General features: G+C 32.8%; 1 protein-coding gene and 1 long non-coding RNA gene across 5 annotated transcripts; one reads left to right on the top strand and one right to left on the bottom strand.

The window, feature by feature from the left end:
* Nucleotides 1-24630: 24630 nt before the first annotated feature.
* On the bottom strand, nucleotides 24631-127602 carry LOC126739326 (uncharacterized). 3 transcript variants are annotated; one of them, XM_050444959.1, is made up of 8 exons: nucleotides 127404-127602; nucleotides 68642-68705; nucleotides 68517-68581; nucleotides 62445-62708; nucleotides 62193-62385; nucleotides 61755-62061; nucleotides 61424-61690; nucleotides 24631-25138 (listed from the first exon to the last, which is right to left on the bottom strand). In XM_050444959.1, the coding sequence occupies exons 1-8, from the start codon at nucleotides 127460-127462 to the stop codon at nucleotides 24711-24713; spliced, it is 1647 nt and encodes a 548-aa protein (XP_050300916.1). In that variant the 5' UTR covers nucleotides 127463-127602; the 3' UTR covers nucleotides 24631-24710. The 3 variants fall into 3 exon arrangements, with proteins under 3 accessions (XP_050300916.1, XP_050300917.1, XP_050300918.1); XM_050444960.1 differs by having other exon boundaries at nucleotides 61424-61681; nucleotides 127404-127599; XM_050444961.1 differs by lacking the exons at nucleotides 68517-68581; nucleotides 68642-68705.
* On the top strand, nucleotides 123085-125090 carry LOC126739327 (uncharacterized). Of its 2 annotated transcripts, XR_007661604.1 has the most exons (4): nucleotides 123085-123225; nucleotides 123681-123833; nucleotides 124330-124473; nucleotides 124727-125090. It is a non-coding gene; the product is annotated as an uncharacterized LOC126739327 (long non-coding RNA). The 2 variants fall into 2 exon arrangements; XR_007661603.1 differs by having other exon boundaries at nucleotides 124330-125090.
* Nucleotides 127603-144179: the final 16577 nt, after the last annotated feature.

Genomic DNA, 144179 nt, shown 5'->3' with positions numbered 1-144179 from the left:
AGTTGAACATGTTAGGGAACTTTCTCATTCTTTTAATTTTAATAACATACATACACATTCTGGATCAACAAAAGTTCTTAATTAAACGCAAAATAAGTAAAATGCTACAAATTAAAAAACATAATACTGTCAACTTTAAGAGAGAGGTAGATTAGGGTATTCTTAAAATTAATTAATGATTTAAAATATTTGATATTCATATATTTTCTATCATTAATTTATATTAAGATCACACCCCTTTAATTTTAAAGAAGTAACCTTTGAAATTTCTGTAATCTATTTTGAAAATCTTTCAAAATAGTTTGTCAAACTATTAATAAACCGCCAAATCATATAAAAAAAGTATTTAAAGTATTTTGGAATTAGGAAGATATTTTGATGATACTACAAAACTGAAAATTTGAAAGATAAGTATATTTTATTTTTAGTTTAATTTAATTCTACTTTAATTACCTCTATAACGGTAGTAGATATAACTACCGAAACGTTGGTTCAAATTAAGTATTTTTTAAAAAAGTAGGTCTACTTGTTGTTTTTATCGTTTTTTAATTTTAATATTCATAACAAAGTTAGGTAGGATATTGAAAAGAAGAAACAGAGATTAATAGATTGAACCTCAGCTCCTAGGTATATAAAAAATCTATTATACCTTAAGTAAATTATTGTATTTAAAACTTATGGAACTTAAATTAAATTAAGTGTATCGAACGGTATCATTACAGATTTGAGTTCATATTTCTTTTAAATACGTCAATAAGTCTATTTTCTTTTTCTTTTCAATTTTTGAGCGTGTGAGATAAAAATTTCTAAATTGATTTTTGCCATAAGTGACGTAATACCCAATGTAATAAGTAACTCATCAACTTTAGACGCGACACTAAAAATCTGAGTTCCGCATACTCAAATCTAATTTATAAATGACCTGCTTAAATTTCTTCGTTTTTTTCTCTTCCTTAGGATTGAGGTTTCTGGCACTAAATGGACATTTTATTCACACTTTTTCCTTAATAAGGCATCTGCTGTCAAATACGGAAAGCTTTAATTAATATACAGAGTACAAGATGATACGTTTTGACCGATAATTTTTTCTAATGTATCAATTGCGCATTTCTCATTCTGCATTAACGTTATTTGAATTCAATATTTTGGGATAGAGTAGTTGCTTGACAAACTTGGTATCTCCATTACTCCTAGTGTTGTGCAAATTACTTTAAAATTAGATGCACCATAAATCCGAGTTATGTTGTTTTTTGGTATATATTGTATTATTTCGCTCTAAAAAATTTTTACTTTCTCTTTTAACCTCACCCGCTAACAAATCAGGGTTATGACATTGATCGCCATAGCTTGAGTCAAGTGCTATATTTTCTTTTCCACTATCAAGTTTTAAGTATTTAAAAAAAACTTAACTAATATTAAAAAAAAAACTTATAAAAAAGGTAATATACAGGACTTTAAGGAAACTTAAAGGTCATCTGAAAAAGTTGCGATAACTTAAAATCTTGAAACATTTATTGGCATATATAAATTTGTACATATCATCCTTTAAACAGTAACTAACACTGGTAACAAGGAAATAAATTTTAAACTAAGCAACTTATTATAATATCTATAACCTTACTCACTTACATACATTAGATTTTTGCTAATTTATACCCACTACTATATACATATTTTAAATTATTGTCTCGGAAAGGTATTCAGACAGCACTTTTTTAAATTTTGTAAATTTGTTTATAATTTTTAGTTTCTTTTGTAGCTTGGAACATGGGGTTGTAGAGGCCTTTATTAGTTTTATCTTAATTCTTGTTAGATATTATCAGTTTCTTGTTAAATGATTATGGACATTTTCTGTATATAAAATTTCTGAATTGGATTTTTGTTTGTTATGTGTAATTTTATAAATATATTTACATTGTTTAAAATATCTAAAATTATTTAGTGGCGATACTCCCAGGTTGGGGGATAAAGTTTCTGTGTGCATCAATCGATTATAACTAAACAATATTTTTAAAATCTTATTTTGTAAAGGTTGAGCTCTTTGAAACTCCGTTAATCCACATGTGCCCACACAGGAAGTAGGTATCGAAAGTGCGACAAAAAATAGGATTTGTAAATATTTAATTTATTTTTGTAGGATAAGTAAATCTGCATCTGTATATAGCTGCCACCATGGGTAATAATTTATTATAAATGTGTGAAATATATTCCTTCCACTTTAAATTTTCATCTATAATTAGACCTAGGTATTTAATAGAACTGACTTTTTCCAAATTGGTATTATTTGATTTAATTGTAAGCTGTTGAATTAGTTTAATTTTTTGTTTAAATAGCATATATTTGGATTTTAAATTTATTTTTTTTTAATTTATTTAAAGTTTAAATTTATTTATTTGGATTTTAGATTTTTAGTTTATTATTTAATAACCAGTATGAATAAAGTAGTAAGTCAGAATTTATTTGTTCTTCCAAGACCCCTACACTGTCTCCAACATACAATAAAACCGTGTCATCAGCAAATGTATAATAATAACACCTGCAGCTTTTAAGCTAAGGGAATAGAGTAACGGTCCAAGCACAGAACTTTGATTTTATTAGAACCAAGCTAACACTTTTATTTTGTTTAACATATTGTCTTCTATCTTTCAAATATGTGTTTAACAAGTTAAAAATTGCACCCCTAAAACCCATATTTTTTAACTTTTCTACTAAGATATTAAAAATTACTGCATCGAAACCTTTTTTTAAATCAATTAATACCGCAATTACATTTTTTTTGTTATATAGCTCTGTGGAAATTTCATTAATAAGCTCCATTGTTGCACTTAAAGTATTACTACGTTGTATAAACCTATACTGATATTTATCGTTTTTTATATACTTATCCATATATGACAACATTCTCTTCTTTATCACCTTTTCGATAATTTTGGAAAAAACACTTACAATAGTAATAGGCCTATAATTTAACTTATAAGGTTTAAGAACCGGATTTATATAAAGCACTGACTCGACTAATTTTTAGCTCATCTGGAAACACACCTGTTGATAAAACTTGATTTATTAATTTTGATATGTTAATGATATTTACACATAAATTACAAACATTATAAACTGATATTTGGTCATGACCAGGTGCTGAATTACGTTTAAGTTCACTTATAATAGATCTAAGTTCACTTGAGTTGGTAGGGAAGAAGAAAAATGATTATAATTTTTTTTTAATATATTTGTTTGAGTTTGTACCTCAATATCTATTTTATTAATAATATCTTTTCCAATGTTACAAAAATGACCATTTAAATTATTGACTATATCTATTTCATCTGTTACCTCATTCCCCTCAACTACCATAAAAACAATGCTATCATGCCGCTTAAGACCATTAATTAAGTTATTTATTACTTTCCACTGTTTTCTTGGGTTATTACCTGCTTCCTTCCATTTATTGCTAAAATATTGATTTTTTAAAAATTTAATTTTATTGGTTACCTGGTTCTTTTTAAGACGAAATTGTCCAGATTAGAAGTTATCATTTCTATTGTTACATAATTTTTTGTAAAGCTCATCTGGTTCTTTTATTAGTTAAAAAAGTTCATAGTTAAACCAGCAGCTATCTTCATGACATTTAATTTTTCTTTCAAATTGAGCTTGTTTACACTGGTTTATAAGTTTAATAAGATTACGAATATGAAAATTGTTAAAGTTTAGGAAACTTGTATAATAACTGACGACTGTGATATTATTGGCTAAAAGGTCCACATTAAAGTCACCCACAATAATGTGTTTATTTGGATATTTATTCATAAGATTTTCCATATACTTTTTTTTCATAAACTATTTTCCATAAACTAAATTATCAATTTATTGTATAGTTTACGTGAAGTTACTTGGACAAGAATAAAAATTAAAAACGTTTAGCACGCGGCGTTTTCTTTATAAGGCATTAGCGTGCATATAATTTTTGTTTCTCTGGCTTAATACATATAGTAAAGATGTTATTTTTCAACCAACAAAAACATTTATCAAGTTAGGCAAAAGTTATGGTTAGATTTAATGATTATTTTTAAATTATTACAAAAATTGTCAAAAAATAAAGTTAAATTGAGTAAAAATGCAAATAAATTCGAAAAAATAGTGGGTGGTTTGTTGTAACACGGGTATAAAATTATGTCGTTGCCGTGCTGCAATAGAATATTGTTATACTTGCCTCCGCTGATATTTGATTGTTAGCGGAAGTTTTTGGTCTTATCGAAATAAAATATAAGCGAAGTAATCTACATATTCATAATTTTGCACCCACATTTTTTACGTCTAAAAATGCTTACCTATTCAGCATCAGTATCCATCTCTTCAGAACTGGATTCATCATTGGCATGAATTATAATAATTGGATTAATTCACGGTAAGACTAGATTATTTGTAGTAATAAATTACTACAAATAATTTTAAAAAATAATAGTAAAAAATTACTAATATTTTTTTTTATTCTACATTTGTATGCTTTAAAGGGACTTGCATATTTTTTTCTCGCCATGAATTTAACTAAATCAGCCTTTTTACTACTAGTATTTATGTTCAATAATTTTTTTTGGAAATGGTCTACGGGTTTCACCTACGTAACATTTATATTTTACGGTTTATGAAACTATTAATCAAACGTCAAATTATAAAAAAAGTATTGTGACTATTCGCGGATTAAGAACAAATTTTGCACAGGGTTCAGACGAAAAATTAGGAAAGATAAAAATATTTTTTCATATTTTTATTTTAATTTAACTTATCTTGATAACGGTAGTAGATATAACTACCGAAACGTTGGTTCAATAGGTTTTCAAGTTAAATATTCATAATAAGGTTAGGTAGGATATTGAAAAGAATAAACGAACTCAGAAATCAATAGATTAAACCTCAGCTCTCTCTCTTAGGGTATATACAAAAATCTATTATACCTCAATTAAATTATTGTATTTCAGACTTATTGAACTTACATTAAATAAAACGAAAGGTTTCGATTAAAATTTAAGTTCAGATATCTTTTAAATATGTGAATAAGTCTATTTTCCTCTTCTTTTCAATATTTGAGCCTATGAGATAGTATTTTCTAAATTGATATTTAATATAAGTGACTCATTAATTTTAATGTAAAAAATTCAATTTAACCTTGATTTTTTATCTTAAAAAACGGTACTGTGTTTTTTTTATTAAGCAAATATTAACGATATATCTTTTAACGTATATTGTATTTAAAAATTATAATTCAGGCATAAAATATATTCAGGTCGAAAATGACACGTGTTAAGTAATTGATACTCTCTTAAAATTTGATCGTTAAAACGGCCATAAAGTAACACATAAAATTCCTAAAAATATTTACCACAAGTATTCGATCTATTATCGCTAGTATCAGAAGGCCGCCAAAATTACTTTTTTATTGTTCAAAAGTTTAGACGGAAGTAAATAAAAGAAAACATCAACAGTATATAATAAATAGAAAATCAAGAACTACTGTATAATATAAACGCGAAACCGATTTTAGAATGAGCCATGTCTGCACCATGCTAATTATTACTGACAAAATTAAAAATTGTTATAACTGTTACCATATACAGACCTATATATTATGGCACGCATATTAAGAAATGGTTGATTATAGTCGGTCTCGTCTCGTAAATAATTGTCATATAGTATCTACGCGAAACACCGATATCCACCACTAAATTCAAAGCAAACAAAAAACTTCCCCTCTTCCCGCATGCCATATGCATCTCTACCTATCGATCCCTCAGTCTATTTCTTAGTGCCGGTGTACCCACGTCGCCGTTTTACGCGCTTAAATCAAATTCGGTGGTGTGCGTATTAAATTGGTTTTTTAACTCCCAAAATGTCGTCTCCATTACGGAAGCGTTCCCGTTGTCTTTTTCGGATTGGGGTATGCTTTCTGAGATTCTAAAATCGGTGAAATCTTTGGATGAAAGATTAAAAAGCGTCGAAAATGAAAGACGTTCATCAAGTTGTCGCAACCGTCGTTCCATGTCAAGGCGGCGTGATCGATCCCGGAGACGGCGTTTGAGTTCCAGTTCACGTGACAGCGGTAGTGGCCGGAGCGGTCGTTTTTCGAGATTGAGGAAAAGAAAGACGCATCGCGTCCGCCGACCTATTTTGCCTTCCTCTTCAGATTGGTCCCAATCGCAAGGTAGTTGTGAAAGGGAAAGGGAAAAGGGGAGAGGGGAGGCACAACTCTCAAGTGCAAGGCGAGAACGTTATTGGTGGTAGGTGTACTTATATTTTAGTTTTATTTTACAGATATTTATATGTAATGCTCTCATATCTTTGGTTCTCCAATGTTGGGGTTGCGTTATTGTCAGTAAAGATCTTTGTCGCAAGCGATAACATACTCCTAACATAAAAATGTGTATTAATACCTGGTCAGAGCCGTGCCCCAGTGACGGGGCGGTGATAAGGGCAGTAAGTTCTTTATCACCTAGGCAGTTGCATTTATGAATGCAAGCCTCAGTGACGGGGCAGAGTTGTTTTTATGACAGTGAGTCATTTGGAGTTTGAGCGATTTGCAGCCTATTGCTGTAGATATAGAACAAGACAGTGACGTCCAGGTGTCTATTAACAAAGAGTTTTAAGCCTTGCTAGGAGATGAAGATGTTTCTCCAACGCTGTTCGCGCCCTCGTTGCATGGTGATATTGCCAGTCGCTGAGATGTGATCCTGCGAAAAGGGATGGATTTAGAAAATCACAAATCATTAATAGCAAAATATGCGCCGCCGCAAAATTGCCAAAATATTCTTCCTCCCAATCTTAACCCACATGTTAAAGCAGCTTTATCTGAATCAAATGTAAGGAGAGACGCTCGCCTTGTCGGTCTACAAAAGCAGGTGGGGGCGGGTATTGCTGCTGTGGGCAAAGTTCTTTCAATCCTTTACGAGAGAGGTGAGGAGGCGGATAAGGAGAATATCCTAGCCCTTGGCGATGCAGGACGTCTCTTAGCTGATGTCCATTTTCAAGAAATGTCCCGTCGAGATTTGGTTTTATTAAATATTAACAAAGATTTAAAAGATACTCTTTCCAACTTCCCGCCAGACGAGTGGCTTTTTGGGAGTAACCTAGAGGCGGTCATTAAGGCAAAAAAGGCAATTGATGTTTCGAGTCAACAGCTAAAATCGAAGAAAGTGGTTCAAAAAAAGGAAACCTCTTCAACCTTTCAGGACCCAGCATTTAAACTCTGTCCGTCTACTCAGATCGTAGATCAGGGGAACATATCGGAGTGGACAGCAGCCTCGACAAGCTCCCCGTCAAAAAGTCCAATCCCAGTTCAGGAGGAAACCAGATCAGTGGCAGAGCAAATCAGTTTTTTCTGGTACTGAACATCAGTGGTCTAGTTCTGAAAAGCTCTTAATTAAAAAATCTGTTAATGACCTTTTGTTATCAGGAGCAATAAGTTGCGTATCCCCATGTATGGTTCAATATGTATCAAAATTTTTTCTGGTTCCAAAGCCGGATGGACCTTATAGGCTTGTGTTAAATTTGAAGATATTTAATTCTTTTGTAAAAACAAAACATTTTAAAATTGAGGACAGAAAAACTGTCGCTAGTTTGATCCAGCCTAATTGTTTTTTTGCAACGGTAGACCTTAAAGACGCATACTTACTTGTGCCGATAAAAGAAGGCCATAGAAAATATTTAAGATTTTTCTCTCCTTTGATGGTTGTCTATACCAGTATAATGCCTTGGCCTTCGGGCTAAGTTCTGCTTCTTTCGTGTTTACCAAGTTAATGAAACCGATTTTATCAGTTTTAAGAGCAAATGTATATAGCTCTGTAATCTATGTGAATGATTTTTTGTTGTTGGGTAATACCTTTGAGGAATGTGTTAATTGAGGAATAGTTCGAGCAACTATTAAATTATTGGAGCATCTCGGTTTTATTATAAATTATAAAAAATGCTCGTTAACGCCATCCCAACAATGTAGTTATTTGGGTTTTTATTATAATTCCTGTTCTATGTCTTTGTGCCCTATAGATAAACAACAACAAATTTTAATGAAATATATTCAGAAGTTTATTAGGAAAGTCTTGTAAGATAAGGGAGTTTTTCCCAAATAATAGGAAAACTAGTCGCAGTTTGTCGGGGGTTAAATATGGGTTTCTTTATACAAAGGTGTTAACGTTGAACGTGTTAAGTTTTTGGCCCTTAAAAAATCAAGGGGTAATTATAACTCTTATATTATTCCTTTATTATCTTAGATTATTCCTGGTTCTGGGATAAAAGAGTTAGATTGGTGGTTAAATCACTTACCAAAGGCGTCTAACTCTACCCGCGTCAATTCTTTCTGTTTAGAAATTTTCTCTGACGCATCCTTGACAGGTTGGGGCATTTATCAAAAGGGGGCTTTAAGCATGGTCTTTGGTCGGAGTCTGAAGTCCACTTCCACATAAAGTATTTAGAGTTGTTGGCGTTATTTTTTGGATTAGGATGTTACGCCAAATATCTTAAAAATTGTAATATTTTATGTAGGGTGAATAATACTACGGCCTTGGCTTATGTTAATCATATGGGAAGTGTTCAGCACCCTTTTAGTTAAATGCTCTGGCTAGGCAAATATGGCAATGGTGTGAGCAGAGGAATATTTTTATTCGTGGGGCATACACTCCTTCACTTGATAATGTCGAGGCCGATATGGCCTCTCGACAATTAAAAATAGAAACTGAATGGAGCCTGTCTGATATCGCTTTTCGAAAAATTGGGGAAACTTTTGGTTTTCCATCAATCGACCTTTTCGCTAGTAGGATAAATAGAAAATGCAAAAAGTTCGTTTCTTGGTTGAGAGACCCAGAGGCTCAGAGGCATCATTGTAGATGCCTTCACAATTTGTTGGCATGACCTTAATTTTTATGCGTTCCCGCCTTTTTCATTGCTGCCAAAGGTCTTGCAAAAGATTGTTTGTAATAAGGCGGAAGGTATTGTTGTCGCACCCCTCTGGATCTCTATGTCCTCATGGTATCCTCTATTTTTATCCTTGCTAGTTGGAAAACCCTTAGTTTTTACACCTACTAACAAGTTGATGTCTTTTAACAGAATTCCCCACCAAAGACCTTTCCCTGGTGGTCGGGAGGTTGTCGTGGAAGCGCTCAGGATGAGGAAGGTTCCAGCCCAGTCCATGGATATTTGTGTTTCTTCTGTTACGCGGGCAACACTAAAACAATATTCGTCGGCATTAAAAACTTGGTGGGAGTTCTGCCAGTTAAAGGGATGGGATCCATACGTGGTAACGGTAGCGAACGTTTTAGTTTTTTTGACTGAACAGTTTGATAAAGGAGCTTCCTTTAGCCTCTTAAATACGTATAGATCAGCCATTGCACAAATTGCTGATCCTGGTTTAGGTCAGGATTTTCGTTTCAAACGATTTTTTAAAGGGGTTTTTGGTCTTCAGCCCTTCCAAAATATCAGTGTTCTTGGGATCCTTCGCAAGTTTTGAGTTATGTCCGTAATTTGGATAATGATTTAATTTCTTTGGAGGATCTTTCGAAAAAATGTTGAATTTTTTTAGCGTTAGCTACGGGCCAGCGTATTCAGACCCTATTTAGTATAGAACTTTCTAATATTGAAATTTCTAACAATCAAATTAATATTAAAATTCCGTCTCGTTTAAAAACCTCTTCCTATAACAGGCACCAGCCTATACTGATTATTCAATTTTTTGACAGTGATAATGTTTGTGTGGCAAAAACAATGATTTCTTATCTGGAAAGAACCCGCGCTTTGAGAGGATCGTGTCAACAACATCTTAAGATTACATGTTGTTTTTGTTATATACATTTAGTTCTTTGGCTTTGTTTCGTTTTATCCATCTCTTAAGTGGATTATTATTTAATGTTCAAGAAATAAATATTTATGTTTTGTAAACGATTGTTGCAAACTTTTCTAAATATCTAGATGACAATTATTTACGAGACGAGACCGACTATAATCAGAAGATTAAACGAACTTACCTAAGTGATGTTTGATCTTGATTATAGGAAGGTCTCGTCGAAGTAAATAAGTCCCACCCTACTCAATAGGTGTTTTTCCCGGGGATTTGCAACAGGTAAGAAGCTTTCAAGATGACTGAGGAACTGATCGATAGGTAGAGATCCATATGGCATGCGGGAAGAGGGGGAGTTTTTTGTTTGCTTTGAATTTAGTGGTGGATATCGGTGCTTCGCGTAGATACTACATGACAATTATTTACTTCGACGAGACCTTCCTATAATCAAGATCAAACATCACTTAGGTAAGTTCGTTTAATCTTTTGATTCTTCGTATCTCTTATATTTACCGAGATCCCAATAATGAGCTAGGAATTTTTAACACGTCGTATAATATATAATATCTAGTAAAAAAAAGACGTTTATAAATAATAGAACGCAATACAAGTTCATATTTTACTTATATTCGTTTATGCGAAGAAAAATGCAAAATGACAATAATAAAACGTATAAAATAATTTAAAATAATAAATATAATTTTTGAGCGCGCGACTCTTTCACTGGCTAATGTTCCCGGCCAACACCTTCTAAAGTACAAAGGCCTAACGGCTAAATTAAAATAGCCGTGACGTCATATCTTCTAGGCCGCCATAAGAAAAGCATTGAATAGTCGCCCTGCGTAGTATTAGTTATCCCATTACGATCGTATGATTCTCTACTGCACTGTCCGACTGGTTTTCGCGGCCTCTTTCGACCACATGGCTGCGCTTCTTGGTGCGCCCGTTGACAAAACAAAAGTTCTGTTTTTATTTTTAGTGGGTGAACGAAAACAAACTGTTTTTATTTTATGCAGAAATGTTTTTTCGTGTTTTAAAGTTACTTTTGTTGTGTTTTTGTGGTGTAAAAATGTAAATTATACTAGGCTAATATGCCGTATAAGTGTTGTGCCCCGGACTGTCGCGGAAACTATGCGAATGGACCAAAAGTGCACGTCTTTGGTTTTCCCAAAGCTGAGGACATGCAATAAAAATGGCTTAAAGCAATTCCGCGGGACAATTTAGTACCCAATAAAAACACTTAAATATGTGAATTACATTTCTCTATAGATAGTATAATTTGGATTAGTTCGGAACAGGATCCCAAAACAGGTAAAATTATTTCAATTACATGTAAATGCTGTTCCAACAATATTTCCAAATTGCCTAGATTATTGCTCAAAGAATTTACTTCTTCGTAAAAGTAGGGATGAAAAACATAAGGAACTTAAAGAGCTACATATTTTACAAGCATTAAACGATAGCAAAAAAGAGTTTGATAGACATAAAGAGGCCACTTATTTTGAAACTTATGAACAATTTTTAAAAGTATTTCAAAATTTTACAATAAAAGAGGGGTGGTTTTTAGCAAAGGGTCCTAATAAGATTACTTTATTTAAATTAGAATTTACTCCTGGTCCTATAATAACTTGGGCAATTGTGTTAAGTAATAATTTAAAGTTAGAAACTTTTTTGTATGGCCAATCTGTCTCTATTCCAATCACAAACTTGAAATCTCAATTTACGGCCAGTAGTTTGGATGAATTGGAGAGTTTAACTTGTACAATTGATGACACAATGATGTCATTTCCTATTAACTCTAATAATGACTTATTAGGAGAAAACTCCAATTGTTGCCAAACTTCCAACCCAAAAGAAATTGACCCATCAATTAACTCCTATAGTGACCTGAATAGTGACAACATCACGGAAAAGGTAAAAAATGTGTTAAAATTTGTCTCCAATATTCTTGCAAATTTGGAATGCTGTATACATCTAAAGAGAGGTATAAATATTCATCTAGTACTGTTATTTTATGTTCAATTTTATTTACCATAAGCCCTCACTGTTATAAGTATTTGCGTAGCCATAGTCCTATAATTTTGCCACACCCTAATACAATAAAATCCATTTGTAATAGATTTCTCACAGATCCTCACATTGACGAAAGAAATGTGTTTTTATCCTATGCTCGTAACATATTCCAATATTTAACAGAACAAGAGAAAAATGTAATTTTATTATTTGATGAAATTCACATTGGCCCCTATTTAGATTACAAAGCTGGAACTACTGTGGAAACAGCAGTAAATAATAAGAACTTAGCATCGTCTGCAGTTGCCTTTATGTTAACCAGTCCTTGCTCAGCATTTAAAGAAGTCATACATATGTCACCAGTCTCGACACTAAACTCTGATATGTTATATAATTTTGTTAAGACCGTTATTGAATTTAGAGGAAATACGGTATTTTGTATTTTGCACAGTTAGTGACAATAATGCATTAAATTTTTTCGTGAAAATTATCATATACTTTTAAGATATTTTGGCCTAGATTGGATGACGTCACGCGTAAGCAGTGAGGTCTTGTACTTTAGAAGGTGTTGTCCCGGCCCGTCCACAATTGAATCCCAGCAGCATCGAGAGAATCTCGTCTGTTTTACGTTATCCATGCCGAACTTGCCTATCTTTATCTGACAAATATTGATTGTTGAACGGGCCGGGGTGCCGTGGAAAGTCTCGAATCGACCGCAAAATATATGCGGTGATCGATTACTAGTTATATGACGAGCCACCCTGTACAACCATGGAAGCCACTAGCTGCTGACCCTGCATTTTATTATAACAAAACTGTTTCATTGTTTATTATCGAGGCAGTCAATTGAAGTCGCTAAGACAATTAGCATGTAATTTTGTAATAATTAATTTTCAAATAAAATTATATTTTTTAAAAAGGCGTTTTGGTTGTTAGTTAAATGGTGCAGTCGCTAGGATAGTCCGGAGTTAGATCGGTTAGTGTATCGAACGTTCGTTTTAACGATTAATCGGACTATACGAAACTTGATCAAAATTCGGTGGAGGTATCTGCAATGAATTTATCGAAAATTGCTGAAACAAGAAGACCACTATTATTAGAGATTCATCGGTGATTAGATACAAATCATCTAATTACGCAAGGAGGCAGAATATTAGACTGTCCCTTATAGACATGACCGTCGCCTTTATGTAAGTACAGCTCATTAGGTTAATGTCCAATATAGATAAAAATTAAGCGTTGTATTGAAGAATCTTAAAATCTCTTCAGTTGACTCACCATTAGGTAATAATTTAAACTTAGAAAATTTACATTTAAATACTAGGATGCCCACTTTTAAACAGAATATTTAAATTATGTCCCGAATTTTTATGGGAACCCTAATGATCTTAATCGATATTTCGTAAACTGTGAAACTTTAATTAAGCACTTTTATGATCGAACGGATCCTAATAAATTTGAAAATGTTTATTTACTTAATTGCTTAATAGGTAAATTATTTGGAAATGCTAAAATTGTGGTAAATATTCAAAATGTGAGTACCTGGAATAATCTTAAACTAACTCTTCAAAGAAATTTTACAATAAAATCCATTTGTAATAGATTTCTCACAGATCCTCACATTGACGAAAGAAATGTGTTTTTATCCTATGCTCGTAACATATTCCAATATTTAACAGAACAAGAGAAAAATGTAATTTTATTATTTGATGAAATTCACATTGGCCCCTATTTAGATTACAAAGCTGGAACTACTGTGGAAACAGCAGTAAATAATAAGAACTTAGCATCGTCTGCAGTTGCCTTTATGTTAACCAGTCCTTGCTCAGCATTTAAAGAAGTCATACATATGTCACCAGTCTCGACACTAAACTCTGATATGTTATATAATTTTGTTAAGACCGTTATTGAATTTAGAGGAAATACGGTATTTTGTATTTTGCACAGTTAGTGACAATAATGCATTAAATAGCAAGGCAATGAGTAATTTTTCACCCCTAAACAATCTTAGTATTGTTTACCCACATCCCATTAATCTAGTAAGACCTTTATTTTATCTTTTTGATACTGTCCATTTACTTAAATGTATTTTTAACAACTGGCTTAAATCAAAACCCGACCAGAAATTTTCTTATCCCGATTTTGAAACAGGTCAAGCAAAATGTGCCTCATTTTCTGTAGTAAAGAGACTACATGAATTATAAAGTGACAAATTAATAAAACATGGTTACTCACTTAGTTTAAAACCTTTGTTTCCATCATCTATTGAAAGGCAAAATGTTAAGTTAGCTCTCAAAATTTTTAATCCTTTTATTATAGAGGCTCTCAAAAATTTTGTTCATGATGTACCTTTTTCACCCGACAGCACACTTTATTAGTATTATTTGGACATGGTGGAAAATTGTCAATGTAAAAACTCCTCTAAAAGGAAAATTTTTATTGGACATATACAAAGAACCTTTCACCAAAAAATACTAAACCCATTTAATGATGATCCTAAATATATTTTTTTACAAAAAAGGTTGGTTAGACACTTGGGACTCTGCGGAGCTGTTTTTTCGCATACCCTGACTCGTCAAACACATAGTGCACTAAGTCATACCATACATGGACTTCTTGAAATAGCTAAATATTGTTTGACAGAACTTGATATGAATTATGTCTTACTTGGCAAATTCCAAACTGACCCCCTGGAAGGGCGCTTTGGAAAATATAGACAGTTAGCTGGCGGTCATTATAACATCTCAGTTCGCCAACTATATGAATCGGAGAAGAGACTAAGAATTCAGTCTATGCTGTCATTAAGGTCTCGAAATTATGGAGATATTGGCAGGTACCTCATTCAACTCCGAGGAAGTTGATAATCTATTATCAAAGATTATAATTAATACACCCGATAATGAGGCTATAAAAACTGATTTACCAGTAATAAGCTATTTAAGTGGATATTGTTGCTATATTGTTTAAAAAAAATAAACTGTGAAATTTGCAAAATGAATTTAACACTTAATGAACCTTTTGTTGTAGAAGATTCTTACAATTTAATAAATTCATTAAGTCGTGGTGCTCTTTTATATCCTTGTGAGCAAGTAGTAGACGTTGTTTCTAAAGTTTACATAATTTTTTAAAGAATTATTGATGAATTTGAGGACACTTTTTTGGACATTTACAACAAAAAGTCATTTCTTTGTGAGTTATTTTTAAGGTATTTAACTAAAAACGAGCTTTTAACTCCATTTGAGAACTGCGAAATACTCATTAAATCCAATGTTTCTAAAATTTTTCTTAACAGCATATCAAATACATTTTTGAACAATTATTGTGCCAAAAATAATAATAATCGGCTAGGTAAACAAAAGAAAAGGAAACTAGAGACTCTTAATAAATAAGTAAAATTTGTATTTAAGCCAATTATGTAGCACAATATCTAATATCAAGATTAATCCCAATAACAATAACAATGACCTAGCCCTAATAATATTCCTGATGGTGACATTCCCGATGGTGACTGATAAAGTCGAGTACCTATACAGGGTGACTTTGGGTTGCTTTAAGTTGTTGCTGTTTGGGCGATACTGCACTATACAGTAATAGCCGAAGTAATAGCATATCAACCAATACAATGTTATGGTGAAAATTTTAAATTAACTTTTTAAAGCCCAAAAAAATGACCCTTCGTCAATACCTAAATTATTTTTATTTGGTTAACAATTATATTTGCCCATTATTTATTTTTATAATACACACAATTTTACACAGCAATTTATTTGGATTTTGATATATGAAATGGCTAACCAGTTCCTTTTAAAAAATTGTTGTATTTTTTTTAATGTTTTGGGATCATATTTTATTACTCAATAGTCTCAATACTCAATTAAATAGAAAAAACACCCTGTATATGTGTCTTAAAGATAATGCAGTAAGAGCCAATTATCTACCTAATTATTTCAGAGGTGTTGTAAGCTTTTATAATAAACCTCTTGGGTTTTTAGTTTAAAATTTCGTTTTCCCTAACAAAAAATCGAATGGGGCGCGACTAAGGGTTCAGTTCATGTTCTGGCAGCCCTGTTTAAACCGGAAACTCTTAAAAATGTTGAAAAATTCATGTCACATACCATTTTTTTCGTGAAAATTATCATATACTTTTAAGATATTTTGGCCTAGATTGGATGACGTCACGCGTAAGCAGTGAGGTCTTGTACTTTAGAAGGTGTTGTCCCGGCCCGTCCACAATTGAATCCCAGCAGCATCGAGAGAATCTCGTCTGTTTTACGTTATCCATGCCGAACTTGCCTATCTTTATCTGACAAATATTGATTGTTGAACGGGCCGGGGTGCCGTGGAAAGTCTCGAATCGACCGCAAAATATATGCGGTGATCGATTACTAGTTATATGACGAGCCACCCTGTACAACCATGGAAGCCACTAGCTGCTGACCCTGCATTTTATTATAACAAAACTGTTTCATTGTTTATTATCGAGGCAGTCAATTGAAGTCGCTAAGACAATTAGCATGTAATTTTGTAATAATTAATTTTCAAATAAAATTATATTTTTTAAAAAGGCGTTTTGGTTGTTAGTTAAATGGTGCAGTCGCTAGGATAGTCCGGAGTTAGATCGGTTAGTGTATCGAACGTTCGTTTTAACGATTAATCGGACTATACGAAACTTGATCAAAATTCGGTGGAGGTATCTGCAATGAATTTATCGAAAATTGCTGAAACAAGAAGACCACTATTATTAGAGATTCATCGGTGATTAGATACAAATCATCTAATTACGCAAGGAGGCAGAATATTAGACTGTCCCTTATAGACATGACCGTCGCCTTTATGTAAGTACAGCTCATTAGGTTAATGTCCAATATAGATAAAAATTAAGCGTTGTATTGAAGAATCTTAAAATCTCTTCAGTTGACTCACCATTAGGTAATAATTTAAACTTAGAAAATTTACATTTAAATACTAGGATGCCCACTTTTAAACAGAATATTTAAATTATGTCCCGAATTTTTATGGGAACCCTAATGATCTTAATCGATATTTCGTAAACTGTGAAACTTTAATTAAGCACTTTTATGATCGAACGGATCCTAATAAATTTGAAAATGTTTATTTACTTAATTGCTTAATAGGTAAATTATTTGGAAATGCTAAAATTGTGGTAAATATTCAAAATGTGAGTACCTGGAATAATCTTAAACTAACTCTTCAAAGAAATTTTGCTGATTAAAGAGATGAGGCCTCATTCGCGACCTTGTTATGCTTAGGCAAAATTCAAATGAAAATCCCAATTAGTTTTATGATAAAGTACTGCACTTATTGGATTTACTTTGTTCATATATTGATAGTCACGAAATTACAGATATTGCTAAAAATTTAAAACGTATAATGTACTCAGAACTAGCACTTACAACTTTTGTATCAGGTCTTAAAGAGCCTTTAGGGACAAATATTCGGTATATGCCGCCAAGAACCCTAGCCGAAGCTTCTTAATTTGTAAATCAAGAAAACAATAGCTTATACTTTCAGAATAATATTAAAATGAATAAACCTCAGTATAATCAAAATTTTAATAAATCTGTACAACCCAACTATGTCCAACCCAATTTAAATAATCATAATAATTTTAACTCAAGTACACCCCATGATCTATTTATGAGACAAAATGTTTTTCTATCTCAACCAGTTCCTATATGCCCTAGAATTTTACCTTAATAAACTCGCAAGTTTTTGGTAGACCACCCCAAAATCCAAACGTTTTTAGGCCAAATCAAATGAGAGAAAAAGATGTTCCTCGACCGACGCCTATGAGCATAACTTCTAGACAATTCTCCCATAATTCTAGAAATAATCAATCTATGCAAACTTATAACCCTAATCAATCACAACAAAACTTCCAAAATAGACCAAATCACTTTGTGCCCTCAGGCCCTCGTAATTTTATATCAGAAGAATTATATAATACTGAGACTAATCAATATTATAATGATAATGATGATAATTATTATTGCGATTTCAAAGAACCCACAACTTTTGATGATGAGACTCGAAAAATTCATCCATTATCCCAAAGATGCACACACTTTTATAAAAGGTAAAAACACAAAATCTACAGCATCACAAAAAATATCACGTAATTTGTGATGCTGTAGATTTTGTGTTTTTACCTTTAATTTTGAAGATGAGGTTCATCAAAATTCCCAATTTCAGTATGAAGCAAATGACGATCAACAAGAACCCGAAACTTCAGAAAATTTGACAAAACAGCCTCCAGAGGAGACCGATCCTTAGTAGCTCCTATAAGAGGCTTCAATTTAATTACTACCAGGAAACTACCCTACGTTATATATCCAGAACATAATTTAAAATTTTTAATTGATAGCGGTTCATCTCGCTCTTTCATTAACCCTAACTTGGTAAACTAATTTTACAAAAAGGATATAATAGAAGACCCGTTTATTGTATCCCGTGAAAAAGAAATATCAGCTTATAAATTTAGTACTTTCATACCAACATCCAGAATTTTTAACTTACCCGAATCTTTACGATTAAAATTCTTTTTATTTAAATTCCATGACATTTTTTATGGTCTTATAGAAGTAGATAATCTTGAAATTTTAAAAACAAATTTAGATTTTGGCAATGGTTACTTACGTACTCCTTATACTAAAATAAAATTACTATTCCAAAACACAAAACGAAACCTAAATAAAATAAGTGTAGAACCCTGATGCGAACAAGTTATAAAAATTAAAACTTCAATAAAAAATGGTAAAATCATTATGCCATATCAACAAATAGGAAATTGTGAAATTCCAGATAGTCTCTCTATTGCAAAAAATGGCATAGCCCTCACCACCATCTTAAACAGCTCTACTGATCAAATACTATTAGATTTTTCCGAACCCATTAAAGTTGGACCCTTTGAAAGAAAAGAATTAGAATCCATTGATTTTAACTTAATCGATAATTTTACCAATAAATCTCCTAATGGAAAAACTAATCAGAACAGATCATATGAATCAAGAAGAAAAATTTGCAATTTTTAAATTATGTAAAGAATACTCTGATATTTTTTATGATGAAAATACTCCTCTTACGTTCACAAGTCAGGTAAAACACGAAATTAAAACCACAGATGAAACACCCATTTATTCGAAAATATACAGATATCCAATTCACGAACAAGAAGTTGAGCGTTAAATAAAAAAGATGTGAGAGAAAAATATTATAAGACCCAGTGTATCCCCATGCTCCTCACCTATTTGGGTAGTACCAAAAAAAATTGACTCTAGCAGAAAACAAAAATATATGTGTGTAATAGACTTTAGAAAACTGAATGAAGTTACCATCGATATGCGGTATCCTCTACCCAATATAACAGATCTTCTCGATATAGCTAGGTAAATGTAAATATTTTTCACCCCTCGATCTAACGAGTGGTTTCCACCAAATTCCACTGAACGAAAGGACATTCCGAAAACTGCTTTCAGTTGTGAGAATATGCACTACGAATTTCTGCAAATGCCTTTTGGCCCTGAAAAATGCCCCCGCGACCTTCGAGCAATGGACAATGTCTTTCGTGAAATGCAAAACGAAAAGTGTGCCGTTTACCTTGATGATATAATTGTATACTCTACCTCTTTACAAGAACACATCGATAAATTACCCGCTGTTTTCCAACGTCTTCGTGAAACCAATTTCAAATTACAGCTAGATAAAACCGATTTTTTTAAAAAAGAAGTAGAATATTTAGGACACATTGTTACCCCTCTGAAGGGAAATTGATTTCACACATTTGAAGAAGGATTGATTTTACACCTGAGTGTGAAATCAATCCCCGAAAAAATTAAAGCCATTAAAAACTATCCTATCCCAAAAACTACTAAGCAAATTAAGGGATTTTTAGGATTATTAGGCTACTACGGAAAATTCATTGATAATTTGGCTAAATTGACTAAACCTCTAACCAAATGTTTAAAAAAAGGAGCCACTATTGAACATAATGCTGACTTTACAAATTGCTTTGAAACCTGTAAAAATCTTTTAATGAAGGACCCTATTTTACAATATCCAAATTTTAATAAATCCTTTAATTTAACAACGGACGCAAGCAATAAAGCATTAGGTGCTGTGCTTTCTCAAGGACCAATTGGTAATGACCTACCAATCGCATATGCGTCACGTACTTTAAATGATAGTGAGGTCAATTATTCAACAATAGAAAAAGAATTTCTTTGTATTGTCTGGGTTACGAAGTACTTTAGGCCTTATATCTACAGACGAAAATTCAACATAATTACGGATCATAAACCTTTACAGTGGTTATTCTCACTAAAGGGTTCTTCATCAAACTTACTACGTTCGCGAATTAAATTAGATGAATATAATTATACAATTTATTATAAAAAGGGTTAACTAAATACCAATACCGACCCCCTTTCAGGTGTAGAAATCCACGCCAATGATATGGATAATAATTTTAAGTAAATATATTGAGGAATTTAATTAGTCTCTTCAAAATTCCGAAAATTTAAACCCAGAAAATGAAAACTCTGACTATGACAATATTTCAATGATTGTGCAACATGACCCTACAGAGCGATGCCCCCAAACAGACGAGGGCACTGAAAGTCTTCCCGATATAGTGACAATATAGTGCAACCTGATATTCCTAATGACGATAACGCGAATGACGACACGGTTCATACCAATGCTGAACAAAATCCTACTGTAGGTATACCGATCGTTGAGACACCAGTTAATTACGGGTTAAACCAAATAATAATATCTATTGTTTTACATTCCCCGGCAATTCCCAAAATTAAAATTTTGTTTGAAAAAAAGAAACGAATTAATTGACAAATATCCCAAAATAATTTCGATAATGATATAATACATTTTATAAAAGATTATGTTAAGCCAGGATTACAATATCACTTATATATCGGAAATCCTGAATTTTTTGAACCTTTTTGTGAAGTCAACAGAAAAACTTTTAAATTGCGATCTTTAAAATTAAAACGTTCTTTAAATAAATTAATAGATGTCACGTGTAAAGACGATATAAAAGAAATTATAAAAAATTATCACGAGTCAAAAACAAACCTTTGAGGAATGGATGAAACTGAAAGAAGGATTGGAGAAAAATACTATTGGCTTAATCTAAAACATTCTGTTACATTTCTCTTAATAAATGATTGTGAAATCTGTCAACAATGTAAATATGAACGCCATCCAGTTAAAGTAAAAATGATGTTTTTGCGGTTGAAAAAAATAAATATTTAACTTTAATTGATTAATTTTCAAAATATGCGCAAGCTTATCCAATTTCTACACCCGAATCTATTGAAGTAGCCGATTGTTTATTAAATTTCTTTTCCCACCATTCTGTACCAAAACAAAAAATTACCGATAATGGAACCGAATTCAAAAATTCTTTAATTTCAGAATTACTTGATATACACAAAATTAAAATCCATTTCATTTGTCCAAATCATTCTGATTCAATTGGTATGATAGAAAGATTTTATTCACCTATTTTAGAGCATATTTATTCAATACCACTGGATTTTTAAAGATACCCACTAATAAAAAAATTCTATTACTCTAATTCTAATACTATTCCTTCACGAGCGACCCTTGCAAGAAAGCTACTAGACAACAATATTTATGACAGAAGATGACACTTGAAGATATTACCGATGAAGCACCCTGCGAGATCCTGCTTTTCGAGAACAAAAATACTTCCACCTGCAAAAAGGTCCAAGTAGTTGCTACCAAATCCAAGATTTTGCACATCAAAGAATCCAATCAGTTTATTGGAATTCTTCCTAATCAAGAGGTCATAACTGTAATAAACTCAACTGTAATAAACAAATTGAGTTGGTTTAAATGGCAGTTTCCTTTTTAACGTAACTCAAAATTGTGAAATTGTTACCAATCAAGCGAAGTTCCTGATCGCTAAGCCAATTGTAAGCAGCCAATCAATGATACTTCCAAGAATCGTGGAACCAACGTTCGAAGAAAAATCTTCAAGTATCAAAATTCACCTTGACGACATCAGATTGGACGAACTGCATGCTGTAAAACATCAAATTTTGCAAAATCCGCCCTTTCACCTAATCGAACAAGAATCAATAATTGGAAGCCCTAGTTTATGGACGATATTTATTTATTTATTATTAATAATTGTAACTAGGTATTTCTGCTACAAGAAGTTCCTGTATATAATTCCAGTATGTAATTTTGTATCAATTAATTTTCAAATAAAATAATATTTTTTAAAAAGACGTTTTGGTTGTTAAGTTAGTTAAATCACTAAATATCGTAATATATTGTGCAGTTATTTTTAATGCGTGTATGTAGTATTGTTGATTGTGTTGTGTACATACTTAATTTTAACGCTAGACCAAGTAACTTTACCTTAACTATCGATGGGGGTCGATAAATTACCACTCCACCCCGCTTGTGTTTACATGAATAATGGAAAAATTCCAAATGTGCTAGCTTCCTCCTCTTGTAACCAAGATTCAATCAATAGAATAACATCGTAATTGTAGGTATCTACCAAAAATTGTACTTCATCTAGCTTGTTACGTAGGCTGTATGTGTTGGTGTATAAAATATTAAGAAAGGGTTTTTTTGTTTTTTACATCATCCTCACAACTAACTAGTTTAACTATCATCCTGCTTCCTTACCAATATGCTACCATTATTTATCCAGAGATATTTATATTTCTGTTCTTTCTTAAAAAGTCGAGCTTTTTTAAATAGATCTAAATTAAATTTAGTAAGGTCGTAGTTAAGATAAATCTTGCTGTTGTCACTTTCATTCTCCAAACCCAGATCTAACTCTCGAATCTACTTTTGTTACGGTACAAATGAGTAGCGGTTCTATCCTGATAGGCTCCGCGTACTCACGCCCCAATAAGGAAGTAACTCGGGTTCAAATGGCAAACCTCTTCTCCCCTGACACTCCCATTCTGTTAGGAGGCGACTTGAACGCCAAGCACCTTGATTGGGGATGCAGGCACCAAAATCCTAAGGGTCTCCTCATACAGGAAATGGCAGAAGCTATTCCATACCATGTATACCTCCTCCCAAAAATCTACTCACGTCTCGACAAATGGTGTTCCAGATATACTCGACATTTTCTTCTACAAAAATATTTCCATGCCTACACAAGTCCGTGTATTGCATGAACTTTCGTCTATTTTCATTTTTATAGAAATAGGACACCCCCAAATAACCCCGCCCCTGCTAGTCCCAGATTCTTCACAAACTGGGCTGTCTAAAGAAATCATCTCCATATTGCCCCCCAGTCCCCTCTATTAACGACGCCCCTTCCCGCGAAGGCACCATAAACAGGTTGACACAAAATATCTCTAAAGTAGTCTAAAGCTTTATGATCAGATAAGAGAGCTCCCAAGGAATTTCAATAAAACTCATAATCCCAGATGATATTAGAGAGGAAATTAGACTTCCTAACCATCTAAGAAAACTCGCAATTAGATCTGGTGATCCGTTCATAAAACAACAGTTCTATCGCGCAAATCGACGAGCGCAAGCACTTCTCGAAGATTTCCGAAAGGTGAGAGCAAAAACTCCACGATATCGAGAAAAAAAATTGAGTATCCTTCGGAGCTTTTCCGCCTCGCTAAAAACTTGGTTAAAGGGGGGGGGGGGGGGCGAAAACCCCCTTCCTTTTATTAACCACAATAACACCAAAATTTCGGACCCGCAACAAAAGGTTAAGGTCTTCGCAAATTCACTTAAAGGGCAATTTTCCCCCAACCCTCCAAAAAACCCTGCGATGGCTCTCAGCATCACAAATACTGTCCAAACAGTCCTTCAAGCCCCTATCGTAGCTCCGGTACACCAGTAACCCAATTCGAAATCAGTGGAATAATTTAAGCCACTAAAAACAAAAAAACACCCAGCGCGGATGGCATCAACAATCCAGCACTAAAATCTAGTCGACATACAGGTTAATAATCTTACCAGTATCATCAATGGTATATTTTAATTTTCATATTTCCCCACCCAATGGAAATCTTAAAAACGCTAATGTCATCCTTCTCCCCAAAAAGGGAGAATTAGCAACAAACCCGTCGAGCTACAGGCCAATAAGTCTTCTCTCAGCAATAAAAAAAATCTCTGAAAGAGCTATTCTTAACCAGCTCACCACGTTTTGCGACAGGCACGAAATAATCCCTGATGGTCACTTTGGTTTCAGAACCAAACACTCCACCTCCTACCAAACAACCTGGATTGTGGACATTCTTTCCGGAGCAAACCGTGGATTGCACACCGAGCTCTTTTCCTGGACATAAGTAAAACTTTTGACAAAATGTGGCACGACGGTTTATTGCATAAACGAGTCGATGCCAGTTTTCCCAACTGTCTTGTAAAACTTGACCACTCTTTCTTGACCAAACGATTATTTATTATGAGCCTTATAAAACCATAACCCTTTTTTGGCATTCTTTTTTGTAACACGCTTTCGACCATTTTTTTCTGTAAAGACTAAGTTTTAGAACAAGTGTAAGTCAAATTGTTAATATTCAGGTCTATCCTGTGACCATAGGTGTTGCAGTTGGTATCCACCAGTTTTTGGCGATTGGAACTCACCACTAAAAACTCGGAAAGAAGAAATTCTTGTATTGACTGCAGCCTGTGCTGAACAAGATGAGAAGAGAAGGAAGTATTGGATTCCAGACAACATAGAGGCTGAATTGAAAGCTGTTGAATGACAAACACAATATCATAAAATGTATTAATTCTACATAACAATATTTCTGCAAAAATAATTTATTTGAGTAAAATACAAGATGTTTTAATTAAATTAATATTACTTCAATTATACAGTTTGTTTCTAGCCAAAAGCATTCTTCATCCGTCTATATTTTATTTTGCTCTCACCCATTTTCAATGGGTTGTTTTTCGGAGTATTATTTCTTAAATATTTCAGACTTGCTCTGAGCCTATTCAAAACATACTGGTAACTCTTTTTGGTTTTAACTTTATCTTGAAGACTCCTCTGACTTATTGATGAACTATTGTCATCGAAAACATTTTGTGCTTCAGAAATATTATTTTGATTAGCCACTATTTTTAATTCATCCATATCAAGATATTTTTCCAAGCTGCACTCATTGGCGTCATGATCACTAACAAATATATCTTGGAACTTTACATAACTATTCTCGATATCTGAGGGTTTTCGTTTTGGAGTGCTTGATTGCAGGATTCGTTTTTTTGATAAAATGCGAAGCTTTGAATTCCTTATTTTTGGCCAATATTCTAAAAAAAAAGTAGTAAACGTTACATGTTTAATTATTCATATATTTTACTATAAAAGCATAAATAATTAATATATTATTAAGTTTGTGTAACACTTAATAACTTTTTTACTTTTTAAGATAAACAAATGAAATTTGATATATCGATGAGATAGCTATATATAAATATATCAAAAGATAAGAGCATCTTTTGATATATTCTATTGTTTTCTATCACATCCGTTTAACAGGAAGTGACACTAACTTTTTTATTTTAAATGGGATAATTGGTATATTATTAAGTATTTTGATAGAAAATAATATTATAAGCATAATGATACTGTATTTGCTACTTTTTTGCTTTATACTCATAGAAAAAATTAATTTTTTGAATTTTAAAATAGGCTGCCATGAAAAGTTTTATTTTTTAATCAGTTAATCTATTTAAGATTTCCAAGCCAGTATTTTTCGCCTTTACTTTTTTTTTTCGATAACACGTTATTGGAAACGTCACTTTTGAAATGCAGATTTTTCACAACAATTTTATATATACATTTTTCAAATCGATTAATACATAAGTCAACAAAATTAACGAATGGCTTTGATTTAATCAATAACAGGAGGCTTTCTAATGACACGCCTACTTATTCTTTTTCCACTGACATCATATTTTGTAAAACGCCATATTACTATTTAGGAATAAAAGAATACATTTTTCAAGGCAATATTTTTTTAAAATATACTACATATTTTATTTAACATTTACCTGACATTAAGTAGGTACGCACAAACTATAAACAAACAGGAAAAATATTAGGTTTATGAATTATCTAATATAAAACTTTTTATATGTATTGTTCGAAATGACCACCTTCTTATCTAAGGAAAATAGGTATGTGCAGGAATATAATGTACGGTTGAAATATAATGTAATGTATGTTGAATATAAAATCAACTTTTTCTTCATTGTTAAACATTTCAAATATTAGTAAAGACTAAAATTCTTTCAGAAAATTCAGGCAAATTTATTTAAAAAACAAATAATTGCGTTTGACAAGATGTAATGTATTATGTCATTTGAAAAATAATTGAAGAACGCGTCAAAACGCAGCCTCCTATTCAAGAAGTCATAAAATGTAATGAAAACTATTTTTTCGTGATTACTTGATTAAAAATTAAAACTTTTAACGCATTCATGGCATCCTATTTTACAATAAAAAAAATGATTTTTTCTATGAGTATAAAACAAAAGTAGCAAAAGCAATAACATTATTCTCAGAATATGTTCTATCGAAATGCGTAATAATATGGCAGTGGATCGGGTCACGGCAGCCGGGAACATTCGAACCAAATGTAAGGATCCCGGCAGCCGGGCTTTTTCGATTTGCTTTATCTGTTCACGGCAGCCGGTAACGTTCTAACAAAATTTAAGTTCCCGGCTACCGTGATTTTTATTTTTATATCAATACATCACGGCTGCCGGGAATATTAGGTTTGAAAATGCCATACCCGGCACTCGTAGCATCAGCAAATCGTTATCGGCATCGGCAGTTCGAATTCAACAAGTTTAGGTTATGTATGACTTTTTTAAGTTTGCAAAAAGGTATATGTGCTCAGTAAGTTATCGGTGTTTAATTCTGTTTTTAATATTTGCTCAAAGTACCTACCGTGATTTTCAATTGAGTTTAAAATGAAAGTTGGAGACAAATTTAAATCTTTTGGGGAATTCAAAGTGCAGTTGGAAAAATACAAGACCGAGACATTTACAGAATACTGGATAAGAGATAATCAGTCTTTTTTTCTGCCAAGAAAAGAGTCTCGCATCTAATAAACAAAGCCAATCCTACCCTAAAGTATTATTATATCAAATATTGTTGTATGCATGGAGGATGATATTTAAGAACTAAGGAAAAAAAGTAATAGAAAGACGAGGTAAAAGCATACAATAATTTTTGAGGGACTCCTAATTACGACACGTATTTTATTTGTGTTTTAGCTCTTTTAGACAAAATTGTAAAGCACAAATATATTTAAAATTAACTGACGATGGACAATCATTTGAAGTAAAGAGTCTAATCGATGAGCATAATCATCCCCTGAACACAGAGTGAGTAAATGTGATAGATGATATGGACACTTTGTTTTAACGATTTTATTTAGATAGCCCTCCTCGTTGTTGTTTTTTGTCTGTTTGGGAAAAATCTGTATAGTATGTACAGTTGTTTCACCGAGTAGTTCTGCTGTTCTGCATGGCGACCAGCGGGTAAAAACATTCATTCGTTTACTATCAAAAATTATTTCTGAAGAAAATCTGTCATGGTTCGCCAGTGACAACGTGATGGATGAATGTTTGTTGTTCATCTAATAACCTAATTAATATGACAAAGTAAAAAACAGCAGCACGATTTAGTTTACATTAGGAATTAAGTATTTATTTAGTTCCATTCTGCAGAATTCTGTAAGAAAATTAACACAAAAACATCTTAAAACCTTAGTGAAAAACGTTCGGATCAATAAAATCGATAAAACTTAAACGCACGCGATTAAAAATAATTAATTGTATACCTATGGTACCTTTATTAAAATATGTTGAGAATTATCCGTAAATTCAAAAAATGCGATAGCAAAGTCTTAACCTAAATAGGTCAATAATTTTGTTAAAACGATTCTGTTTTCTATCTCGTTTTCTATATACGCCTCACCCCTCATTGACTTTTTTTGTGCTTTCAGACAAAGTTTTCGACATTTACCTCAAAGGAGAAAGTTAACGAATGATTTAAAAACTGAGGCAAAAAAGCTTTTGTCCCTAAGAGCTAATAAAAAATTGTTACTGTCTACTCTACTGAAGTCTTCAGGACAAGTTGTCCTTTGGCGAGACGTCTCAAATCTAATGAGGCTCAGTAAAGATGTGGAGAGTAAAGATGGAAATTTAGCAGAGTGTATAGAACTTCTTTAACACAGATATGGATGCGAAGTGGATTTATTGACAGATAGCGACAAAAATGTTCGGGGCATATTTTTTCAAGATAGCTTTATGAGGAAAAGTTTCGAATATTTTTCGGAAATACTCTTTTTAGATGGGACGTACAAACTTTTAAATATAAGAGCACCAGTGTACATATTTGCAGTAGAGGATTCTTGTGGTAGTACTGAAATAATTGGAGTAGGTATAATAACTTCCGAAGATAGAGAGTCTGTTGATTGGCTGGTAAAGACTTTTAAGAAACAGAATCCTGCCTCCGACAAAACAAGAATTGTTATGACTGATAAAGATGAAAATGAAAGGGAAGTTATTAAAAAGCATTTTCCATTATCCAGGTTGCTTCTATGCTTTTTTCATACCCACAAAACATTTAAAAGAGAGATTATTTCCAAAAAATTAGGAATTACTCCCTCCGAAGAAGTATTAGCAAGAGAATTAATACAAAAAATCAGTTATTCTAAAAGCATTGAGAACTATAATTCCGTTTAGGAACAGATGAAAACTGACTTACCTGTTTTTGTAATGGATTATTATGATAGTAACTGGCACCCTATTAAAGACCAGTGGGTAATAGGATTTACTTATCAGAGTGGTAACTTTTTGAATTCTACAAACAACAGAGTGGAATCCTTAAATAATAAAATTGAAACCTTAATAAAAAAATATTCTACGTTGAAAGAATTTATTACGAATATATTCATAGAACTAACTATTCAAAGAAACGAGCGAGACCATAAAGCAGCCAAATTATTACACAAAATTCCAGTAATATACAATCCCAAAAATGAGGCTTATTTACAATATGCAAAATTATTAACCAATTTGCATATGGAATTTTAGAAAGTCAGTTGGAAAAATCGGAAACTGTGTCTTATTAATGGCTGTGAATGTTTATTTAGAAGCTTAATGAATTTGCCTTGCCAGCATATGTTTGCTACTCGAATTATTGCAGGTGAATTTTTATATGACGAATCTTTGTGTCTAGAGAGGTGGCATAAAACATATATCAGTCCATAGATTATTCAACGATTCTGATGTTATTAATAGTCCCGAGTTTACAAATATTGAGGTTTTAGTAGATAAAAGAGTAATGTCTGCGCAGGAGACATTTCGCAAAACTTTGACAGTTGCTAAAGAAATTTCTGATGTTTGTGCCGAACAAAATCAAGAAGTTTTTGAATTGCGCTATAGACAACTAAAAGAAATATTGGATTCTTGGAAGAGTAATAAAGAAATTTTTGTGAAAATTATCTGTGACTGCAACGAAGAAACTAGTGCAACGATACAACTGGAAAAAGATTCAAGTGCAACAAAACAACAAAGGGATTTATTTACTGATAGTTCAGAAAAAATACTCAAGATACAAGACGAAATTTCAGATATCAATCTATTAAATGAAAATAACGAAGAAATAACATTTAGTAAAAATAATAATGAGATTCTACTCAATAATGATTCTTCTGATACAACAGCGATTACAGGCATAATTGAAATTGCAGAAAATTCCCAATCTTTGGAGACTTTCGATTTAAATTTTTTAAAGCAAGAAATAAAACTAACTTATGACATGTTTGACAACAATCCACCGTTAAATTCATTAAAAACTGGACCTTTGGACGAAGATGAATCACAAATTTCTACGGTGGGTCAGGTTGGAACAAAAGAATTAAGTGATTTGGCCGCACTACCAAAAGAGGTGGTCAAATTATCAGAAATGAAGATGCCTCTCCCAATTAAAAAACGCGGAAGGCCAAAAGGCTTAGAAAACACGGTTATCGGTTTACCTAAAAAAAGAAAGATTATGAGTAAAATAATATTTAAAAAGCTTAATTACCGAGAAAAAGAAAAAATATTACTATCATGGATTTTGAAAGATAAAACAAAAATTGCTAATATATCATCGCCTGATTTCATAGTGTACGACAATGATAAAACACATTGATTTAATTAACCGAAAAATAATTGAAGAAAATGTTGTTAATTTGTTTTATATTCGAAAATATCTTACAGTTGAAGCATGTAATAAGTTGCAAGACATTGTTACAAAGAAGAAAGAACAGAATAACTGGATATGTTCTGCATGTTTTCAAGATATTTTTGAAATAAGTGTAAGATGTGATGTTTGTGTGAACCGATATCATTTAAAATGTGTTTCACTTAAAAAAGTCCCAAAACGAAAATTTTATGTATGTAAATTCTGCTAATAAACTTAGTACCTATGTAAGTAGCATGTAGTTTTAGGCAAGTTGTGGTTGTGAATTTAATTCCTCAAATAAATGTTTATCAATAAATACATTATGTTTGTACGCACCCTGTCTTAGTGAATTTTGCATAACGCAATGCCTCAAAACATTTTTCTGAATTTATTTAAGATCTTTAATCATTTTTTTTTTTTAATTTTACAGCATCAATAAGCGGGGCATCAATAGACATTGATGTTTTAACACAAATGTGTATATAAATATAGTCGAAATAATTAGTGCAAAAAACTAAATAACTAAACTAAACCAACTAATCAACATTTATTGCACACGTTAATGCGTATTACAGGCACTAAAACCACTTTTTCCTTCATTCATTTATCAGAAATATAATCACGGCTGACGGTATAACGTACTATAACGTATTGCTGATACATATACCGACTACCGAGAACAAAAAAAGTTATTTTGACTGGTACATAGATACAGACTGCCGGGACCTTATATTGAAGACCGCAAAATCACGGCTGCCGGGAACTTTAATTTTGTTCGAGCGTAACCGGCTGCCGTGAACTGATAAAGTAAATCAAAAAATCACGGCAACCGGGATCCTTACATTTTGTTCGAATGTTCCCGGTTGCCGTGTATTACTGCCTAATAATATACCTAGTCTCCCATTTAAAATAAGAAAGTTAAAGTCACTTTAAACTGGAAGTGACGAAAAACAACTGAATATGTCAAAAGATGCTCTTATAACAATTCCATCGATATATCACATTTCATTTTTTCATTTTAAAAAGTAAAATAGTTATTAAGTGAATGTAAGTTTCTTTAAATCTCAGGTTCTAACTCAAATATCGTTTAAGTGGATGCAAACCCGTGGAAATATGGATATTTTTTTGATAGGGAACACACTGCTAAAAAATAATGGATATGCGAAAATAATTTTTTTTAAAAGGATGTTTACCTAAGAACATACTACACAAAACTACTAAGAAGAAAGGTTGTACGGAAATGTGGTATCTTGAAAAGTTTTCTTTTTTTTCACTAAATAGAGAGGTTCGTCTATTATAGAATTTTCACCACATATGTTGTTATAAATATTGAATTCAATTTAACCTATTAATACAAGTACTATTTTGTTTCAATTTTTCTTTTAGATACTTTAGCCTTTACAGAGCAGTGCCGTTAGTTTAATTAGTTTAAAAAAGGAGTTTCGAGAATCGTAATATCAAATAGGTATTATTTTATAGGTAGTTATTCGTATAGGTTAGTATTTCTGATCTAATTTGATTTAAAAAAATATAAAAAATATTGGTTTACAAAAGCAAATTTAAAACTATCTAATTGAGTATTAAATCAATACCTCAGAGGTAGTTTTATAAAATATGTATTATACTGATTTCAGTCAATTAATGTTGTTAAAGATTTATTGATCATGGTTTGTTTAAAGTAATTCAGATTTAAGTTATTATTTTTTGTAAATTTGGTCTCAATTATTTTAGCTTAACTAAAGTTTTTAAAAATACTTAAAAAAATATTCAGTATATTTAAGGATTTATTTAAATCCTTAATTCTTATTTATTATTTCATTGTTTAATTACTTGATTATTTGACAAACTCTTTCATTGTGAATATCTTTTACTAGGCACCTTAATCAAGATTTAGAGAATGTATTTTCTATAATAAGAATGAGATGTCCAAAACTTTTCACAATTAAATGACAGTTAAGTTTCAATTTCAGATATTAAAGCCAATAAAAATGTAACTTAATGTTATTCCGAAATTGCATTGCTTGTATAAGTAGTTTCACTTCTTCTAATCTAAAAATATCGAATAATTCAAATAAAATCGTGAGTTTGGAAACGTGTTCTAATGTAATGTTTCTGGATATTTGGCAAAAATCTTAATAAAGAAAACGAAATATGAAAACAATTGGGAATATTTTTTTTAAAAGGATAAATCAGAAATATTTCAAATTCATAAAAATTACTAAAACAAATTATGTATTTTCTCTAACAAGATCATTAAACCATTTTTTACATTTATGTTCAAACAATAAATAAATATCATTTAATAAATTCATAATTAATTTATAATATTTATAATACAATTTATAAAATATAATTGGAAAATATGTCCATCCAAATATTTACAGTTATTTATTAAAATTCTGATTTATAATAATCTAAAATGGAAAACTCAAAACCTTATTGGCAAATCTTAAAGAAAATCTAATTATAAACCTCACCAAAGATTATTCATTTTATCTTCAAGAACTAAACTGAGGCCTTACAAAAATCGTTTTTCTATGAGCGCCACTTTCTGTTTTTTTTTTTAATAAATATAATTTCTTTTAAATAAAAAAATGATAATGTGTTAAAACTTGTTGCCAATTAGATAAGTCAAAAATAATGAGAAGCAGATAAGCAGGTATAAGGCATTTTTTGATGACAAATTGCAAAATAATATAGAAATCTTAACTGGGGATATAAATATTGGCTTGAAGGACGTAAATAGCAATACAGTAAATGAATATCTCTTCTTATGTCAGATTATGGTTTTTTATATTAAACTAACAACTAGATATGACTCAGACTCCTGCTTAAACCCCAGCACAACAACAAAACAAATCAATTCTTACATATTACATACTTGTATTCTCTATTAACAAATAAACAAGAGAAATATACCAAAAGAAAAATTATTGACTTGGAATTATTAAAAATAAACCTCATAAACTATGACTGGAGGTTACAGAAATTCACCACTCTGAAGACGCTATAATTATTTTTCTTAACAAACTTCAAAAAGTTATGAAGACATCTAACGGAATAGAAGTGTTTAAAAACACTATAAAGAGGGTAAAGGAATGAATAAGCCGAAGAACCTACAAAAAAATTACGATCATGAATTACATACAACACTTACAAATAGAATATATAGAAATAATTTAAATAAACTAATAAATATAAAAAATCATACATTTTACAAAAACAAAATTATAATTATAGCGTCTTCAGAGTGGTGAATTTCTGTAACCTCCAGTCATAGTTTATGAGGTTTATTTTAAGTTTAGTAACAAGAATGATATGAAAAAAGTATATAAAGTCATAAATAATATAACCGGTCGAGGCAAGGGCAAAAAAAGAAACCAATTGGTTATTAAAAATGAACAAAACCAACCTTTTAACGATCCTCTGGTGATGGCAAGCAATTGCAACAAATACTTTGTGGATGTCAGTACAGAACTAGAAAAAGAAATAAAAGTGCCCTTGCAACCACACAGATTAGACCCAATCAAAGTCAAACTTGCCGATATTTTTAAAACCAGTTTCAGTCAAGGAACTTATATCATATATATTTATCATTAAAATCAGATAGTAGTCCAGCGATGGACGGAATAACCAGCATGATATTAATGATAATTCACCCTTTTAATGTTTTACCCTTACAACACTCATATAACAGAACTTTTAAAACGAGAAACCAGAACACTTTAAAGTCTCCTTAATAACTCAAATTCATAAGGCCGAATCACGAAATAATATTTAACATTATCGACCAATTAGCCTAGTTAATAATCTAGCAAAAATATTTGAAAAATCATTAAAGGATAGACTGATATATTTTTTCAAGGAAGCTAAAATCTTATCGTCAAGACAATATGAATGTTTTGAAGGAAGAGGGACCACCGATGCTATAGAGTGGCTTACCTCAGAGATCGCCAAAGGCCTTGATGATCATGAAAAGGTGATAGTCGTTCTCATGGAACTTGCTAAGGATTTCGACACAGTGTCTCACCAAAATGTCCTTGATATTCTTGAACATTATGGAGTGAGAGGCATTGTGTTGAAAGTCGTTAAAAGTTATTTATCCTCAACACAGCAATACACTAAAGTAAATAACAACTTAAGTTCTTCGGAAATAATTAAAATCGGCGTTCCTTAAGGGAATATAATGGGACCTATTCCTTTCATTATCTATATAAATTAATTACTTGAACTAATTTAACTTCTTGCAGTATTTGCAGTTTTATAGGATAACTTAAGAAATTTAAGTACCTTTCTGATTGATTCATGCCAGTATTTTGAATATATTATATACAATCTATATTGAATATTTGATTCCTTTTGAACATTTAATTAAATAATAATACAAAATATCATATATTTCTATAGTATTGGATAACATTTTTTAGGAGCTTCAAAATGAAGTATCATTTGACCATGTATCTTTCTAGTTAAGATTTTACGGGTGTATCTCAACTCGTCCAAAAGGGTCACCCTGTATATACTTTCTACTACAATGGTTGGCTTTTCTTATGAGCGCAGTATTGGAATGTTAAAATTTTAACCAGTCCTTTTAATTACCTTTTCCACAGTGACATTTCCAACGCCTAATTTTGGTAATAGCTCCGTGAGCGAAAGAGAGATTACCTATCTATATAATATTATAGGGGTGGCCCTAAATCCTCATTCGAAATACAAGATACTTTATTGAAAAGGTTATTAAAAGGGCTATTCAAAAGTGCAAATGGTCAATATAGTGCCAAAAAAGAAAAACGATGATAATGGAAAAAAAAGATGATAATGATTCTCTAAAGACAGAACGTCGTATTTTAAATTTAAAGGTGTCATCGTATAGGCGAGAAAAGGTGATCACATATTAACGTCCTTTCCGTCCGCTATTAACATCCACACTTAAACCCCTTTAACTTTTTGGTTTTTAACTTTATTTTAATTTCAGTTAAAGGTATTTATTTTTCAATATTTTTAATCCAAAAAAGGTGTACTTTTCAGATCTCATTACGCTGCACAGTTTTTCAGATACTGGATCATATGAAAAAAAGGGGTTACTTTTTACAAAAAGTTAGTGACTAAGAAGTTATATTGCCATAGATATTAATAATTAATTCATAAGACGAATTATTTCAATTGTTCTTTATATATACGTTAAACCTACTTATCTCATAAAATTTGTCCCACATATTTTTTGAATATTAGTTTTTAGTATATTAAGTGTAACAGGCTTTTTATTTAAAAACTTGACCCTCTTAAACACAAAATCGTAAAACATCATGTTGTAACTTATATTAAACTTTGTTAGTAATTTTGCAAAAAATAATTTTTGTCTGAAAAATATTGAAACACAGCATTTCGTAAGTAATTAATTATTTGTTTATAAAATTTAACTTAAATATATTAAATATTAAGATTTGTAGACTTAGAACATTGAAAGAATTAGTAAACAACAACTTTGTTTGAGTTTAACATGTGCACAGGGGCAAGAGGGATGTTTTGTTTACAAACATATTCATGTTGTTATTGTTGTTGTTCAGTTGTCAAGTTTATACACATTTTCAAAAGAGAAAATTTTCAGCTATACAGGGTGTTTCAAAATTCACTACATATATTTTAAGGGCGTATTCCTGAGGTCAAAATAAGACTTTTTTTCCTATAAACATGGGTCCTAAAATGCACCCCCTTCAAGCTACAGCCATCGCAAGAGGTGTAAAAAAAAATCGATTTTTTTAAAACTGTGTCTACAGTTTTGCATCAAATCTAACGGAATTTGGAATACCCCCGTTATTTTAGGCGGTCTATTTACTCTGTATCTTAGAAAAGGCGTAAAACTAATTTTAAGGGGTAAACTGAGGGGGTGCACACTTTTGACGGCCAAAATTTTATGTGTACATACATTTTTTTAAAAATTGAGCTACACCAGAATATGGGCCATACAAAAATCTAAATTTTATGTCTCTTCATTTTTTTGATAATACGAATATGAGAGTTTTTGAGAAAATCACCGATTAATAAAAGGCTACCAATAACGTAATAATTAAAATTTAAACAGATAATATTAAGTAGTAGGCTGTGACTATTTATTTTAGGACATTTTTTAAGCGGCACGACATTTAACAATAAATAGGTAGACTGGTTTTGCTATTGTTGAAACTTTGTTATTGAGGTTTTTTCAATAAATTGATGAACAATTATTTACATTAAAGAATGGCGGTTTATAAAAATACAAAAATTGGTTAAAAAATTATTTAACATTTATTAACTTAAAAATTAATTATTTTTTAAATAAACAATAAACTTCTGAGAAACAAGTATTTTTTTTAATAAAAAGTGCTCGAAATGCGCACCCCCCGCTGCAATACAAGCCTCCATTCGTCTTCTCATAGATTGTCTTACTCGCTCTAAAATTCCGGGAGTATTTCTTATTGCTTCAAAGGCATCAATAATTCTTTGCCTTAGGACCTCGAGCGAAGGCACTTGACCAGGATTATAGACGAGGCTTTTTACATATCCCCAGAAAAAAAAACCAGAAGATTTTTCACATTTCACATCATCAATCACACCCGGGGAGCGTGGAGGCCATGGTATTGGGCCTGCTCTATCAATCCATCTCTCAGGAAACACAAAGTTCAAATAGTCACGCACTGTTATACGGAAATGAGGGGGGGTACCGTCATGCATAAACCACATGTTCGCTGGTACATTTAAAGGTACATTGTCTAGTAAACGGTAAAAATGGTGCTGTAGAAAGTCTAAATAAGTGTCGCCAACTAAAATTCTAGGAAAAAAGAAATGACCAATTAACTCATCTCCCACTAAACCTGCCCATATATTAAGGCTAAAGTGCTCCTGGTGGTGAGATTGCCTAATTTCGTGCGGATTCTCTGCTGCCCAAACATGCACATTGTGAAAATTCAGCACCCCTTCCCGCGAAAAATGAGCTTCGTCTGTGAATAGAATACTTGATAAAAAATTATTATCTCTCGCGCATCTCTGAAGTAACCACCTTGCAAACTGTAAGCGCCTTGGGAAATCTTGAGGTAGCAAAGCTTGAATTCTTTGAATATAGTATGGATACAAGCTACTTTCGTGCAAAACCCGCCAGGCAGTTGCATGAAAAACATCCAAATTCCGAGCTATTTGTCGGGTGCTTAGGCCAGGATCGTCGTCGATGGCATTCAAAATTTGCTCCTCTGTCACTGGGTTTCGTGCTTGTTGCGGTCTGCCTGCATTGTTCCTGGGGGTCCGAAAACTACCGTATTCCCTAAGATGCCGATGTGACTCTGAAAATGTTCGTACATTCGGGAGTCGGCGAATAGGAAACCTTAACTGATACAATCTTTGAGCTTTATACGCGTTACCATCAGCAAGACCATAAACAAAATGGATGTCTGCAAGATGTTCGATTTTCCATTTTAGCAATGTTAGTGTTTAGAAATAAAACATGGGAATAAAAACTACACTTTAAATCTAAAACGGGAAGTAAACTACTGGAATTAAACAAAGTCAACAATGACAGTAAATTTATTTTACACCAAATGTCAAGCAAGTTAAAAAATATCTAAAACAAATACTCACAGCCTACTACTAAAACCTCAAAAATAAAAATGTCAACAATTGCGAAACACAGCCTACTTCCTAAATTTTTTCTTTGATTTTTAATTTACGATATTGCTATCCTTTTATTCACCGGCGATTTTCTCAAAAACTAATAGTCGTATGAAAAAATGCGAGAGACCAAAAATTTAAATTTTTGTATGGTCTATTTTTTGGTGTAGCTTAATTTAAAAAAAAAATTCATGTACACATAAAATTTTGGCCGTCAAAAGTGTGCACCCCCTCAGTTTACGCCTTAAAATTAGTTTTACGCCATTTCTAAGATAAAGAGTAAATAGACCGCCTAAAATAACGGGGGTATTCCAAATTTCGTTAAATTTGATGCAAAACTGTAGACACATTTTTAAAAAATCGATTTTTTTTTACACTTCTTGCGATGGCTGTAGCTTGAAGGGGGTGCATTTTAGGACCCATGTTTATAGGAAAAAAAGTCTTATTTTGACCTCAGGAATACGCCCTTAAAATATATGTAGTGAATTTTGAAACACCCTGTATATCAACACATAATAATTCATTCATTATTGATGTTAGATTTCGGATTAAAAATAAAAAGTGGAAATAGATATTGTTATTCTAAACGCAAAAACAAAAAAAAATTATAAAAAACATCTTCAAAGCAAAAAAAATTAACAGTCTTATTCCTAAAACCGCTTCTAAACAAAATTGAAATGGCAACACCGCAGGCTGAAGTTGATGTCATCTTCCGAAATGTCATCTTGACAAATGGCTTTGTGTTTACATTCAGCATTTGGGAAGTGGATCTGTGTTTTTTCTTTAGTTTTTAGTTCAAAAAGGAAAAGGGCTGAATCATTTCAATGTTTTTGTGAACTGTTACGGTAGTAAAAACTTGTGCCGCACATGGGAAAAAGGCGATTTAAGCCGATTTTTTCACAAGTAAATACCGATACTGTCAGAACATCATAACAAGGGACAACCCTCGTCATAAGCGTAGAATAATAAAAACTTATTAAGAAATCTATAATAATTATAAAATTTTTAATTTCCATAAAAATGCTTTTTATTAGATAAGTACCTTTACTCTAATGAAGTACGTTAAAAAAGGCATAAAGAATTCACAAACGCCAATATTATTTATAATTTAAAGCATAATCTATTAACAATAAATATTTATCATGTATATATTTTTTGACGATGTCACTGGTAAAGATTACTTGTGTCGGTGGAATCAACAATGCGATCGAGCGGCGTTGCGATGTTGTCTGTCCTAATATGTGATCTACACTCATTTAAATTTGAATGTTGACTTCTTTATACTGTATCTTATCATATTTTATGAAAAATGAAAAAAAATTCTTCATATTTTATTAAAGAGGAATAGTATTGTTTTGCGCCTGTCAAAATAAGTGACAAATTTTTATGATAATATAAAGTGTGTTTTTTTGCCATTTCTACATAAACATTGGGCATCATTGCATTAGAGATGTTGCAAGCAAACAAACTGCCACTGGTTTTACGACAATGCTAATTCTAGCCTTTTAATATTCTAAGTTTGTAGGAGAATATCCAGTCAACACGTATTCTAGGGAGTAGCAGAAGTTAAAAGAAGTCAAATAAAGTGTATATTGGTTCTTACCCTCCTTTTCCGAGTCAATGAGCACCTCCATTCCCTTTCTTCATGCGGACTGTGTAGTCCTGTTGGTCGCGGTCTGTACACCGAGCCTCTCAATGGGCTCCTTTTTCAATCTTTTACTACTTTCAATTTACTTTACTACTTTTTTTTTACTTTTACAACTTTCTATTTTCTATTTTGCAGCGTCAAAGTTTAACTTTATTAATTCTCAGGAAATCAGTTATAAGTTTAGTTATTTCAGTATTTATACTGCTTATAACCATATATATGCTTAGTGGAAACTTTAGTTCTAGTTTTCCAAATTCCTCATATATCTCCAATTCATTTAATTTGTTTACATTCCAAAAGTAAGTGGTTCAAGTCTTCGATTTGGCCCCACTCCCAGAATGGGGAATCCCTTATGCCAATTATGTGTAGGTGTTGGCCTGTAAGGGACACGTCCTAATTCTTGTTATGGTATTAATGTTTTTAAGATTTGTCGATTTGATTTTCGAGTGCCATTTACTTTTTGACAAACTTTCTTGTACTTTTTTATATTCTTTTCCAGTTTTTTTCGTGTTCCAATTTTGTTCATGTTCTTGTGATATGTTGTCTTTTAATATGTTTATAACGTGTTGACTTATTAAGTATAGTTCCGATATTGGCTAGCTGATCTGCTTTTTAATTTCCGTTTATTTGAAAGGGACCTGATACCCAATGCTTGCCATCTTGTAGTTTATTTCTTCCCTTATTTTATTCGTAGGATTCGCGGTTCTTTCGTTGTTATATTTTCCTGAGGATCTTTTAACCTTTTTTCCAACATCGTTTGTTAGAGTTTCTGTTCAAGGATTCACAGAAGCCAATCAATTTATTTTTCTTTTTTTTCCTTAAGAATCTTCGTGTTTTAGCAATTGTTTTTTTCAAGTTTAATAGATTTTTAGTGCTTATGTTAGGTTGATATGTTTTTATAGCTTATTTTCTTTCCTTTATCTTCTCTGTGCATTCTGAGTCCTACCACGGGTTTCTTGTTTTGGGTTTATTGATACCTCGTGTTCATGGTATTGCTCTTTCTGCAGCGTTCACGAGGCTATCTTTGTTGTATTCTTTTATATGGGTTGTTCTTGTTCTAAGATGTTGTTTTCATTTAGAATTGTATCATAATATACCTAGTCTGCTTTATGAAAGATTCTTTTGGGTATTGTGTTTACCCTGTATTAATTTATTCTGTATCTAGAATAGTCTCTATGTTTCTGACCATCCCATTTGCAACTCGTGAGTTTGTAAGAAATAGAAGTGACAAGACCTTTCGCCGCCATTAATTTCTTGTTTTCTAGAAGATCATTGGCCTGTTTATAGTTATTAAAGTGTATCCGTAATCTATTTCTACCTTTAATCATCAGTTCGTTTGTACCTGCTAAGTTGAGATTACATATTTCTCTAGCTAGGGTTAAATGTGACCGTTTAACTATACTTTCATTTTCATTTTCAGATTCAATGTTAATTATTAAGGTGAGAGATCTGAGCATTTATAGTTATCTTAGATATTTGCATTTGGTTTTTTTATTTGTTGTTTGCGATTGCAATTCTAGACAATTTTGGCTTTGAAATTCCTGTGAACCTTAGGAACCAGTTTCACCTATTTGAGCTTGACTTGGAATACCGAGTATATCTTCGACTTAGTTTCGCGTTAAATTAAGTTTGTCGGGTGGTATTACCCCCCTTGTATACTCATCGGGAGGTATTCTTCTTTTTTATGCTTTAGTTTAATCCTGCGATAGAGAAAAAAACAGATAGATCCTACCGGGGAAAAGATTCTGGAGAGTTAGTACACTACACGCTGCTTGCAAAGAAAACTTATTTTCGGTCTGGTAAAGATGCTCCTTTCACCTCGATTTACACAGCACGGCAACCTTGAAGTTAAAAGGCCGTTCAACCGAGTAACCGTAACGAGAATCAATAACAAGTATGTCACAACGCTAAAACTTAAAATGACCTCTGAATGAAGTTAATATTTTTCAACATTATTACATCGACTATAATGCTATCAGTGTGCAGTTTAATATTCCTAATCTTAAAGTCAAGCGGCCTCATTCTGATGCTTTAACTTTTTATAAGATTCTGCATGGTTTATATCTTTGTCCTACCATCTTGCAAGCTATTCCTTTTAACACCTGTCAAAGAAGGATCAACTCCCCTATATTTCGATTACCATTTTATTCGACCGACTAACTATAGGTTTTTTTTCACTACTGTCAAGGACTTTGCGTTTCTTTAATGAAAATAGTTTGGATCCATTTTCCAGCGTTCATTTAAATAAAAAATTGTTAATCTTAGACCTTAACCTACGTTCTTTGTATAATGTTAAGTTTTTAGCTTTGTTAATGATATTGTATTAATAGTTGAAATGTTATAAATCAAATAATCTTTTATAATCGGCTGTTCTATGTAGAGGTGCTGATATTTGGCGTTTGTGTTTTAAATCTATATTGTGAGCATCGTATCTAATTTTAATGTTTGGATAAAAATAACCTGGATACTTATTAAATATTATTTTATTCTATAATAAAAGTTGTACCGTTGATTGAAAATATGGGAAGATACGCAACCTTACAAGCAAAATCGTGCCACTAAAAGCGGCCGGCGGATAGATGGCGCTACAAAAAGCGCTCCCCAGTCTCGTTAAAAAATCTCGTGTATCATTTCATTGTCTTCTGGAGACCGGACGAACAGGCTTAGGAGTTTTCGTACAAATTATTAAATTTGGATTTCCTTTATTATTTTTTAAATACAACTTGTTAATATGTCGTCACTTAAATGAATTTGCGTTTATCGTGGATACAATAACGTAAAGAAAAAGACAAACAATATTATAAGTTTTTTTAAGTTTCCTGTAAAAAAGCCAGAAATACTCGCTGAGTGGATAAATAATTGTGGAAACTAGGAAATATGTTATGGATGAGGTTTTACTAAAAATAGACTTATTTGTAAAAAATATTTTAATACTACATTTATACAAGACGAACGATGCTGCATAAGACGGCTGTTCCCAAATTTTAGAAAGGTAAGTAATCTTTAATAAATGCATATTTTAACATTTAGTTGTTTTCTGTGTGACACTAACTTTCTAATTTTATATGGGACACTTGGTATGGTACTACGTATTTTAATAAAAAATTCCATTTATTAGATACCCCATTTATTACTTTTTTGTATTATAATCATAGACATTTTTTTTAATTATTTTAAATAGGATGGCATGAATGAGATAAACTTTTAATTTTTAATTAATTTAATAATTAATTAGTAATCACGCAGAAATAGTTTTCACTGTATTTTATTACTTAGATCTGTTATGAGTTACTTATTTTATTGGGTATTACGTCACTTATAGCAAAAATCAATTTAGAAAATACTATCAATTAAGAAAATAGAGCTATTCACGTATTTAAAAGAAATATGAACTTAAATCTTTAATGACATCTTTCGTTATACCTAATTTAAGTTAACAAAATATACTTATCTTTTAAATTTCTCGTTAATACTTCCTTTACAACTCCTTCCTAATTCGACAATACTTTAAATATGTTTTTATATAATTTCAGAATTAAATACATTTTTATATATTTTCGGCTTGACAAACTGTTTTGAAAAATTACAAAAAATTGAAAGGTTACTTCTTTTAAAATTAAAGGGGTGTGATGTTAATGTAATTTAATGATAGAAAATCTATGAATATCATATATTGTAAATTATTAATTAATTTTGATAATGTCCTGTTCTACCTCTTTTTTTAACAAACGAATCCATGTATTATTAAAATCAACTGAACAAGTAGCTAAGCATTTATCTTCATTTAACATTATAAATGCACTTTCCTTTAGTTTACGTAATTTTGAAATTGATTCCTTTGCTAAGATTGAGGAAGCATTCTAATTTATTCTATGGTTATTGTCGAATGGATGTTGTGTAATTTTGGATTTTTGAAAATCATTGTTTTTTAATCGATGAACAAGACCAACTTTTTAACGATCCTCTGGTGATGTCAAACATTTGCAACAAATACTTTGTGGATGTATGTACAGAACTAGAGCAAGAAATAAAAGTGCCCGTTGAAACTTATTTATGCTCAAGAAAGCAATACACTAAAGTAAATAACAACTTAAGTTTCCCAGAATTAATTAAAATTGACGTTTCTTAAAGGAATATAATGGGACCTATGCTTTTCATTACCTATATAAATTCATTACTTGAACTAATTTTAACTTCTTGCAAACCAAAGTCCCAGCTTGTCTATGTTTTTAAAACTAGTGTCAGTCATGGAACTTATATATTATTATTAAAATCAGATAGTAGTCGAGGGATGCACGGAATAATTAGCAGGATTTTATTGATAATTCACCCTTTTATTGTTTTACAACATATAGTTAAAACGGAATCTTTAAAACGAAAAAGTTACCATAACACCTTAAAGTCTCCTTAATAACTCCAATTCATAGGGCCAAATCACGAAATAAAATTCAAAATTATCGATCAATTAACCTAGTTAATAACCTAGCCAAATTATTTGAAAAAGCATTAAAGGACAGACTGATACATTTTTTCAAGCAAGCTAAAATCTTATCGTCGAGACAATATCGATTTTTAGAAGGAAGAGGGACCACCGATACTATAGAGTGGCTTATCTCGGAGATCACCAAAGGGCTTGACGATCATGAAAAGGTGATGAAAAGGTGGTTCTCATGGAACTTGCTAAGGCTTTCGACACAGTGTCTCACCAAAACCTCTTTGATGTTCTTGAATATTATGGAGTGAAAGGCAATGTGTTGGAAGTTGTTAAAAGTTATTTATTCTCGAGAAAGTAATACACTAAACTAGATAACAACTTAAGTTCCCCAGAAATACCCCTGGGCAAAATTATCGCACCACTTGATTTTTACAGATTTTTTTTTAATAAAGATAAAAAAATGAATCATACGCATTGTTAACTATGCATTATTTATTAACAAAAAAAATTATAGTCTATTTAACAAAACGAAATTTAAGTAACTTAATTGAATACAAGGAAAAAACATCGATTTTCACTAACTTCAATTTTGATGCAAAAATAATACAATAGACCCATATAAATTGTTAATATCGTGTATTGCCACCTCTTGCTGGTTGACTGTGATTCAATGACCGATTTGATTTTCGCGGCATTCCTCGTATCAAATTTTGAAAACTTTGCTGCGGAATGTTTTCCCACTCCTCACGAGCAGCATGTTCCATGATAGAACATAAACATAGTTTTTGTTTAGTTCTGCTTTTTGTATGAAAAAAGATATATAAATGTTTTAACTGATATTTATTTTTATTTAAATTTTCTTGACAAAATAATCAGTGGTGCGATAATTTTGTCCAGGAATGTATACAAAATCAACCTTCTTTAAGGGAATATAATGGGACCTATTCTTTTCATTACCCATATAAATTCATTACTTAAACTAATTTTAACTTCTTGCAGTATTTGCAGTTTATAGGGATATAACTTATGAAATTTAAGTACCTTTCTAATTTATTTAAGCCAACATATTTGAATATATTATGTATTGAGTATTTGATTCATTTAATTAAATAATATTAAAAAATGTAGTTTCCTTGATGAACAGAGAAGAATTTTCTAAAATGTGATTTTCTATAGTATCATTGGAAAGCATTTTTCTTTAAGAGCTTTAAGATTATGTAACATTTGACTATGTATCTTTCGATTTAAGATTTTTGGGCTGTATCTCAGCCTGTCCAAAGGGGTCACCCTGTATACATTTTCCAGTATAATGGTTGATGTTTCTTATGCGCCGTATTGGAATTTTAAAATTTTAAACAGCTCTTTATTTTAAAACTTTAAAGCGATAGAGAGATAGGTATATATTATAGGGGTGACCCTAAATGCTCATTCGAAATACAAGATACCTCATTAAAAAGATAATTAAAAGGGCTATTCAAAACTGCAAATGGTCAATATAGCGCCGAAAAAGAAAAACAAAGTTGATGATGGCTCTTAGACAGAACGTCGTATTTTAAATTTAATGGTGTCATCGCAAAGGCGAAAAAAAGTGGTCACAATAGTTTATTCATTTAATAAATACTTTTGTTATATATTTTTTAATAACGCCAGAAAAAAATTAAAATGATTTTGCCAAATTTTAGTGTTTTGCAAAATTTAGCAAGTATTTGGATTTTATTATAAAAGGAGACTATATTGCTCAACTTTCCTCTAATTATACGACCTCTATTAACGTCCTGTATAACCGTGATGCGGGGTCTTTAAACAAAATATTTGTTTTTTTTTGTTGTTAACTAGGTATCTTTTTATAGTTTTAAGTATAGTTGTAACAACTGGTAATTGAGAATTTGCCTGTGTCGCTTAAAACTTAAAATGTGGCCTATTTTCTATTTCTATTAACATCCTCACTCAAAACCCCTTACTTTACAGATCTTACTACGCTGCATTTTTCAGATTTTGAATCACATGACAAAATGGGTTACTTTTTAGAAAAAATTATTAATCAAGAAGTTATATTACCATAGGTACCTATTAAGTCTTATGAATTATTTCAATTCTTTATAATATTTACGTGAAACCTGCTTATATCTTAAAATTTGTTCCACATATTTTTGAATATTAGTTTTTAGTTAATTAAGTGCAACAGGCTTTTTATTTAAAAACTTGATCCTCTTGAACACAAAATGGAGAAAACATAATGTTTGTTGTTGGAATTATAACTTGTATTAAACTTTGTTGGTAATTTTGAAAAATTGCTTTTTATATATATTTTTGTATTAATTTTTGTCTCAAAAACATATTTTAGTAACTAATTATTTGTTTATAAAATTTAACTTTTAAGAAATTTCAATATGCCTCTACCATTAAGTAGAAAGAGTAAGTAGTAAGAGTATCACTCATCAATTGACCACCTAAATGACACAACTGTGTTTGTTGTATGTTAAAAAAATAATAATAAAAACATAGTTGGCAGCATCATCCCATGTCTTAAAAAAAATATCCATGACGGCCGCGTAACCGGTGATTCCAACGTCGTTGAAAATCTGACTCAAAGAAGCCAAAAGCCAAGTCCATGCAGCTAAAATAAATTGTTCCTAGATTTAGACGCTTCGCGGCAGCACCACACGGTGCACGAAACTGAACGGCAATCCGATAGTCGACCAGGTACACTTTTTAACACAGGATTGCGTATCTTCCCAAATATTCAATCAACGTTATTATTATAAAAGGGACGCGACTGATTTTAAAGAGCGCTGCGAGGTGGCACCACAAACCAGTCGCTGAGACGTAAGGAGACGGAAAAATAAGGTGGGACGATTCTTAGCATGGGGCTTGCGCATCTTCCCATATTCTCAATCAACGGTTGTACTATTGCCTCACGTGTATGAAGCTTGTATGGTGAAAATCGGAATCGTATGTCGGCCATCTTGCTTGGCAAAATTGACAGGGAGCTGACAGACAGTTGTTGACATTGACTGATAGAACATCATTTGTCATTGTCATACCATTTGAGTTTGTCTTTCATTTCAATGAATGCTGGAAGCGTGGGTTGAGTTTGCTATTTGCTTTAAGAATGTTATTTTAAATTCATAACTTTTTTTTAATCCCCTTTCAATATTGGAGGCAATTTTTTAATTGATTTGCAGCAAGCAATTCCAGGTTTCTGGTAAGAAAATCTGATTTTATTAATTACTATTATGTTTTTTATTGTCAATCTTCAGTCTTTAATAAAATCAAATTCAGTTGCTTTCACTGAAGAAGGTTCACTTTTCAAGTATTTCATTTTTAACTTGATTATTATAAATACATATTACAAAATGTCTGGCCTCTCATTTTCTTTTCCACAATTAAAAAGTTGATTAAAATTTTCCTGTAAACTTTTACCTTCATGTAAGAGTATTTATATTTTAAGTGATTCGCATAAACATAGTAAGAAAAGATTTTTTTAAATTCCTTCAGTTCCCATTACGAGAAAAACATGGAGAGAGATATGCAATATAAATTTTATTAAGACTTTGAGCTATAGAATTTGTTCCTATCAGTTCTCTCCAACAAATTTTAATAACGCTGATACTACTGATACTGTTGAGTTTACACTACGATACATATTTATTTAAACATTTATTTTTTATTTTTTATTTCAAATGAATCATTAAAAGAATTTATTTATAAGGTTTGCACTGCCTATTTTTTATTTTATTTCATGCTCGTATCATACAACTTCCTGCGTTCTCTTAGACGAGACATAGGTATAGAGACTAAGAAAGCATTCTGGGTGCTCAGAATGGATCAGAATGAATGTTTTTCTTTTAACTTGTGTTTTTTTAAGAGTTTCTCTTTATTTTATGTAGATATGTGTCAATTAAGTTTGTATTAATATTATACTTCCATAAAATGTTAGTATAATAAGAGACCAACAAATATATACTATGTAAGTTATATATGTTTATACTAAAATAAGTTGTTTTCATTTTAAAAGAGTTTATTTTGTTTTGGGGAGAGATGTATTACAGTATTATCCCAAGAAACAATAGTTTCTTGGGATAATACTGTAATAAAATGTTTAATTAGTTTTTAAAATCTGTTTAATTTTTCTTTAGGAAACAGAAACAAGGATAATTCATCCTTTATTGAATATATAGTTGTGTTGGTAAAATAGGGATATTATTAACCTAATGGTAATGTCTTTAGATGTATGATAAGAAAATAGCAGAAAAATCTTCCCAACCTTTTCTAATCTATTTAAAAATTAGGATGGTGCTAACAGTGTTACAACAAAATACTTTAAAACATTATTAATTCTAATTTATATAGTATGTTATAATAAATTATAGTAAATTACTTAAATCAGTTAAATCTAAAATTATCATTTTAAGTTTTTTTTTCAGAAAAATTAAATAATAAATGTATTAAATAGCAAGCAAAATATTGTTTTATTTCCATTTTGTAATTGATTACTGCAGTAAATTAACTCACTTAGATATGTAAAATATGTAAAATAAAGCTAAACAATTTTATTTTTATTCTGATCAATATCTGATGCTAACACCAAAAAGGTCCCTTTCTCTATAAGTAACCTTTTTGATTAGGCGTTTGCTTTAGATATTACGTAAATAATAAGATTATCAGATTAAATGAAATTTGATTTCCCGCCTTAATTTTGTCACGCCTTTCTACCATTTTAATTGGTCCAATTAGGCACGACAATATGTCAAGTTAGTTACAACAGTTTCCGTTGCCGAGCGAGAGGACGCTAGCTGATTTGTCAGAGGAATTTCTATCAGTTTGTATGCAACCACTACTTCTCTATATATTTGTGTTCTGTGTATTGAACTATGCACAAGTTGTCTCTCTCTCATTGAACGCCATTTGATTTCTTGCATTTTCGCAGTTAAACCCCTATTTATTTTTTTTGAACCTTCAGTCAAGCACAGCGAGTCTGAATAAGTTGTACACAATTTACATCAATTTGCAAAAAATATAATTCGTACACGTCACAAAATGTAAAATAAGGCAAAATCAAGGTATCATACAGTGCAGCTTTTTAAAATCTGTATTTAATATGCATGCAATTTAATTCGCTGATTATAAATAAGTGTAGATTAGTAAACGTATTTTTAAATTAAATCAACATCCATTACAAGGCCCCAAATTCCTGGTATTTTATGATTTTCATAAATTTTATCACTTGCTTCTATCTAATTTGATCTGACATAAAAGCAGGATAAATGTGTAAATCATCGCCATAAAGGTGTGCATGTGAATATTTAAGATAGTTACCTAGTTGGGGGGTATAAAGTATGAAGAGAAGAGCCTCGTGGCATGCCATTTAATATTTTAATTTCTGCAGATATTACTAGCTATTATCTGCTAAGTCTAACATACTGTACTCGTCGCGCTAGATAGCTCTCCACCAAAAAACAAGCTCGTTATTAAACGCAATAAATTTTAAAATAGCCAAAAGCAACTAATATTGATCCTATCAAATGTATTGGAAAAGTCCAACACGGCAAGCACAGTAAGTCTCCTCTGGTTACTAGCCTCCAATATGTCGTCAATTAAAAGATATGATCTTTACGAAATCTAGTCTGTAAAGATGGTAGTGGGTATAAGTGTCAGAATATCTGTCTTCAATTTTTTTATCGTTTAAGAAAAAGGTTTAGAATATCAAGATCTGGATTTTTTTAAGAAGCCGCGTCTACAAAATAGTCTCTTTTACGTTGCCTAAAATATCTGGAATGGTAGCTTTAGATTTAGAGTATACAAAGTCTTTTTCTACTGTTTTTAGTATTAAGGCTGAATTTTTTGCTAAGCAAAAATGGTTAGACAAACTGTCTATTAAGTATTAAGCATGGAGTGCAAAAACAATCTAGAGGAAATTACAGTAACTATTGAATCATTAATTCAGAACTTGCTAGAGTCTTTACAATGTTTTGTTGAGAAACCGTTCGTAACCAAATTGCAAGAAATTTTAAAATCGAAAAACACATCAGGTCCTAATATTGTTCAAAAATTATCTCCCAGCTAAATTCCAGTTACAACTTTCGAACCCAACAATTCCAAAATTATATTATTTATCAAAAATCCATAAACCTGGCAATAAAATGAGACCAATTATCTTCACTACAAACTAAGATCAACGTGCTTTAAAAGCTCTTAATCGCTAACTAAAATTGTAGCTTTAGGTAAGAACTTAGGTGCTATTTTAAATAGGTTTTACGGTTCTTGGGACATTTTGCTCAAATTATGATTCGCTATAAAGTGATTCGATGAACTATGCCAGAAAAATACCATTTCCAGATATTTCTTTTTTTTAATAACGCATGTCAATTTAAAAACTTCCCACCTTTAATAAATTTCATCGTGTGACATATTATTATAAGCAGCATTCAAATGTATATTCAACACTGTCAAAAAAATTAATTCGGTTGATGTACCAACCAATAGTGGCCAAAAATTTCTAGGCATAAAAGATATATTATCGACCTTAAACTATGAGCGCACATTAAAATCATTTTAATGTGCGAACAATCTACTTTATAACCAAACGAAAAAAACAAAGTTGGTTGAAGTATAAGCGAATAGTAAGCAAAAATATCCGGTAATAAAAGATATTTTATCAATTTAAACTTTGGTAGGTCAAATGGTTGCCTCATAGTGTCACACATTATTTTAAATGTCAAACAATTTTCCATATCACTACGCCAAAAAAACTGATGCTTGAAGCGATTTACGAATACAATGTATGGTAATATACAATTCATTGAATCCAAAACATAGCATTACAGTAACTAGCATTTTTAATGCGTTTAAAAACCAGTTGATTATTATTTTTAAAATTGTCATTCTGACACTCAGTTAAAAATTCAGAAGTGCGAATAATTTAAAATGGTGTATACGCCAACCGAAATAATAAAAATTGTTTTTCTTTACAGCGCTGAAGATCGGTATGCTCGTCGATCCGCCGCGCCGGGGCATTTAATGAGAGACATCCAGACAAGAACGTAGGCCTTAAACATGTACTAGAATTGGTAAGAAAGTTTCAGAAAATGGGATCTGTTTACAATAAAAACTGTAATGAGGAAATAGTTGTTAATAAAGCGTGCCAAATTAAAGTACTGTCACAATTCGCAATAGATCCAACATTATCTACCCCCGAAGTCGCAGAGTTAACTACTATTAAAACAGGTTCTGTACACCAATTTTTGAAAAAAAATTAAGTTTTTTTCCTACAAAATGTAAATCCTTCAACAACTAGGAGAAGACGATTTTAATAGGAGAATTGAATTTTGCGATCTGATGTGCCAGCCAATTAACGAGGACCCATTTAGTAAAGAACATCTGCTTCAGTGACCAGTAAACTGTTTTTCTAAATGGACTGGTAACCTGGTAAACTGTAGATACTGGGATAATGAAAATCCAGACCTTTTTCGAGAGGATCATATTCATTATCTTAAAAAAAAATCAAGTATGAGCAGGAATTTATGGTAACAAAATCATCGAGTCATTTTTTATGGAAGAAAATTTAACTGAACAAATTTATTTAAACCTCCTCGAAAATACGATATACCCTTCAATCGTCCAATCCTTCCAAAACCAAGCGGTGATGAAAATGGTGTTGGGATACTAAACGAACAATAATTTGTATTTCCAACAAGATGGAGCTCTCCGGCACTATGCTTTGACAGTTCGAGAGTGGCTTATCGAACAGTTTGCAGGGATGTGGATTGGCAGGCGTGGTGTAATTGAATGGCCCGCACGGTCGCCAGACTTTCCTTTAGGGTATTTAAAAAGCAAAGCGCATCAAACCACACGTGAAAATATTCATGATTTAAAAAATCGATTTACTCGCGAATGCAGAGATATTAGCGGACAAACCCTTGCTAATGCTCGTGAGGAATTTCAAAACAGACTTAATTATTGTCTCGCGAATAAATAAAATAAATCCTGTGAACTGATTTAATTGTTCATTTTTTAAACACCTTTTTACACCATTACTGTTTAGCAGTCTATAAACTTATATTTTTTATACACCGTTGGGTGGTAGATCGTATGCGCTTTAAAATGTAATCACACTATATGATCGTCACTTAAAAACCAAAGTATGACGTCGATAAAATATTAATTATTACTAGCTATTTTAGCTCATTATTCGCGTTATGGTATGTCAACCGATTAAATTTTTTTGGCACTATTTTTTAGATATTTTAATGCTGCTTACAATGTGTCACACGATGGGGGTTTCCATTTGACAAATCAAAATAAGGTTAGCTGTACAAGAAGAGGTGACTGATAGAACTTTGTCAAATATGAAACTAAACGTCCCCCTGTTTATCTAAGTTCACTTGTTTTTTTTTTTTTTGAAGCTATTAAAAGTAGTTCGTTTTGAAATGAAAGCCCTAGATAGAAAAGAAACAAATACTTTCAGATATATAACTAATGACTTTAACCATTGTTTTCAACATAAAATGACTAGCATCCTTTCTTGATATATATATCATTTCCTCATTTCCTAAGTACTAACAGATTGAATAAAGAAAATGCTACAATTAAAGCAATTACTAGGATTAATGGTTATTATCATAGCATTATTGATGAGTTGATCAGAAGACATAGGTTTAGCGAGTTAACTATTCGAATATGCCAAACTCCTTTTTAAAAAATACAATATTTATTTCGTACAAACTTAGCGTAGCTACAATTTCAACTGACTAACTAAAAATTACAAATGGTGGATATTTATATGAGTAAAAAAGCAAGTTAAGCATAAGCAATGATCAGCATTCTCCATAAGGGACTGTGACATAACTCCTCCACCCCTAGTGACAGCTCTACCGCTAAGGAAACTGGATCGACAGCTGGTTGTCCTCTTGTCAATTTTTCTGGGTACAGTATCTTTTTCTCAATTTGGCATAACATAGGTAGCTAATCCCAGTTACCAACATGATTTAGATAAGGATTATCCAAAATGAGGGTACAGCGGCTACTCTGGAGAATTCTAGTGAAGGGTCGATTGCAACTATCTGGCTCTGCAACTCCTGAAGTTCATCTAGCTTTACATCGGTTGATGTGAAACTTAGGTTTAGTAGTGGCAATGGTTCATTGATCTTGTTTAGATCTGGAAACAGTAGTGGTTGTGGGCTGAAGTTTGTGGGTTTATCATCGTTAGTAATGATAAGTTCGGTGACCTTGGCCAAACAGTTGTTCGGAATATTAACCATAAAATAACCAGTTGTTTGCGCTAGATAACTGGTTAATTATGATGTAAGAACGACTTGTATCTGGCTACATATGAAAGTGCTTTTGACATAGGACAGCAGTTGGACTTCGCAAGGGCTAGATTCCTGAACATCTTTTAGATTAGATTTGTCACAGAGGAACAACTGTGTGGAGACTTCTTGATAAGCCCGGCTTTGATATGCGTAATGCAATTTGTTTTTTATTATATAAGATTTAGTTCGCGGTAATATAACCTTAAACCGACTCTGTACAAGGACAGGGGCAGCATATAAGTAAAATATATCAAAATGTTCGTTAAATGTTACGGGAACATGTAGGATAAATGTAATTCTATTATTTAGAATGTAAGAGCTTATTTTTATTATTTTTTCTATTAAAAGCATGTTCTCAAGTACAATTTTTATTGGTAGTTGATTAGAACCTACTCGTTGTTCTAATTGTTTTAATTCGTTAAATAGATCTGTGGTTTTAATAATACTGGGATGCATCGTTTTAAGTTTAGCAAAAGTTAGAGTTTTCTAAGTCTTGTAACGTAGAATCTATAAATTCATAAACATTAACAAGAGCATCAAAAATGTTTCTAATATTATTAGAATTCTGAGTATGATCAAAATCTTTAAGAACATCAGCTACTTGATTTATCCGGAATTCCAACATTTCTTCTCGCTTAGCAATTTGTAAAATTGTATTGTTAAATTTCTTTATAACACTAAGGTTTAAGGAGTTTTGGTTTATTACACTTTGAGACAATTTATTGTCGTTCTTTTGCAGTTCATCGATAAGATGGTCGTAACGTTTACCATCCGCTGCATCTAAGCTACCGGTTATAACTTTAAATGCTGAGCCTACAATATTGATCAACCCGCGTTTCATTCTGTTAGGACGTGGTACAAGCTCTTTAAGTTTATTCTGTACTCTATTTTGGATTAAATCTAATATTTTAAGATAATCATAATTATCTGGTAGATACTGAGGATGTTTAATTAAAAGTGTAGTGATATTTATTGATTTTCTACGCAATTTGTTCATCTCCAACATTATCGGATTAAGGTCATAAACATGAATTAAATTATATCAAAGACCTTTTAATATTGTCCATATGAATCTTTTTATGCGAATTTGTCTCTACAGTTTTTCGGTTTTCGTCCAGGTTAACAATATGTTCTTTTCCCGAGAATTTGTCGCTAAGTTTTTGCCGACTATGTTTTTTAATAAAAATCTTTTGTTCGGGCTTTCACGTTTTACGGCAAACAACTCTGGGCTATCACGTTTCTGGTTAATGTTTTTTATAACATGTTCTTTATTTCTCATAAGAATTTCGTTGATTTTCGCGTATAGGATTTTTGATTTATCTTTATGTTCACTAATGTAATCTGATAGTAAAATGTGATCAAGATTAAAATCAAAGGGGTCATCTGAGGTTATATGTCCGTTAATTATGTCTATTGGTTTAAGTTTGGTGACTGAATGAAGGGTGTGATTATATGCTAAGACAGCATATTTTATTTTTTGGTCTATTCTTGAGTTTTTAAATCCTTGGGCATTTAAAAGTCTAACATGTTCGGAGATAGTGGAATGAAATCTTTCTATTACTTCATTAGATTGAGGGTGATTAGGCGAAATAAAATGAATTTTTATTTTATGTAATTGGAGAAGTTCTGTGATAACTGTATTTTTAAAATCGGTTCCTTTGTCTGAAATAAGCTATTTGGGTATACCCTGATGTGAAAAGAAAGAAATGAGGTGGTCTGCTATTTCATGAGCCGCCAATGATTTAAGCCTATAAGCTTGAGCGTATTTGGAAAAACTGTCTAAGATTGTTAAGGATTTTGTTTTTTCTAGGGTGTAGGTGTCAACATGTATAATTTCAAACGGTCGGGTAGCAGTAGGGGTTATATTCATTTCGATATTAATGGGATAACGTTCATACTTTGTTTTAATACAAAGCTCGCATTCATTAATAAAAGTTTGTACCCAATTTTTCAAATTTGGCCAATAATATTTTGCCTTAATTTTTTCTAAGGTCTCTTCAATACCTTTGTGGTTACTTCATGGTAGTTTCGAATAATTTCAGGTATATTGTTTTTTTTCAGTGACATCCAATAGTATGATTAAGACATCTTTTAAACTGAAGACTTGGCCATCTAAAATTTTTTCGAATAACTTCGCAAAAAGGTTCATAGACATCGTCATTTTCAAAATATAAATAATAAAGTTTATAGGGAACAACTATTTCCTTAATAAACTTTAAAATGTCATTTTCAAAATTATTTTTACTAATCTGAACCAAAGTTCTTCTTTTCTTTTCGAAAAGAATTGTTATTCTTGGTTTTGTTGGTGAATGATGTACCAAGGATTTAAATATTTGGTTTGCACAATAATTAATAGGACCTTCGATTATTGGTACACCTACAATCGCATCCTGTTCTTGATTTGTATGTATAGTGTCATTTTCATCGGGTTCCTGTTCATGTTCTGGTTCCTGTTGCTCATCAGGCATCTCCCTTATGTCATCGTCGGGGTTAACAAACACTGAGGCTAAATCTACGTTATCATTATTGGTGTTATTTTCCTTAGACGTTGAGGGTAGACCAGTGCCTGCTTCTTCAAGTTGTGTGTTAAACTCTTCTATATATTTTTTCAGTAAAAAATCTCCTTCTTTAACGTGTAACTCGATATGAGAGAGCGCATCTGCATTGGTGTTAGCTTTTCCTTTTTTATAAGTGATGTTGTAGTCGTATTCTTCGAGTTTAATACGACAGCGTAAAAGTTTTAAACTTGGGTCTTTGAGCGAAAAAAGCCATTGAAGTGGTTTGTGGTCTGTGATTATGTTAAACTTTCGACCAAATAAGTAGGGCCTAAAGTATTTAGTAGCCCAGACTAAACATAAACACTCCTTTTCTATTGTAGAATAATTTTGCTCTGAGTCATTAAGTGTTCTGGAGGCGTAAGCTACGGGCAATTCTCTTCCTGGAGGTCCTTGGCTTAAAACAGGTCCTAAGGCAATATTACTAGCGTCCGTTGTCAGATTAAATGGCTTTGAAAAGTCTGGATATTGCAATATTGGCTCGCTGGTCAGAAGATTTTTATATGTTTCAAAACAATCTAGAAATTATTGGTCGTGTACAATCCTTGCTCCCTTTTTTAGACACTTCGTAAGAGGTTTAGTTATTCTTACGAAACCATTGACAAACTTTCTATAGTATCCCAGCAGTCCGAGGAATCCTTTAATTTCCTTTGTTGTTTTAGAAATTGGATATTTCTTGATAGCGATGATTTTTTCCGGGTTGGGTTTTACTCCATGACCAAGATAGGCTACCTCTCGTCGTAGGAATTCGCTTTTGTCAAGTTGTATTTTGAAGTTCGCTTCCCTTAATCTGTGAAATACTTGTTTAAGGTTTTCAATATGTTCTTGTACTGACGACGAAAAGACGATTATGTCGTCCATGTAGACTAGACATTTCTCGTTTTGGATACCCTTGAGTATAGAATCCATTGCTCTTTGGAACGTCGCGGGAGCATTCTTAAGCCCGAAAGGCATCCTTAGGTACCCAAAGTGTTCACTTTCTGTGCTAAAGGTGGTCTTTTTAATATCCTTTTCATCCATCTCAATCTGGTGGAATCCCGACGCTAGGTCCAAAGTAGTAAAGTACTGACATCTTCCTAATTTGTCCAATAAGTCTGTTATATTTGGAAGAGGAAATTTATCACTAATGGTCTTTTCATTTAATTTTCGATAATCCACAACTACTCATCATTTTTGTTGACCGGAAGCGTCCATCTTTTTTGGGACTACCCAAATTGGGCTCGACAGGGCTATTTGATGGTCTTATGATATATTGATTTAACATTTTGTTTATCTGACATTCTACTTCTTTTTTATGGATAAACGGGTATCTATAGGACTTGGTATAAATGGGAATTTCATCTGTTGTTTTTATTGAGTGTTTTATTTTTGTTGTAAAAGTTAAGGGCTGGTCTTCCTAATAAAAAACGTCAGCGTATTTTTTACAGAGGTTAAGAATAGCTTCCTTTTCTTCAGGATTTAAGTGATCTACTCTAATTTTTGAAGAATCTAATGTAGGATTATCGCAATGCGCGTCATTAAATTTGTTGAGGTTAATGTCAGTAAAAATTTTTCGAGAAAATTTTTCTACTTCTAATGGTTCAGGAAAATCTAAAATAACTTCGTCACAAGAATTATTTAAAATCGTGGTTAGCGCATGACCGTTTTTTGCTAAAGTTAAACATTCGGGGATTTTGCAATTATGTATTTTCGTGTGCGGTATTATAACTTCTCCATTTTGAATATTAGTTTTAATTTTTATGACTTGCTCGGTTCTAGAAGAAATAGTTACACAATTAAGTTCCATTTTGGTCATATGAAATTCTAATTTGATTTTCGAAAACGGCTTACTAGAAAGCCTTTTTTTAAATCAATATTAGCTTCTAGCAGTTTCAGATTATCTAATCCTATTAAACCGTCAAAAACATTATGAAACTTAAATAAATAAAACTTTAAGTCTTTATTTTTTTGCAATTTAAAATTTTTGAAGCCGGTACTGTGGTACTAAATTTGTGAGAGGATTTTTGAAAAACTGTGCTAACGATAAAAGGGTCATTGATAATTCATTGGAAAAAAATTAAAAGCCATTTCCGGATTTAAAAATGATTTTGTTGATCCTGAATCGATTAAAAGTTTTATACCGTATTCCGGGAAATTATATATGATAATTCGCTAGAATTCGAATTAGTACAGTTCAAGGATATTACTATTTCTCGTTGCTGAGATGACTTCGCTTGCGAAAATTTGATTTCTGTAGGTGATGATTTTCAGTATTCCCATCATCAGCTGTGGTTTCGTTGGCCATCTCATATGAACTTGTCGTCTCATCGGTAACTTGGTATTCTTGATAAGGATTGTCGTACACGTGTTCTTGGTTGTAGTACGTAGGTGCATTATAATAACACATCGGGTCAACATAGTGAGCGTTTTCGTTATCATCATACATTTCTGTGGAATATAATTCCTCAAAGATGAAATTGGGTTGGCTTCCTGTATTTCGAAATATGTTTTGATTTTTGTTATGTGGTTGGTTTGGCTTAGGGCCACTAGAACAAATGCTCATTGGTTCAGGGGCCGGCAGTGGTTTCTTTTGGTTGGGTCCAAATACATTGACCTGATTTGGTCTGGGATAAATTTTAGACGACGGGAAAGGGAATCGTTAAAAATTATTCCCAAAATAATTTTGCCTAAAAAGGTTGAGATTTCCAGATGGAGGTCTAAAAATATGTGTCCTTGGCATTGTGGTTTGATGATTATTAAAATTAAAAAAGAATTGGGGTCTATTTTGACTATAAATTGGTTGCGTTCTATTTTGTTGGGGTTTTGTGAGATGTATTATTTAATTTAATTTGAGGATTTTGTCCTATTTTGGTTTGAAAATAATGAGTATTATTTTCCTGAGCCACGAATTGTAAGGCGTGAGCTAAATTCAAAGGACTCATGCATCGAATAGTTGTCCCTAAGGGTTTTTTTTTAAGTTTTTAAAGCTAGTTCATTATATAACTGTTTTTTGGTATTTTTTCCTTCAATGCTGTTTTCGTTTATATCAATATGAGAGCATAAAAGATTTAAAATATGAAGAACTCTATCGTAAAATTGGCTAGGTTGTTCATTATTGTTTTGTCTCAACATGACGAGATCCCTATTAAGACATGTTTCGTGTCGTTGGTCCGCAAAGTTACGCCCCTTAAGTATCTTTGAAATCGTCTCAAGTTGTAACATTTTGAATATTTATGATAACTTTTGCTTGTCCGGTTAGTTTTCCAATTAAGCTATTTAACAAAAAGATATTTTGAAAATCAGCTGGGTTTGATGCCCTATAAAAATTAGTTATAAGACTTTCACAAGTTGATAGATAGCGATGTAAATCGTTAGGATTTCCATCAAATGTCGGAACACAATTAAGATATTCCGGTTTGAATTGACTCATTATTGATGTTTTTGTATTACCGTTACTGGAAAAAAATTAATTTTCTTGAGAAGTCAATGCAGAATTGTTATCACTAATTACTACTAAATTATCGATTTCCAATTTAAAATTACTTCCAATAGGATTAAATAATTGATTTTTAGTACTTGAGTCAGCTGAAGGTTCACTTATTTTTAAAACATTTAATTCTTCGATTATATCATCAAGCTCTGACATTAAAACAAGTTTCCAATTCAAATTGCACTTACATTAATATTCCTAGGCCTATTGTTCTGGTCATATCCGGTCCTATAAGGATTATCCTTCCAGAGGCAATGTTAGGACTACTTTGTACTCGAAGCAGCAATCCTTGCGAAATTGCCCTATGTAGTGGCAGTTTCCCAGCAATCCAAAAAACACTTAACGATTAACCACTTTCCAGATCACAGTTTATACAGCTCACAATGTTCTTAAAAGTCCGATGTACCGTCGAACTTAGCGAACCGTAGATTTGAATCCGTGATTTTAAAAGACTTCTACGATAGAACGACTTTACACGAATACTACCGACTGCGCCAGTTAACTATTCGAATATGCCAAACTCCTTTTTAAAAAATACAATATTTATTTCGTACAAATTTAGCGTAGCTACAATTTCAACTGACTAACTAAAAATTACAAATGGTAGATATTTATATGAGTAAAAAAGCAAGTTTAGCATAAGCAATGATCAGCATTCTCCATAAGGGACTGTAACATAACTAGCGTTAATCTTTAAAATTTTACAACATATCTAAAAGATAAAAATAAGCAAACTTTCGTTAGAGTGCCAAATTACCCTACCTTGATGAGATCCTTTAATAGGTTTTTTATAGACTTAGGTCTACGAATGGTTTATAAAAATTCTATGGTTATAACTATGGTCAACATATTCTAAAGGCTATGTTGTGAAATCTTTTAGGAAACCCAAAAGATCAAATAAAGACCAATGAAAAGTTCCGGGATCTATGACATTAATTGTAACGCTTGTGATACATCGGGCAACAAGAAGATTAATTAAAAGTCAGATTTAAGGAACATGTAGCTCATATGAAATATGGAAGAGTTGAAAAGTCAAGTTTGGCTGAACATGTTTTAAATATTGGTCACTTTGTAGGGATAGACAACTTAAAATTACTTAAATCAGTTAATACCAATAGAAAATTAGATGCATACGAATGCTTAGCAATATTTAAAAATCAAAAAAAACATTCTTAACAGATATAAAGGTCCAATCCCTTATAGTCAATTGCATAGTTTAGGATAGCTATTTGCATAGTGATAAAGATTTGTTCGTCCATGCTTCATTGCATTTTTTACTCGATTAGTTACATCCTTATATAAGACCACTTGTAAGTAGTTTTGGTTAGTGCTAAAACTGTCTCGTAATTTGAGTGTCCAGCAAAGGTTCCAACCATAGGACTATTTAGTGAAATGTTTTTTGTTAAATTTTGTTTATGTTCACTTTTAATTAATAAATGTTCGTTTATATCTAGAAAGGGGTGAACCCCCACATGTCTAAAATGATTATCTATTAGAACCTTGCATTGAAAATGTTTGGAGCATACACTAAAACACCTCCACCTCTCTGATCATCTTATAAGCCCATTTATAAATAATCTTTCACCAAGATTCCTTAGATTAGTTATGTTTTAAATGTATTTAAAATCTGATAATAATAAGTTTTAAATGTGTTTTATCAAATCCAATTTTGAACATTGGACAAAAAGGCTAATGCAATTATTTTAAATAAATACAAAAAACTCTAAATAAATAAGTTCAATCCTATTTGTCTCTAAGTAAAATAACTGAAATTGAAGTCCTACAAAAAATAAGATATAAAACAATAGGAAAAGACGATATTAGTTCATGTCTTAAAACTTTGTTGTCCATATTAAAGAAAATAATGCCTACCCTAATATTATTATGATCTCTTATGATATGTTGGAAAGCTATACTTTTGTGAAACTGAAACACAGAAAAATAGCTCAATATGTGGTATAAATTTATTACCAATTTAAAACATTGATTTAATTTCAATTGGGCTTGGTTTAAATCTATCAAAATAATTTATATAGATGTTACGGTCCTATAATAAAGGGTGCTCTTAGCTGTCATTTGTTAATAATTTTGAATTTTTAAATTATATTTCGTCTTATTTTTTTTAAATTTAATGGCAGGTCTTTTTAAGATGAAAATAATACTAATTAATAAATAATTCTCTACCCAGAAATAAATAAAAAATTTTGATATAACATATTTAGCACAATGTACAACAATCATGTCATAAGTTAATCTAATGAAAAATCCGACTTATAAAAAATTTATAGCTTACCTCTAAAAATACTACTTCGACACTTAGCAACTTGATTAAAATCATTCACTTTCAAAGTATCATAATCGTCATAAATAAAAGATTCTTCAATTCTTTTAACCATTGCTTGAGTACTTGTAATAACCTGACTCCAGCTCTCGTTCTTTTCGAGAACTAAATTACTCGTAAAAACAAATTCAGTAGCAGTTTCAAACATGTCATTTTCACAGCTTCCAATTTGTTCATTCTTTTTTGCATTATTTTTCGTGTTATCTTCATCTAAAACGTCTTTATTATATTCGAGCTTATATATATTCATTGGAAAGCACCAGAATTGAGAAAAATATGTTACCTTTACGTTTACAATTTTCCGCGATATTTCCATTTAGATCGCATTCTGTCTGACAGCCACTATCTCTCAAATATTTATTGCAAGCATTGATCAAAAAGGGAATGTTTTTATAAATCCTAATCGTTTCAGGCTTGAAAAATGCATCGGCAAGTTGGAAACCAAGATTCATATTAGTCATATTTGGAAGCTTTAAGTAATTTATGAATTCCTCGTTTAAGATATGTGTAGATTGTCGAATATTATGGCAATACTGTGAAATGCAATCCCATCTTAGTATTAGGTACAGTAATAAGGGTTTATATTCACACTAAAAAAATAGTAACCATGTACATTACTGCGACATACATTCTGTTGGAATTCCAAGAAATTATTTAATAAGGTGATGTTTTCTAAAATAAGGGTTTCGAGTCAATTTTCCACAAAATATTATTAACTTACTCTTTGAGATCCCCCTGGCCTAAAAGGTCTATCGAACATGCATGGACTAAAATATTCACATATAAGTTTTAATGTCATTCTATCATATTTCTGCTTTTCTTTGAATGTTGTTTTTTTAACAGATAATTTTCTTAAGAATTTTACCATAATACTCAGCATATTGCCATTCTCAATAGGTAACATGTTGATATTCCTAAAATATGCAATGGGATTTATTTATACTATGGAAAAATAATATTAAATTAAATTTACTGTGCAATATCATAGTCCAAAAGGCCTTTTTTGTTCTTATCGTGGTTTTTTAACAGGTATTTGCATTCTTCTGCTAAGCTAGCCCATTCAAATTTTGCACCTTTTGTATATTTTGGACATACGGGAACAGGTAAAAGACCAAAAAAATGCCTTAGAACCCAAAAGTATGATCCTGGAGTATAATTTTCAGTTATCCGATAATCTAGGGAAGATATAAGCTTGTCCTTAAGTTGAAGTTTTTCTTTAAGGGTTCCCTGATCATATCTGAAGAAAAAGAGGTAATAAAATATATAGACGTGAAAAAAGCAAAGTTAAAAGTTATTATGAAAAAAGTTCGTTTTTGTTTTTTAAATTCATTGGTTACGATTCTCCGGGTAATATGAAACAACCCCTAAAATCTTAAAGGGAGAAAGAATATCATGTCTTGTTTTAAGGGGCATTTAATTTCTTAACATGATATATTTCAAAGTTATATTAATTCATTAGTTTAGGTTTATATGAACTCCGCCTGGTCAAGCGTCGGATACCCACTTAGCGTAAGCTAATGGGGCTCAAAACGATTGCCTAGATGGTCCCAAGCCCATAAAAGGAGGAGGAAACACACGTAGGGGCTGAGAGGTGTCGCATCGCTGCTCGGCATAACCTATGAGAAAACAAGGCCGAGCCCTAGATGGAGCCATCCGGAGAGATAGCAACGTAACAACCAAGATTTCAAGGTCTCACCCAGCACCGGCGCCTCTAGCAAAAAAGAGGCAAATAAAAAAAAAAACACCCCACCCGACCGCCAGCGTAACAACCCTAGACAACAGGGCAGGTCCATCCCTCAAAAAGATGCGCAGACAGGCGCGTCTCCCCTTCTAAGGAGGGATACCCAGTCAGGGCATCCACGAGGGACAAACGACCAACCTAGTTCCGGCTCCGATAGCAGGGCAGTCAACAGGGAAACCAGGTCGTTTTTAGGTCAGACTGAGAAGGTGGAAGGGTGACCAAAGAAAAGGCTTCATCTCATCTCTGAGATGAGGAGGAGCACGGCTGAGCTCCACTCCCAAAACTCCGGACTCAAAGAGACGGGCTGGTTTCTGGTCACGACGGAGGACGAACCCTCAAGACACTGGCTTTTGAGCTCCTGTCAACCACTGACCGAAGGGGTCACATCACCACCGCGGTGAGGTCATCCGACGCCCCATGGCCAGTGGAGATAGTCTTCACTCTGAGGACACCGGAGCGGCCAAACTTAAGGTTATGTCAGGGAAATCCTTGACATACAGAATAGGGCCTTAAGCGTCCCCAGCTGGCAACACCTGAGGACGGAAGGAGAGCCTGGAAGGCTTAACCTTCACATCATGGTGAGGAGGCCAGGTGGACCCTCTTCTCCGAACTGGTCACTGTCCGAGCTTTTTGAGTGACCGTTCGGCTATCGCCCGCCAGGCCCAGTACCGCAACCGTAACCTCCAAGCCACCAGAAAAGAAGCCTTAGGCAGGTAAGAGGGCTACCTCTACACCCATGGATGTCCCCCATGACGCAATTAAGGGTAAGTCAAATCAATCTCCAACATAGTCGACATGCAACTGCCGAATTGGCGAGCATCATGACTAGTAAGGTTGGAGAGATTCTAAACTCCTGGACAAAATTATCGCACCACTTGATTTTTAGAGATTTTTTTTTAATAAAGATAAAAAAATAAGCAAACTTATAAGCATTGTTAACTATGCATTATTAATTAACAAAAAAATTATATTCTATTTAACAAAACGAGATTTATATAACTAAATTTAATACAAGAAAAAGCATCGATTTTCACTAACTTCAATTTTGATACAAAAATAAAACAATAGACCCAAAATGAATTCTTAATAACGTGTATTGCCACCTCTAGCTGCAATGACCGCTTGAAGTCTTCGCAGCATTCCTCGTATCAAATTATGAAAACTTTCCTGCGGATGTATTCTCACTCCTCACGAGCAGCATGTTCCATGATAAAGCATAAACATAGTTCTGCTTTTTATACGAGAAAAGATATTATAACTGTTTTAACTGATATTTATTTTTATTTAAATTTTCTTGACAAAATAATTAGTGGTGCGATAATTTTGTCCAGGAGTTTATTAATACAAGAACCTTACCTTTTAGGGAACAAATAAGAGGACTAGGGGCCACCGGCTTAAAACTTATAGCAGGTGTCGAAGGAGACCAGAGGCCCAGAACATGTCTCTTAGCATCCAGGGAGCTTCAAATAACACCCTTATCACAAGTAAGCTCCAAGAATGCTACGGCAGCTCTGCTGGAGTACACGGTAAATGGCACAAAATATAAGTTAATAATATGCAGTTTATATCTTCCGTATGATAATGGACAACTTCCTTCCTTGGAAGAACTAAAAAGGTTAATAAAATACAGTAGGGATAGTGGTTTTTTATTAATCGCGGGGTGTGACGCAAACGCGCACAAAATTGTATGGGGAAATACGGATACCAACGCGAGGGGTACGGCATTATTAGAAAATGTAGTATCGCAAAACCTTGCGATACTACATTTTCTAATAATTAATGTAAATGCAGAACCGACTTTTGTCAATAGAGTTAGACAAGAGGTTATCGACATAACGCTGGTAACACGGTCATTTGCGGATAGGGTTAAAAACTGGAGGGTATCACAGGACATAACGATGTTTGACCATAGAATGATCCGATCGAAATCGGTTCGGATAAGGAGAAACAGCCCCTCAAGAGAAACGCGACACCGCTACCGACTGGACCAAATTTTAAAAAAATGGAGCTCTAGGTGGAGCCATATCCTCCAAAGAGGAACTAGATACAGAGGTAGTACGGCTAAACAGTATACTCATCAGTTCTTACGAGGCAACATGTCCTCCCAGGACAGTTGGCAACAAGAGATTGTCCTGGAGGAATAATACTTTGGACAGTCTTAAAAAAGCCGTAAGAAGGTCGCAACACCGCGCTCTCAAGAGGGGAACTCAAGAGAACTGGGATTTATACTTAACAGCTAGAAGGAAATTCAAAAACGAAGTCCGACGATGCAAGAGAGACTGCTGGCGCAAGTTCTGTGGAGAGATGGAATCTCTCTCAGACACAGTCCGTCTTCTGAAGCTACTGGGCTCTGACAGGAAAACCGAGATAGGATGCCTGAAGAAAGGAGAACTATGGACATCAAACAAAGAAGAGACCATTGAGCTTCTCCCTAAAACTCACTTTCCTGGAGAAGAAAACGCTGCACCGTGGGGCGAGGAACCAGACCCGGAGCCGGACTGGAACCTCGCCAAAAACAAGTAATAAACGAAGTCATAGCTTGGGCAGTGGGTGAGTTGAGTCCATATAACGCTGCGGGACCTGATGGAATCATATCCATGATGTTACCCAGGTAGGCCTCGAAATCACACTGCCTTACTTAAAGAGAGTTTTTGAGGCCAGCATTGCACTAACTGGAGAGCGGCAAATGTAGTATTTATAAGTCCTTTAGGGCAATACGCCTGACTTCATTTCTACTAAAGACTAAAGAAAGGCTTATAGACAGGTACAGAACTAAAGAGATTCTAATAAAATCGCCACTACATAGGAATCAGCATGCCTACATGAAAGGGAAGTCGACGGAAACGGCACTTCACTCTGCTGTGAGCAAAGCTGAAAAAGCCATAGAGAACAAGGAAATAGCACTTTTTTTTTATTTGACGTGGAAGGAGCATTTGATAAGGCAAAACAGATACTATCTGCCAAGCCCTCCTGACCAGGGGCACTGCGGCTCATCTTATCAGTATCGGCTGCCCGCAAGGCAGTTGCCTCTCCCCACACCTTTGGTGCCTGGTGATGGACAGTCTTCTCAGGAAGCTAGAACTTAAAGGATTCTATGCACAGACATACGCGACGACGAACTAGTGATATTCACGGCTAAATTCGTGAACACAGTCTGTGAGCGGATGCAAGTCGCGTGCAGGATAGTGGAACAGTGCTGTCGGGAGACAGGGCTGTCGGTCAACCCTGAAAAGACCGAGCTCATTCTCTTTACTAACAGGAGGAATTTGACAGGCTTTAAACCTCCCATTATGTATCAGACTCGCCTAACTTTGAGGCAGCAGGTCAAATACTTGGCAGTCACTTTAGACAGCAAGCTCACGTTTAAAACTCACATAGAGCAGGCAGTAAATAAGGCAACGGCCCTAATATGGCAATTACGGTGAACAATAGGTACAAGATGTCCAGTGGCTTTATACCGAGGTCAAACGACAGAGGATCTCGTACGAATCTGTGGTATAGTGGCCAGCCGTATTGAAGGTCACCAACGCCCAAAAGCTGACCAGAATGCAAAGACTGGTCTGCTTGGGAATAATTGGACCTATGAGAACAACATCTGCGGCACCACTAAATATTCTTCTTGGGCTACCGGACCTCCCAGTCTGGATTGAAAGGGAGACCATGGCGGCGCATAAGGCCATATGACGATTGCTCTCAGGATGTGTAAGAATATACCAATAATGACATCCAGATGCACTACAGAAAGTGGAAAACTAAGGGGTTTCAAGTCGAAATCCCGACAAGGGAAGAATGGTCGGCGAACCAAATTAAAGAACCAAGTGGTTTCCAGGTCTGGTACACAGATGGATCATGGATGAAAAGCACCAATTCAGCCGGAGCCAGAGTGTACAGGATGGAAAAGAACACAGGGAATCCTTCCCGCTAGGGAAACACACCACATTTTTCCAAGCGGAGGTGTTTGCTATACTCGAAGTAGCAAACAAGCGAGAGACATTGGAAGGTAACGGGGGAACTTCCATCTACTCCGATAGTCAAGCTGCCCTCAAGGCCATTCAGAAACCCAGGTCCAGCTCAGCGCTAGTCCAGGAATGCAGAAACGCATTGGAAAAGCTTGCAGCACACAGGAAGGTGAGACTGAGGTGGGTCCCAGGACACCAAGGTGTCGAGGGCAATGAGCGGGCCGACGAACTTGCAAGACAAGATTCCGTTAACCCCTTCGTAGGCCCCGAACCTTGTCTCAGTCTTAGCAGGATGTAGACAGGCCAAGGAAATGATACCAGCCATGACGGCTCTGAAGCAAGGCGACTGCTAACAAAGACCTGACAAAGTATCAAAGACTTGGTGGGAATCCTAACCGGGCACAACAGTCTAAACAGGCATCTACAACTTCTTGGTATAAGAGAAAGCCCACTCTGTCCGAATTGCGGTACAGGGGAGAAAGTTTCATACCACAGGTATCTGTGATAGGTAGAGTCGCCTGAGAAGAAAAATTTTCGGAGCAACGACACTTCCACGGAAAGATCTTAAAGATCTGGACGTGCAAGCCTTTATTAAAAGGACGGGCCGACTCAGTGAAGACCGCGCATTGGGAGTGGAGGCATAGGGGTGGGTGATTCTGGGGTTGGCGAAAAGGGACTGTTCAGGCCTACTTGCCGAGCTCTTGCTCCCCTACCCTTACTACTACTAGGTTTATGTGAATTATTTGCATTTAAAATATAAGAACACAACTAACTTTTGTTGATGATTTATAAAATATTACAAAAAAATTAATCACACTTACACTCTTTATAAGTTTGCTTAAAAGAAAAATGTAGGGTTGCAAGTTTACTTAAGGCTAACATTGATGTAATATTAAATATCTCTTTTAAAAACAAAATAGATGTATCTAAGAATTTAAAAAAAAATACAAAAATTGTCTGCAATAAGATTTTTTGGTTTTCGTTGCGTTACCCTGTATATGAAGTAAGATTTATCTTTAATTAAAGGCCTATAATATTAGATAATATTATAAGTACAGTTTTGTCGGGAGTCGGGAAGCAGAAAAAATAAAGACGATACTCGCCGACACGTGTTTTCGGTTATTAGCTTCTTCGGGGTAAGACAACCAGAAAACTGAAGAAAAAAATACATAAGGGATCATAAAAGGGTGCAAACAACCGATTTGTGTAATCAGCATTATTCTGACTTATCAATGATCCCGATAAACCTATTCTTTTATCATTCAACTTTCCCTGCTAACAAACTGTTTTTTTATTTAAATATTTATTTTTTCATATCAGTACTCGTATGCCTCCTAAAATTTACCTTAAAATATGTTCAATATCAAATCCATGCGATATACAAGCCATAAATGTTTTCTGAAATAGGATCTAGAAAAAAAATACCGATTAGAAAGATTGGACAATCTAAATATAATTAATATAAATTACTTTTAATCGGGGGTGTATATCATTAGGTGGTAATATATCTTCTAAGGGTACTCCAAAATTAAACCTGAAAAAAGTGAATATATAATACGTGCAACACATTAAACTATTGTTATTTATGAATACAAAACAGAAAACCGGCAGATTAAACAACTTTTCTGTTTTTAGTTAATCCAATATAAAGCTGCATTTAGACGCAGAATGTAACGTCCAAAAACGTGTTTATCGATAACGTTGCATATAAGTGTACAAATATAATTTTGTTCTAACCTGTATATTGTGTATTTTTTGCTTGGTGTAACAAAATCTTAAATGTACGTGGTCAGTCTCCAGGAATCACATTGATCGATTGGGAAAAACTATAATTAGAAAAAATATGAAAATTTCACAATATACTAAAGTCGATGAGGGAGCTTGCCTAAAATATTTTCAAGAGAGCGGCACTTGCAGATATATCAAGTTCGTTATTTTAAATAATACACTATACAGGATGTTGTCAAAGGTAAGTCATTTATTTTAAGTGCTTGAAGCACTCGCCAAAAGCAGTTGATATATCAAAAATGACCTATATAAAACTTGCATAATAAAAGAGATAGTAAAACAATAAAAATTTGATAAAATAGGAATGAAATAAACAAACAATAAATCTCGCCTCGATTTCTACTACTACTACTACTACAATGGAGGGCGACAGATGTAATATTTATTCCAGAACCGGGCAAGACAGACTACCGCCAGCTTAAATCCTTTAGAGCAATAAGCCTGACAATACTTCCAATGAAGTCTATAGAAAAACTTGTAGACAGGTATTTATTTAATAGAGGAGATTCACAAAATCGCCAGTACATAATAATCAGCAAGCCTCCATGAAAGGGATGTTCCAGTATCCAGCTAACATGGTCAGGTGTGTCAGAACGGCGTTGGAAGACCAGAAGATCAGTGCTACACTAGAAGATTATCGTGTCGAGACCAAGGTGAAGTGTGGCTGCCCACATGGCAGTTGCCTTTTAATACATCTCTTGTCGTCTGGTGATGGACACTCTCCTCAGGAAGCTAGAACGAGGCGGATTTTAACAGGCTTTAAACCAACCACTATGTATGAAACTCACCTAACATTACCATACTTGAGCGTTACTTTAGACAGAAAACTCACGTAGAGTAGGCAGTAAACAAGGCAGAAGCTTTAATGTGACAATTACAGCGAACTATTACAAGATGGGGTCTAAAACCATATGTTCTCTAGTGGCTTTATACTGCAGTCATACGTCCTAGAATTTCATGCAGAGCCATGGTAGGGTGGCCAGCGGTATTAAACGCCACCAATTGTCAAAAACTACAAGGACTGGTCCTTTTAGGAATTATTTTTTTAAAAACCAGTGCCAACTGAGCGTCCAGAAGTGCAGAGACACTTTGGAAACACTGGCAGCACACACTGAAACTACGGTGGGTCCCAGATACAGAGTGTCGAGAGCAATGAAGGTACTCACCAAATAGCAAGACAAGGTTCCGGTAGGCCCCGAGCCGTGTCTTCACTTTTTTTTTTAAATTTTGGATGAACGACAATCCAACGGGCAGATCTGAAAGATCTGCACCGGGACAATGTGCAAGCCATTCGGTGTAGAGGCGTAGCGGTGGGTGATTCTGGGGTCGGTAAAAAGGGATTTTTAGACCTATTTGCTGAGCTCTAGCTCCCCCACCCTTACTACTACTAATACCCCTACCTATGGAGAGTGGCAATAAAATACAGCCGCAGCTTGCAGGTTGTATGCGGAAAGTTTTTCTTTAAGAAATCATTCGCGCCAACGTATGCTTGTAAATTTATTTTTTAGACTTCGTGACCCAGGGTATTTAAAGAGAAAAACGAGGAGGTCACGCTGGAAGAATTGCTCAACCTGAAATATTAGAAAATGAGGAAGAAATTTTAGGAATGGTCAAAAATTAACCAACAATAAATAATAGAGCTATAGCAGCTCAAGTTAAAGTATCTCATAGTAAAGTGTGACAGACAATACAACAAGAACGGTATCATCCTTATTATTATCAACGAGTAAAAGCGTTACAACCGGAAGATCATCCTAGAAGAGTTGCATTGGCAGAAGAGGTCCTTTAGTTCCTCTTTTGGCAAGAACGAAGCAATGGTTCTATGGTTTTCTGATCCTAGCCTATCCTTCGCATTCTCCTATAAAGTGATATACCGTTTTCTCCTTTAGAACACACAAATGAGGATTTTACGAAATTAATTTTGTGTACAGACGAGACCACATTTACACGAGATGGAGTGCAAAATTTCCACAATAATCATGTTTGGGCAGTAGGAAATCTGCATGCTGTAAAAGGTTTAATTTTCAACATAGATTTTCATTAAATTTTTGGGGCTAGCGTGGTAAATAGCATATTTATTCGACATTACTTTTTTGCACCTCAACTGACCGGTTTTATTTTGATTTTTTTCGACACGGTCTGCCACAATTATTAGAATTATGTGAGACAGAATATGTGGTTCCTACGTGATGAGGCTACACCACATTTTAGACGAGATATTCCTGAAAATCTAAATAATGAATTTCCGAATAGATTGATAGTGCGCAATAGGACCCATTTCTTGGGCTCCTCGCTCCCCATAGCAAAAACGCCTTGCGATTTTTTGCTAATTGAAAGAGTTGGTTTATCATGATGGAGCAGTAAATACTCCGAAAGAACTTCAAGAGCGCATTGAAAATTCCTGTGATTCAATTCGTGGACACCAGTATTTTATTTTCGATTCTTGTAAAGGGTCATGTATTCGCTGAGCAAGATTGTATGCTAATCAAACAAATGGCAATTTAAAAGAATAATTGTAAAAGCGGTAACCATTTAACTTAATAAAGATTTTTTTAAAATAATTTTCAATAAACTCTCTTATGGTGCAATTTTTATATAAGTGATTTTCTGTATAATAATTTTTTTTAATGAGTTCTAAAAGGTAAAAATATATGCCTCAATTTTTCAAATTACTTTGTATATATTGTAACGAAATTCGGGAACACACTTTTATTGTCAACGTCAAAAACACTAACCTTGACTGTCGTTTAATTGTTTCCAAGGTAAAAACTGACTAAACAATTAAAACTGAATGAATTGTCACGAAGCGCGTCCTTTTTAAAACCCGATGGAATATTTTCGAAATACTAAATGTAATTATCTTCATTGTTTTTGCCGAAAGAGACCAATAATTTTTGGAGAATACTGACAGTCAAAGCAAGCAAGTATACAAATTCTAGAAAATTAGAACTACAGGGATTTTCAATAATATAACCTAAATAACCTAAATTGGGGCCAAAATGGGGCTCTCGAACAAGATGAATTACTTAAAAACTAAACACTATAGATAAAAATAATAAACCAAACGTAAGTAGAACCCTAAAGAAACCCTACGAATCAACTTTAACTACAGAATACTAATAAAAATAGTACAAAAACTAGGAAAATAATTAACGTATTTAGATTTTCATAATACTGCTCCCCTCGCAAGTACATGGGACCACCTGAGTCATGATAGGGCGCTAACCGGACGATGTTTACAATTTTCATCTTCGTTGTCGGATGTGGCTGGATACGGTACACCACGTCGTTGATTTTGGTGACCACATTGAATGGACCTTCCCAATCCTTCTAGAGCTTTGGTGACTTGCCCTTCGTTCTCTGTGGATTGTATAACCAGACTTTATCCCCAGGATTAAAACCGATAGAATTTTCCTTTATGTCATAACGTGATTTCATTCTGTTACTTTCTAGATGAAGTTTATCCCGTGCTTGTTCGTGAACAATTTGTAAACTCTCTTGTAAATAGTCGACGTACTCCTCAAGGGTTTCAGACTTATGGGGTCTTCCAGTAATAATGTCCAAAGGTAAACGAAGTTCATCACCGTAGACAACTTTTGCCGGGCTTTTTCCAGTTGACTTGTGGATAGAAGAACGATATACCAATAGAAATGATTGTATACAGGTATCCCAGTCGGTTTGCTTAGAGTTTACCACCATCCTCAAATAGATTTCAAATGTGCGGTTAAATCTTTCAACCATTCCATCAGACCATGAGGATGTAGTGGGGTTGTACGGGTCTTATTGATTCCCTGCAACTGGCATACTTGTTGAAATATTTGTGACTCAAAGTTCCTTCCTTGGTCTGAATGTATCTCTCTGGGTACACCAAATCGACAAATCCAGTTCTGGAACAGCACTTCAGCTACTGTCGTTGCTTCTTGGTTTGGAATCGGATAAACCTCGGGCCACTTACTAAAGTAATCCATAGCAACAAAAGCATAACGGTTTCCGGAGCTACTAGTAGGAAAGGGTCCTGCTACGTCTATGGCAATTCGTTCAAAGGGTGCACCAACAAGATACTGCATCATCTTTCCTCTTGTCCGGGTTCTTGGGCCCTTGCTTGACGAACACTGCTCACACTGTCGGCACCAGCGTTCAACATCTTGATGACTGGTCAGCCAGTAAAACCGTTCTCTAACTTTTGCCAAGGTCTAACTCCAAAATGTCCTCCGCCGACACCGCCATGAACAGCGTCAAGAACTTCCGGAATCCGTTTTCGAGAAAGGACTGTCAGATATGTCTTTTCTTTTCCATCTACGCTCTCCCAGACTCTTTTTAACAATCCATCTTTTATAACCAATGAATTCCATTGAGACCAATAAGCTTTTAGTTCTGGAGATTTGTCAGAAATATCTTTCCATTCTGGTTTTGAAATTTCTCGAGATTTCAGTTCGTAAATAAGACCAAATACTGGGTCATCACACTGATCTTGGATTAAACTAGCTACATCCCACTCTTAAGAACTGTGAAGGCCAATACGATTACAAGTAAATATCTCTGGATGCTGTTTTGATTCCTTTTTAAAACAATGTTGACATGTTTCAATACAGCGTCTTCTCGATAAAGCATCGGCATTTTGGTGATATTCGCCTTTCCTATGTTCTATTGTAGAGTCATACTCTTGTAATCGTTGAAGCCACCTTGCTATTTGTCCTTCGGGGTTTTTAAACTGAAACAGCCATTTCAACGAAGCATGGTCAGTTCTAAGGATAAATCGTTGACCATACAAATATTTATGGAAATGTTCAATAGCTTTTACTGCTGCCAATAGCTCTCGTCTGGTGACACAATAGTTTCTTTCTGGTTTTGATAACGTTTTACTGAAATAAGCTATTACTTGCTCGCCATCTTCAGATTTTTGTGATAGAACGGCCCAAATTCCAACATTACTTGCATCGGTATCCAAAATAAAAGTTTGTCCAGGAATCGGATATGTTAAAATTGGAGATGTCCATAGTGCTCTTTTTAACCGTTGAAATGCTTCTTCACAGTCTGTTGACCAACTAAATACCATTTTGTCCTCCGTAAAAGCTTACATAAGCATGTAGAGGTTTTGCAAGATTAGCGAAATTTCTTACAAATCTTCTGTAATAGGTACAAAGGCCCAGAAAGCTTCTTAACTGGTGTTTGTCGGTGGGTCGTGCCCAATTCTCGATTGCTTTAACTTTATCTGGATCAGTCTTGACACCTTTTTCTGATATTACATGACCAAGGTATCGAACTTTTTTTTGAAATAAGCAACATTTTTTAGGACTTAGCTTCAGGTTGGCCTCTCGGAGTTTAACAAATACCTTTTGAATATTCTTTAAATGATCTTCAAATGTTTTTTCCAGTATGATGACGTCATCCAGATAAACTAAACATGATTCTTAAGTCATTCCACGTAAAACTGTTTCCATAAGTCTCTCAAAGGTAGCTGGAGCATTGCAGAGTCCAAAGGGCATGACTGTAAACTGCAAAAGTCCTGTTCCAGTCGAGAATGCGGTCTTTTCATTATCTTCTGGGTGCATCTTTACCTGCCAGTATCCACTCTTTAGATCGAGTGTTGAGAACCATTCTAAACCTGATAGCGTGTCCAAGGTGTCGTCAATTCTTGGTAGGGGATAACTGTCTTTCTTGGTAATGTCATTCAGTCGCCGATAGTCTACACAAAATCTAGTGGATCCATCCTTTTTCTTCACTAGCACAACTGGAGATGTCCAAGGACTCTGAGAAGGTTCTGTCACTCCTTGTGTCCTCATTTCTTGAAGCATTGAGGAAACTTCTCCTTGTTTAGCTATCGGAATTCTTCGAGGTGCTTGTTTAATCGGAGCATTGTCTCCAGTGTTAATTCGATGCTGCACCAAATCAGTTCTTCCTAGGTCATTATCGTGCGAGGAAAACACATCTTGATTTTCTTCAAGAAGACGTCGCAATTTACTACACTGGTCCATGGTTAAATTGGCAGATTCTTCAAATAGGTTTTGTAAACATACAGGAAAAGGTCTGTTTGAATAACGACTTCTATCAGCATTTTTCATGACTACCACTACTTCAGAGCATACGCCAATGTTCTCTCCTTGTTTCAGGTGTTGATCATATCCTTTTAAATTTACCATTCGAACCAAAACAGTAGATTTCTTCTGCGTAGATAACGTCTTAGCTGGAAAAATTCCTTGACCATATAGTTTGCAGTTTTACATGGGCTCAATCAAAACAGTTTCTCCCTCTTTTCCTCCAGTTGTAACATTAACCACCACCTCTGAATTTGCTGGTATGGTAATATCCTTGAATAACTTAACGACTCTGCTATTTACTTTATCTTCATTTAGGTGGTGCATAAAAATCTCTTCATTTCTCGTCGTCAATATCCGGTTATACACATCCATTTTAAACTGCTGAGCATTCATAACATCTAATCCTAATATGACATCATCCATGATTTCTGCCACTAGTACTGGCTGTTGGAATGTTGTTAAGCCAATGGTGACTGCAGCTTCATGCGATCCAAGAATCGGGATCCTTTTTCCATTTGCAGACTCCAGAATTAAATTGGGTGGTGCTGAAAGCCTACAGTGTGCTACGATGTTCGACTTCACGATAGTATGACTTGATCCTGTATCCACTACCATCTCACATTCACGGCCGCATATTTTTCCCGGTACTACCAAGCTCTCTCCAGGATGTGGCAGCCGGTTTAGTCTTATACGTGGTGCTTGGTAGCACCCAGCCAGCTTGAAGTTGAAGTTTTCCTGGTTCCTTGGATCTTTTAAAGGCTTATGGCATTGACGTTTAAGGTGCCCCTCCTCATTGCAATTCCAGCATTGCAATGGTCTTTTAGGTTTCCTCGGTCATAATGATTCAATCTTCTTTAGGCGGTCTTCGAGATCACTTTCCGAAGTTCTGATTTTTCTTATTCGTGTCTGCCTTCTAGTTGCTTGAAAAGCTGTCTCGTACTCTAGTCCATGGGCCAAAGCGTCTGAAATACTTTTATGATGAGCCATCCTTAGAGCGTGGTTAGTATCTGGATCTCGAACTCCGTCAATAAAACAATTTATAGAAATTTGTTCTCGGAACTCTGTTGAGGCTGAAGGGTAAGCCAGATTTACTAATCGAGCAACATCGGCCTCAAACTGTTGGAGTCCTTCCTCGGGTTGTTGTCTTCTAGATTTCAATTGAGCTTGGTACACTTGTTGTAGATGGGCTTCACCGTTTCTCATCTCTAAGATACGCACCAGTACGTCGAAATCGAGCTGATCCTAAGATGGCACCATTCTTAATATTTCTGTAGCTTCTCCTCTAAGGCTTAGCTTAAGATTGATTGCCTTTTCTTCGTTATCCCAGCAATTTCCCCTAGCAGCGGCCTCAAATTGATTCAAATAGGTACTCCATGCTTCTTTGCCGTCGAAGTTTGGTGGCTTTACTTTTATCATTGTTTGCATTCCAGGATCGGGATGAAGAGGAGTCCGTTTAACTTTCATCTCTAGTTCTTGGATCTTTTTTTGTACTTGCCCCAATTCTTCTTCTACCGTTGCTTCAAAGTTAGTCATTAATTGTTTCTGATTCTCCTCCAGATCTTTATGTTGTAACACTCGTTCCTCTTGTTTTTTGTCTCGTTCCTCCTGCTCCTTTTAAGGATTACCTTTTAAATTAAGTAAGTCATCTTTCATGGTTCGAATCAGGTCTTCATTTTCTTTTTTTAGGTCATCTTTCATGGTCCTTATTAGATCTTCATTTTCCTTCTTCAGGTCAGATTTAATTGTCTTTAGTAAATCTTCCTGTTTCTTGTCTCGCTCTTCTTGTTCTTCCCTCTGTTTGCGGTCTTGTTCTTCTTGTTTGCGGTCTCGTTCTTCTTGTTTGCGTTCTCGTTCTTCTTGTTCTTCCTTCTGTTTACGGTCTCGTTTTTCTTGTTCTACTTTTTGCTCGTCAAACTTCCTTAATAGCAGCTCCATCAATTTCTCGGTCTCCATCTTGGCCTGACTTCTTGTTAAAGGCATCCACTAAAATGAGCTTCCAAACATCCCACTTCTGACACCAATTGTAACGAAATTGGGGAACACACTTTTATTGTCAACGTCAAAAACACTAACCTAACTCGCCTTGACTGTCTTTTAATTGTTTCCAAGGTAAAAACTGACTAAACAATTAAAAATTATAGATATGTCACGAAGCTCGTCCTTTTTAAAACCCGATGGAACAGTTTCGAAATATTTAGAATTATCTTCATTGTTTTTGCCGAAAGAGACCAATAATTTTAGGAGAATACTAACAGTCAAAGCAAGCAAGTATACAAATTCTAGAAAATTAGAACTACAGGGATTTACAATAATATAACCTAAATAACCTAAATTGGGGCCAAAATGGGGCTCTCGAACAAGATGAATTACTTAAAAACTAAACACTATAGATAAAAATAATAAACCAAACGTAAGTAGAACCCTAAAGAAACCCTACGAATCAACTTTAACTACAGAATACTAATAAAAATAGTATTCTGTAGCAAAATATCCCAATATTACGGACATGAAACGGATCCAACATTCTTTAAATTTTGTATAATTTTCTTTAAGTTTTTTCGAAAATGGAATCGCAAATATAGCTCATGTCGTTGAAATAACTTTATCACATTCTCCGCAAAAATAAATAATTGATTCGTGTCATTTAATTATTCCGGCATTATTTATTATTAAACACTTGCAAATGACAAGTAGTGACATTATTGTCTTACTTGGCCAACTGATACATTACTATAGTGAAATTTTCAGATTTTCCTTCTTATAGCTTTCCCACAATGGGGATCGATGGAGTTCCTCGAGACTCAACCAGTATATTTAAGATTTTTTTACATATTAAACAAAATATATTACAACAAAAAATAACCAACCCAACCCAATAAGACGGTTCCGCGGACATATTTCAGGAACCGTTCGTCGTTCTTTATAGTACTGACTTTTTATTTGGCTCTTTCCTATTTTTTTTATTACTAAAGGTCTTTAGCTAGTATATATTTTTGATGCTTTTGATCTTTTTTCTTTATTTAAAAATCTCCGAATGAAGCTGTGCGGGAAGAGAGGGGATTTTGTTAGGGAATGGTTGGGGAGAGGGACCGTTCGTCGTATGACTTGAGGCTGGTGGTGAGCTTTTAATTGTTTTTGCAATAACCTGCTTTCACTTCTTAACGGTTTGACCGATTTTAACAAATTTTAATCCTTCTCCACCAGGGGGCTACTTTTACCTAAAATCCAATAGAATGATCTGACTTTTTCTTTATGAAAAAGTAGCCACGTTTTTCAAAATCTCGTTCCTAACCTCAAATATTGGGAAAATGAAATTCATGAATCTTTGAAGGCCAAAGATCGCGCGGTAAATTTCCTAAAACTATTAAAAATTTAGCTACAAAATGAATAAGATGTTAAACAGGCAATTGTGAGTCTAAAGAATGTAAATCATTAGAAAATGTATATCATCAGAACATTTATGTTGCTCCAAAGGAATTAAACGAATCCTGAGTTTATGAAGTCACTAATATTATAAGTATAATCGAGGGTATATTATAATTTACTAAATTTTTTATATGAATCTGTGGAATAAATGAATCTAATTTTTATGATATGGTCTGTGACTATAAGCACCGTTTTTTAATAAAGCCCATGAAAGGAAAAAAAAGCGATCTAATGGCGACCCAGGTATTCAAAATGGCCACCGTTATATTGAATGCAGATCTGCAGACGCTAATAAGTTGAAAGAATAGCAGTTTCAATTTCAGCTCTTGGGATCTTGGAGATGTCATTCCTAATTCTTGCAATCATATCTGATGCTGATTAATTTTTGAGCTACATTTTAAATAGTTTTAGGAAATTGACCGAGCGATCCTTGGCCTTTAAAGATCCATTAATCTCATTTTCCCAATATTTGATGTTTTTCTTTTTCTTCTTTGTATGTTATTTTTGACTACTTTTTCATAAGTAAAAATCATATCATTTTGATTTTCAATTTTTTTTGGGTTTTGGGTCATGGTGTTACAACTAGCCCCCGTGACGGTGAAAAATTCAATTAAACTAACTATATTTTGGGTCGTTGATTATTGCCCAAGGAATGCTCTTTTCAACAATACTAAATTTACCTTATATACCATCTGATCAGTACTATATTATACAGAACATCTAATTAGTACCAAGTACCATTGAGTCTAACAGTATTACCTGAAATTGCTTCTGCTATTTTGGCAATTATTAACTGCTTAAAGTAAATATAAAAATAAGTTTTTGGTGTCGTTGTGAGTTGGTCTGATCCTAAGTAATCAGCCTATGGTATTTTGGATTGACATTCGCTCCGGGGTAAGCCAGCAATCCGCAAAAATGTACCCAGTTACATTTTCGGGTGGGAAAGTAGATACTGATAGGCGAAATATTATTCCATTGATCAGACTATTCACAGATAAGAGGTCCACAAACAGAATTTTTATCGTGGATTTTCGCACAGCGAGTACTTATAATGTACGTTAAAGGCTGCGTAAGCTTGAACCAATACAAAATAAAGGGACGATCAGATATGGATGTGGCAGTAACAAATCAGGATTTATATAATTTAATTCAAGACATCGTAAACTTTGACATTCCTAATACCCGAGCGTACTAGGAATGTCAAAGATTTGAAATTATGCGGAAATTATTTACGTCCTAATCAGTTGCTTAAGGATTATAAGTAATCTAATTGCAGCTTTGCGGTGCCAAACATAATACTATTTTGCACAAAAAAAAACAGAACAAATCAATACAGCAGTTGAAGTACATTTTCCAGTCGTTGACAATGGCAACAATTTAAATTATAAATTTAGGGGTGGATTCCACAAGAGTTCAATAAAATATAAGTGCAACCTGTTTTATCCCAGATGGATAAGAAAATACCGATGACCAAGAAAACAGGAAATTACTAAAAGCCCTATACCTATAAACCTGAAAGAAAATCTCACAAGGAAGAACAGACACGGAGATTTATAAATACAATTAATTATATTGACCCTTAATATTATGTACAAGTGTTATGGTGTAATTAATACTGTACGTGAAAGAGATATATTACCAATAAAATAAATATTAACCCTTTACTTTGGCTATTAAATTATATGATATTAAATTACAGTTTTAGTGTGAGAGCACCTTAAACTCATGGGCTCAGACCAAAAGTCCCTTGTCTAACTTAAAAAGTTAGGTTATCTTTCAAAAATCAAAATAAACATAAAAGAAAAAATTCGACGATTGGCTTTCGTGGAGGCTGTGTCTTGGTTTTTCCTACTAATCTTTAGTGTAGTGTTGGCGTCTCAAAAAGGTGAGTTGAGCTTACTTCGAAGTGCAAATCTTTTGTTAAACGAATTTTTACTTCAGCTCTCATTTTTTACCATTCTCATTTTTATATATAGTTTAGTGCATGCTTGTATTAATAGTTTCTCTGCTTTAAAACAATGAATGAAAATGGGGGGGCGGCCCCCCCCAAAATACGCTGCTCATACCTACAGATAATCAGACTAGCAATGTAAATAATTTCAAAAAAACGGTCTTTTATTCAAAACAGGATCTTGGACCATTTATAGTTTATTTAGAATCTACTGAAAAACTAGGTTTCAATGTTGGCAGATACAATAATATTAAGATTGCTAGGGACATATTTAACTTAAATCTTACTGATTTAAAAAGTATTAAAAACAAAGGTCTGAATAGGATTTCAGGACTCACACTCAGATTCGAATTATTAAATAATGATAATAAAAAATTCAAACAAACACCTCATCAACTCTACCCTAAAAATCATTCAATGGAACTTGAGAAGTATTAAGTCCAATAGGGAAAATTTACTGAATTTAATTTTTAAAGAGAATCCTGACATTCTGCTCTTAAATGAAACCTGGCTAAAATCGGAACATCATTTCAATTTAACATATAACATATAATCATATAACATAATAAGACAGGATAGACATGATGGCTATGGAGGTGTAGCAACTTGCATTAAGAAAAATATAATTTTTAAAACTATTGAAACCTATTCATCAGATTATATTCAATATATCATAGTGAAAATAAGTAATGTCCAGTTGACTAATATATATTGTAACTCACATATCAACTTAAATTCAGACATTTTGAAAAAACTCATAAATAATAATCCAAAAAATACCATCAACATGGGAGATTTAAATTCTCATCACCCTTTATGGGATAACTGTACTCCCAATAAAGGTGGAAACATAATAAATGATTTTGTATTCGAGAATGAACTAGTGATCATGAATGATGGTTCTAGGACTCGTTTTCAATTAGCAGAAGATTTATCAAGTGCTGTTGATTTAACAATGATCAGTGCAAATTTAGCGTTACAGGCCAATTGGTATACCACCATGGATTGTGGTAATAGTGATCATTTCCCTACCTGCCTTATAGTCAATAATGACAATAACAATTTTACTCACAATTATATTGTAAATTCATTTAATGCTAGGAATTTTCATAAAGCCGACTGGGATGCATACCATGACAAGATTGTGTTATCTATAAGTAATTCAAGCTATAATCTAAAATATGATGAATTAATTGACATCATCAATGTAGTAGCAGACCAGGTCATTCCAGTGAAGCAAATTGGCTCAATCATTAGGAGAGGGAACCCCTGGTGGGATAGGGAATGTTCATGCTGGGTTGAAGAAAGGAAAAACGCAATTCTGACATTTAACCAACTTCCAACAATTGAAAACTATATTAAGGCAAAAAAAATCATCGCTCTAACTAGGAAAAAACTAAAAATCAAAAAAAGAGAAAAATTTAAAACATTCTGTGGAACCCTAAATAGAACCTCGAAAATTAAATATGTGTGGAATAAAATAAGAAATTTCAATAATAACTATAAAACAAATAAATTCAAAATGAATATTCCAGATAATCTCAAAAAATCTATTCTCAGAAATATGTCGGTTATAAATATTGACCCCAATTTTCAATTAATGCCCCCAAATCAAAAGGAAACCATTTCCTTCTTTACCCTAACCGAATTACATTATGCATTGAAAAATAAAAAATCGTCTGCACCAGGCATGGATAACCTTTCATATGAAATGTTTTTAAGTTATCTTTTAAAGCTAAACAAATCCTCCTTAACATATACAATAAAATTTTACAGGGAGAACCTTTACCAGATTCATGGAAACAATTTCACATCATTTTCTTCCTTAAACCTAATAAAGACCCTAAACGACCCGAAAATTATAGGCCAATTACTCTAGCATCATGTGGGTCTAAAATCATGGAAATCATGATCAAGACTCGCCTAGATTGGATGTTAGAACATAGAGTAGAATTTACTAATAAACAGACTGGATTTCGAAAGGGGAAGGGAATTTATGACAACATAGCTTTTTTAACATCTTATGTTTTAATGCCTTTCAATCTTCAGAATCGGCCTTAGCAGTTTTTTTGGATATTAAAGCAGCCTATGATAATGTTAACATCTATAAACTATATAATAAACTGCGAATGTTAAATACTCCTAATTATCTGGCATATACCATTTTTAATCTACTCAAAAATAGACTTCTATATTGTAGGGGCAATGACGGGTCATTTTTGGGACCAATATTAACTACAACAGGATTACCACAAGGATCCCCTTTAAGTACGATCTTGTTCAACATCTATATTAGAGAAGTATTTTTTTTGGATCTGGAGGATGTTGAGTTAACAGGATATGCTGACGATTTGGTCATTATGGTAAAAGGAAAAAATGTGTCCATTATGGTTGATAAAATTACTCATGCTATTAAAAAGATAAATACATTTTTAAACGAAAATAGCTTAGTGCTTTCAATTAATAAATGCGAAGCAATGTGGTTTACTAGGGGAAAGAACAATATTAACCCTCCACCAATTGTTATCAACAATGTTGTTATCCCCTTTAAACACCGAGTAAAATATTTGGGCATGTGGATACAGAACAACCTGAAATGGAAGATACATATAGAAAACATAGTCAACAAAGCCAAAAAATCACTCAGTGTTTTAAGGGCATTATGTAGAGTATGGTGGGGTGCAGATCCAACCACTCTTTTAGTAATCTTTTTTGCATTAGTTAGATCTCACCTAGATTTTGGATCCACATTTATTAAACCCTGTAACGGGACGGTACTTAACATGTTAGATGTTGTATTCTATGAGGGTTTGCGAATATGTTTAGGATGCATGAAATCCACCCCCAGAGCAGCACTATCAGCAGAGGCATCCATGATAGACTTGGAACACAGAAGAAAACTTTTAGCTATGAAACTGATATCGAAGTTCGTAACTATTACAAATCACCCCATCACACAGCTTTTAAATAATACCAGAATAAAGCTAATACATAGGCCGGAATTCTGGCAACAGGATAAAACTCCCTTTTTAATTCTGGCACTTCAGGAGTTTCGACAATATATTAAATTAATCAGTAGAGGAGCAACCTTCCCATGTTACGAATGCAACTTTAAAATATTGACTACACCCCTAAAATTAATTAACCTTAACATAAGAAAAGGCGACATTTCAACAAGCCAAAAACTCATTGAAAGATCAAACAAGTTTAAAGAGAAAGGATATACTTTTATTTTTTCCGACGCCTCTAAACAGGGTAATAGGGTAGGGTTCGGAATATCCATTCCCAGTTCAAATTATAAATTCTCATCAAGGTTACCAGACTGTCTCAACATCTATAAAGCGGAAATTATTGCAATTTATGATGCGGTAAAAACTGCAACAGAAAAACAAATAAAGAAAGCTATCATCTTTTCGGATTTATTGAGCGCAGTTACAAAACTTAGAAGTAATCTTTTATCTGCAAGGATAGATCGCTGGATTATCATAACAAAGCAACTAATTAGTACAACCAATGAAAAGGGCTTTGACATCCAGCTTGCCTGGATACCGGGTCATGAAAATATACTGGGCAATTCAGAAGCGGATACTTTGGCGAAGATTGGATCCAACCTAAATGTCCTCAGAAAAATGCTCATTGACATAAATGATATTCTTAAGGTACTCAAAAATAAAATAAAAAATAACTTTTCAAACAAATGGAAATATTTAGTTGAGACTAAACATTATAATTATAGTAAAATTCAATTTGACTTCCCCTACAAAAGATGGTTTGCCAATATTAAATATGTAGATAGAAGACACATCACCACCATTATCAGAATGCGAACTGGTCATTGTCTTACTAACTCACATCTATTTAAAATAAATATCAAAGATGATCCCTTATGTGACTGTGGAAGGTATGATGACTTAAATCACATCTTATTTGAATGTCCATTAAATTCTATAGACAACATGGACATGTATAAAATTTTTGTTCAAAGAATGAAATTATCACCATTATCCATCCATGATATACTTAATGTGTCAAATAGCGAAACTATAGAAACAATCATGCATTTCCTAAATAAAAATAAAATCAAACTTTAAAGCTCAACCTGCTTATTTCCCGCATATTCCTGAATCCTTAGTTCTATTAGTGATATTCATGTATCCTCTCTTGCCTTTGTTGTTCTACTAATGCCCTCCATTTTAGCTTTTATTTAAAACGTTTATTGATCATAGAATATCAATATATTTTCTTCTTATTTTCTATATAAGATACAAAGAACAAGGCTTATAGTCTGAGAATAAGTCGGGAGATCCCTTAATGGTTCCGAGCCAGACGACAAGGGACCCCACACAAATCGAGCTGGCAATTGCCTTGCAGCAAAGCCATCAATAAGAACAAGAACCAGAACAAGAAGAACAAGAACATAAAAGAACAGCTTTAGTTCTGAGATACATTCAAGTGAATCTATGTTAAAAGAAAAGTTAATAATCAAACTTATTACTTTAAAAACAAGTTATGTTGCCCTTCCCGAAATTGTGTCTGTATCAAGGGTAAAATCTCATATTCTGTTGTTTGGGGCTAAAAGTTCGCGTGAGTTCCAGTTTACAAGGAGATTTATACGGTCTATTTCAATAAAATAACTAATATACACACATAACTAATATATTATTATGAAACTATTCAAAACAACAGTCTAGTAGTGAAATCTAATAATGATAACAATGTAATTTTGATTTTAGCATTTAGTATAATATAGGTACTACAGTACAGCTAATAAATGTTGATAGGACTTTGGTTTAGTGTTAGACAGTGCTGATCAAACCAGGCTTTTCTATGTTAAAGTGCAGTCTTGCCTGTAACAATCAGTGCTGTGTCATCAGCAAAACACACTAACTGTCCCAGTTACTGGTTAAGTGGTTTACTGACTGCATGGTTCACTATACATCACAAACACTGATCAAACCTGGCTCCAAGAGGGCTGCATGATTGAGATGGAGGACCTGGGTGGATCGGGTTAACAGTGAATGTCAATGTATATGTTGTGGACGTTATTAAAATAGATGAGTGGAGATTTCTACATTTTTATAATAGTGGATGAAAGCCAGGAGAAAAAAGTCTGAAAGTGGAAGAATACCCAGATTGAGGAATCGCCAGTAGAGTAAGTAGATATAAGCATTGATGGTTAAACTTAACGATATGCTTGAGTCTACTTATATAAAATGACATGTGTAATATGTAAAGTATCATAAACCAAGATGCCAAATGAAAATATTAGGACTTACCAATGGAATTGGCCTTTTCTCGGGAACACAAAACTGGACACTTAAACAAAGAACCTTGAAAAAGTTGGGATTTAACTATACCACTTATAATCCTGCACCATTGCAGTACGGCATTTAGTATCCACAAACTAAAATGCCCAAAAGGTGAGTTTTTAACTTTTCATTGGAGTAAAACCGGTAAAAATACCAAGAAACCACCTTCTTCAAAGGGTTGTTCTTCAAGACTCCTAGAGGTCAAAGATTTTCGCGCCAGAAATGGTTTTAGTAGGAATATAGGAGAATGAGCTGGGATCTTATTGGCTAGGATATGACTTCTGACATTAGTGAAATCAAAACAATTAAAAAAAAATAATATTATGATTAATAATTTGAGTTTCATCATAAAGGTTGAAAACTATTGATATCAAAAATAGAATTAACACTGAAATGATAACTTTTTATTTTATTTACTTTAGCACCAGAATAATTTAGAAATTTGCTCCTAAAGTTCTATAATCCAGCTATGCTTTCGCTAACATTTTGGATTTATTTTATTTTCCTATTGGATTTATTTTATATTTATGTATTTGAAGAAAATAAACTGTAACAGTATGCTTAGCACAATATAATTATATAAGATTGTTTTATAAATACTTTATACCAAATTACTTATTGCATTATAAAAAAATGTTTATTAAATTGTCACATAGTTATCTATAAAACTTTCTTATAAAATAAGGTTGCTTATAAGACAAAATTATTTTAATAAAACCTGTTAAATCATATTTTATTGTTCAATACGCTCTTAATATACCTAATATAAAATAGTTTATATAAATAAGTTTTGTTTCGTAGTAGACTTTGTGTGCTGCTTGGGATGCATCTGATGACCGTCCTGGCTACTAAAAAACGAGTGGCCAGTTAATAGATTTGTGTTAGATATTATACCCGAAATGCGACATCGTTCTTTGGTAGTTAAATTACTAATTAGTAATCTTCCCTTTGACAAATTTAATAATTTAATTAAAATGAAGCAAATCATAGCATTTATTTTCAGTAATTACACTAATTTTAAAAGTTCGTAATTGACACGAATTTTTACACGTATTATTTTTTCGGAATTAGAATATGGATTTCAAAGATTTATCAAATTGGCCCAAATAGAAAGTTTTCCTGAAGAATATGCTATTATATCTCGAGAAAACGGACTTCCGAATAACAGCAAAATTCTTAGCTTGAAGCCATTTTTAGATAATTATTTAGATAATAGAACAAGGATTAATAAGAGTCGGAGTAAGACCTTCCAATTCATATTTTTTGTATTCCAAAAAATACCCAATTTTGTTATCTCCCAGCCATATTTTAATGAAATAAATTATGGAATATGAACATGAAAATTTATTACACGCGAGACCTCAATTACTCTTACCCAGCATTCGCGATAAGTTATGGCCAATATCAGGAAATATCGAAACTTAGCTCGAAAAATCGTTCCAAATTGCGTGAAATGCTCTTGATACAATCCAGCATATTATATTCGACCAATTATGGGGGATTTACCTACTTGCAGGTTACAGTGGCCTTTACCCTTCGTAAAGGCGTAGATTACGCTGGACTCCTTATGGTAAAATAAAGGCGCGAAAGCGGTTGCAAGGTTGCAATGTTGGGTATACGTATTTATTTGTCTTATAACTCGTGCAACTCACTTGGAAACTGTATTATCTTTCTTCTTTTGGAAAAATTCTTATTTTGGAAATGTATTTTTTGTTCTATCTTTTAAGTTCCGATGAATTCTTGCAGGCTCTAAATAAATTTATTGGACGTAGAGGGAAGCCAGTAGAAATGTTTTCCGATAATATAACAAGTGTTATTAAAGTCAATAAAGATTTACAGACAATGGGTAATTTTTTACAAAATAATAATGACAAAATTACTCAGTCGGTTGAAGATTTAGGAATTAAATGGCAGATTATTCCGTGAAATTGGCCACACTTTGATAGTATATGAGAAGCCGCAGCTAAAAGTTTAAAGTATCATTTTAAAAGAATAGTGGGTTCTTATACTTTGTTAATTTTCGATCTTCAAACACTGCTTTTATGCATAGAAGCTGTATTAAATTCCAGACCACTTTCTCCTGTAAGTTCCCATCCTGAAGATTACTCCCCACTTACCCCCGCATATTTTCTCGGCCGTAGTGCTACGGCTATCCTAAAGCCATCGGTCATGGATATTCAAGAAAATATACTATAGTTTGGAGAATATTGTCCATGTTCTGGGATGTATTTTTATAGGTATTTGCCAGCAAACATAGTAGAAAATAAAGGTCTTATTTCACCAGAAATTCCTTTTATTATGACGACCGGTTTCACGATTACAATATCATCGCATCATCAGGTCGAGGACTAAAAGACACAATTTACATAGATACTACGCTTATCAAAAATTGGTAAAATGCTGAATAAAAACGAATTTTAAAGCGTACTTACATTGTTGAAAACGAGATTTGTCAAAACAAAACAAAAGCATATAGAACGGTACAGTTAAAATTAAAACTGAAAATTAAAATTAAAATATAAGACCTTTATTTTCTACTGTGTTTGCTGTCAAATACCTATAAAAATATACTTTCTCAGTATCAGCTCCTTCAAAGGATTTATGGACAGTTCTGGAACCGTTGGCACCACGACTATATCAGCGAATTTCAGAAAAGGTAAAAATGGAAGAAAAATATGGGATCTATAAAAGTCGGCCAATCGATTTTCGTGAAGGTTCGACCAATCAAATTGTGATTAAGAAGAGTTTTGAATCTATGATTTATGGATGGAGATGGAATTGAGTTGCATCCGTGAAGACAGCAGACGGAGAACTCACCAAGAGCAGTTGTCAAATTATCACAATCATACAATTGACTGCTTTATAAAAGATACTTATTGCAAATTAATCCATTCAAGAAATTCGTCATTTTTTTGACAGAGGCCACTCGTTGTTGTCGGCTTATCACTGTTTTTGTTTCTCAAAAATGGAAATATTTGGCAACGATTATCATTAAATGCTACCTGACATGCATTATTTTCCAACAAAAAGTGATTTTTTCAATATATGGAAAAAGTATTTCAAAGAATCATTTGGCGCTCGATCTGGAAAAGACATGCTTCAAATGTTGAACAAAAATTTATCCTCTACTGAAACTTTGTTTAAAATACAAGAAGTTTCCGAGCACTACATGGTTTCTTTATGTGCATCTATGATGCAAAAAGCCGGTAGGAGGTATTCCATAAAGTGTACATCAACATTAAGCTTGAAGATAGGCAAGATGCATCCAATATCTCAGATTTCTTCAAGAAAACATCCAAGTATCCAAATATCAAAATTATGTTAAGAAAATACTTGTAAGAAAAGCTACTTACTTGGTGTCTTTTCTATAGAAAAAAGCTTCTTACGCGAGCCTTTAATACTAATAATATAGTTGAAGTGATATTTAGACTAAGGATATTTCTTTAGAAAGAACAGAGGCTTATACCTTGTTCAGTTAGTGGATTTCATTACAAGTAATTTTAATGCCAATTATAAACAAATATACTTAGATGTAGTGATGAGAAAAAAATATATTAGAAAATATTTATCAAATGATAAAGATGTAAACCTCAACAACATAAAGGAATTCATAATTTTCAGTATTCAGTGTTATGTTGTGTTTAAGAATTTATTAAGTAAGATGGCGGAGAGTGACAAAGCAGAGTTACGAAGTGAGCTTAAAAAGTTAAATAAAGTGGATATAATTGAATTAATTCTTACAAAAACGTTACCAAAAGGTGTATCCAGTGCAAGTCTTGGGAAATTACTAACGTGTTGGTGCAATTGTGAAGACATTTCTTGTTGTGATGAGAAAATAATGACACAAAAACAGATACTAGACCAGAATCTTGTTCTGTTTCTGACCTGAATTCTTGTTCACTTAGAAAAACGAGTGGAAGAACAAGAATTTATCATAGTTTTATTAAAAGAAAAACAAAACAAAATTTCACAACAAAAATATTCAGCGACACCTAACATGAAAATAACATTTCCAACACCTAACATGAAAATAACCATTTATGAAAATAACAATAATACCAACAATAATACAACCACTGATGCACCAATTACCGAAAAGGTACCAGTGATACCGACAAAATTTAGTACCACTCAACAGTACTATATTTTATCGGTATCACTGGTAAGTACCACTCAATAGCAGCGTCCACATCGGCCGCGGCAGCATTGGGGACGGTTATTTCTAGCTAGATGGTAAAGGATGCTGTTGTACAAGCGCAAGGCGGCGTTTTACGAAAATATCACATCCCTCCGGCGCGGAAACCAATTATTGGGAATAACGAATCATGCGTAATAAAATCAGTTCTTACATGTTTATAGAATTGAAACCGATGTGACGGAACAGGAGCTTTTGACACATTTAAGCAAAACTGCGCCCTTAATTAAATTTAATTACTTCAAGATAAAACAAAATGAAATATCTTCATCTTTTAGGGTAGAATTTCCGATAAAGTTTGCCAAAGACATTTACAATCCGGATCTATGGCCACGAGGCGCTGCAGTACGACGTTTTATTTTTCCGAAGAAAAATTATGATAAAAATTTTCAGGAAGATGCCCCACCCATAAACAAGATATAAAATCAGGAGTTGTACGTAACCAAAGAAAATAATAGTAAACTATAGTTTATATAGTTAATATTCGTTAGTATAATTATCTTTGACGTAACTGTTCCCAAGACGTCGCGTGATAAGTGATTTTAATATTAACTCGTCAGATATCAATTGAAATACCGTTTATTTATTCGATATATTTTAGTCCTTTTTTCTGCATTCCATGGTGAACTCGCCAACACGAATAGCAACGTGTGGGCAATAAAACATACTGCAAGACGATTGAAACAGGGTTCTCTGATCATCTTGGTCAGATTTTTTCATGGTATTTTACGTGTAATCATGAGAGTAATGAAAGCAAGGATAAAACAATAAATACACGTAGATTCTCGCCAGTTGGAATTAATGATTTCAAATCTCATTTCAGAAAAGGTATTATTTTGAATCCTTATGAAATTAATACAAATCTTTTGTTTGATCAGTTTATGATATATTTTAATTGGTGTTTTAATGCAGTTTTTCCGGTGACAAAAACAGCATTAGGTAAATACAAAATAAAAAGCCAAATTGAGTTCTCTGCTGCAAATTGAGTTCTCTAAGAAATAAATTTTCCAAAGGACTTGACGAAGTCCCAGCAAAAATTTTAAAACAGTGTTGTGATTTAATTTTACCATACCTCGCGTTATTAATGAACAATTCTGTGGCAGAGGGAGTATTTCCCACACAGTTGAAGTGTTCGAAAGTTATTCCGGTGTTTAAAAAAGGTGACTCTAATAGAATTGAGAACTACAGGTCCATTTGCGTTTTAAGTAGCTTCTCCAAAATATTTGAAAAGCTTATGTATGATCGATTAGTACGGTTTCTTGATAAATATAATATTATACATTCTTCGCAACATGGTTTTCGAAAAAATATGTCTATTGAAACAGCTTCTCTTGAGTTAATTCAGTATGTCTGGGATAATATTAAAAAAAAGATTGAATGTAGTGGCTTTTTTGTTTGACTTATCTCGAGCTTTTGAAACGATTAATCCGATTTTTATTAAGCATAAATTAGAGAGATTAGGAGTGCGAGGTAGAGTACTGAATTGGGTTACATCATATATGACCGACAGATCCTTAGTTGTAAAAGTGGGTGATGATTTCTCAAGTCAGTATAACTGCGAACTTAGAACTCTACATGGTGGCACTTTGGGACTGTTGCTTTTCCTACTATATGTTAACGATCTCTCAGAATTCATTGGCGATGTTAAATTATTCATGTATGCCAGACGATACTACTATTGCAGTTACAGGAGAAAGTATGGAGGAAATCGAATTCAAAGCCTGCTCTATAATAAAAAAGTTTAACGATTGGTGTGAGAGAAATCACCCTATAATAAATTCGGAAAAGACTAAATGCATAAGTTTCTCAAAGAATGTGTTGGAGGCTCAGAGTTTTTCTGTGGTTTTGGATACTGTTTCAATTATCTGCGAATCGTCAGTTAAGTTTCTGGGATGCATAATAGACCAACACCTATCTTTTTTTCTCAAATTGACGAGATATGCAGCAAACTATCTAGACTGTATTTTTCATTGTTTACTCTTAAAAGGCATCTAGGAATGAAGGGTCTCGAGTGATGAGCTCTCTCTTTAATGAGTGTATACTATTGTATAGTGAACCCTCTCTTGACCTCACATGTTGCTGTTTGGGATAATAGATCAGAGGCACAAAGGGTATTTGTATTTCAGAAAAGATTTATGAGACTGATTTTTGGTTTCAAATATAATGAGAGCTGCCGTGAAACATTTAAAAAATAAAAAATTTTAACGGCTTATTATAAGTTCTGTCGTCTACGATATCAGCGAATTTAGCAACATGCTGAAAGTCACTCCTGCCTAGTCAGTGTCTGTACTTTGTTTGTACTGTTTGTTGGTACTTTTGTGGTTATTATAGTTTCTAAGTTTTAGATGTGTGTAATTAAGTTTTTTTTTAGAATAGTTTTACTCTTTTAAATAAGATAATTAGGATTATAAGTTTCTTTCTCCTGACTTGTCTTATTCTATTGTATATGTAGTATCAAATGACCAAATAAATCAGTAATCAGTTAAGTTAGGTACAGAATATTGTGTTGATATGCAAATTTGTACGTGCTCTTGTCCTAAAGGCCATACAGGGAAAATATGTTAACACCAATCAGCTGTCATTAAAAAATACGAAATTATTTCAGCATGCAATATATTGTCAAATATTCAAAAAAACCAATTTATACAAAATAGCTACTAATAAGCTGAATAAGCCGTCCTGAACATCTACTACAATCATTGCTACTAAAGGACAGGGAATCCTGCCCTTCAGGAGGAACGAAAAGTAATTATTCTTTATTGAACAGACCCTCATCATGTGCCAAAATAGCGATGACTAATTTCAACAAAATGATAATGATCACATTTTAGAAGAAGTAAATGGAAATTATTTGCAAACAAATTCATTACTGATTTTGAACAAAATCTAAAGGATGACCCAGAAAACTTTCAAGGAATAAATGCTTTTATGAACAATTATAATAAGAATATTAGAAGTTCTTCGCTTTTAAGTGGTAAATCTGTTGACACTAAAACAAAACGTCCAATTTGCACTTCTCGCAAACGTATAAAAATTTCGGTTCCAGTCAGGAAAAAATCAAATAGCACACTTAAACGAAACTTGACCCCTTATAATTTGCAACATGTTAAAGAGAAGTCCTTAGGTACAAGAAAAATTAAAAAATTATATATATTATAAACAAATTTTATTATTTTTATGTCAGTTAAGCATGTAGTTCTAGTTTTCCAAAATTATAAGTAAGATTTCTGTAAAATAAGTTTCAGGTCACAATTATGTGGCCAGTTGTACAGTTAACTTAAAAAATATATTTTTCTGTAGTTTTATAAGTAGTTTTTTTAGTTGATTAACCTATGACTTCTTTGTTGATATCATCACAAATTGCTTACGGGTTTAATTTTTTATTTCCTTACCTATAAAATCCAAAGCTATAATGACACAATACGTTAAGTGTTCCTTCGTGCCATAGAAATGTAAAGTCCAGTTCAGAGATCTATTACAATCTTTAAGCCAAGATTTGCCGTAATAATTTTAAAAGTCCATTAAAGGTATTATGAAACTTAAATAAATAAAATTTAAGACTTTCTTTTTGGGGTAATTTAAATATTCTAAAAGCTGGTAGAAATGCACTAAACCTATAAGCATATTTTCGTGTGTATGTGTTAAGTAACTCAAGTCTGATGATGGCAAGAACACTTGCCAAAATGCATCACTCCTGAAATTAGAGGATTAGCATTTTATTTGTGGAGAAAAGACTTCCCCTACTAACTTTTCAAAATTTTTATATTTTGTTCAAGAAAACCTATATAAGCTAGTTCGCTGATATTATTAGTGGTATTTATACAAAAAATTAGGGGTTTTTGCTCTTCATCTTCGTAAGTAACATGTTGTACAGTATAGTCACTTTCTGGGGATTGATTCTCGAAGTAACGTTGTTCATCATAAGACGAATATGGATATTCGTCTCCAGTAGAGTCAAGTTTAGTATTATAAACTTCTTCAGTAATGCGAATTTACGAATGAGGTTTAGGGTGGTTTTGATTATTATTTTGGAGGTATGTGTTTCTCTGATTGGAAGTAGAAGGCTGATTTGTGTTATTCGTACAAATCGACATAGGGGTTGGTTTCGGTAATTGTCTATTAGGGTTTGGTCTAAAAACATTATGTTGTTGTCTGCCAAAGACTTCAGAATTTGTCCTAAGACAGGGTAGTCTATAATTGGGGTTTTGTCTAATATTGACAGATCCATTTAGGTCCGACTTGTTGGGGGTTTGTTCTATTTTTCTTATTAAAATTATTAGTGTTATGCAGTACTATGTTCGAAAATCACATTACCTTAAGTTATTTGCATAGTTGTTTTGGAAATATTTTGTATTGTTTTCTTGAAGCACAAATTGTATGGCTTTGGCTAAGTCTGTTGGTCTTATGCATCTAATAGTGTGCATTCTGTCTAAGGGTTCTCTTAGTCCCAAGATGAAGGTAGTTAATGCTAACTCTTTATACATCCTTTTTTAATAAATGCTGTTTGCTCTACGTTGCATCTACGTAACTACATAATAGATATAATATTTTTAAAACTCTATCATAGTAACTTTGTGGCGATTCATTGCCTAATTTATTACTAAATCTCTAATTAAGCAGGTTTCTAAACGTATATCTAACTAATTTCACGATAATTTACCTATCAAGCAACATTCGTAGCTTTATAGAAATTATCAATAATCGATTTACAGAGAACAAGATATCGATTAAGCTAAGATGAATTACTATCGAACTGCGACACACAGTTTAAATATTCTATTTTAAATTGTGCCATTTTGTGTTCTAAAAATTTTACTGACATGTCTTCCTCTTATCAATCTTTGACACCATTAGGTATGGTACTGAACCACCAATCGGTACTGTAAAACAGACATACAACCAGATATAATAAGACGAAGAACACCCTTGGATAAAAGAATGGTAAAGTAGTTATCTATATCTATATTATTTGCAATCAACCTCTTAATCATTAGATCAGTGTGATTTAGCTTGACTATAACCATCATTTTCTTCACTGTTTTTCCCTTATTAGAATAACCCATTTTTTTTCTCCTTGTTTCAGATCTTCAACTCAAGAAAATGGACCAGTGCTAGAACAGCCTTAATTTTATCAAAAGGGTTACACTAAAAATTGAATCTAATAACCATTTTTCCAATATATTTCCTTAAGTAAAATTTAATCAATTCATTCTGACCTTTATTGAAGATATTCTTTATTAAAGTTATCCCTAAAAGAATAAACCAATTATTTTGACTTATTTGTTAAATAATATAAAAAATACCATAACTATTTATTTTATTATCGTGACGGCTTCAAATAAACTATGTGTTCATTTATACCTACAAATTACCCTTAATGGACTAATCAAAAAAACTGTAACAACTTAATAACACATAAATATTCTTCAGTTTTAGATTTCCTCCATCCAATAAAAATAAATTCTTTTTTGAGTAGCAATCCCCAAACTGTAGGGGAGACTTCAATCACCAAGTCATATATGTTGTTTGAGGGGTAATAAACCTGATTTCAGAGGAAACAGCCTCTAAGTTATCATTTAAAGCAGTGATGTTATTGATTATCTGCTCAGATGTATCCAATCCCTCCAATCGAACATCCCTTTCAAGTAAGCTTGGATTGTATTTTAGAGCTTCATCAATTCTGTATTCGTCGCCTACTACGATTTATCGTCCTGACAATGGACAGCAACACCCCCACGTATTTTCCTGGTGTTAAAAAGCTTTATATCCCCAGGATTGATTGAATGTGCTATTTGAGCCAAGATATTGACTGTTTCCGCGATTGTTTTTGTTAAAAAGAACCGAACTCGATTTTAATACATTACTATATGATTTAGGAGCTGCGGTAGAGATACGGTTACTACTATTTAGAGGTGAGACATCCTTTGAATAGTAATCATGCAAATTATGAAAATTAAGCACTGTGTTTTGCAACTCTATAGTAAATTCAGAGCTTATACTTTTTGGTTAATTCAAATTCTCTCCTCAGACAATCTACTTCCTTTTTTAGCAAGACATTATCAGAGCTGGCGGCGGTTGAATTAAGAATGGGATTTTTATTACAATTGTCCCATAACCAGTGCAAGTTAGGACAATCAACGATTATTTTAAGCCATCAATCTCTAATAGCCACGCAAAAAGCATGAATGTCAGCAAGCAGCCACTGCACTTAAAAGATTTATTTACAACAATGAAATTGTCTTTGCATTTACCACATGTCTCTACTGGGATATCAGAAGGCATGTTTTCATCCCCAAATTACCATGCTCAAATACCAATAGCCTCAAATTATAATGCAAAGATTGCGCCAGGAATATCAGTACAACCCGGCAGCAGGGGCAAGACCAAGACAAATATTTTACTCTCAGCGCAGCAGGAATATCGAATAAAAGCAACTTTAAGATCCGGACACACATAACCGCAACGAGAACGATCCGTGGAGTCGGCCGTGTCACGGACGACTTGGTCTAAAATAAACCAATAAAATTATATAAGCCCGTTTTCACAAAACGATTTACGCCCGTGTGACGAAACCGAGACGAGACCGCACCGCGCCGATTTAAATTTGTTTGAATTTTTACTAAAGAATCAGCGTTTGTCTAGTCAAAGTTGTTTGGTAGACTGTTGTCAGTTTTCTCTTCCGACATCTACCCTACCACGTGCAAGCTACCACACGTTTTTTTGTTAACCTAGTTTTTTCTTTAATTTTTCAATCCCAATTCAATATTTTGAAAACTACTAAACCTTTTGCATATATTATTATAATGTAAGTTAAAAAACGCATCAACCATACACCACGAGTCTTGTTAATACGCTAGTAACACAAAACACTGATGTAAACACGGCCGTCTATCGGTCAAGTGTGATCTGACAAATCGTCCACGGAAGTCGTCCGTGACATTGCTGACTCACGGATCGTTCTTGTTGCGGTTATGTGTGTCCGGACCTTTAGAATAGGCCAGTAAAATGCTTACCGGATAAATTGGCTGTTTTATAAGCGGATAATACTAGAAAACTTGAAGATTAGTCACTCAGCAAATTTAACATACTTTGATTGCAGTTAAAACTTATAATTTTACGAAAATCAACGGAGATCAAAACAGATCGATATATTTTAAGACAGTCATTTCACAGGACTTCAACGAAGATTATTAGTTGGGATAACTAATATTATAATTTGTCACAAACAAAACAATTGATTATCATAACAAAAGATATTTTTTTAATTAAAATTGTTTTGTTAGAATAAAAACAGTTCGTTATCATGACACAAATTTATTGGTTATTGTGACCAAAATTATTGGTTGTCATACAAAAGTTATTAGTTGTCATAGCAAAAATTATTAACAATAAACTTAAAATTTTTAATAAAGTTTGTGGGTACTGGAACAATGTTTATTTTAAATAACCAAAAAATTTAGTTACCTAAACGAAAGGGGGAGTTCTAAAAAAGCCACCAGTTTTAGTAGCCGTAACAATAGAAACGCGTACCTGTTCCTCGTACTAATTTATACCTGCTCTTATACCTAATTTTTTGACCTCTCCTCTACCCTATCCACACTTTCGGGCTACTATTACTAATTTTTTAGTTATGGCAGCCTTATTTTTCTCAGTGTACGTACGTTAGGAATGTTTTATATATTTTAAGAGTAGTGAATGTATTTATATTATAACATTTACACGTAAATAAATCAATAAGAATGTCATTAATCCAGAATTGTATATACAGGGTGTCCCAGCGAAAACGAAACAGAGCTATTTTCGGTATGAAAAAATTTTTTTTTTTCAAAAATCTCGGACACGTCGATTTTATTTTTGAGGGGGACAACTTTTCCTTACCAAGGCACCCTCATACCAGCAACCCCCTTCGAGGGGGTGGAATCACCCCTAAAATCCTAAATGGAAAGAGGGGTCGTATGATACCTTATTTTAAAGGTCTTTTAATTCTGAATATAACTGCCAAATTTGAAGTGGCTAAAATTATTTCTCTGGATAAAACAGCTTGTCAAAATTGCGGAAACAGCGAAAATGAAAAAGGTATTATGGACTCTTTTTTGGATAATATTTTTAAAAGACCAAGGAAATCCTATTTTCGAAGGGGTCACTTATTAATTAAGAGGCCACCTAATACCTGGAATCCTTTACGAGGGGTTGAAAGCACCCCTTAAATCTTAAACAGAAAGAGGGATCGTGTCATACCTTATGTTGAAAGCGTTTTCACTTTAAATTTAAATGGTGACTTCTGAGTGACTGATGGATTTCTTCTGGATATGAAAGCCAAATAAAATTCTGGAAAAAATGCTTTAAATAAACCTTTATGCCTGAAACCTTTTCTTACAATTTTTTTTTATTGGATCATTAAAACATGATTAAAAATTTATTAGTATTGTTAATTTTATTGTTATTACACCTTATCAGCATATCATAAATAAAAACAAAATACCAAATAAAATGCAAACACAAGTATCTGAAGAATTTATTTAGCTTGCTAAATATCATTGGTAATTTTTTCATAAAGCAGCATTTATTTAAATAGTTTTAAATTATTACCCAGTCTTTTACGTGTTGAAACACTGTTAGCAATGGTTTATTCTACTGCAGAGAGGGTTGAGATGATAGAGTTTTTCTTTCGGCATAACAATTGTGCCAATAGAACGGTACAAGAATTTAATGACCTTCATCCAGAAAAACGAGTCAACAGAAAATACGTTCTAGAAATAGTTGCTAAATTTACAATGGCAGTGTCTTAAATAAAAAGCGTGAGGTTCAAAATGCTGTTGTTGTCAATGAAGCAATGCAAATAACTGTCCTAGGTCAACTTCATGCCGAGCCAGGAATAAGTGTCAGAAAATTTGCGACGAGTACAGGAGTAAGCAAAAGTAGTGTTCATAGGATACTTAAGCATAATAAATTCCATGCTTACAAAATTCATCTGGTGCAAGAACTGAATGAGGACGATTTTGACAGACGAGTGCAATTTTGTGAATCGCTTAGTGATATGATAACTGTTAATCCGCGTCTTATTTACAACATTTGCTTTTCAGATGAATGTACTTTTTTTCTTAATGGCAACGTAAATCGTCATAACTGCCGCTACTGGTCAAATGAAAATTCGAGCCAGTTTCGTGAAATTCATACCCAGTTCCCTGAGAAGTTAAATGTTTGGGCGGGAATCTTGGGCGGCTCCATTGTTGGTCCGTTTTTTCTGCCCGGAAATTTGAATGGAGAAATGTACCGAGATCTCTTGGAAAATGCCGTATATCCAAGAATAGCAGAAATAATGGAAGGCGGAAATCATTCTGATGATGATCAAGTCGTTTTCCAACAAGACGGAGCGCCTCCACATTATGCTGCTGGTGTGAGGCAATATCTTGATGAGATATTTCCTGATCGTTGGATTGGAAGGAGAGGACCTTTTATGGAATGGCCAGCTAGGTCACCCGATTTAACCCCATTAGATTTTTTTTATGGGGGCATTTAAAAACAAAAGTTTACGCTACCCAACCAGACACCCTAGAAGACTGAGAAACGCGCTTGTTTTATTTAAAAGACACAAAAGGAAAAGGGTAGGTATTTCATATCTCTCCACTTTTACTGGCAGTAAAGATTGTATTTCTTGCTATTTTTATATCCACAAGATATCCATCAGTCACTCAGAAGTCACCATTTAAATTCAGAGTAAAAAGGCCTTCAAAATAAGGAATGACACGACCCCTTTTTCTATTTAAGATTTAAGGGGTGCTTTCAACCCCTCGTAAAGGGTTCCAGGTATTAGGGTGGCCTCTTAATTAATAAGTGACCCCTTCGAAAGTAGGATTTCCTTGTTCTTTTAAAAATATTATCCAAAAAAGAGTCCATAATACCTTTTTCATTTTCGCTGTTTCCGCAATTTTGACAAGCTGTTTTATCCAGAGAAATAATTTTAGCCACTTCAAATTTGGCAGTTATATTCAGAATTAAAAGACCTTTAAAATAAGGTATCACACGACCCCTCTTTCTATTTAAGATTTTAGGGGTGATCCCACCCCCTCGAAGAGGGTCACTGGTATGAGGGTGCCTTAGTAAGGAAAAGTTGTCCCCCTCGAAAATAAAATCGACGTGTTCGAGATTTTTGTAAAAAAATTTTTTTTTCATACCAAAAATACCTTTTTTTCGCTGGGACACCCTGTATATCTGCAAAACGATTTTTTAATTTAAAAAGCAGAAGGGATATACAGACCAGTATTAATACTACAATGAAAGCAGATTTTTGCCTCCAAAAACTCCTTATGGACTTTTTGGACCTTTTAGACCCCTTATGAGTCTTATTTTTATTTATCTGTATTTTTCTTAAATGCGTATATCCTAATGTTTTGCTTTAAAATGTAAAAAAGTTTTTGAGTTTTAAAATAGAATTAGTTTTAAACAAAATGTTTCATCTATTCAAGATTATCGTTAATTTAACATTTTAACTCTTGAATCTTTGCTTATTTTAAAATATTGTTTAGAACTTTAAAAAAAAAATTACTAATTTTAGACCAAAAGTAACACATACCTTTGAGGATAATATTTGCTTTTATAGTACCTGTGCAAGACCTGTGCACACAAAAAAATCTAGTATCCTGTTTAATATACTTTTATTATCAGTAAAATATAGTTAGGATGAAACTATTCAGCATTGTTTTTAAACTAAAATGTTATCATTTTTTACATATTTTTGTCTTAAAAACTATTATCCAATGAAACAAATCAATTTTTAAATTGACTACAATATTCGTTTAATTTAATATTTACAATTATTAGCTTAATAAAGATGATTTTTTTCTAACTATTACTATACTAAAATCATTTTAATCCTAAAAGTCATAGGTATTTTCAAAAACAAAACATTATTAAAAAATATGATATATTTGATAATAGTTTAATATTTATTATCAGATTAATATCAGTTTTTCATTATATAATCACCCTAATAATTGTTCCAATACATATTATAGTACTGATGCTATAGAATTTATTAATCTCAAATTAACAATAATCTTAAAAGATAGTTTCCCCGTGATACTAAAAAAGTTGAGTTATAATCGTTTCCTAGAAATTTGGCGGTAACGGACTTTCGGCGCGGTTCCCTTATTACCTTGTTCATTTTTTTGTTTTGTTTTTGTTCAGTATGTTGTAATACGTGAATGCGGCAGGGCCATTTTTGGAGGAGCATTTTTCGTAGCAAGAATTGCGTGTCTTATTATATTTTGTGCGACCAAAATTTTGTTATGGAAAATCTGCTGAAAGATTGGGGGTGTTCCGAGGATATCATAAAATCCTTCTTAGGTAAGTTTTTAAAGATAAGTTTACTAATATGTAGGGGTATATACATATGTACATATAAAATATTAGTTTTAATTATTACATTTTAAATTTATTAAAATTATTTATTTAAATATTATAGTATATTAAGAAAAGAAACATTAAAAAAAACAAATTCAAAAATCACCAAATGTTTGTATTTTTAACTGTATTATATTATGTCAAAAAAGGTAATTTCGAGGTCCTACAATTAAATACGCAATTTTAGCACTTACATTAAAAATAGTTATTAGTTATTAGTTAATATAAATACATATGTATATACATATGAGAGTATGTCAGATTTCTTTTTTTAATTAAAACATTTTATTATAACTGTCTCATGTCTAAGCCTATAGAGGTGAGTTAACATATATAAGCAGCATTCTATAGTTATTTGGTGTAAAATTATCATGCTTTTTTAAATGGTACCTATACAATTCATATACACAACATAATTTTTTTGCAGATAATGATATTACTGTAGAGGTCCTGCATCTATTGGACAATGTCTAAAACCAAAGCATCACTTTTTGCTTCATTATCCTCGAATTACAGAAAAGATTGGTCCGCCTATTTATTTAATAACAGAGAGAAATGAGGGTAAACATAAAGACTTTAAAACTAATGCACATAATATAAGAAGCAGAAGGAATTTGCCTTACTCTTTATCTCTTAGATGCGACGAAAAATTGTGCCACAGGACTCTAGCTAGAAGAGGGTTTAATGATATTATAAATTATGGACCTATGGACGAGATTTTGGTGATATTAATCTTGAATTAATTAACGAAATAAATAGCACATCAAATTTATGTGTAATACCTTGGTATAAGATTAATGGAACAAAATCCAGAAAAAATGCACTCCTTTTAAAAAACAGATTTTTTTCTCATTTGTATCAGATCCAGCGTATACTTTTACATAAACAAAACGGTAAAGAAATATATTTTATTTGCTCCCTCTTAAGAGTAACCGACTATTCTGATCACATAAGGGCATACAAAGTAGTTGATAACGATCATTCTCAATTATGTGTGAGTCTTCATGAATTAGAATTTAAAGTTCCACTAATGAAATACAGATTTTTAAATGAAGATTATGCTTGTAAAGGATCAATTAATGATTAAAAAACTAAATATTGTTTTTTTTCTTTGCATAGGCCAAAGTCTACTAGAGTCTATCTACAACAGTTACCGCAATCCCCACGAAGTGAGCCAATGAAAACTTTCCACCCCAGTTTTTTTACGAATTAAAAAAACGTTTTTGTCTATACAGGGGGATGAAATATTTTATTATTTTTAACCTTTTAACTTCATTCCTTATGCAGGCGTGACAGTTAGCCTTAAAAACTTAAATAGGAATAGGGGTCGGGTATAGCAGTTTATTTTAATGGCCTTTTTATTCTGATTATATTCATAAACTTTATAAGTGCTGCTATTTTTTTTGTTAACTAATAACTTCCTAGAACGTATGCAAGTTTTTTTAATTTTTTTACGGAGGTCTTCTTCAAAACATGGGCGTGTTTTATACAACACTGTTAATACGGAAATTTTGACAAGCTGTCATATTAGGAAAAAAAATAGCAGCAATTTTAAACTCGGAGAATATAATCAGAATAAAAAGACCTTTAAAATAAGGCGCTACTTAACCCCTTTTCCCGTTTAAGAGTTTAGGGTTGAGTGTCACCCCCGAGTAGAATATGAAGTTAGGGGTTGGAAATAATAAATTAATTCGTCTCCCTAGAATCAAAAATGCACGGGTGCGAAAGTTTTTAATTTTTTATAAAATACATAAAAAAAGCTGGGGTGGAAAGTTTTCAGTGGCCCATCCTGTATACTACGTTTCTCATATCCTGTTTAAAATAGTGTTATAAAAATTATTTAGATTTTAAAAAATTTTATAAAATACGTCCATACCAAAAATTATAAATAGAAATTAAAACTATAAATATGTATAAAAAAACAAAGCAGTCTAAACCAAGCCAGTGTTATATTTTAAGAACATAAGTTTTTGTTTTATGACCTCGTCAATAAATTAATATTACCTAAATATGTATGTAGGTATATATATACAAGTATATAACACAGATATAATGTTATGTTTTTTGTTATATTTATTTCCGCTATTCTTTGTTTGCAAAATTTGTAGCTCTTTTATATGATTTTGAAATATAAAGTACATCTATGAAAATGTTTTTTTTTTTACAAAACTCACTTTTTTACTGCTACGGATATTTTTTGTTTCGATGTAGGTAAGTGATTCCTTTTGAGGAGAACGTTTTAAAAAATTTCTTTTAAAAGGTATCTTCTGTTAGTGCAATATAGATTTAATATACTTATTTTGATAAAGTTTTATGACTTCAATCACCGAATGGTAAAACGCAGTAAAATTAAATGAAATTCAATTTTGTTGCTGCGATAAATATTGATGTTATATAATTAATTTTATAATTCAAATAAAAATAAAACTAAATAATTATTAAAAAATAGTATCAATAATTTAATGATATTGTAGTATTATTTCTATTGTTTTTTTATCTTTAATTTAATAGCAACAAAGTATCAAGAAAAGTTTAGAATAATATTACTTCTCTAATAGATGAAGCTTAATACTAATATACAATGAATTCAATATCAACTAATAAATATTTTAACTATATACTATTACAGTATTTATAACTTGCTGGTTTCATTTTTAATATATCTTAAACTAATTTAATGATAAGGACTATTCTCAAACAAAGCTTATAATATTAATAGTCTGAAACATTTAATTATAATAAATCCGATGGCAAAGAATATTATCAACTTTAAATAGATGGTATACCTACTATCGGTATGAAAAAATCAAATTATCAAAATTATAATACAGAATATAAGATTAAAGATAAAAAGTAAGACAAAGTTATATTTAATCTGTGCATATAATATCTTTGCTGATATTCATGCCTATGATAGTTTCAACCTAAAACTTGTAGGTTCAATTAGATACTACTTTTTTTGTGTGTGGTGAATGCGCCGGGATTTTTAGAAGTTCACGTAACAGCCGCTAGATGGCGAAGCTGTGTTCGAAAAAACAGTATACAAAGTTTAACACGTGCGTCTTTCTTAGAGAATTTGTTTACTGTTTTTACTTGAAAGTCGGTGATTTAAAATTGAAAATTGGGTGATTTACGGAACACTAAAAAGCTTCTTCTCGACATTTAGTGGCGCTAAGAATGCAAAACTACTTAACTCCCGTTTCTACTAAGGCTCAACGGACTGTCAAGCATCAAATTATATTATATAAAATGCGGCCATTTATCATAGTTCTTTGGCTTGCACAGCCTTTCTTTTTACTTCTTACGAATACGAAAAACGAATACAAAGTTGGTTACTTAATAATTACCATAATTATTACATTTCAAAAAAACTTAATAAATAATAAACACTATATAATTACCACAAACATATGTATATTATACAAACAAAAACGGGACACAAGCTAGATGAACCAACATGAATTTTTTTTTAAAATAAGTGGTTTATAATACTAAATTTACAATTAAATGATTTTTACAGGCCCTTTTAAAAAACTTTATTCTTTCGATTTGTTTTGTTTTTTATTGGCAACATATTGTATTTGTTTAAACCATTTAAAAATAATGAATTGTGAGCACGTTCTTGAGAAACTCTAGGTATATAGAAATTATTTCTCGATCGCGTGTTTCGGCAGAGAATACTTATGACTTTACTCAGCAGATACTGGAGCATGAATTTTTAATCCTATGTTTACGAGGTCACTTTCTGGGGAATGCAAACGTAGTATTGCAAGGATGCAAGAAACGTTAGCCACACTTTATTTCAAATCAATTCTTGTGAATTGGTCACTCACAATTAACTGCAAAATTATGAAGTCATAACGCATTCTGCTAGACTAAATATTAAGAGATCTCAGGCCAAAAGGTACCGCCTCTTGTGCATAAAGCGGGCGTGAGCACTCTATCTGAGCGGCGAGGCGACTATAGTATTATGCGCATGGCCGTATTTTGCAACTTGTGAAGTCGAGACAACTCATTTTGTTTTAATAAAAATAATACACTAGAACAATAGTTAAAGTGAGGCAGGATAAGTACATTGTAAATAGTTCTTTTGTCCATAAGCTTAAGTAAGGTGAACATCGAAATAAATGGTAAACCTTTATGAATCTTCTTAATGACCTCAATCAAGCGCATGACCTTTAAAATTTAAGTCTCGATCCATCCATCTACTAGTACATGGAATTTTCCCTCTTTTTAATTTTTATATTTAATTATTTTTATATTTAACTGTGCTGGTTATTATTTTTTAAGTGTGTGTAAAACATTCCTTTGCTATTATCATATATTTTGTTTTAGAGATATTAACCTTTAAATTACATCACTCATAGACCGATTTCAAAATATTATTTAATTAAGTTGAGGCTCATGTGTGTTTAATGTAGTAAAATAAAATAAAGCATCACCTGAAAAAAGGTAAATTCTGCATTCTTTAACATAATCTATTAATTCATAAATATATGTTACAAATAGCAATGGTCCTAAAACACTACCCTGTGGAACGCCGTATTTATTTATTAATGGTTTTGATAAAACATCATTAATTTTTAATACCTGTTTTCTATCTTTTACATACGTACTAAACCACCCCAAAATAAACTCTGTCTATTGATGGTTTCAAATGCTCTTCTTAAATCTAGAAAAATGGCACCAGTAGCTAAATTACAGATACATTATTTTCCAATCAGCCAACACACCCTAAACAGCAGTTTCGCAGTTAAACTTTTCTCTAAAGCCGGATTGAAAGTCTTGTTTTATTCGCCATGTTAAACAAAATTAACAAAGTTCTGTATAATTAATTAAATTAAATTGGGAAAATCTACGGTCCAAATTACTATCCTGGTTTACTAAGACCTGTGCAATATTTGTTCTATCTACATCTAATAACATTTCATTTATACTGTCTATAAAATAGTGATTCAATTTGTGGGGTAAATTATTTTTCATATAACTTCGCCGTTAATTTCCAATTATTTCTATATATTTTATTTCCACAGTACTTTCTCTTTTCACCCCTTATTATTTTTACTGCCAAATTTCTTTTTTCTTCCATATTTCTAGTAGCAGCTTCCACAACATAATTCCACCAAACTTTATATCTAGGATAAATGTTAATTGTTCTTAACGGAGCTATGACATCCAATGCATTTATTATGATACTAATAAATTTATTATACTTTTCACTCATATTACCATGATCAAAATTAAAATTGCTCTGTTCTAGTAGGTTGTTTGATAAAATCAATATATCTTCCTCTACTTTGCAAAATTTTTGGGTCTCTTAAATATACATTGTTGTGCAAAATTTCAATTATATAGTGATCAGTAATTCTTGGACTTTCTAATACTCACATCAATTAAATAATTTTTAAATTTTTTTAATTCCCGAGTTCTAAAATCAATATTAAAGTCACCAATTATAATGACAGAAGATTGATTATCAAGAATGCTTTCATCACACCACCCCAAGAAAAAAGTTTCGAACTCAACCCTTGAAGAACTAGGAGACCTATAAAAATGTCCTATTATGATAACTGATATAATGAAACTATAAACTATTTCCTATTATGATAAACTTAGGTTATTTCTAACATAGATTAATGCTCCGCCGGTCTTTATACTGTCACTATCCACTCTATATACATTATAACCAGCAATGTCAATTTATGTGTCCAAAATATTATCTGTTAAGCATGTCTCAGACAATATGACTACTACTGCATTTTTTTAATTTCAAGTCATAAATTTCATGAAAAAGGGCTGTTAAACTAGATGCATTAAGATATAACAAAAAGATATTATTTTTAGCTATGATATTAAAATTTCGCTACACCCACTTTTAAAAAATTATCATTTTCAAGATTTACAGTAATTGTTGATTAATTATATTTATTATTATTATTTAATTATATATTAATATTATTATGAAAATGTAAATACGTTAATTATTCTGCTAGTTTTTGTACAATTTTATTAGTATTGTGTAGTTAAAGTTGATTCGTAGGGTTTCTTTAGGGTTCTACTTACGTTTGCTTTATTATTTTCATCTATAGTGTTTAGTTTTTAGGTAGTTCATCTTGTTTGAGAGCCCCATTTTGGCCCCAATTTAGGTTATTTAGGTTATATTATTGTAAATCCCTGTAGTTCTAATTTTCTAGAATTTGTATACTTGCTTGCTTTGACTGTCAGTATTCTCCTAAAATTATTGGTCTCTTTGGGCAAAAACAATGAAGATAATTCTAAATATTTCGAAACTGTTCCATCGGGTTTTAAAAAGGACGCGCTTCGTGACAAATCATTCAGTTTTAATTGTTTAGTCAGTTTTTACCTTGGAAACAATTAAACGACAGTCAAAGCGAGTTAGGTTAGTGTTTTTGACGTTGACAATAAAAGTGTGTTCCCGAATTTCGTTACAATTGGTGTCAGAAGTAAAGGATATTTGGAAGCTCATTTTAGTGGATGCCTTTAACAAGAAGTCAGGCCAAGATGGAGACCGAGAAATTGATGGAGCTGCTATTAAGGAAGTTTGACGAGCAAAAAGTAGAACAAGAAGAACGAGACCGTAAACAGAAGGAAGAACAAGAACAACGAGACCGTAAACAGAAGGAAGAACAAGAAGAACGAGACCGCAAACAAGAAGAACGAGACCGTAAACAGAAGGAAGAACAAGAACAACGAGACCGTAAACAGAAGGAAGAACAAGAAGAACGAGACCGTAAACAGAAGGTAGAACAAGAAGAACGAGACCGTAAACTGAAGGAAGAACAAGAAGAACGAGACCGCAAACAAGAAGAGCGAGACAAGAAACAGGAAGATTTACTAAAGACAATTAAATCTGACCTGAAGAAGGAAAATGAAGACCTGATAAAGACCATGAAAGATGACCTAAAGAAAGAAAATGAAGACCTGATTCGAACCATGAAAGATGACTTACTTAATTTAAAAAATAATCTTAAAAAGGAGCAGGAGGAACGAGACAGAAAACAAGAGGAACGAGTTTTACAACTTAAAGAAGATCTGGAGAAGAATCAGAAACAATTAATGACTAACTTTGAAGCAACAGTAGAAGAAGAATTGGGGCAAGTACAAAAAAAGATCCAAGAACTAGAGATGAAAGTAAAACGGACTCCTCTTCATCCCGATCCTGGAATGCAAACAATGATGAAAGTAAAGCCACCAAAATTCGACGGCAAAGAAGCTTGGAGTACCTATTTGAATCAATTTGAGGCCGCTGCTAGGGGAAATCGCTGGGATAACGAAGAAAAGGCAATCAATCTTAAGCTAAGCCTTAGAGGAGAAGCTACAGAAATATTAAGAATGGTGCCATCTGAGGATCAGCTCAATTTCGACGTACTGGTGCGTACCTTAGAGATGAGATACGGTGAAGCCCATCTACAACAAGTGTACCAGGCTCAATTGAAATCTAGAAGACAACAACCCGAGGAAGGACTCCAACAGTTTGAGGCCGATGTTGCTCGATTAGTAAATCTGGCTTACCCTTCAGCCCCAACAGAGTTCCGAGAACAAATTTCTATAAATTGTTTTATTGACGGAGTTCGAGATCCAGATACTAACCACGCTCTAAGGATGGCTCATCATAAAAGTATATCAGAAGCTTTGGCCCATGGACTAGAGTATGAGGCAGCTTTTCAAGCAACTAGAAGGCAGACACGAATAAGACAAATCAGAACTTCGGAAAGTGATCTCGAAGACCGCCTAAAGAAGCTTGAATCATTATTAGCGAGGAAACCTAAAAGACCATTGCAATGCTGGAATTGCAATGAGGAGGGGCACCTTAAACGTCAATGCCCCAAGCCTTTAAGAGATCCAAGGAACCAGGAAAACTTCAACTTCAAGCTGGCTGGGTGCTACCAAGCCCCACGTATAAAACTAAACCGGCTGCCACATCCTGGAGAGAGCTTGGTAGTACCGGGAAAAATATGCGGCCGTGAATGTGAGATGGTAGTGGATACAGGATCAAGTCATACTATCGTGAAGCCGAACATCGTAGCACACTGTAGGCTCTCAGCACCACCCAATTTAATTCTGGAGTCTGCAAATGGAAAAAGGATCCCGATTCTTGGATTGCACGAAGCTACAGTCACCATTGGCTTAACAACATTCCAACAGCCAGTACTAGTGGCAGAAATCATGGATGATGTCATATTAGGATTAGATGTTATGAATGCTCAGCAGTTTAAAATGGATGTATATAACCGGATATTGACGACGAGAAATGAAGAGATTTTTATGCACCACCTATATGAAGATAAAGTAAATACCAGAGTCGTTAAGGTGTTCAAGGATGTTACTATACCAGGTAATTCAGAGGTGGTGGTTTATGCTACAACTGGAGGAAAAGAGGGAGAAACTGTTTTGATTGAGCCCATGGAAAACTGCAAACTATATGGTCAAGGAATTTTTCCAGCCAAGACATTAACTACGCAGAAGAAATCTACTATTTTGGTTCGAATGGTAAATTTAAAAGGATATGATCAACACCTGAAACAAGGAGAGAACATTGGCGTATGCTCTGAAGTAGTGGCAGTCATGAAAAATGCTGATAGAAGTCGTTATTCAAACAGACCTTTTCCTGTATGTTTACAAAACCTATTTGAAGAATCTTCTGCCAATTTAACCATGGACCAGTGTAGTAAATTGCGACGTCTTCTTGAAGAAAATCAAGATGTGTTTTCCTTGCACGATAAAGACCTGGGAAGAACTGATTTGGTGCAGCATCGAATTAACACTGGAGACAATGCTCCGATTAAACAAGCACCTCGAAGAATTCCGATAGCTAAACAAGGAGAAGTTTCCTCAATGCTTCAAGAAATAAGGACACAAGGAGTGATAGAGCCTTCTCAGAGTCCTTGGACATCTCCAGTTGTGCTAGTGAAGAAAAAGGATGGATCCACTAGATTTTGTGTAGACTATCGGCGACTGAATGATATTACCAAGAAAGACAGTTATCCCCTACCAAGAATTGACGACACCCTGGACACGCTATCAGGTTCACAATGGTTCTCAACACTCGATCTAAAGAGTGGATACTGGCAGGTAAAGATGCACCCAGAAGATAAGGAAAAGACCGCATTCTCGACTGGAACAGGACTTTGGCAGTTTACAGTAATGCCCTTTGGACTCTGCAATGCTCCAGCTACCTTTGAGAGACTTATGGACACAGTTTTACGTGGAATGACTTGGGAATCATGTTTAGTTTATCTGGATGACGTTATCATACTGGGGAAAACATTTGAAGATCATTTGAAGAATATTCAAAAGGTATTTGTTAAACTGCGAGAGGCCAACCTGAAGCTAAGTCCTAAAAAATGTTGCTTATTTCAAAAAGAAGTTCGATACCTTGGCCATGTAATATCAGAAAAAGGTGTCAAGACTGATCCAGATAAAGTAGAGGCGATCGAAAAATGGCCACGACCCACTGACAAACACCAGTTAAGAAGCTTTCTGGGCCTTTGTACCTATTACAGAAGATTTGTAAGAAATTTCGCTAATCTTGCAAAGCCTCTACATAAGCTCACGGAGGACAAAGTGGTATTTAGTTGGTCAACAGACTGTGAAGAAGCATTTCAACAGTTAAAGAGAGCACTATGCACATCTCCAATTTTAACATATCCGATTCCTGGACAAACTTTTATTTTGGATACCGATGCGAGTAATGTTGGAATTGGGGCCGTTCTATCACAAAAATATGAAGATGGCGAGCAAGTAATAGCTTATTTCAGTAAAACATTATCAAAACCAGAAAGAAACTATTGTGTCACTAGACGAGAGCTATTGTCAGCAGTAAAAGCTATTGAACATTTCCATAAATATTTGTATGGTCAACGATTTATCCTTAGAACCGACCATGCTTCGTTGAAATGGCTGTTTCAGTTTAAAAACCCCGAAGGACAAATAGCAAGGTGGCTTCAACGATTACAAGAGTATGACTTTACAATAGAACATAGGAAAGGCGCATATCACCAAAATGCCGATGCTTTATCGAGAAGACCCTGTATTGAAACATGTCAACATTGTTTTAAAAAGGAATCAAAACAGCATCCAGAGATATTTACTTGTAATCGTATTGGCCTTCACAGTTCTAAAGAGTGGGATGTAGCTAGTTTAATCCAAGATCAGTGTGATGACCCAGTATTTGGTCTTATTTACGAACTGAAATCTCGAGAAATTTCAAAACCAGAATGGAAAGACATTTCTGACAAATCTCCAGAACTTAAAGCTTATTGGTCTCAATGGAATTCATTGGTTATAAAAGATGGATTATTAAAAAGAGTCTGGGAGAGCGTAGATGGAAAAGAAAAGACATATCTGACAGTCCTTCCTCGAAAACGTATTCCGGAAGTCCTTGAAGCTGTTCATGGCGGTGTCGGCGGAGGACATTTTGGAGTTAGTAAGACCTTGGCAAAAGTGAGAGAACGGTTTTACTGGCTGAACAGTCATCAAGATGTTGAACGCTGGTGCCGACAGTGTGAGCAGTGTTCGTCAAGCAAGGGCCCAAAAACCCGGACAAGAGGAAAGATGATGCAGTATCTTGTTGGTGCACCTTTTGAACGAATTGCCATAGACGTAGCAGGACCCTTTCCTACTAGTAGCTCCGGAAACCGATATGCTCTTGTTGTTATGGATTACTTTAGTAAGTGGCCCGAGGTTTATCCGATTCCAAACCAAGAAGCAACGACAGTAGCTGAAGTGCTGTTCCAGAACTGGATTTGTCGATTTGGTGTACCCAGAGAGATACATTCAGACCAAGGAAGGAACTTTGAGTCACAAATATTCCAACAAGTATGCCAGTTGCTGGGAATCAATAAGACCCGTACAACCCCACTACACCCTCAGTCTGATGGAATGGTTGAAAGATTTAACCGGACATTTGAAACCTATTTAAGGATGGTAGTAAACTCTAAGCAAACCGACTGGGATACCTGTATACAACCATTCCTATTGGCATATCGTTCTTCTATCCACAAGTCAACTGGAAAAAGCCCGGCAAAAGTTGTCTACGGTGATGAACTTCGTTTACCTTTGGACATTATTACTGGAAGACCCCATAAGTCTGAAACCCTGGAGGAGTACGTCGACCATTTACAAGAGCGTTTACAAATTGTTCACGAACAAGCACGGGATAAACTTCATCTAGAAAGTAACAGAATGAAATCACGTTATGACATAAAGGCAAATTCTACCGGTTTTAATCCTGGGGATAAAGTCTGGTTATACAATCCACGGAGGACGAAGGGCAAGTCACCAAAGCTCCAGAAGGATTGGGAAGGTCCATTCAATGTGGTCACCAGAATCAACGACGTGGTGTACCGTATCCAGCGACATCCGACAGCGAAGATGAAAATTGTAAACATCGTCCGGCTAGCGCCCTATCATGACTCAGGTGGTCCCATGTTTGATCGGGACGATCAAAATTGAGAGGGGAGCAGTATTATGAAAATGTAAATACGTTAATTATTCTGCTAGTTTTTGTACAATTTTATTAGTATTGTGTAGTTAAAGTTGATTCGTAGGGTTTCTTTAGGGTTCTACTTACGTTTGCTTTATTATTTTCATCTATAGTGTTTAGTTTTTAGGTAGTTCATCTTGTTTGAGAGCCCCATTTTGGCCCCAATTTAGGTTATTTAGGTTATATTATTGTAAATCCCTGTAGTTCTAATTTTCTAGAATTTGTATACTTGCTTGCTTTGACTGTCAGTATTCTCCTAAAATTATTGGTCTCTTTGGGCAAAAACAATGAAGATAATTCTAAATATTTCGAAACTGTTCCATCGGGTTTTAAAAAGGACGCGCTTCGTGACAAATCATTCAGTTTTAATTGTTTAGTCAGTTTTTACCTTGGAAACAATTAAACGACAGTCAAAGCGAGTTAGGTTAGTGTTTTTGACGTTGACAATAAAAGTGTGTTCCCGAATTTCGTTACAATATTATTATTATTTAATTCAGCTTGTATAAACAATGATATAGTTGGTACATATACCGGGTGGTGCGTCGCCGAGCGGAACATGGAATTCTTTTTTTTTCATGGAACTTTTTGAAGAAACCAACCGATCTGGCAAACCCTCGTGCAAAGTTTCAAAAAATTTTAATAAGCGAATCTTGAATTATTCGATTAAATGTAATTGCAATATTACCAAATTTTCGGTTCAGGTAAAACCAGACACCAGCCACCAGCAAACAATTTGTTATAAGGCTTTGTCAAATCTGACGTACAGCCGAATACAAGAAATGTTTTTTTTGGCTTGGTGGGGAAATAAACTGAAAACACATCAGATACTGATCTAAAACTGTTTCCCGCATAATGCCATTTAATTATGACTATTTTTTCGTCGATTGAATAATTTATACTTGTTTTCAAATATCGACTGTCAGTGATTTATTGACACTTTTCCTCACGTCAGTGACAATATTTATTTTGCCCGGTATTTTGGTGCCCGTTTGGTTTTACCTGAACCGAAAATTTGCTAATTTTGCAATTATATGTAATTAAATAATTCAAGATTCGCTTATTAAAATTTTTTGAAACTTTGCACAAGGGTTTGCCAGATTGGTCTCTTCAAAAAGTTATCTTACATTTTTTCTATAAAATGTACAGGGAAGCCAATAATTCACCCCCTTAAAATTTACATGGGTTTTCCTATGTTCCGCTCGGCGACGCACCACCCGGTATAAAGTTTGACCTACTTTGACTTACTTTACAAATAATCATGTCAATCTGCCGAATAATCTCCGTCTTAATAATCGGTTTCCAAATTGACTATTTATATCAACAAAGACTACTTTCCCCTCGCTATAATAGTCTAATCTATGGGCATAGCTTTTAAGTTTGTTATTGAATTTGTTAACTATATTTTCCAAATTATTAAATCTGTATTTAAGGTAAGGAATAGAGGTGACAATTATACAGGGTGTTTCAGAACTATGGGATCAAACTTCTGGGGGTTGTTCAGTGCAACAGAAGAATCCATTTGAGTATAGGAACCCGAAGGAGTCCGGAAATGCGTCACTACGCCACTACGGCCCTAAGACGCGTTAAAATGTATAAAAAACATTAATTACCTAAATAGGATCTGCTGCATTTATTTTTACCTTTTGTACATGATACCATAACAACAATTGTTTAAAATCAACGCTTATCAATGTCAATTCTCAATGTCATGTTTAAAAATTTTATTGCTTACAATTTTTAAACATAGATTGCTAATGGAAAACTTTACCAATCAAGAATTAGCGGATATGCCTTTGGCATACGGAGCAACAAACTGCAATGACGAGCAGCATCGCGGTTGTATCATGAACGTTATCCCGAACGACAGCATCCTGGATACAAAAAGTTTATTGCGGTAATAACAGCAGCATTTGAAATCATTCAAAACGAGGATCAAATTTTTAGTGTAGTCCGCCGAAATCATGTGCGGCGTTTAAATCGGTGTATTGAGGTTGGAGGAAGACGCTTTGAACAATTGTTGTGATGGTATCATATACAAAAGGTAAAAATAAATGCATCAGATCCTATTTAGGTAATAATTATTTTTTCCAAATTTAAACGCGTCTTAGGGCCGTAGTGGCGTAGGGACACATTTCCAGACATGGGTTCCTATACTCAAATGAATTCTACTGTTGCGCTGAAAAACCTTTAGAAGTTTGATCCCATAGTTCTGAAACACCCTGTATATGTATGTGTATAATATTTCATTTTACTATTAATTTCGCAAAAATATGGAAGTTGTCCCTATTTAAAATCATGCGAGCCAGCCATTACCAAAACCTAATCATTTAGAGTAAAACCTTGTGTGAGAGCAATGATATCTTCTATAATAGAGGAAAAACATGCTTCGGGTTTAATAATAGCTTGACATTTTAAATTTGGATGTTTTACTCTAAATAAACTGAAAAGGTGCCCATATTGGTCTGTCATTATTAAAATGTTACCATCATACTTATTTTGATCCTTTAAATCTACTGATAGATCAGTTACCCTTGGAGTATTTTGATCGTTGTTATGGGTTTAAATTTTTTTTTGGTTATCTACATTTATAGAATCTTGAAGCTTTTTTAGTTCTATGCCGCCATTTTTTATATCATATTCTAGTGTCTTAATTACTCCATTCAAGTTTTCCTGTGTAGCTTTATAGACATCTTGTTTACATCAGCATTTTTTTGTTAGTACTTTTTGTCCGTTATTTGAAGTCATTTTAAAATTTTTAAAAATCGTTTTGTTTTTTAATTTTTTAATTTAATTTCTTGTTTTTTAATTTTACCTTTTTTTTTTCTTTATTTGTAGTTCTGGTTGATTATCCTTATTTTGTACCTCGATTTTTAGAACTTCAATTTTCTCAAAATATTTTTTCAATGTTTCCTTTGCTTGAACCGCTTCATATACTTCGTCCTCAAGTCTAACGTGTTTCTACGCAATTTTGAAACTGTTGCGTCCTTTGCCTCCACGATTATCTCCAGTTTCTGAATTCGCAGTTGAAAAATTAATTTTTTATATTTATGATCACTCTGCATAAAAGTAATCTAATCGTACCGTTTTTTTATTTTTATTATGTCATTTTTCCAATATATCTTCATTGGTTTGCTTTCTAAATCTATCATTATACTAATAGCAATAAAAAAGCAGCTTTCTTTCAACTAAAGCTAAAGCTTGTGCCTCTGATGTACTGATACCTGCATATTTTTTACAATAACTTAATTGACAATAATCACATGAGGATCCAAACAATTCACCTTTTGCCGGTCTAGCTTTATAGATAGTCATGTGTTTTGACATTTCAAACATGTTTTTTCATTTTTTCGGACATGTGTTGCAATAAAATTTAAAGCTATCTAACTATTTGCGAACATACAACAATACAGATTTTAGTAATAATCCACCTACTCAATTCAGCCAATATATGTGATGTAATGTAAATGTAGTGTAATGTAATGTAATGTAATGTAATGTAATGTAATGTAATGTAATGTAAAGTAATGTAATGTAATGTAATGTAATGTAATGTAATGTAATGTAATGTAATGTAATGTAATGTAATGTAATGTAATGTAATGTAATGTAATGTAATGTAAATATGTAATGTATTCACAATAGGTTCATTACGCTGTAGCACGGCAAATAAATTCCCAGTAACCCTACTTAGGTCAAACTGACCAGCTGCAGTTCAGTGGAGGAACAATGTAAAGTTTTAGGGTCAGGCCATTTTAGAAATACTCGAAATAAACGCACGTCGAAAAACAAACGCACGAGTGCGGTGAACTTCGGAAAATCAAAACAGACTAAACCAAAATAAATCAAACAAAACAATCACCGGCAAACGCGTAGAACGTAGACGACCGTTTCTCACGACTGCTACAATACTACTGTCGAAAAACTAAGTAATCAAATTTTCCGAAAAATCTTTAAAAAAATCTTATTCTCAATCTCTTCTTTCTCTTAAAATTAGCTCTGGCTACATTTTATGAAATATTGAATAGCATTTCTGGCTTTGTACCTGTCAAACGCATAAAAAGTTCTTTATTTCCCAAGTGGTTTGATTCTGACCTCAAGAGGATTGTTTTTCAGAAGACTGCACACCCAAAATTTATGACGTCTAAGAATTACAATGATTACATTGCCTTTTCAAATCTAAGGACTTCTTGTAGGGTTTAAACTGGGGAATGTTACAATTTATATGTAAACAGTCTGGAAAGCATGCTTGGGGTCAACCCTAAATTCTTTTGGAAACATGTAAATATGGAACGTAATTGAAATCGATTACCTTACTCCGTGCATTTTGATAATATGTGCATTTGATAATATTTGATATATATCCAATAAAGAAATTGTGATTTTAATTGCCAGGCATTTTTCAGGTGTTTTACGGATTTGGATTGTGCTGTTTTAGACTACTAAGTTTCAAATCATAGATATATTTTGCTTAATAACCTATCATTATCAGAAGGGTTTCAAAAATTGCCCATAAGACTACTCTAGGACCTGATAATATTCTAAATATACTTCTTAAAAATTGGTTATTTACCATCACTAAACCTCTATATATCATATTTATTATATTTCTGTATTATTAGGAAGCGGATGATGTGAGTAATTATAGAGGGGTATGTATTCAGTCCGCACTTGCTAAATTATTTGAGTTTGGTGGCGGATCAGTTAGCAATATGTAGCGTTTTTTGTTTTTAAAGATGTTATAGGTAAATAAATAAATATATAAACGAACGGCAGCTCTATATTGGTAGGCCTTTGGTCGTAGGTTAATAAATACTTACCACATTGCCATAAATCAAATCTAAGTTAGACGCCACTCAATTTAAATTACAATACCTTTTAATTGTTTGGAGCCACTTGAATTAAGAAACATTAACTCACTATACTGTTATATAATAACTGTTCTTAAATACAGAAAAGGTATTTTGAATAGAACAACACTTGTATCAGATTTCAATCAGGTTGATTATAAAAAATTCCCAATCAAATATGTACACAAAATATATGAAATAACTCTTCTGATTCCGAAATAAGAACCAAATTAAAAATACATTGAAACTCTTTTTATCTTGCTTTATACCGAAAGGTTATACTGAATAATCAAAATACTGAATAATTAGTTAACAGAATCGTTTCACATTAAATATTAAGATTTAGAAAATAATTGCATAAAAAGTGTAAGTATAAAAATGCATGGATCAGCAGAGAAGTCTTAAACAAATGGTGTTAAAGTAATAAAAGTTTTAAATAAATAATGGGTAAATATTGATTTTAAACAGAATGTTAATATTATAAGAAAATTATAAGTAGCCTTAAATATCCTCCGACTGGAACTAGGCAATTACCATGTGGTCACTTCGAAAGGTGCAGCTAAGTTTTAGTCAGATACATGAGCTAAACCAGGGTATAACTGTTAGCGATCCATGACAACATCCAGTCAACACGTAATCCAGGGAGTAGAAAAAGTCAAAGAATATTAACATAATAGTAGGACTGTAAAGGATTTAAATGTGAAAATAAATAAAGTGAAAAAAACTAGACGAAAAAATAAAACGCTACGAATATCTTGCAGAGGACTTGTGAGTGATCAGCAGTTTCGGTTTTGCAGAAACCGTTCTACTACAGAAAACCTTCTACTTACAAAATAGCTCTGCTACATGCGTTAAAGCAGGGCTACCAGGTAGACGCGATCTACAAGGTTTTCGCCAAGGCCTTCGACAGGATAAACTTTAGGGTTCTTTTAGCTAAATTAAATGCTTTTGGTTGTTCAGAGAGTCTTTTGGTCTGGTTGGAGAGCTTTCTTAAGGGTAGAACACAAGCTGCAAAAATCAATGACTCGGTTTCCATTGCCTTCCCTGTAACATCTGGGGTACCTCAGGGTTCTTACTGTGCTCTCCTGTTATTTATATTGTTCATCAATGATCTTCCCGAGTGAATAAGTTATTCGACTAGCCTACTATTTGCTAATGACGATAAGATTTTCAAAACTATTTGAACTGATTCTGATGCATTGACGCTTAAAATCAGATTTGAATTCTCTGATTGTGGACTCAAGAAAATCATTTGCTTTTGAATGTGGGAAAAAGCTGTTTTATTAGTTTCTATCGCAACAAAGCTAGGATGAAAACTCAATACACCCTTAAGAAAAATAAATTGATCATACTCTTCTGTAAGGGATCTTGGGTTTTGATGAAATATTATCTTTTAATGAACATGTTTCAGCAATTTCTCTAAAGGTTATAAAGATGTTGGCTCTAGTGATTAATTGTGGATTAATTGTGTGAGGAATTGTGGTGAGTTCTCTCCATCTGTCATAAAAAGCATATATATGTCACTGGTTAGGTCTGGGTTGGAATATGCTGCGGTTGTATGGTCACCTTACTATGATTTGCAAAAAGAAATGATGGAACAAGTGCAGCACAAATATTAGAGATTTATGGCATTAAAAATCATGTAAGTTTTGAGAACTACCATAAAGATATGTTAAATATTCTTGAGTTGGATAGCTTGGAACAAACGGATAGATTTATGTTTTATTTTCAAATTAATTAATGGAAAATCGGATTATCCTCAACTATTGTCTCAAAGTCGTTTAAACGTTCCAAATCAATCCCTGCGCCACTCAAATCTATTTTTCATACATCACTCGACAAATTATGGAAAGCAGTCTCCCATAGATAGATCGCTTGGATTGTTAAATTCTATTAGTCAGAAAATAGATGTTTAATATGTCAATGTCTAGTTTCAGAAGATGTTTATCTAGGGCTATTAGTTGTATTGTTTAATGTGAGTCAACTAAATAAATTAAGACATATCATCATGGTGTTTTCAGGACTATTTACTTCCTGTTGTACTTCCTAATATATATTATATAGTTCCTAATATAATCCTAATATACTATGTTTAGTATATTAGGATTATTATTCTTTTTTTTTGTAAAAATAGGGTTTCCCGTAAATCTTGCATAAAATAAATTAAGTTGAAAGATTATACATTATGGAATCTGGAGGAATTTTTATATTTTCTTTAATATTTTAACAAGTATATATAACTATTAATTTTGATTGTATAAATTGTGAATTTTGTATCAGTTGTTTCTGCTGCTATAATTTTTACTTGTTGCTTCTTTCATTGCTAATTTGTTGATAGTTATTTAACTTATAATATTTCTAGAACATTTCTGGTGAATTTATATATTTACTGTATATATTTACGGTCGATTCGAGTCTTTCCACGACACCCTGGCCCGTTCAACAATCAATATTTGTCAGATAAAGATGGGCAAGTTCGGCGCGGATAACATGAAACAGACGAAGATACGAGATGCTGTCGATGCTGCTGAGATTGAATTGTGTACGGCCCGGGAAGATTAGCACATATTTTTGAGTCGCGCGCAAAATTATTAAATGCAATTATTTTATAGGTTTTATTATTGTTATTTTACATTTTTCTTCAAATAAACGAATATAAGTAAAATATTAACTTGTATTGCGTTCTATTATTTATAAACATCATTTTTACTAAATATACAGGTTCGCAAAGAGCGAATGTTTTTAGGACATGTAGCGATTGGCCATTAGAGAAGGGAGGGGTCTGCGTCAGATTACATTCGGTGCCTTGACTCAAAGCATTTCAATTCAATTCAAATTCGGCTTGATAGGTCCCTATTTTTTTAAGAAAATGGGTTTACCGTTTCAGTAACGTCTGCACATTACGTTAATATGGTAAGCACCTTATTTATCTCCGAGCTAGAAAGAAGACGTATTGACCGTGACCGTTTGTGGTTTCAGCAAGATGGAGCCACAGCACACACCGCCAGGGCATCCATGGCTGTTCTTCGTCCTTTGTTTGCCAACCATTTTATTTCAAGATTCGGTGACGTTTTACGGAGTCCTTGGTTCCCGGACATGTCCATGTATGATTTCTTTTTATGGGGGTACCTCAAGTGACGTGTCTATGAAAATAATCCTCGTACATTAGATGAATTGAAAGATGCAATAAGAAAGATGAAAGATCAATGCAGGAAATTAGTGAAATCAATAGATTTGTTGCAAAAACCCGAGGCTAATTTCCGCGAACGCCTTCAAAAATGCGTCAATGGAAATGGTCATCATATGCCTAATATTCTTTTCCATAACTGAAAATCCATCCGGGTATTATCAAATGCTATATCTTTGCGTCTATGTTGGTCTAACAATAAATTTTCCGTAAAGCAAAAACTAATGACTTTATGATTTTATTTTAAAAATACCCTATTTCTTAAGATGCGTGCCATGATATATAAGGTCTGTATATGGTAAGAATTATAATAATTTTGAATTTTGTCAGTGTGTTTTAATTAGAGTGGTGCAGACTTGGCTCATCCTAAGACGCTAGCCATTTTATGTTGAAAACAATGGTTAGAGTCACTAGTTATGTATCTAAAGGTATTTGTTTATTTTCTATAAATATAATATTCTTATAAAATATATTCAATATATTCTCTAATATCATATCTTTTCTATAAATTTGAGTTATAAAATAATAATAGAATTTGATAAAGAATTTGATATTTGTAGAAGAGAAACAAATACTTTTAGATACATAACTAGTGACTCTAACCATTGTTTTCAACATAAAATGGCTAGCATGCATTTCTTGGTACATCGTTTGGTCTCATTTCTTCTAAGTAATAGCAGATTTAATAAACAAAAAGCAACAATTAAAACAATTGTTAGGGTCAATGGTTATGACGATAAGATTATTTATAAGTTGATTAGAAGACATAGGTTTAAAGTTAATCTTAAAAGCTCTACCACATTTCAAACAGATGAAAATAAGCAAATTTTTGTTGCAATACCATACGATCCCATCTTGACGAGAGGCTTTGATAGAGTTTTCAAAGACTTAGGTCTAAGAATGGTCTATCAAAGTTCGGCCATGTGACGAAATCTTTTAGGAAACCCTAAAGATAAAATAAAGACTAATGAAAAGTCTGGGATCTATGAGATAAATTGCAACGATTGCAATAAAAAGTACATAGGACAAACCAGAAGATCAATTAAGGTCAGATTTAAAGAACATGTAGCTCATGTAAAATATGAAAGAGTTGAAAAGTCAAGTGTGGCTGAACATGTTTTAAACTGGTCACTTTGTAGGAATAGACAACTTAAAATTACTTAAACCAGTTAATAACAATAGAAAATTAGATGCATACGAAAGTTTAGCAATATTCAAAAATCAAAAAAACATTCTTAACAGCGATAAAGGTCCAATCCCTTAAAATCAATTATATAGTTTAGTTAGTGTTTAAGATTTGTTAGGCCATGCTTCATTGCTTCTGCCGCTCTATTAGTTACATCATTAGTATATAGGGAGATTTGTAAGTAGTTTTAGTTTAGTTTTAATCTTCTCCTGAAGATGCTAACATCGTTAGCGAAAGACTTGTCGAGATTAAAAATAGAGTTTTGGTTAGTGGCAAAACTCGAGCATCACACCAAAGGTTCCAACTTCGGACTATAGAGAAATTAAGGCAAAGAATTATTGAGTATTAATTATATTGGCATAGAAACTTTTTGGGGGGTACAAAAAACAGTTTCTACAATAGGCTAACATACTGTTTAGCTAAAAAAGGTGGTTTATTTGAGCCTTTATTTAAATTGGTACAGGATGGCCCAAATTCGACCCTCATCATTGGGATCTCAGAAACCTAAAGCTAAAAATTTTACTAAGCTTACAGTTTTTAATTTCACCCCTACATTTAGAGGTATACATATTTTGTTCAACTATTCAAAAGTGCTATAGGTAAAATTGAGTGAAACAAAATTAATAAAAACCTAAATTCTTTTTTAAAACTTATCTTAACAACCTTAGAACATTGGAAGGCTAGAATTAGTAAACAACAACTTTGTTTGAGTCCAACATGTGCACAGGGGCAAGAGGGGTGTTTTGTTTACATACATATTTGCTGATTCTCTGTTGTCAAGTCTACATGAATTTCTAACGGAGGAAATTTTTAGCTATATATTAACAACCATTATAACGTTAATTTAACGTATTTCTGTTGTATTTTACGGGAAAATTTAAAATTAAAAGTATAAATAGAATGAACCTATTTTAAGAATAAATATAATATCCTTAGACAAAAAACAAACAAAATTATTAACATTCTTATTTCTAAAACTGCTTCTAGAAAATTTGAAGCGACAATACCGGAAGCACAAGCGCCTGAACGATACGCGTAGTGTCATCTGTCAAACAGCTTTTTGTTTACATTCGGGATTTGTGTATTTTCTTTTGTTTTTCGTTTAAAAAGGAAAAAGGTCACTTTTTAGTGTTTTTTTTAAATTGCTAGGATGGCAAAAACTTGTGTCGTTTGTGCCGCATCAATATAAAAAGGCGATTCAAGCCGATCTTTTCAGAAGTAAGTACGGATACTTTCATAACATCACATCATGGGGCTACTACCATCATCATAAACGTAGAATAAGGGATCTTATAGACATAAACCTAATAAAAACTAGAACCTGAAAGTATGCATAAAATATAAAAATCTTTATATTTTTAAATCTAAATATTTTTTTGAAAATATTCATCTATTAATAGGCTATAAAAAATATGAAACTAGAGTTTGGTAGATGGTTTTATTAACAGGATTTTATGTTTTTTTTTAATAGGTATAGACATTAGGTAGATAGATGAAATTACTAATTTTTTTGTATATAGTTAATTTTGTCTGTCCCTAAAATTCGTTTGATTTTTTTTTTTGTTTTACTTTAATGCTACTTACAATAATATATATAGTAATTGGTACCACATATTAATTTATTAGTGTAATTTTTTTTTGCTTTTTGATTAAATATCAAATACTTATTATAGATTGCATAATGACCATGCCCAAAGGGAACAATAGATTTCATTACTGGAAATCAACACGATTAAAAAGAACATATTTGTTTGTGCAGATCGCTTATATGAGGAAGATGATACTATCAGTAGGACTTTATTAAAAAAATCAGCTCTACCGCAAAGGTAATTTTTTTTAAATGTATTTTTTAGTATATTTATAGAGTATGACCATATTTTACAGTAGAATTATTGATAAACGTTTGAATGGTTTTATTTACTACATTATGTAAGCTAAAATAACAAGCCTTTTAAAACTTGTGCTTGAGCTCTGTTGTAAAACAGCTTTGACACAAAAAGTATTAGTTTTACTTATATAAGCTTTATTTATACCTAATATGTACTTATTGAATTAGGTATGTGTGTAAATACTTTTTTACTAGGATTTCTGATGCACTGGTTAAAAATACAGCAGATAATAATTCAATTAATTTACCACGTGATTTACCCCTAAAAGCTTCTATTAGCACTAGCACTATTCAGGAAAGTTAGCTATTAAAGAATTCTTTAGCTTTCAAAACAGTATATAGTACAAACACTGAAGCTAAAATAGACAAGTAAGGTTAATTAAAATAGATTAATATTCTTGATACACCAAATGATGAATTTTGTATAATTACAGATCTGATCATTCATCATCAACAATAACTGCATCTGAGATTAATAGTTCTACAGAAACCGTGGGGTCTAGGTCAACAATTAATATTTCTCATCCAAGTCGTTTTAGTTCAACTGCTACACAAACCCTGGCTCCGCTAAGGAAAAGGTAAAAATACACTCAAAATAGACATATCACATTTAAAAATTATTGTTCAATTCTTTCTCTAGGTACAAATAAGAGTTTTATGTCATGTATGGTAGTTCTTATTTATGAGTAATCATCATTAGTTTTTTATTTAAAAGTATTTGTTTAATTACATGCAATTAATTATTAAAATGTATGATATTATAAAAATTATTAATTACATTTAGTTGATCAATTGGAATATTATAATACTTTACTTATTTATTTTTTCTAGGGTAAAATCAAAACAATATCCTGGAGCCCTAAAATATAAAAATTTGAGCCTATATTATTCTCATAAAATCATCCATAATTATCCTACAAGGAACAACACCAATCTTGGATCTGATTTCTGCCGATTTGAGAGATCCAAAAGCGGCTCCAGATACCTATGTGTAAAGTTCTATAACTGTGTACCAGCCAGAGCAAAGGTTTTAAATTTGAACCAATATAAAAAGGAAATTAAATGTTTTCTTTTAGAAAAAGCTTTTCATTTATTTGGGGAGTACTTTGAGGAGTACTTTTTTTTCTGAATCAAATTTTAATTTGTCTTAGTTCTTTTAATGTGTTTTGAAAGTGTATTTTAATTGAATTTTACCTCTAATGATAGGCAATTTGAATTTTAAACTTTTGATATTTCTATTTTATATTTTTTATATGTATATGTACCAACTTTATTTTTTTAAATGTTTAATTCCTTATTTGTAAGTTTCATTACATATTTTATTTGACTTCTAAAAGTACTTGTTTGTATATTACTACTAATAAACTATCTAATCTAATCTATTGTACATAGTCTTTATTCTTAAATAAGCTTTGTTTTTTAGTATAAATTAATATGTGTAACCTGTAGAAAACCTGCAACAACTTCACAATTTGAATATCCTTGTAGTTTTAACTCTTTCCGCTGTAGCAATACTGTCCCTTTGAAAAAGTCAGTACCATAGAAGTATATATTATTTGATATAAAATAAGTGATGTAAAACGGAGCTTTGTTCAATACAATAAAATTTTGTAAAATGTTAAAAATTTGTGTCTTAAAACATGATTTATTAAGAAATCTATAATATTAATAAAATATTTAATTTCCATGAAAATGCTTTTTATTAGGACCTTCCTCTAATGAAGTCCATTAAAAAAACACATAAATAGCTCATAAATGGTAATATTACTTATACTCAAACTATAATAATAATTAATAAATATTTATCATGTAAATATTTGTTAACCACGTCACTGGTAGAGAGTGCTTGTGTGGCTGGCATCAACAATGCGATCGAGCGGCGTTGCGATGCCATTACCGTTTTCTCTAATATACTTTATTTACATTTATTTAACATTGTATATTCACTTCAATATAGAGCATCTTATAATATTATATTTAAAAAAATGCTTGATATTTTATTAAAGGGGAGCAGTAGTATTGTTTTGTGCCTTCAGAAATAACTGAAAATTTGTATGATATAAAGTTTTTTAATTTAAAATTTTTGACATTTCTATATAAGCATTTGGCATCATCGCATCAAAGATGTTGCAAGCAAACAAACCTGCCCATAGTTCGAGGACATGCTACTTCTAGCCTTTCTACTGTTCTTTCCTCCTGTGATAAAATATAAGTGGCTTTGAGCTTGTAAAAGAGAAGAAAAGTGTGGAATTAAAACAAAATTACATTATCAAAGTATTTTTCCTATTTGAATACACCATAGCTATATATTATCATCAAATTTTGACATTTTCGAACAATATTTGGAAAATAAATGATATTTATTACCTTTTAACATGTGTATAAACATAGTTCCATGAGTTCTCTAAATGACAATTAAAATAAAATAATTAAATCACATCATTGAAAAAATATTAAGTAGGTTTTTTAAAAGTTCTACTTTATGTATTGATCTACTTATATAGAGTACATGGTACCGAAAATATAACTATATAATAAATCATAAAAAAAATCAGTTAAGACAATCACTGACAAAATTTGAAACCAATATTAAAAGTAAACTTTGTTGCTTGATTTACTTTCCAAAGCTTTTATCTTTCCAAAGTTTATCTTGAGGTGGAAATACTCTCGAAAACTAACTTTTATTGTAGCTATAATATGCCTCTGAGTCAAAATGTTGATTTGACATCCTGAAGGTATCAACAGCTTTGCAGTACACAAATTCTGTTTGTTCCTTGGGCCAGTTTTTCACAAAAAAGAAAAATTGGAATTTACTAAATCAGTTTCAATCCATACTTTCCATAAAAATTTACAAGCATGTGATTGACATTTCATACATGACTATGCCCTCTTAAAGTTGCATTTGCCATAAGTATCTAATAATCACAAATAGTTGCCCAAATCCTGTAGATTATGTCATTAATCGATTTAAAATTAAATTCATTGAAATTGTTGCCATTCAAATGATTTTTTGGAATTTGTCAAAAATTATTTGATGTCATGCTTGTTTTCAACATTAATAGAAATCAAATATAATGAAAACCTGACTTTACATTTTTTGAAATGATTCAGGAAAATATTGTTTATTATGAACTAAGTTAATAATTAAAACAATCAAAAATTCTCTATAAAAATAAAGAAATAATTGTATGTGGCTTTTATACAAACCTTCTATATTCAGAATTAAATAAGCTACTTATGTTTTTTTTTAAAATCCCAAGCTTAATTGTTTATAAGTAAGCCTGACTAGGGAGCTGATTACCTACAACTGTAATTTATCAGGACAACTGTAAGGAGTTAGTGTATTATCAATAACTGGTAATTCCAAAGTTGGTTTAATTACTATTATTAATTATTATATAATATATTATAATTATTATATTACTATTTTTAATTTTATTCAAACCTAATATAAACTTAAACCTATAAAAGCTAGTGATAGGTGGGACTCCCAATTAACTAAATTTACCTTATAGAAAAAATACTTGATAAATAGGGCTCAACTGGATACTCCTCTTTTGTCAACATTGCTACTCCAAAATTTAATTAGATATTTTCTGAAATCACTTTTTAGTTCAGGGGCCGTTTACTAGTTCTTAGTGGTTGCATACAAACTAATAGACACAGAACACAAATATATAGAGAAGTGGTGGTTGCATATAAACTGATAGAAATTCTTCTGACAAATCAGCTAGCGTCCTCTCGCTTGGCAACGGAAACTTTTGTAACTAACTTGACGTTCTTAATTGGACCAATCAAAATGGTAGAAAGGCGTGGCCAAATTAAGGCGGGAAATCAAATTTCATTTAATCTGACAATCTTATCATTTGATCGAAATATCTAAAGCAAACGCTTAATCAAAAAGGTTACTCATAGAGAAAAGGGCCTTTTTGGTTAGGTGTTCAGATATTGATCTGAATAGACATAACTAACATAAAAATAATTTTTCAGCTTTATTTTACACATCTAAATGAGTTAATTTACTGCAATAATTAATTAGCAATAGTGTACGATATATCTGTTTTTCTTTAATACATTTATTATTTAATTTTCCTGAAAAAAAAAATACTTAAAATGATATACATAATATACAATAATTTATTATAACAGACATTATATAAATTAGAATTAATCTAAAAATATTTAAAAGTATTTTGTTTGTAAACTACCCTAATTTTAAACAGATTAGAAAAGGTTGTCAACATTTTTGTGCTATTTTTTCATCATACATCTAAAGGCATTCCCAAGTTAATAATCAACATCCTCATTTTATTAACACATAGATTCAATAGAGGATGAATTATCCTTATTTAATATGTACTTGTATCTGTTTCCTAAAGAAACAAATACAAGTACATAAATTAAATAGATTTTAAAATTATCTAAATTATAATTTAAATATTAATTTTTAAAATGAAATAAAAATTCTATAGCAGAGTATTATCTAAAGAAACAATATATCCTTCTACAAAACAAAATAAACTCTTTGAAAATGAAAACAACTTTTTAGTATAAACATATATCACTTACATAGCATATATTTGTTGGTCTCTCATAATACTAACAACATATCTTGGAACTATAATATTAATAAAAACTTAATTCAAGGACAGTTGTTTTTTCAATGTTTACATAAAATTAAAATAAACTATTAAAAAAACACAAGTTGTAAGAAAAACATTAATTCTGATCCATTCTGGGTGCTCAGCTCTCTTAGTCTCTATACCTATGTCTCGTCTCAGTGAACACAGGAAGTGGTTTGATACGAGCATGAAATAAAATAAAAAAAGACAAAATAAATGTTTGAATAAATATGAATAAAATTTGTGGAGAGAACTGATCAGAAGAAATTCTATAGCTCAGTCTTAATAAAATTTACATTGCATATCGCTCCTCCTGTTTTTCTTGTAATGGGAACTGAAGGAAATTAAATAAATCTTTTATTACTATGTTTCTCAGAACCATTTAAAATATACATACTCTTATATTATGGAAATTTTCAGGAAAATTTTAATCAATTTTTAATTGTTAAATAGAAAATGAGAGGCCAGACTATCAAAAATTAAATACTTGAAAAGTGAAACTTCTTCATTGAACTCAACTGAATTTGATTTGATTAAAGACTAAAGATTGACAACTGTCTGTCAGCTCCCTGTCAACTGACAGTATGACGTACCTAATTGGAGCAATCCAAATGGTGTAAAGACGTGTCCGAATTGAGGCGGAAAATTCAAATTTTATTTAATAAGAAATCTCATAATTTTATTACTTAATCGCAATATCTAGAGCAGACGCCTAATCAAAAAGATTGATAATAGGACCTTTTTGATTAGGTGTTAGGATCAGATAGTCATGAGGATGAAATAAAACTCTTTAACTTTATTTTACATATCTAAATGAGTTCATGTACTGCAATAATCAGTTAATAATAGTGTAATACCTATCACCCGTTACAAAATGGAAATAAAACAATGTTTTTCTTTAATATATTTTATATTCAATTTTTCGATTTTTTTTTTATTCATATACATAATGTACTGGAATCTATTAGAACAGATATTATATAAATTAGAATTAATCTTAAAATGTTTAAAAGAATTTTGTTAGCACTGAACTACATCAACCCAAACAGATTAAAAAAAATTATGAAGATGTTTGTGCTAATTTTTTATTATATGTCTAAGGACGTTATCATTATCCTAATAATACCCGGAGGATGAGTAGGGAGGAGTAATAAAGAGGATAAATCATCTTTATTTAATATATACTCGTTTCTATTTCTTAGCTCAAGTTGCATGAAAGAGGCCTCTACAAGAAAATTACATTAACAAACCATCATATTGAAACTGAAAAGACTATAAATAAACACAAAAACATAAGTTGGAACTGTAATATTAAAAAAAAACTTAACTGAAAGACCTAAATGTCTATATAGAGTAAAAATAAATTCTTAAAAAAAGAAGATATCACAAAAACATTTATCCTGATCCATTTTGCGTGCTCAGATCTCTCAGTCTCTATATCTCTGTCTCATCTCAATAAAATAAGAAGTGGTATGAAACAAGCATGAAATAATATTAAAAAATAGGTAGTGTAAACCTTATAGATAAATTCACTAAATGATTTATGTGAAAAATAACGACAAAACAAATGTTTAAATAAATAGGTATTGTACTGCAAAGCCTTACTAAATATAGTATTTTAGAAATAAGGGTATGATATATCACAGATAAGTAAGTACCCAAGTCATAAATTATCACAAAAATTCGACTAATTCAAAATTCAATAGTTTTCAAATGTTTAGCCTCTTTGTTCGAATCTTTGATTGACAGATTTTATTGTTGCTCCGAAAGTTTTCCTTCTCAGGCGACTCCACCTATCACAGATACCTAGTATGTGGTATGAAGTTTCCTTCCCTGTACTACAATTCGGACAGAGTGAGCTTTCTCTTATACCAAGAAGGTAGATGTCTGTTTAGACTGTTGTGCCCAGTCAGGATTCCCACCAAGTCTTTAATACTCTGTCGGGTCTTTGCTAGCAGTCGCCTTGCTTTAGAGCCGGCGACTGCTAGCAAATCATGGTCTAGTATCATTACCTTGGCCTGTCTACATTCTTCTGTTCTCCTCCAATTCTTCCTTGTTTTTTTCCAGGCCCAATTATTAAGTGCCTGGCAGATTTGTTTTTTGCTAAGACCGAAACAAGGTTCGAGGCCTACGAAGGGATTGACGGAACCCTGTCTTGCCAGTTCATCGGCCCGCTCATTGCCCTTGACACCCTAGCGTCCTGGGCCCCACCTCAGTCTCACTTCCCTGTGTGCTGCAAGCCTTTCCAATGCGTCTCTGCATTCCTGGACTAGCGCTGAGCTCGCCCTGGGTTTCTTAATCACCTTGAGGCCAGCTTGACTATCAGAGTAGATGCAAATCCCCCCCGTCACCTTCTCAATGCCTCTCCGCTTGAAAAACTGTGGTGTGTTTCCCTAGCGAAAAGAATCCCCTGAGTTTCATCCTGTACACTCCGGCTCCGACCGAGCTAGTGCTTTTCATCCATGATCCATCTGTGTACCAGGCCTGGAAACTATTTGTCTCTTTAATTTTGTTCGCCGACCATTCTTCCCTTGTTGGGATTTCGAAGTAAAACCTCTTTTTTAACCTTAGTTTGCCACTTTCTGTAGTGCATCTGGATGTCAGAATTGGTATGCTCTTACACATCCTGAGAGAAATCATCATATGGCCTTGTCCTAAGTTAACATTCCATCATCGTTCTAAGTGAACATCCTCTTATGCGCAGCCATGGCCTTCCTCTTAATCTAGACTGGGAGGTCTGGTAGCCCAAGAAGAATATTTAGTGTTGCCGCAGGTGTTGTTCTCATGGCTCCAGTCATTCCCAGGTAGACCAGGTAGACCAGTCTTTGTAGTCTGGTTCCGCTTTTGGGCGTTGATGGCCTTTAATACAGCTAGCCACCATATCACGAATCCATATGAGATCCTCGGTCGTATGACAGTATGCAGTATAAAGCCGCTGGAGAACGTGGGGTTTTAGACCCCATCTGGTACCTATTGTTCGCCATAATTGCCATATTAGGGTTGTTGCCTTATTTACTGCCTGCTCTACGTGAGTTTTAAGCGTTTGACCTGTTGCCTCAAAGTTAGGCGAGTCTGATACATAATGGGAGGTTTAAAGCCTGTCAAATTCCACCTCTTAGCGTTGATTGAATATTTGGGAAGATACGGAACCTTATGGGCTAAAGCGTGACCGCAAATATGCGTGAAAAATAGATGGCGATTCTCTCCAGTATGCGCGAAAATAATTTCGTCCGTCGCTTCTCATTAGTAATCGGCCGATCATCCGAGTCGTGTGGGAGAGTTTTTGCACAGGTTCGTGTTTGCCGTATTGCAATTTGGTAGTTAAAAAATTTTCTTGGATATCATAATCACAAATAGATAGATATATGTAGATGTGTTTAGTTTGTGAGACGATGGCTCCTTTAGGCAAAATTAATCAGTGTGCGTATATTAATTAAGACTTTGATTTATAACAACCTAAAATGGGAATCTCAAAATGTTATTAGAAAATCTTTAAAAAAATCTAATTATAAACCTCACAGAAAATTATCTATTTTATCTACAAAAATCAATCCGAACTCTTAAAAATACTGTCTCTTCATGTCTATGAGAGCCATTTTCTCTTTTTCTTTTTTTTACTTTAAGAAAATTTTAAATCAATATATTATGTTTATGGTCTTTAGTGTTTTAAGTATTTTCAATAATTGTTTTCATGATGAAATTCATTCATGAAAAAGATAAAAATAAAGCCTAAAAAGCCTTTAAAGTTATTGAGAAACTGGTTATAGTACGAATGGTAGCTTTCCTAATTAAAAAAAATAACATATTAAATGAATGTCGAGTAATGTTTTCATTCCTGGAGAGATTATATTTGAGCTTGAAGAAGGTCACTTTGCTGCAGCGGTATTCTGCGACTTCTCTAAAGACTTTGACTGTGTCAACCATGGAATATTGCTCGGTAAGCTTTCTAGATATGGGTTTAGGGGAGTTGCTCTAGAATGGTTAAAATTTTGTTTTGTTAGACAGAAAAAAGTTTGTTTGGCCAAATGGCAGTTTGTCTGAACTTTGTGTAGTAAGCAGGGTTCGTTTCTCGGTTCTATTTTATTTCTATTGTATATAAATGACCTGGCGTTTCTCCAGATAAGAGGATTCTTCACTATTTTTGCAGATGACACCACTATCTTATGGGCAGACAATAATAAAAGCACATTAACAAAAACAATTTCTAAAGATTTATTAATGATGAACAGTGATTTGATGCTAATTTATCTTTAAACATAGATAAGACTAAATTGTTAAGTTTTTATGTTCAGAGCAGTTCATGATTCACAAGAAAGAATTGGAAGTGAATAATTTTAACAGATTTCTTCGAATTGTTATCGATCATAAACGTAAGTTTTATGGAGAATGGAGATATGTCAGGAGGCAAAAACTGGCTAGACGATGTTATGCTGTTAGAGTGGTTTTAAATGAGCTGAGATTGATATCTGCAAAAACGGTCTATTTTTTTTTGTCGAAAGTTGGAACTTACTTTCATACAAAAAAACCTACAGTATAGAATAACATTTTGGAGTTGCATTAGTAAACGGCTTTTTGACTCGATGTTTGTTTTTAAAAAACGAGACATTAAATATATGTGTCATAAATCTCCACAGGACATGCAGACCCCTATTTAAAGATACTTTCCTTGTGTTGCTTGTTTATTGTTGAGTCTGCTTGCCTAATATATAAAAAATATAAATTGTATCTTCAAAATAATGGCTCCTTAAAACATTATAATATCAGAAAAGAATACAATATTCCAATGCCCATCCCGAAAAGTGAACTAAGAATTCTCTTATTTACTTGAGCAAAAAATTTTTAATCATTTTCCAAATGTCATAAAAGTCTCTAGAAGTTTTCCTTGCTTTAAAAAGTTCTTAACGAAACTTCTTAAAAGCAAGTATTTTTATAGCATTAGAATTTTTTTAAGATTGTTAGAAACAGGCCAATAGTATATAATTAGTTTTTAGTAAAGATGTAAAGGTTAGAATTTGTGATGTTACTCTAAAAATTTTTTAAGTCGTCTTGCTTTGAAATTGAAAATACATTTTGTGTTTATACTAGTATGTTGAACCCACTATTGTGTATTGTTTTTAAATTATGTGTTAGTAATATGTCGATTAATGTGCCTATTTTATATCATAGAAGTACCATGTCAACAAGTAGGTACCATGTATTTATGAATAAAGTATGTTTTGAATTTTTTGAAATTCGAAATTGTATTTAAAAGAGAGAGAGGTATATAATATTTAATAGGGATAATTCCAACTACTCACTAGAAATTACCTCGTTGAAAAAGTAATTCTTGTTGGAAAAGGGTTATTCAAAACTGCAAGTGGCCAACATGGAGTCGACAAGAAGAAAAAAAGTTGATTATGACTCTCTAAAGAAGGATTTAAGAGTTATTAAACGTCGTATTTAAAAGTTAAAGATGTTAACTTGTAAATGAGAGAAAGCGTTTACAACAATGTATAAATGATTTTATTTTATATTTTCAAATAACGCCAGAAAAAAATAAAAAAACCATTTTGCCAAATTTCACCTTTTTCCTGAATATTAGGAAGTATTTGGCATTTTTCCAATTTTTAGATTGCATTTATTCAATCATTGACGGAACCCTGTCTTGCCAGTTCATCGGCCCGCTCATTGCCCTTGACACCCTAGCGTCCTGGGCCCCACCTCAGTCTCACTTCCCTGTGTGCTGCAAGCCTTTCCAATGCGTCTCTGCATTCCTGGACTAGCGCTGAGCTCGCCCTGGGTTTCTTAATCACCTTGAGGCCAGCTTGACTATCAGAGTAGATGCAAATCCCCCCGTCACCTTCTCAATGCCTCTCCGCTTGAAAAACTGTGGTGTGTTTCCCTAGCGAAAAGAATCCCCTGAGTTTCATCCTGTACACTCCGGCTCCGACCGAGCTAGTGCTTTTCATCCATGATCCATCTGTGTACCAGGCCTGGAAACTATTTGTCTCTTTAATTTTGTTCGCCGACCATTCTTCCCTTGTTGGGATTTCGAAGTAAAACCTCTTTTTTAACCTTAGTTTGCCACTTTCTGTAGTGCATCTGGATGTCAGAATTGGTATGCTCTTACACATCCTGAGAGAAATCATCATATGGCCTTGTCCTAAGTTAACATTCCATCATCGTGTGTTTATACTAGTATGTTGAACCCACTATTGTGTATTGTTTTTAAATTATGTGTTAGTAATATGTCGATTAATGTGCCTATTTTATATCATAGAAGTACCAACAAGTAGGTACCATGTATTTATGAATAAAGTATGTTTTGAATTTTTTGAAATTCGAAATTGTATTTAAAAGAGAGAGAGGTATATAATATTTAATAGGGATAATTCCAACTACTCACTAGAAATTACCTCGTTGAAAAAGTAATTCTTGTTGGAAAAGGGTTATTCAAAACTGCAAGTGGCCAACATGGAGTCGACAAGAAGAAAAAAAGTTGATTATGACTCTCTAAAGAAGGATTTAAGAGTTATTAAACGTCGTATTTAAAAGTTAAAGATGTTAACTTGTAAATGAGAGAAAGCGTTTACAACAATGTATAAATGATTTTATTTTATATTTTCAAATAACGCCAGAAAAAAATAAAAAAACCATTTTGCCAAATTTCACCTTTTTCCTGAATATTAGGAAGTATTTGGCATTTTTCCAATTTTTAGATTGCATTTATTCAATCATTGCATTTATATTGCGCAACTTTCGCCTAATTAAACCATTTACTGCTCATCCTTATTTTGGACATCCTGTACAATCGCGATGAGACCCTTCATACTGTTAAACAAAATATTTGTTTTTTTTTCTTATTAACTTTTTCTAGTTTTAAGAATTAGTAATTAAGTGTTTCCCTGTATTGCAAATTAAAGTGTGGACTATTTTCGATATTTTATAGTGTTGTTACACCCTTATTTAAAACATTTCAACCCTTATTCAAACATTCATACATTACTTAACCACCACATTTATCTAGTTATTTATGCGAGATCACAGCGCATTTAAAGAAGAAGAGAATTTTCCTGTGTCGCTTAAAACTTAAAATGTGGCCTATTTTCAATTTCTATTAACATCCTCACTCACAACCCCTTACTTTACAGATGTCACTACGCTGCCCAATTTTTCAGATATTGAATCACATGACAAAATGGGTTACTTTTGACAAAAAATTATTGATCAAGAAGTTATATTATGATCGGTATTAAGTCTTATGAATTATCTCAATTATTCTTTATAATATTTACGGGAAACCTACTTATATCTTAAAATTTGTTCCACATATTTTTTGTATATTAGTTTTAAGTTAATTAAGTGCAACGGGCTTTTTAATTAAAAACTTGACCCTCTTGAACACAAAATGAAGGAAACAATGTTTGTTGGAATTATAACTTGTATTAAACTTTGTTGGTAATTTTGTAAAAATAGCTTTTTATATATATTTTTGTATTAATTTTTGTCTCAAAAACATATTTTGGTAAGTAATTATTTGTTTATAAAATTTAACTTTTAAGAAATTTCAATATGCCTCCACCCTTAAGTATATCACTTATCACTTGACCACCACATAAATGACACCGTGTTGTATGTTCAAAAAAAATAATAAAAACATAATTGGCAGCATCATCCCATATCTTAAAAAAATATCCAACACGGCCGCGTAACCGGAGATTCCAGCGTCGTTGAAAACCTGACTCAAAGAAGCCAAAAGCCAAGTCCACGCAGCTAAAATAAATCGTTCCTAGATATGACGCTTCGCGGCAGCACCACACGGTGCACGAAACTGAACGGCAATCCGATAGTCGACCGGGTACACTTTTTAACACAGGATTGCGTATCTTCCCAAATATTCAATCAACGCTCTTAGTAAAGAGAATGAGCTCGGTATTTTCTGGGTTGACCGACACTGCTTTTAGAGTAATTTGCCATCCCTGAACAAACATCTATTATTTATTTTTCCCTTTGCATCAATAATTTTGAAAAGCTTGCTTAATGTACTCCGTAGTGACAAACTTTCTTGTCTCAAATTCAGTTTCGTTTTTAACAAGAGCATTTCTAGTATATTTTAGTAAATGTAATACATCAAAGAGAGTAGTAATGCACTGTCCATTTAAAATAAAGTGTTATGGAGTAGGTTTGCCGTCAATATACTCCATGGTCAATTCTCTTAAAGCTGCTCTATTGGGGCTAACTTGATCACAAATTGTTGAACAATCTTTAATACAGTTACCATTTTAAGGCCTCCGCTTTAATTGTATGCTGAGTAGAAAAATAGAATAGTAGTATTTTATACGACTTTCGTAGAACCCTTATCATAAAAACAAGAGCATGATTTTCTTGCTTGGCGCTTCTACCAAGTGTTCCTAAATCTTCAACCCCAGAAATTCTTTGTCTAGACTTTTCATAAAAAAGTTCCGAACATAACGATATCTCAGCAAACATCAGAGCACAACAGCGATCTAGTTCGCTCATTTATTCAACTTGTAATTTTAAATATTCTAAAATGGGTTTTACCTGACCACAGTCAAAAGGAATGCATGAAAGAGTTTCTCGGATAGGGTGGTTGAAAAAATATCTTAAGTATTTGTAAAGACGTGATTTTCTTTTAAAAATGAAGAAGGCAAAAGTTTTGTCTTTTACTGATTATCTGCGACCTGAAGGAGAATCGTCCTCCGAGCATTGAATAACTATGAATTAATGAATTCCTCAGTTACTTTATTAGGACTGTCCTCTATGGGACAGACTAGACTTTATAAGGGAATAATTGTGTTCAGGTAGAACTTGATATTTTAATAGAGACTTCTAATGCAGGGGATAGCACTCAGTACACATAGATAGCACACATAACAGCAGCAATCAGGGTTATTAAAATTTGTTGGAGAGAAAAGATCATAACAAATTTTATAGCTCCTGAATTTTGGTAAGACTTGTAGTCTTACTAAAATTCACATTGCATATCTCACTCCATGTTTTTCTTGAATGGGGTCCGCTTGTTGAAAATTGAAAAAATCATTTATTAATGTGTTTATTAAAATCATTTAAAACGCACATATTCTTACATGATGTGATATTTACAGGAAACTTTTAATTTATTTTTTGATGAAAAGAAAATGAGAGGCCAGACATTTTGGAATATTTATCTATGATGATCAAGTAAAAATTAGATATTTGGAAGGTTATTAATAAATAAAATTATATTTTCTTACCGGAGACCTGGAAAATTGCTGCAAATTAATTAACACATTATCCATATTATTAAAAGAGATATTTTTTAGGAATAAAGTAATAAATTTAAAATAGTATCATTAAAAAAACCCAACCAACGCTTACGGCATACATAGAAAAACAAATGATATTCTTTCAATAAATGCCAACATCACTTTCTCAGCCCTCTCATTTGCCCCATACAAGCTTCATAAATGTGACTTTTTACATGTGGTTTACAGGGCTGGGATTCTAAAATCACGACTCGATCTCGATACGATCACGACTTCGAATTCGATCGCGACTCGGTCGTGACGACAAGGGTGATTCTAAATTTCAATCGTCGGCTAAACTCGTTTTATTCGATTTGATTTAGGTTTCTTGGTATATATTTGTTATTTTCCCTAATATTTGACAGATGGAAACGTCAATTGTCTTTTCTATTGGTAAACACTAAGAATTTATATTTATTTTGTTAATTTTTTTCGCCTCCGTTTGTTTTTATTTAAATATATGCCATATTATTTCTTTAAATAAAAAAATTGTCGTTTAAAACCACTACTATCCATTGGAAAATCATAATTGAATTCATGGAAAATCACAAAAACTTGTTGTGTTCATCCACTTTTGGTTTTAATATGGCAACATGTGTGGAATCAATAGGACCTAGAACACCAGGGAAATTGGATCTCTCTATAAATGTTAATTTAATAATTTCACTAATCTCTTATATTTGAAAAATTAATGAATGTACAAAAACTGAATGTACACAAACTGCCTCTATTATTAACAGAAGGTTGTGGAAAATAGGTTCGAATTAAATTTATTAGTTGTTGTGTTTAAGAAAGCTTCTTGATATACTAATGAAAACCTGGTATCATAGATAATATGCCTGGGCTGGGATTCTAAAATCACGACTCGATCTCGATACGATCACGACTTCGAATTCGATCGCGACCCAGTCGTGACGACAAGGGTGATTCTAAATTTCAATCGTCGGCTAAACTCGTTTTATTCGATTTGATTTAGATTTCTTGGGATATATTTGTTATTTTCCCTAATATTTGACAGATGGAAGGGTCAATTGTCTTTTCTATTGATAAACACAAGAGTTTTCATTTATTTTGTTAATTTTTTCGCCTTCGTGTTTTTTTATTTATGCTTATATTATTTCTTTAAAATAAAAAATTGTCGTTTAAAACCATCACTATCCATTGGAAAATCATAATTGAATTCATGGAAAATCACAAAAACTTGTTGTGTTAATCCACTTTTGGTATGTTTAAACGTTTCAATATGGCAACATGTGTGCAATCAATAGGACCTAGAACACCAGGGAAATTGGATCTCTCTATAAATGTTAATTTAATAATTTCTCTAATCTCTTATATTTGAAAAATTAATGAATCGGCCAGCAAGGTGATTGTCAATAATTTCAGTAATTTTATGGATCCAATGACTTGTAGTAGTTTCGCTAATTTCAAATTTAAAATCTTGTCCAATGCTTCTTTGGTAATATATGTGGCATAAAATCTTGATATATGTGCTAAAACTGCCCATTCAATGGTAACTCTATTTCCTCTGCCTCTATTATTAACAGAAGGTTATGGAAAATAGGGTCGAATGAAATCTATTAGTTGTTGTGTTTAAGAAAGCTTCTTGATATATTAATGAAAATCTGGTATCATAGATAATATATATAATAACTAAAAATGCCTGGTATGACTATTGGTAAACAATAAATGAAACAAATACGTTTAACAAAGGATGCTGCTACATTATGCACGTATTAAAAAAGGAAGAAGCTATATCGTCTGGTGTATACGATATATCCAAGCGTGTCGTCGACAAATCGTTAAAAACTAGGCAATCCGCAAGACACTCACGACTGAAAATTTTATTTAGAATCAGTCATATCGAGTAATCGTGTCGAGTCGTGATTTTAGAATCCCAGTGCTGGTATGACTATTGGTAAACAATAAATGAAACAAATACGTTTAAAAAAGGATGATGTTACATGATGCACGTATTAAAAAAGGAAGAAGCTATATCGTCTGGTGTATACGATATACTCAAGCGTGTCGTCGACAAATCGTTAAAAAATAGGCAATCCGCAAGACACTCACGATTGAAAATTTTATTTAGAATCAGTCATATCGAGTAATCGTGTCGAGTCGTGATTTTAGAATCCCAGCCCTGGGCTAGGATTCTAAAATCACGACTCGATCTTGATACGATCACGACTTCGAATTCGATCGCGACTCAGTCGTGACGACAAGGGTGATTCTAAATTTCAATCGTTGGCTAAACTCGTTTTATTCGATTTGATTTAGGTTTCTTGGTACATATTTGTTATTTTCCCTAATATTTGACAGATGGAAACGTCAATTAATACAACAGTAAACACTAAGAATTTTCATTTATTTTGTAAATTTTTTCGCCTTCGTGTTTTTTAATTTAAATATATGCCTATATCATTTCTATAAAATAAAAAAAAATCGTTTAAAACCACCACTATCCATTGGAAAATAATAATTCAATTCATGGAAAATCACAAAAACTTGTTCTGTTCATCCAATTTTGGTTTTAATATGGCAACATGGGTGCAATCAATAGGACCTATAACACCAGGGAAATTGGATCTCTCTATAAATGTTAATTTATTAATTTCTCTCATCTCTTATATTTGAAAAATTAATCGGTCAGCAAGGTGATTGTCAATAATTTCAGTAATTTTATGGATTCAACGACTTGCAGTAGTTTCGCTAATTCCAAATTTAAAATCTTGTTCAATGCTTCTTTGGTAATAATCCGTGGCATAAAATCTTGACATACTAAAACTGCCCATTCAATGATAACTCTACTTCCTCTGCCTGTATTATTAACAGAAGGTTGTGGAAAATAAGGTCGAATTAAATCTATTAGTTGTGTTTCAGAAAGCTTCTTGATATACTAAAGAAAACCAGCTGGTATGACTATTGGTAAACAATAAATGAAACAAATACGTTTAAAAAAGGATGCTGTCACATTATGCACGTATTAAAAAAGGAAGAAGCTATATCGTCTGGTGTATACGATATACCCGAGCGTGTCGTCGACAAATCGTTAAAAACTAGGCAATCCGAAAGACACTCACGACTGAAAATTTTATTTAGAATCAGTCATATCGAGTAATCGTGTCGAATCGTGATTTTAGAATCCCAGCCCTAATTATATAAGACCACAGAACACAAATGTAGAGAAATACGGATTTCTTTGTTTACGCGGAGAAATTTGGCAATAGAGGGCATTGAAGGTGTAATAATTCGAACTAATTTTGACATTTGTAAACTCCACTCGATTAAAATAGATTGTTACCAATACTGGTTCTTTCCAACACATTTCCTTTTTATATTTTTTTAATTACAATAAATATAAAAAGAATTTTCACAAAAAAAACACAAGATTCCCTTATACAAACCTATTTTAACCAAGCAGAACACCGCTTGACTGTGCAATTTGATGTAGTTTCCTAAATTGGGCAAATATGTATAGAATATAACTTGTAAATTTAACTTTTGGGACTGTAATATCTTTCAGTTTAAATAAAATTAGTTATGCGTCCAGCGTAGCGTATTTACTACGGCATACCGCGCATTGTAGCGAAAAATGTGGCAGATTCTTACTAACGAGATCAGTTGCACCCGGTCGCATATTCATACCGGACGTACCTTAGCGCAGCTTCGGAAATTGCCGAGAGAGATGTTATATCGGACATGTGTGATCGCAAACATTTTTGCAATCACATTCGTCCGATATAATCATAGTGAGTGCAAAAAGATTTGATTTTTAAATTTTTGATGGTTATGATAAGTGCGATTTGCAATAAATAACAAAGATACAAACAGCATCTGAAAACTAATTTTTGATTCAACGCAGCTATAAAAAAAATTATGAATTAAAAAAATATTCAAATATTGCAGTTATAAACTGTATTTGTTTAAATTCTTATTATTACATATAGGTATCTATTTTACAAATATTAAAACAAGGCTTCATGCTATTTAATAATCTTATTATCATTTAAGGATACATTGCTTTCCACACATTTTGTGAGTGAATGAGGAGCTTTGATTTTTTTCTTAACAAGACGTCCTGCTTGAAGTTTTCGAAACGGATGTTGGCTGGATTCCTATTTTTATTCCTTTTCGACACGTTTTGTTTGATATAAGTCGTCATGGTTTGACACTTTGCGATTTAAATATATTAAATAAGCCAGTCATCAGTGAAGAGCTGGAATTAATATTTTTTGAATAAGATTTAACACATGACATAACGGCTGGAGTAAAACCAACTGGGTCATCTTTTAGGGCTGCTTTCACATCGTCATCAAATTTTTTGATAAAGGCATTCTATTCTTCCAAGTTTTTGTTGCTGGAATTATTAAAATCTTGTCTATCAAAAGATACTGAAGGAGAAGATATGACGTTTGTATTTGTAACATTGTCGTCTACTTCAATCAAGATGTCATTGTAGCGTTTTGAGTTTACTGCATTTTTACTTTCTGTTATTGAGTTCTGACAATAACCCTTCAGGTGGAGAAGTTCCATTTGCGATTTCGTAAAATATAGCTTTATATTTTGATGTAAGGTATTAGACACTTCTTCAATATTAAAAAGTTTTATAATAGATATCTGGTGCTTGCAGATTTTGCCATTTGTACCTATTGGACAAGTACAAATCCCAATATTCATGTCGACAAAATAGTTTATTTCTAAATTTGTGCTACTTATTACTTTAAATTGTTTATCCCCTATTTCAGAAATATTATCACCAGAAATAGGTATATTATTTAATAGCAACTTATCTAAGGTAATTTTCCTTACCTTGCCAAACAGAAGATCCAATATTTGTTGCTTGTAATATCCTTCAAACGCAGTTACGATAAAATCTGTTAATTGCGGTAAGTTATATGCCTTGGTTCGTTCTAATGGTATGTCTTTAAACAACCGGAACATGACTTCTATTGAATTATTAGTATCAAATCCTCGTGTCAGATAACTTTGTCTAAAAAATAAACACCAGCATTCTATATTTTGATCTATTTTTTGTTTAATATATTTTTTAAACTCAGCATATTTACACTCAGCATAAAATTTTTTAGTGTTATATTCCAACAAGTCCCTTGTTTTAGATACTAGAATGCTCCTAAATACCTGGTAATAATGTCTCTCGAGTACCTTCCGTTCTACCAAGTCATCGTCAGTCACGATTACTTTTGGATTAATTTTACTTGGAAAAATTTCTAATAAATTTTTAACTGCTGCATCAAATATTTCTTCTTTTTGTGATGTTGAAATTCACACCCAATGTATACCCCCAGCCGCCGACTGAGTTGCAAAGAAATACAATTTGTGGTTTTGCACGTCACAGTTACTAGTGGCGTCTACGAAAAGAATTTCTAAAGAATGCATCAACAAGCTTGATGCTCTTTTCATAATCGGGGTGCATAATGATATAGCGTAGTGTTCTCCAGTATGTGCTATTTTAAATGATACGTCTTTACTATTCATTAAATTTTCCTCTAGTTTTAAAAACATCTCAGGACCTGACCGTTCTCCATAACTGTTTTTAAAATATGACTTCCATAAATTTGAAAAATCGGTTTTATTTGGGTAGTGTCGTTCGGATGACATGCTGTCGTATCGATCCCCAAGTTCTTCCATTTTTGTTAAAGAAAAACTATGATATGCCGAAGCAACTGAATGGCCCTTTTGAAAGTATTTCACTTCAACACTTAGTGGTCGCTTGGTTAAAGCAGCGGCGCTGTTGATAGTGTGGTTGTGGTTATTCTTGAATGTTATTATGCAGGGCCATTCACTAGCTAGATCATCTGGTATTTGGGCCCTTGATTTATTCTTAAGCACATCAGCTATAGTAATTATCATCTCAGCTGGACAATCAACGTTTCTAGAGGAATGTTTTTTAGTTCTGGGAGTTTTAAGATTGTGAATTATGGTTTTAAAATGGCAATGATAAATTCGTTTAAATGTATGTTTCCGTGCTTTTTGTGGTAAGTTGTGGATAGTTCTGGTAATAGCTCATGTTACTTTTGTATATTCCATCAGATCTTTGACCCATTTCTGAAATTAACAAAAGAGTGCTCTTTGTTTTTGTAATAAAACTATAAGAAAATAATAACAATAATTGTCTCGAACATCTCCGGACATTATCCCATGTTTTAAATTTATTTTTTAAAAATTATTCAGTATTTAACCCACTCTGTATCTCTTATTGTTATCGAGATATAACTTGAAAGGCATCGAAATTATTAGGAGCTGTATAAATCTTATATAAAAATAAAACTTTTCCTCCGATTGATACTAAATGTTAGTGGTATAAGTTATTGGAGTCATACATTCATTGCTTAAGCAACAAATTAGTTCATTTAC

The sequence above is a fragment of the Anthonomus grandis genome, chromosome 8 (genome assembly GCF_022605725.1).
Source record: "Anthonomus grandis grandis chromosome 8, icAntGran1.3, whole genome shotgun sequence".
Classification (NCBI taxonomy): domain Eukaryota; kingdom Metazoa; phylum Arthropoda; class Insecta; order Coleoptera; family Curculionidae; genus Anthonomus; species Anthonomus grandis.
This window is presented reverse-complemented; position numbering and strand designations above follow the sequence as displayed.

Coding starts and splice junctions, on each gene's coding strand:
- LOC126739326 (XM_050444959.1), bottom strand. CDS start 127,462: ATGTTGACAAAAGAGGAGTATCCAGTTGAGCCCTATTTATCAAGTATT. Junction 68,706..127,403: donor TCAAGTATTTTTTCTATAAG/GTAAATTTAGTT, acceptor CACTTTTTTCAG/GTTTAATTTTGGAGTACCCT. Junction 62,709..68,516: donor GATATTGAACATATTTTAAG/GTAAATTTTAGG, acceptor CTTTTTCTTCAG/ATATGATCAGGGAACCCTTA.